This window comes from Pelophylax lessonae (genome assembly GCF_965119305.1).
Source record: "Pelophylax lessonae genome assembly, chromosome: 10".
Classification (NCBI taxonomy): domain Eukaryota; kingdom Metazoa; phylum Chordata; class Amphibia; order Anura; family Ranidae; genus Pelophylax; species Pelophylax lessonae.
The window spans coordinates 24,502,172-24,639,478 of NC_138777.1; the positions used below are offsets into that span (position 1 = coordinate 24,502,172).

At 44.7% G+C, this 137,307-nt stretch overlaps 2 protein-coding genes across 3 annotated transcripts in view; one reads left to right on the top strand and one right to left on the bottom strand.

Annotated features, from left to right (window-relative positions):
• The window catches only part of PRDM11 (PR/SET domain 11), a 47,655-nt gene extending 41,722 nt beyond the window's left edge, over positions 1-5,933 (top strand). The window contains exons 7-8 of one of the 2 annotated variants that reach the window (XM_082269961.1): positions 2,038-2,670; positions 3,503-5,933. In XM_082269961.1, coding sequence (XP_082126087.1) covers positions 2,038-2,670; positions 3,503-5,667 — 2,798 coding nt within the window. In that variant the 3' untranslated portion in view covers positions 5,668-5,933. The remainder of the gene's footprint in view (positions 1-2,037; positions 2,671-3,502) is intronic. The other variant, XM_082269962.1, reaches the window with a different exon arrangement.
• Positions 5,934-49,377: 43,444 nt separating this feature from the next.
• SYT13 (synaptotagmin 13) lies at positions 49,378-118,133 on the bottom strand. The gene is given in 10 exon segments (XM_082270589.1): positions 49,378-50,037; positions 55,156-55,282; positions 64,237-64,550; positions 67,414-67,548; positions 80,415-80,616; positions 117,564-117,748; positions 117,751-117,768; positions 117,771-117,787; positions 117,789-117,886; positions 117,888-118,133. Coding segments are annotated over 10 exon segments (1,512 nt in total). The 5' UTR covers positions 117,996-118,133; the 3' UTR covers positions 49,378-49,729.
• Between the last annotated feature and the right edge of the window lie 19,174 nt (positions 118,134-137,307).

The window sequence follows — 137,307 nt, forward strand, 5'->3', positions numbered from 1 at the left end:
AAAAAAAAAAGTTTAAAACAAGTAAATATAATATACGTATATACCTTCCTATCTATTAACTAATGATTAAAAATAGCTAATGTTGATTGAGAGAGTTTAGATCCACTTGGAAGACTTCTGCGATGTACGCCTTTTTTTTTTTTTTTGCCCTAGGCCAGAAACCAGGAATCCACTAAAGAATCGTAAAAAAAAAAAGTCTAAAACAAGTAAATAAAATATACCTTCCTATCTATTTACTAATGGATTACTAATGATTAAAATAGACTAATGTTGATTGAGAGAGTTTAGGAATCAACTGAAGAAATGTAAAAAAAATAAAATAAAAGTTTAAAACCAGTAAATATAATATACATTCCTATATATTAACTAATGAAAAGCTAAGCATTAAAAATAGCTAATGTTGATTGAGAGAGTTTAGGTCCACTTGAAGACTTCTGCGATGTACGCCTTTTTGGGGTTTTTTTTGCCCTAGGCCAGAAAGCAGAAATCCACTAAAGAAATGTAAAACAAAAAAAAGTTTAAAACAAGTAAATAAAATATACCTAACTATCTATTTATTAATGGATTACTAATGATTAAAATAGAGTACTGTTGATTGAGAGAGTTTAGTTCTGCTTGAAGACTTCTGGAATGTATGACATCTTTTTAGCCTAGGCCAGAAACCAGGAATCAACTGAAGAAATGAAAAAAAAGAATATAAAATATAATATACCTTCCTATCTATTTACTATCTATTTACTAAGGAGTAGTTAGTATTCATTGAAAAAGTTTAGTTCCACTTAAGTACCCTTAACCACTTTACCACCGGAGGATTTTGCTGTCTTACGTCCAGGCCACTTTTTGCGATTCGGCACTGTGCGACTTTAACTGACAATTGCACAGTCATGCAACGTCATACCCAAACGAAATTTACGTCCTTTTTTTCCCACAAACAGAGCTTTCTTTTGGTGGTATTTGATCACCTCTGCGATTTTTAACTTTTTGCGCTATAAACAAAAGAGCGAAAATTTGAAAAAATAACAATATTTTTCACATTTTTTTTATAAGAAATTCTCCCCCAAAAAAACGTAAAAATCTAATTTTTTTTTATCATTTTTGGCCAATTTGTTTTCTGCTACATATTTTTGGTAAAAAAAATCGCAATAAGCATATTTTGATTGGTTTGCGCAAAAGTTATTGTGTTTACTAACTAAGGGAAAGATTTATGTCATTTTTGGTGTTTTTTTTTTTTTTTTTTAAACGAGTAATGGCGGCGATCTGCGATTTTTTTTTTTTTTTTTTTTTTTTTTTTTTTTTTTTTTTTTTTTTTTTTTTTTTTGCGGGACTGCGACATTGCGGCGGACAGATCGGACCCTTGACTGACATTTTTGACACTTTTGGGGGTACCAGTGACATTACTACAGTAATCAGTGCTATACATATGCACTGTTACTGTAAAAATGACACTGGCAGGGAAGGGGTTCATTTTATTGGAGAGGTAGGGTTTAATGTATGCCTGGTGCTTACTAACGTGTGTGAGGGGAGGTGACTGTGTGACACAGGGACAGATCGCAGGTTCAGCTATGCTGAACCCTGCAATCTGACCCTGCCTGTCACTTAGGAGATCCGCCCGCTTTGTTTTGTGATCACCGCCGCTCCTCCCCTGGCCCGACTCCCGCTGTAACTGAATACAGCGGGAGCGAGCCTCCGGTGGCGCGTGCGTGCCGCCGAGAGAGGGGAATGTCTGGTGACGTATGGCTACGTCGCCAGACGATAACGAACCACTTTTCCGCAGTACAGTCAACGTGACTGGTCGGCAAGTGGTTAATAATGGTAACCAAGACAAATAGAGGGGGGATCTTCCTCAGTGGGGACACATACAGCAAGAAAAAAACTTAGGTTCTTATTATTCACCACTATATTTAAAAGGGGTAAAAAAAAGAAATATTGCTTTAGATACACTTTAAATTAGAGGTCCCTGCACTATATGATTTGTTCCTCATGCTTTTACTCAGGAACATGTGCCATACTGGTAACACGGCTAATTTTCCCTTCTAGGAGAAAGAGGTTTGTTAAGGGAAAACAATGACAGACTCTTGAAAAACCAAGAAGACCTGAAAGGCCCACTTACTGCCCTTAAACAAGGGAAGAGCCTCTACAAGCGCAGCTCTGAGGAGGGGGACTTGAACCCTCATGCCAAGAAGAAAAAAATAGATCTCATCTTCAAGGATGTCCTTGAGGCTTCTCTGGAGTCTGCCAAAATGGAGGAGCATTCTCCGATGACAAGCAGCCCGAAACTGGGGAAAAAAGTTCCCAAATATCAATTAGAGGACCTTGAGGATAAATGCAAAGCCAACCCAAAGTGTTCTCCTGCCCATAACCAAACCAGAACATTGATGGAGTGGAAGGTGCCTCATTGTTCCAACCAAGTCATAGACAGGGAGATCGGCCTTCAGGAGGATGAAGTAGAAGATCAATCCTCCATTAAAATAGAGAGTCCCGATGAATTCTCCACCCTTGGAGACACTGCGGAGATTCCCACCACCTCTTTCTGCCCCAACTGTATTAGGTTAAAGAAGAAGATCAGAGAGCTTCAGGCTGAGGTGGAGATGCTAAGGTCTGGGAAGGTTCCTGAAGTTCCACAGTTTTTGCCTCAGAAAATCGAGGTGCCAGAATATTCAGATACCTCAGGTAAGACCAGTCATGGATAGCGGCACTTATGTACATGACTCTTTTGTTGCCACTAAAGCCCCGTACACACGAGTCGAAAATTCGGCCGGGAATTTTCGTCCGACGACCGATCTGCCGATTTTCGGCTTGTTAGTATGATGCTTCCGACAACCGACTCCGACTTTTTGGCCGAAAAAAATCCTGGTGTGCAGGCTATATAATTTTTTCCGACCGTCAAAACACGTCCGATTTTCGTCTCATTAGTACAGATTTCGATGGGGAAAAATCTTATGAGCAAGACTGGGCATGCTCAGAGATGAAAGAACACAAAGAAAGCAATCTAACACATGACATCACTTCTGAAGTAGAATTCTGTCATGCGGGAAAATTCGTGTGCAGTCTAGAGCACATTCCAACCAACAGACACCACTCTGGACAAAAGACGGACGACCGATCGGCGGAAATTCGTTGCGTGTGTACGGGGCTTTAGCAGTGCTCAGTGTAGTTAGCTAATGGTAGTTAAGTCGCCTAGTACACTCTTACCTGTATGAAAACGATTGACCCTTTGCAAAGTAGCTTTTAATGTTTTGGTTGGGATAGTTTTCATTTTTTAGGGTTGTTAGGTTGGTTTTATTAGAGTCCCCTAATTTTCTTGTTAGTGGTTTGTTTTTTCATATATTTTATATTTTTTTCAATCCAATATAGTATTATCTAGGGTCACATGGTGCATAAGAACTCCCAGCATGGTCCTCTTTATCTTTTACTATTGTTATCTCTTTTCCGTAAGATGTCTTTTGATTTGCTGTTCATTTTGGCCTACCGATCGTAACCTATTGATTTTTCCTGTTTTCAGCCCCGGAGAACTTGTCCATTGCTCCTACCATGATGGAAGACGATGAGCAGGAGGTGGACTCTGCTGATGAATCGGTCTCCAACGAGATGCTGGCGGTAACTGATGAGCCTTCTAAGATGTCAGTTGCCTCCGGCAGAAGAATTCGCCGGTTCAAGCAAGAGTGGCTCAAAAAGTTCTGGTTTTTGAGGTACTCGTCAACGTTGAACGAGATGTGGTGTCACGTTTGCAGGCAATATACGGTTCAGTCCTCTAGGACTTCAGCCTTTATTATTGGTTCTAAACAGTTTAAGATTCACACTATAAAGCTCCACAGCCAAAGCAACCTCCACAAGAAATGCTTGCAGCTCTATAAGCTCAGGATGCACCCAGAAAAGACTGAGGAGATGTGTCGAAACATGACTCTTCTCTTCAACACCGCATACCACTTGGCTATGGAAGGCAGGCCTTACTATGACTTCCGACCTCTAGCGGAACTACTGAGAAAGTGTGAACTTCGTGTGGTTGACCAGTACATGAATGAAGGCGATTGTCAAATCCTGATCCATCACATTGCCAGAGCACTTCGAGAAGACTTAATAGAGCGTATCCGACAATCTCCTTTTTTAAGCATCATTTTGGATGGGCAAAGCGAAGACCTTCTTGCTGATACTGTAGCAGTCTATGTCCAATATACAAGCAATGATGGACCCCCTGCGACAGAGTTTCTGTCTCTTCAGGAGCTGGCCTTGCCTACGACTGAGAGCTACCTCCAAGGAATCGACAGGGCTTTCTCTGCCCTTGGAATCAGACTGCAGGACGAGAGGCCATCTGTTGGGTTGGGCATTGATGGCGTTAACATAACAGCTGGACTAAGAGCAAATTTGTACATGACAATCAGGAAAACCTTGCCTTGGTTACTGTGCTTACCTTTTATGGTACACAGACCTCACTTAGAAATCTTGGATGCAATTAGCGGAAAAGAACTTCCATGCCTAGAAGAATTAGAAAACAATCTAAAACAGTTACTTAGCTTCTACCGGTACTCTCCCCGTCTGATGTGTGAACTTCGACTCACAGCTGCAACCCTTTGTGAGGAGACAGAATTCTTAGGTGACATCCGGGCGGTGAAGTGGATAATCGGCGAGCAAAACGTGTTGAACGCTTTGATTAAGGACTATTTAGAAGTAGTAGCCCATTTGAAGGATGTCAGTGGGCAGACGCAAAGGGCGGATGCCTCTGCGATAGCATTGGCCCTCCTTCAGTTCCTCATGGATTATCAGTCAATTAAGCTTATCTACTTCCTGTTGGATGTGATCGCAGTCTTGTCCCGCCTTGCTTACGTCTTCCAAGGAGAATATCTCTTGGTGTCCCAGGTGGACGAAAAAATAGAGGAAGCTATTCAAGAAATTAGCCGGCTGACAGATTCTCCTGGAGAATATCTTCAAGAATTTGAAGAAAACTTTCGGGAAAGCTTCAATGGCATCTCCTTAAAAAACCTGCGCGTGGCAGAAGCTAAATTTCAGTCCATCCGTGAGAAGATCTGCCAGAAGACCCAACTCACCCTGGCCCAAAGGTTTGATTCCCGTACTCGAATGTTCGTTAAAGCTTGCCAGGTTTTCGATTTATCTTTTTGGCCGAGGAGTACGGAGGAGCTTATAACCTACGGAGAGGAGGACATGCTACAGATCTATGAACATTTGGGTAGCGTTCCTTCCTTTGTTTCCGACATTTCCAGGGAAGGAGCTGACGCCAGGGGCGGCTTGCTGATGGAGTGGCGAGAGCTCAAAGCAGACTACTGTACCAAAAACGGTTTTAAGGACTTGATCGGCCATATCTGCAAGTACAAACAACGGTTTATCCTCTTAAACAAGATCGTTCAGATCTTGAAAGTCCTTCCTACGTCGACGGCTTGCTGCGAGAAAGGACGCAACGCACTTCAAAGGCTACGCAAAAACAATCGTTCGCGGTTGACGTTGGATCAGCTGAGCGATCTCTTAACCATAGCGGTGAATGGGCCGCACATCGGCAGTTTTGATGCCAAAAGAGCTTTGGACAGCTGGTTTGAGGAGAAATCGGGCAACAGCTACTCACTATCTGCTGATATGCTTAGCAAGATGTCCTCTCTTGACCAGAAGCCAATGCTTCACTCTATGGAACTTGGATCAGAGTATTACCAAGACATTTAGGATTCGACAAGTCTGAAACTGTCGGATGTTTTTTTTTTTTTTCTATCTATACTCAAGTTTTTGGTATATTATAAGAAAATTATAAAAATAAATATATATATATTATATATATTAATAGAAAAAAATCCCACTAAATATTTACAAATGACTGAGCCTTTTTGGAAACCTCACAAAAGGTAACACATTTTATTTTATGGCAGCTGGGATTAAGGAGCATGGATTCCTTTACAGCCAGAATAGGATGAACCCCTCATTCTCCAGACCCCCTTCCCACAAAGCATGTATAAGTCAACCAGGTACCTTTTTTTTTTTTTTTTTTTTTTTTTTTTTTTTTTTTTTAGGCCAGAAAACATGTTTTGGGACCTACGTGAAAACTCCCAATAACCAGTGCGGATTTTTATTATTTAATCTTTGTTTTTCTAATTTGTATTATCGCTCTTAAATCATTTTATTATGTTTCGAAAAAATATATGAACGATATCAATTTTAAGCTAAGATTCACAGAATAAGGTAACTTTTTATCTTTTTTTTTTTTTCACTGCCTCTCAATCCAGGGTACACTGAGGTGCATTAGGGCACGGCTACACAAGTTTCTGTCTTACTACTGTCCAGTTGAAAATAACCCGCGGATGATTGCGGAATTGTTCGCTGTTGCGTAATGCTACTTTAATATATGGCAACACTTGGCACCTGCACCTACGCAATCAAGCACAATTATTGGCGGGTATTCAACACTGTGGTGCAGGTCACTTAAATGCTCTTTCTTACTGTAAGGACTCATTTTCACTTGCTTCAACTTTAACACACTTTACCGAATGCTTCAACATGCTTTTTTTTACATGCTTTTGCTGCTTCTGTGATGCTTTTTTTGAAGCTTGGCAAATGCACTATGTATCTGTTGATTTTCTGTTTGTTTTATAGGGACCCAGTAGAAACCCAGCTCAGTAGTATCCCCCACTCAGCAGATCACCAGCTCATCAGTACCCCTGTTCATCAGATTCCCAGTTCATTGGTACCCTCGTTCAGCAGAGCCCCAGCCTATTAGTGCCCTCATTCAGAGGATCTCTTAGTAGTACCCCCAGCTCTGCTGATCTCCGCTCAGTAGTAACCTCCAGCTCTGCAGATCCCCCACTCAGTAGTAACCTCCAGCTCTGCAGATCCCCCCACTCAGTAGTAACCCCTAACTTTGCTGATCCTACTCTCTGGTCCCCACTCACCTCCCGCTATGTTGCCCCCATGCTGTCCACCACGTGTGACATCTGCTACTTTCTCCTGCTAGTTTCTCCTGCTCCGGTCCCCCAGCTCTGCTGATCCCCTGCCGCTCAGTTCTCTCTCCATTCCCCACACATTTGCTGTAGCGTTCCCACTTTGCACACCACATGTGCCATCTGCTAGTTTCACACTGACCTTCCTGTGGCTTCACGCTGCTCTCCTTCCACTATGTTGCTCCCATGCTGTGTACCACGTGTGACATATGCTAGTTTATCCTGCTCCAGTCCCTCAGCTCTGCTGATCCCCCTGCCGTTCAGTCCTGTCTCCATTCCACACACATCTGCTGTAGCGTTCTCACTTTGCACACCACAGGTGCCATCTGCTGGGTGCTGCGAACCACACTCACCTTCCTGTGGCTTCACACTGCTCTCCTCCCACTATGTTGCTCCCATGCTGTGCACCATGTGTGACATCTGCTGGTTTCTCCTGCTCCGGTCCTCCAGCTCTGCTGATCCCCTGCTGCTCAGTTCTCTCTCCATTCCCCACACATTTGCTGTAGCGTTCCCACTTTGCACACCACATGTGCCATCTGCTAGGTTCTCTGAATGAGCCACACTTGCCTTCCTTCACGCTGCTCTCCTCCCGCTATGTTGCTCCCATGCTTTGCACCATGTGTGACATCTGCTGGTTTCTCCTGCTCCGGTCCTCCAGCTCTTATGATCTCCTGCCACTCAGTTCTCTCTCCATTCCCCACACATCTTCTGTAGCGTTCCCACTTTGCACACCACATGTGCCATCTGCTGGGTGCTGCAAACCACACTCTCCTTCCTGTGGCTTCACGCTGCACACCAGATGTGACCTCTGCACCAGACCCAGAATGTATACACATGAACCGGAAGTGACTGCTGACTGCTGATGTCTTTCTGGTTCACTTGTTGGTTTCCCAGTGCATCCTGGGATATTTCATGCCTGCAATACCTCCAAAACAAAGAAAAGCTAACCCTAAATTAAAGCCTCTCCAGAGCTGTGGGTGCTGTAGTGGAGACGCTTTGAAGCACCAAGAAAGCAACATGGGGTATCCTTTCTGAAGCAAAGCAAATGCAAAATTGTGAGCAGGGCTGTAAGGTAACCATTCTATTTAGTGACCGGAGCTTTGATTGGTATTCAGAGTGCTTTAACCTCTTGCCGACCGCCCACCGCAGTATTACTGGGGCAGGGTGGCTCGGCTTCGCAAAATTGCATAGACCTACGTGATTTTGTGCACGAGGTCTCGGTCGCTGTGACGAGGTCACAGCGGGAGCCGTGCTCCCGCTGTGTTTAGACACAGTGGGAGGAGAGGCGGCGATTGCCGCCGGCCTCTCACAATTGTCAGAGAAACTGACAGAAGACCCACCTGCTTATGTAAACAAAGCAGGCGAGTCTTCTGTCAGACAGGCAGGGAGAGATCAGGAGCTTCAGCTAAGCTGAACCCCCGATCTCTCTGTGCCTGTCACAGAACCCTTCCCCCCCCACACAGTTAGTAATCACAGTTAGGCATACATTAACTCCTTTGATCACCCCCACTGTTAACCCCTTTCCTTCCAGTACAGTAACAGTGCATATTATTTAGCACTGATTACTGTAGTAATGTCACTGGTCCCCCAAAAAGTGTCAAAAATGTCAGGGGCCCGATTTGTCCGCCGCAATGTCGCAGTCCCGCTAAAAAAACGCTGATCGCCGTCATTACTATAAAAAACAAAAAAATAAATAAATATTCCAAAAATCTATCCCATACTTTGTAAATGCAATAACTTTTGTGCAAAAAATTTAAAATATGCTTTTTGGGGATTTTTTTTTAATCAAAAATATGTAGCAGAATACAAATTGGCCTAAACTGATAAAAAAATTAGATTTTTTAATTTTTTTTTATTGGGAATGTTTTAAAGCAGAAAGTAAAAAATATGGTGTTTTTTTTTTTTTGTTTTTTTTTTCAAAACTGTCGCTCTTTTTTTGTTTATAGAGCAAAATTTAAAAACCACAGAGGTGCTCAAATACCACCAACAGAAAGCTCTATTTGTGGGGAAAAAAAGGGACATCAATTGTATTTGGGTACAACGTTGAACGACCGCGCAATTTTTCCTTAAAGTAACGCAGTGCTGAATTGCAAAAAATGGTCTGGTCATTAAGGGGGTAAAACCTTCCAGAGCTGAAGTGGTTAAAAAAGCATGTTCAATACCACATTTTGAAGCAAGTGTAAATGAGTCCTAATAGCAGACGATGGCGGGCGGTTCCAAGAGCGTCCGTTGGCAATTTTTTCCTGTATAGTAGCACGACCGAAAAGTAATGAATGTAGCTGTGTCCATAGGGTCCAAGGCTGGCTTGCGGCACCTTAATAGGGGAAGCCTTGTATTTTTTTATATTTGAAGACCCAGGACATACACTGTAGAGGTTACTCAATATTTTAGCGAAATCACTTTTTTTTTTCCTGATACCTAATGGTTATAGTAATCACACGTAATCTTTTCTGTTTTTTGGGTTTTTTTTTTTTGGTTTTTTTTTTTACGTCTATTGACAGATTTTATGTTGCTTAAAATTTCTGGGTTCACAGGTTTATTTTTTTGTCTGTCTTTGTTTTATTATCCACAAAAGGATACCAATTGTCTTTTCTTTTATTGCTAAGATAATGTCATTTCTGAAAAGAAATAAGCTAGTCCATGATTGGTGCTTTCAGGTTGGAGAAATATGAGGATTCTGTTCTGTAACCCCCAAAATATTAGCACTGTAGAGTACCAAAGGGGTCGGATTGTGTTTATGAGCCAAGAAGGCAAATCTCTTGGTTGATGATTCCATTCTGTGGAATTTAAGTATTGTCGCTCACGGGCGGGGAAAAATAAGGTGAAATCCAACGAGCAGGGATCGAAGTTTGTAGGATAAAATTTGCATCCTGAAAGTTTTTTGACCTGAACACATGGACCCAAAATTTGTCTGTAGGGTTGAAGAAGCCAACACGGTGGCTTCGTGGTTAGTACTTCTGCAATGCAGCTCTGGGCTCCTCAGTTCAGGGACACTATCTGCATGGGGTTTGCATTGCCTCCCTGTGCTTGTGTGGGTTTACTCCCACACTCTAAAGACATACAGGTGGGTTAATTGGCTCCTGTCTAAAAATGTACTCTAGTATGACACTCTACTGAGCACAAGGACCTTCATAATATCCATAGGGACTGATCTTTATCACAGAGAGGTTGAAGAGGCCAGCATGGTGGCTTAGGGGTTAGCTCTCCTGCCATGCAGTACTGGGGTGCTCAGTTAGAAGACAATATCTGCATGGAGTTTGCATGTTCTTTCTGTGCTTATGTAGGCTTCCTCCCACACTCTAAAGACATGCTGGTAGGTTAATTGGCTCCTGTCTAAAAATTGGCCCTAGTATGACACTCTACTTAGCATGGCCAAGACTGTGCCCTCACCATCTGCCCCAACAGCAGATAAAGTGCTTTGAGTCCCCAGAGACTCGAGCACTATAGATATAAAAATTATTTATAAAAAAAAAATCAAAGGTATAAAAGCAGGACATGGACGTCAGTGCCATTCGCATTCTACATTCATTCCACCAATCCCTGCTCAGTGGACTTCCCCTTAAAATTGAATCTTTCAGTAAAATGATTTAAAAAAAAATAAAATCTCTCTCTCTCTTTCTCTCTCTCTCTCTCTCTCTCTCATATATATATATATATATATATATACACACACATACATACATTTACATACACGCACTATATTGTCAAAAGTATTGGGACGTCTGACTTTACATGCACATGAACTTTAATGGCATCCCAGTCTTAGTCCGTAGGGTTCAATATTGAGTTGGTCCACCCTTTGCAGCTATAACAGCTTCAACTCTTCTGGGAAAGCTGTCCACAAGGTTTAGGAGTGTGTCTATGGGAATGTTTGACCATTCTTCCATAAGCGGATTTGTGAGGTCAGGCACGAGAAGGCCTGGCTCGCAGTATCCACTCTAATTCATCCCAATGGTGTTCTATCGGGTTGAGGTCAGAACTCTGTGAAGGCCAGTCAAGTTCCTCCACCACAAACTCGCTCATCCATGTCTTTATGGACCTTGCTTTGTGCGCTGGTCCAAATCATTTGGTGGAGGGGGGATTATGGTGTGGGGTTGTCTTTCAGGGGTTGGGCTTGGCCCCTTAGTTCCATTTAAGGGAACTCTTAAGGCGTCAGCATACCAAGACATTTTGGAAAATTTCATGCTCCCAACTTTGTGGGAACAGTTTGGGGATGGCCCCTTCCTGTTCCAACATGAATGCACACCAGTGCACAAAGAAAGGTCCAAAAAGACATGGATGTGCGAGTTTGCGGTGGAGGAACTTTACTGGCCTGACCTCAACCCGATAGAACACTTTTGGGATGAATTAGAGCGTAGACTGCGAGCCAGGCCTTCTCATCTAACATCAGTGTCTGACCTCACAAATGCGCTCCTGGAAGAATGGTCAAACATTCCCATAGACACACTCCTAAACCTTGTGGACAGCGTTCCCAGAAGAGTTGAAGCTGTTATAGCTGCAAAGGGTGGGCCAACTCAATATTGAACTCTACAGACTAAGACTGGGATACCATTAAAGTGCGTGTAAAGACAGGCGTCCCAATACTTTTGTCAATATAGTGTGTGTGTGTGTGTATATATAATAATAATATATATATATATATATATATATATATATATATATATATATATATATATATATATATATAAAATGAGAGATCTTAGGATCTGGGGGTAATCAATGCAAAACCAAAAATGAAAGCTGGCTTCTGTTTTTGAGCTTTTTCTGCTGTCCTTTACTAGAGCACTTGTCCTGTCTTCTTAAAGCAATCAGATATATTTTTTTATATTAAAAAAGGTGTACTAAGTATTGCATAATTGTAACATAGATAGTTATTATGCCTGATAGAGCTCACAGTACTCCCCTTGACCATGCCTTTATCTGTTTTTTTCCCTCCTGAAGGGCAGTGCCCCCTCCGTTCAGGTATCATTCAGGGTCACCTTCTGCTTCCTAGACTGAGATGCTTGCTCAGAGATTTGGAATTGTCACATCACCGCTAAGAGCTCTAGATACAACTTTATTTCATTAAAAATCAGGGGTAGAATTAAAAAAAAAAGTTTCCAACGCGTTTCGGCTATCCGAAACACGTTGGGAACTCTTTTGGCTTGTACTCCTGACTTTTATTGGAATAAAATTGTATCTGGGCTTCCTAGCAGTGGCATGGTGCTATCATTTCAGTTCTTGTTACATTACACTACAAGCCAAGTAGACTGTGGAGACCCTCTGGGGAAGGGATCCTCAAACTACGGCCCTCCAGCTGTTTTGGAACCACACATCCCATGAGGCATTGTAAAACTCTGACATGCACAGACATGACTAGGCATGATGGGAATTGTAGTTCCTGAACAACTGGAGGGCCATAGTTTGAAGACCCTTGCTCTGGGGTATAGAAGCTGCCTGCCCAGGAACCATATCAGTTACCCCAACATCAATACCTTAAGTTACAATATCGTAGGATAATCTTATGGGTCCAACAATATCTTTCCACTTTCCTCAGCTTGCTCAGAGATGACACAGTCTTGTAGCTCCTGGTATATCTATGCAGTTACGGTTATGTTGATCACAGGGAGGGAAGATTGTGGAAATGCTTTCCTCCTGCTTGTAGCTAACCCAGGTGACATTATTCTTCCAGAATACACTTCCCTGGCAGACCTTTACTGGCTGTCCCTAGACGCAGTTCATGTTTTTTAAGAGTTAAAAAGTATTTTTTTTGTTATACTGTGGCATGTCAAGCAATTATTTACACAAACTTTAGAAGTTATTGGCCGTTTCTCTTTAAAAGTGACTGATAGTTCCTAGACTGGTCCAACAGGCTCCTGTATCTTGCCTATTCTGCATATCTTTAGAAAGTGATAGTCTGTCGTTCAAGGGAAGGTCTCCTGTAATTGGCTCAGTGCCTCTCCTAGATGCATTCACAGAGGTCAAACTGCAAGCAATCTATTTTATGGGGTATTGCATCCATTCCAATGAACCTAGGGTAGCTGTGCTAATAGTTTCATCATTATAGCTAAATCCCAGCTTCTGGCTTGCCTGCAGGTATCATGGGTGCTTCCTCTTCTCAGGTGGGTGGCGGTAGGCGGTTTCTTACAGCCTCACTGAACGGTGCTCACGTAATGACATATGGAACCTCAGGGGTGGGTCAGTGACAGCCTCAGGCTGTCATTGACTCTTTAAGACTGGCGACATCTAGTGGCAGAAAGGAAATACTCTGGGTTGAAGATGAGTATTGGAGGTGGTAATTTTATTTTTCGAATACTGGGCTAATTATTTTTCCTGGAGGTCATTATTAGGGATCGACTTGTTTTTTGTTTTACTTTTTTTTTTTTTTGGGGGGGGGGGGGGGTTATAGATTTTCTTATGGCCAAAGCCTAATGTATAAATATGACCTATAAATATTTAATGTATAGCGCTTAAGGCAAGCAGGTGACCAGAGCCAGATTTCACTAGCCTATTGCAGCTCATAAAACACCTCTTTCACAGCAGGAGAGATCACATTATAGGCATGGCCAGTAGGGGATCTATTCGGCTCTGTAAGTGCTCTCTCCTCTTCTGGAAGAGGAGGGGAGATCATGTTATGCACACAGCTGAATGAGCCAGAGGAATAGTACTTAAGGCAAGCAGATGACCAGAATCAAATAGCACCAGCCGATTGCTGCTCATAAAATACTTCAGCTTACTAGGCCATGCCTGTAATGTGATCTCCCCTGCTCTAAAAGAAAACATTATAAGCATGGTCAAGTGATTTCTCCTCCTCTTGACGAGGAGGAGAGATGATGTTATACACGCAGCTGAATGATCCAGAGGAATAGCTTTTAAGCCAAGCAGATGACCAGAATCAAATGGCTTTAGCCTGTTGCTGCCTATAGAACACTTTAGCTCAGTTGGCCATGCCTCTAATGTGATCTCTCCTAATATGAAAGAGGAGGGGAGATCATGTTATACACACAGCTGAATGAGCCAGAGGAATAGCACTTAAGTCAAGGAGATGACACGAATCAAACGGCTTTAGCCTGTTGCTGATCTTAAACACCTCAGCTTACTTGGCCATGCCTATAATGTAATCTCTCCTGCTCTCAATTCTGCTCTGTAAGGGATCTCTCCTCCTCTGGAAGATGGAGAGATCATGTTATACACACAGCTAAATGAGCCAGAGGAATAGCCCTTAAGGCAAGGAGATGACAAGAACGAATGGCTTTAGCCTATTGCTGCTTATAAAACATCTCGGCTTACCTCTCCATGCCTATAATGTGATCTGTCCTGCTCTGAGTGCAGGGGAGATCATGTTATACACACAGCTGAATGATCCAGAAGAGTAGCACTTGAGGTAAGCAGATGACCAGAACCAAATGGCACCAGCCTATTGCTGCTCTTAAACACCTCCGCTTACTTGGCCATGCCTATAATGTGGTCTCTCCTGCTCTCGATTCTGCTCTGTAAGGGATCTCTCCTCCTCTGCAAGAAGAGGAGAGATTGTGTTATACGCACAGCTGAATGAGCCAGAGGAATAGCACTTAAGTCAAGGAGATGACAAGAACCAAATGTCTTTAGCCTGTTGCTGCTCTTAAACACCTCAGCTTACTTGGCCATGTCTATAATGTGATCTCTCCTGCTCCCAATTCTGCTCTGTTAGGGATCTCTTCTCCTCTGGAAGAAGGAGAAATCATGTTATACACACAGCTAAATGAGCAAGAGGAATAGCCCTTAAGGCAAGGAGATGACCAGAACCAAATGGCTTTAGCCTATTGCTGCTTATAAAGCATCTCAGCTTACCTGTCCATGCCTATAATGTGATCTCTCCTGCTCTAAAAGAGGAGGGGAGATCCATGTTATACACACAGCTGAATGATCCAGAAGAGTAGCACTTGAGGTAAGCAGATGACCAGAACCAAATGGCACCAGCCTATTGCTGCTCTTAAACACCTCCGCTTACTTGGCCATGCCTATGATGTGGTCTTCCCTGCGCTCTATTCTGTTCTGTAAGGGATCTCTCCTCCTCTGGAAGGAGAGATAATGTTAGACGTACAGCATGAGCCAGAGGAAAAGCACTTAAGGCAAGCAGAACCAAATGGCACTAGCCTGTTGCTGCTCATAGAACACTTTAGCGAAGTTTTCCATGCATACAATGTGATCTCTCCTGCTATGAAAGAGGAGGGGAGATCATGTACAGTATATACGCACAGCTGAATGAGCCAGAAGAATAGCACTTAAGGCAAGCAGATGACCAAAATCAAATGGCTTTAGCCTGTTGCTGATCTTAAACACCTCAGCTTACCTGGCACTGCCTATAATGTGATCTCTCCTGCTCTCAATTCTGCTCTGTAAGGGATCTCTCCTTCTCTCGAAGTGGGGAGGAGTGATCATGTTATACGCACAGCTGAATGAGCCAGAGGAATAGCACTTAAGGCAAGTGGATGACCAGAACCAAATGGCTTTAGCCTGTTGCTGATCTTAAACACCTCAGCTTACCTGGCCATGCCTATAATGTGATCTCTCCTTCTTTCAGTTCTGCTTTGTAAGGGATCTCTCCTCCTCTGGAAGAAGGAGAGATCATGTTAGACGTACAGCTGAATGAGCCAGAGAAATAGCACTTCCAAGCAGAACCAAATAACACTAGCCTGTTGCTGCTCATAGCACACTTTAGCTCAGTTGGCCATGCATACAATGTGATCTTTGCTGCTATGAAAGAGGAGGGGAGATCATGTACAGTATATACTGTACGCACAGCTGAATGAGCCAGAAGAATAGCACTTAAGGCAAGTAGATGACCAAAACCAAATGGCTTTAGCCTGTTGCTGATCGTAAACACCTCAGCTTACCTGGTTCTGCCTATAATGTGATGTCTCCTGCTCTGTAAGGGATCTCTCCTCCCCTGGAAGAAGGAGAGATCATGTTAGACGTACAGTTGAATGAGCCAGAGGAAAAGCACTTAAGGCAAGCAGCTGACCAAACCCAAATGGCTTTAGCCTGTTGCTGATCTTAAACACCTCACCTTACCTGGCTCTGCCTATAATGTGATCTCTCCTGCTCTCAATTCTGCTCTGTAAGGGATCTCTCCTTCTCTCAAAGTGGGGAGGAGAGATCATGTTATACGCACAGCTGAATGAGCCAGAGGAATAGCACTTAAGGCAAGGCGATGACCAGAACCAAATGGCTTTAGCCTGTTGCTGATCTTAAACACCTCAGCTTACCTGGCCATGCCTATAATGTGATCTCTCCTGCTTTCAGTTCTGCTTTGTAAGGGATCTCTCCTCCTCTGGAAGAAGGAGAGATCATGTTAGACATACATCTGAATAAGCCAGAGGAATAGCACTTAAGACAAGAACCAAACGGCTTTAGCCTGTTGCTGATCTTAAACACCTTTAGCTTACCTGACCATGCCTATATTGTGATCTCTTCTGCTCCTGCTCTCTATTCTGCTCTGTAAGGGATCTCCCCTCCTCCTCTAGAAGAAGAAGAGATCATGTTGTACACATGGCCAATAAGTGATTTATTCTGCTCTGTAAGTGATCTCCCCTCTTCTGGAGGCAAGAGGTAAAGAGATGATCAGAACCAAATGGCATTATCCTATTGCTGCTCATAGAACACTTTAGCTCACTTGGCCATGCATACAATGTGATCTCTCCTGCTCTGAAAAATGAGTGAAAACTTTAATTTTACTGAAAGATTCACTTTAAAATGTCTCCTCCGTGTTTTTTTTTTGTCCTTTTGTTATCCTTTGATGATGTTAAACCTGATTTTTGTTTCCCTTGCCGAATCCTTTCAGAATTGGGATGCGTTTTATTCCCCTGTGACTGCCTCTGCTAGCCTAATTCTGAAAGATTGTGCGAGTCTTGTATCATTGCAATGCAATATTTGGATGGTTTGTATCATGGAGTTTGCACAGTGGATAGAAGGGGATCTGTACTGTTTTAAAGTGTACCTGTGGCTTTACAATAGATTAGAACCCTCTACTTTCTTATGTGAATCGGACACCTCCAGGGGCCTGCGTGCCAATTGGCTGTAGACAGTGAAGCGCTCCAAACACTGGGCTGCCCTGATAGGCAGTGGTTGCTGGCTCTGGATTGGCATCCTGTGCCCCCTGTTGGCCTATTATGAATGACCTCACTAACTACTAATAAGGTGCTAGCCCTGAGCCGGCATCTACAGGAGCTGGTCACTATTTGCATACCAGCGCATCCTGGTAAGAGTGGCTCGTAAAATTACCGTAAAGCTGATGTGGAATAACACGCCTGGCATAAATTTTATTATATTATCCGACATATTCTAAAGCCATAGGCTTGCTTTAGAGGGAACCTGCACTGAGAGAATGATGAAGGCAGCCACTGTTGCACTTCCTATTAAAATTCTATTTGCCTGGCTGTCTCTGGCCACTCTACGTTGAGTCGCTGGCTCTAAACAAGCATACAGCTACTGTCAGAGGTAAGGCCTCCTGGCTTGGATGCTTGGCCTGGTTCGGTGACTCAGCATTTAAGCTTTTGGATCGACTTAAGGAAATACTACACTATGGCCACTAGATGGCGCTAAGGCTCATAGGAAGCAAATTGTTTTTTACTCTGTTGGTGTCATCTAGTGACCATAATGCAGTATTTTCCTGATTTACCCTATGATGAACATTCAACCTAGAGAGAGTATATGCCAATAACATTTGATTTAGCCCAGTATCATACATAGTTACATAGTTGGGTTGGGAAAAAAAACACAAGTCCCTCTGGCTCAACCAATAAAAAACAAAAAACAGTAAAGAAAACCCAACCATACAATCCCATATTCACAATCCTATACCCGCAGTTGATCCAGAGGAAGGTGAAAAACCCCCAGCAAAGCATGATCCAATTTGCTACAGCAGGGGAAAAATTTCCTTCCTGATCCCCGAGAGGCAATCGGATATTCCCTGGATCAATGTTACCTATAAATATTATAGGTGTTGTTTTATTGCATGGATAAGGGGGTAATTCAAATGTGATTAGAATATTCTCCCTGCAGGTCGAATGCTGTTCATAGAGTAAATCAGGGAAATACTGCATTATTTATAAATATCCAAAAAGTAGGGCCTCCCAGCTTGAATGCTTGGTCTGGTTCAGTGACGTATTAAAGCTTTTGGGTCAACTGAGGGGCGTATTTTTATATAATAAAGTATTTTCCTGATTTACTGTATGAAGAACACTCGACCTGCAGGGACAATAGTCTATCACATTCGATTTAGCATGGATACGGGGCTAAATCGAATGTTATTGGAATATACGCTCTCCAGGTTGAACCACATGATCTCTGCAACCGCTTGCAGAATTGCCCTCATTCACTTGAAGGTTTGGTGGGTGCTTCATCCGTCGAAAGCAACGGGTTATAATTCTTGCTGTGGCCACCAAGCAAAGCATCATGGACATAGTATGTGTACATCCCCTGGCCGCTGCCTTTGCAGCTAAAGGGGATAGCGGCTGGGGGGTGGTAGAAGTGCAGCTAATCCAATAATTTTTTACCACCCTCCAACCTCACATATGAACTAGACCTTAGACAACATCTCCCAAAGTGAAGGGAGTTCCTCGCTAACATTGTCTTCAAAACAGGTGTCCCCATTAGAAGATTTTTCCATACCTGCACGTTTTGGGGACAACACAAACATTTTGGATTTCCCCTTTACTTTTTTGGTGACGATGGTCCCCAGGAAAAATAAGAATGGCGAATCTCCACCCAATTGGGACACAGCAATAAAAACTTGAGAGCGGGTCTAACCCTTCCCCCACTTCATCCGAGGCCCCGTTCATATAAGGGATTATTTTTTGTTGCGTGATTTTCACGTGTCGGTCGCACATAGGACATCATATTCACTTCAACAGGCCGCCCTATGTGCGCGTGTCGTCGAAAAGAAGCTCCTGCTAGGGTGACAAGCTTAGCGCGATTTTTAAACATGAGTTTTGCCGTGCAATTCTGTCGACAACCGCGGTAGAGTCGCGCCGGGTCTGGGTTACCATTAACAACAACGACACCTACACACGTGTTGCACATTTTGTCGCTATTTGGAATTTGGACGGGCTTGCTGCATTTCTGCCTGCTATTTCCAACTCCCGCAATGTGAACGGGGCCTGAGAAAAAAAAAAAAGGTTTGGCCTAGAGATACACTGTACAGCCAGGCATCCGGCATTTTCTATGGAAGGGTTCAGTAATGGCGGCCTTCTCAGTACAGGTTTCCTTTGAATCCTAATTCCCAATATGGTGGAATGATTGTACCGTATTATCCTGAATACATGTCTCTTGTCTGGCACTTCTCTATATCTAGAAATGCATTGTAAGAGGAAATTCTCTCTTTATTAAAGTTAATTTGACGTTTTTACCTCTGGTGAGTGTTTTCTGGTTATTCGCTCTTTTTTGGACGTTTAGTCCAGGACCTTCTGGCCTGCCTGCATCGTGGTAAGTAGTCAGCCCTTAGACCTGGACCCCCTGGTCTGTCTGCATCGTGGTAAGTAGTCAGCCCTTAGTCTAGGACCCTCCTGGCTGTCTGGCATGGTAAGTAGTCAGTGTTTAGTCCAGGACCCCCCCCCCCCCGGCTGCCTATGTCGTGGTAAGTAGTCCGCCCTTAGTGCAGGACCCCCTGGCCTGCCTCTGTCATGGTAAGTAGTCAGCCCTTAGTCCAGGACCCCCCCCCACCCCAGCTGCCTATGTCGTGGTAAGTATTCAGCCCTTAGTCCAGGACCCCACCCCAGCTGCCTATGTCGTAGTAAGTATTCAGCCCTTAGTCCAGGACCCCACCCCAGCTGCCTATGTCGTGGTAAGTAGTCAGCCCTTAGTCCAGGACCCCCCGGCCTGCCTGCGTTGTGGTAAGTAGTCACTACTTAGTCCAGGACCCCCGGCCTGCCTGCATCGTAGTAAATAGTCATCCCTTAGTCCAGGACCCCCGGCCTGCCTGCGTCGTAGTAAATAGTCATCCCTTAGTCCAGGACCCCCCGGCCTGCCAGCATCGTGGTAAGTAATCATCCCTTAGTCCAGGACCCCCCAGCATTCCTGTGTAGTGGTAAATAGTCAGCTCTTAGTCCAGGACCCCCCCCCCCCCAGACCGGCCGGCCTTGTGGTAAGTATTTAGCCCTTAGTCCAGGACCCCCCACCCCCACCCCAGCTGCCTAGGTCGTGGTAAGTAGTCATCCCTTAGTCCAGGACCCCCCGGCCTGCCTGCATCGTGGTAAGTAGTCTGCCCTTCAGAAACTGCCTAATTCCAGGGCAAGGGTTCAGACTTTGGAAGATGAAGAACTTCCATTGAGTTCTTATTGCAGCCTAACCAAGCAACTTGGATCCTCCCTAGGGCTCAGTACCACTTGCTGTTGGAGGGGGAAATAACAAACAGTGGAGCCAAGTTTTTACCACCCCCTCCAACCACTGTACATTTCAGCTGTAAAGGCAGTGGAGGGGGTGTACACAGTGCTGCTTTGCAGCCCTCAGTATGGGGGAAAAAATGATCAACCCCCCACCCCCATCCATTGTGCCTGGCTGCCATTACCACCTATCAAACATGACCTATTCACCTGAATGGTGCCTCTCCAGGACTGCATGCAGGGCCGACTTCACACCCTCCAGGAGAATTCCAGTACTGTTGGTCTAGATTGGGGGGCTCCAAACGTTTCAGTACGAGGGCCCCGTCCTATCATTTTTACATCTGTAGGTCATTTTTGTAATCCGCTTCATATGATTTAGAACAGAAAAAACTTCAGTAAAACAAAGCAAAGAATTTCAAATAAATTTAAGTCCCCTTAAAATCAGGATCTCTATCAAAGTCCACCCCAACATCAGAGGCCCCCCTTACTCCAAAGATTTACACTTTCTATGAGCGTCCCAACCAGAGCCCTCCTTACATCAGAGTCCCTTTTACATCAAAGTCTATATTAAAGTCCACCCTTGTATCTGAGTTTCCCTTTACATTAGAGTCCACCCTTACATCAGAGTCCCCATCAAAGTCCACCCTTACATCAGAGTCCCCATCAAAGTCCACTCTTACATCAGAGTCTTGCTTACAACCAAGCCTCCTTTAGATGAGAGTCCCTCGTTCCATCAGAGTCTTCATTAAAGTCTTCCCTTAAATCAGAGTCCCCTTCACTTCAGCATCCTCATCAAAGTCCACCCTTACATGAAAGTCCCCATCAGAGTCCCTATTAAAATCACCCTTACTTTAGAGAACCAGACATAATCTTGCAGCAGGCTGAATTTGGTCCGTGGGCTGCAATTTGGAGATTTCTGGTCAAGAATATATTTACTTCATCACTTTTTAAGCCCCAGTGAAGGGGTTCCATGGGGTGAAACGTGTAGGCGCCAGGGGTATGCACCCCCCCTGGAGTTTGGACCCAAGCCCAGCTGGCTAGAGTGTATGCCAATGAGTGGGAATAGTATACAGCAAGTACATCCATCGATCAAGCAGCTGCATCATAGCATACCAAGGAAGGTCTACAGAACGAGCAAGTCCTCTAGCGCTCAAAAGCACAGTCACCAGCCTGGGATATAATGCAGGGTCCATGATTCCTCCGGGACAATACTTCAGTGGTGCAGCCCTCCTGAGACCGGGGAATTCAACTGCACACTGCAAAAGAACACACGGGGTGCAAACGCCTAGTGCATTACTCAAGGTTTATAAAAAGAAACCAAATAGCCAAATGAATACTCACAAAGGACATAACATCAAGCCCAAGCCAACAAGGGTTTGCCCTCCTAAATAAATATACTAGACACCCTATTTCTCCAACCCCCAATTAGGTGGGGTGTCACAGCATCAGGTAAGGTCAAAGGTCATTGTTTTAGAAAAAAAAATCGATATATTTAATTTTAAATACACGACTCAAAAAAATTAAAGGAACACTTTGAAAACACATCAGATCTCAATGGGGAAAAATCTCATGCTGGATATCTATACTGGTATGGACTGGGTAATGTGTTAGGAGTGAAAGGATTCCACATATTTTGATGGAAATGAAAATGATCAACCTACAGAGGGCTGAATTCAAAGACAATTGAAATTTCATTGCAAAAAACAAATGGGTATACTGGCGCAAGAAAAAGAAAGTGACACCAACAGTTGCTACCAAATACAATAAAGTGTCTATAGCACATATACACATGTAGAGTCCATAAGAGTCCATATGTATATAAAGTCCTAGGGCACTGAAGGCTGCTCTGCCAAAGTGGAAGAGAACTTGCAGGGTACTGTAGAAAGAAGACAGGCGCCACTCTAAGTGCAGTAAGGCAAGTTTAATAAGGTAAATCAATACACTCCAAATACTCACATTAGAGTAGGTGAAACAATACTCTATCCTCTGATAGAGGCCTGAGGAAGGAGCGCATGCTCTGATAATGCGTCGCCTACGTCATCACGTCCTTGCGTCACGACCGGGGGAGTGTCGCCGGAAGTCCACCTCTGTGTCCCCAGTATTCAGGAAGTGCCGACATCCATCGGCTACAGCGGATAACCACAGTGGACAACTTCTGACTGATTGAGGCACCCGGATGGACCTACCACATGGACGGACCAGCCTACATGTTATACACTGCCTTGTTTCACCTACTCTATTGTGAGTATTTGGTGTGTATTGATTTACCTTATTAAACTTGTCTTACTACACTTAGAGTGGCGCCTGTCTTCTTTCTACTGAAATTTAATTGCAGCAACTCAAAATGGTACTCAGTAGTTTTTATGGCCTCCACGTTCTTGTATGCATGCCTGACAATTTGGGAGCACCCTGCTAATGAGACGACAGATGGTGTCCTGGGGTATTTCCTCCCAGATCTGGACCAGGGCATTACTGAGCCCCTAAACAGACTGATGTGCAACCTGGTGGCATTGGATGGCCTGCCGTCCTCTAGTGCCTGGCACCATGGAGCTTGATTGGCATTTGCCATTGAACACCAGAATTGGCAGGTCCACCACTGGCACCCTGTGCTTTTCACAGATGAGAGCAGGTTCACCCTGAGCACCATAGGTGTGCGCACAGGGTGTGCCAGGTGAGCCCAGGCACACCCTAATCACCCTGTGCAGCACAGATTCCCCCCTACTGCCCTGGCTCCCCTCCCCCTTACCCCAACAGCTCTTCCGGCTTCCCTCCTCTCCTCTCCAGCCGGCTGTTGCTGTGGGGATGTTTTAGGATGAGTGGAGAAAGGGGCCGATAAATATATAATTTGCCGGCCCCCTCCCTCTCTGAATGAACATTGTGAGGGATCAGTAGTGTGTGTTTGAGCTTTGGTGTGCACACCCTAATGCATTAGGCTGCGCACACCTATGCTGAGTACATGTGACAGACGTGAAAGGGTCTGGAGAAGCCGTAGAGAATGTTATGCTGCCTGTAACATCATTTAGCATGACCGGTTTGGTGGTGGGTCAGTGATGGTCTGGGGAGGCATATCCATGGAGGGACGCACAGACCTCTACAGGGTAGACAATTGCACCCTGACTGCCATTAGGTATCGGGATGAAACCCTTGGACCCATTGTCAGACCCTACGTTGGCGGAATGGGTCCTGGGTTCCTCCAGCCTCATGTGGCGAGAGTATGCAGCCAGTTCCTGGGTGATGAAGGAATTTATACTATTGAATGGCCCACCACGCCTGACCTAAATCCAATAGAACACCTCTGGGACATTATTTCGGTCAATCTGACCGCATGGCACCTCTACAGAGGAGGAGGCAGCCACCCCCCTCCCTCCGGGACTCCCTTCCCCAACGAAAGACCTGGAGCACATGTGCTCCTGGCTTTCATACAGTATCTCAACATGCACCGAGGCTTCCTGCCCTCTGATAATCATCAGGACTGTATAAAGGGCCTATGCACCCATTCATCAGGTTTCCTCCCACTATCCAACATGCCTCCCTATTGGACCAGTGTGAAACACTCTCTACACAGAATGAATTGCATACTGAGCACAATGAGCAGACCTCACTAACAGATCCTGCTCTCTGATAGGTAGAAAACAATATAGATTTACCTGCAGCCCCTCTGGTAAGCAGACAGAGCTCAAAACTATACTCTTTCACTAGCACCTACATGGGAGGGTGCTACATTGACATGATAGCATCTCGCAGTTGCTGCAGATTTGTCGGCTGCACATCCATGATGGGAATCTTCCATTCCACCACATCCCAAAGGTGCTCTATTGGATGAGATGTGGTGAGTGTGGAGGACATTGGAGTGCAGTGACCGGATCTGGTGAGTGTGGAGGCCATTGGAGTACAGTGACCTCATTGTCATGGTGAAGAAACCAGTGGTGAGATAATTGGAGCTTTGTGACATGGTGCATTATCCTGCTGGAAGGAGCCATCAGAAGATGGGGACACTGTAATCATAAAGGGATGGACATGGTCAGCAACAATACTCGGGTAGGCTGTGGTGTTAAAACAATGCTCAATTGGTACTAAGAGGCCCAAAGTGTGCCAAGAACATATCCTCCACACCATTACACCACCACCACCAGCCTGAACCATTGATACAAGGCAGGATGGATCCATGCTTTCATGTTGTTTACACCAAATTCTGACCCTACTATCAGAATGTCACAGCTGAAATCAAAACTCATCAGGCCAGGCAACATTTTTCCAATCTTCTATTGTCCAATTTTGGTGAGCCTGTGCAAATTGTACCCTCAGTTTCCTGTTCTTAGCTGACAGGAGTGGCACCTGGTGTGGTCTTCTGCTGCTGTAGCCCATCTGCATCAAGCTTCGATGCATTATGCATTCAGCAGTGGTATTCTGCATACCTTGGTTGTAACACGACTGTTGCTCACTGGAAATGTTCTCTTTTCTTCCCCTACTGCTGCTTGTGAAAATAATCCAGCAGCTAGTTAGCCACTAGGATTGCTTTTACAAGAGAGCCAACAACTGGCAAATGGTATCAAGATGATGTATGCAGCTGCAGGCATCATCCTGGTATAAGCAAAAATAATTTCACTGCACTTGGGTTGCGGACTGCAGCTTGCATAAATTGTAGGTTACAATTAGCAGAATATTTAAAATACAATGCAGCGCTTAGAAGTCCATTCTATTAAAGTTTATCAATCTCATAAGACACCCGAAGTGTGTGAACATGTATACAGTTGTTGGTGAGATAATATTCTGATACCACAGCACAGCAGGCTTATTACCTTCAAGCGTTGACCACTAAATTATAGGTGATCTGACAGCGCTCCAACACTCTTCAGGCTCACTCCTGTTCACCAGATACTGCACCACACTAAAATCCTTTTGTCCCCTCTGAGAGTGTCTCTCCACAGGTTAGATGTGCCAAAATTAAGAACAGAAACCTCCTCATAGTGTAGTAGGTAATTAACACTCGAAGATTTATTAAAACGAAAACAAAAATACTCACACAGTAATGATAGAAATCAAGCATGTCATGTACAAAAGCTTAGAAAGTTTCCAACCAGCAAGATGGTTAAGGTCCATGCAGCAGCGTGATGTGTTGTGTCCAGGCTCCACCTAACACGTTTCGTCCAATCAAACGTCATCAGGGGCGTGCTATAACATGCTTGATTTTTATCATTACTGTGTGAGTATTCTGGATTTGTTTTAAAGCAAAGTTCCATTCAAAAGTGGAACTTCCGCTTATCTGTCTCCTCCCGCCCTACGGTGCCACATTTGGCCCTTTCAGGGGGCATCGGGTACCTGTTTTTGACAGGAACCCTGTCCTCACTTCCGTCAGACCTTGCCGCGGCGAGGTACATCAGAGGTTCGGCCCCCCTACTCCTCCCTCTGCTTCCAGGCCAATTACCGAGCGCAGCGCGCCTATCGCATGTGCAGTAGGGACCTGGCTGTAAAGCCACAAGGATTCACTGCCGGGTTCCCTTACCAGCAATGGTGGCGGCAGCACCCCGAAAGCCGATGGAAACATTGGCTGCGGTGCCAACATCGCAGAATTCCAGGACAGGTAAGTGTCCTAATATTAAAAGTCAGCTTACTTTTAATCTTTGAAGGGGGGGGCGGAACTCTGCTTTAATAAATCTTCAAGTTTTACTTACCTACTACACTATGAGGAGGTTTCTGTTCTTACTTTTGGCACATCTAACCTGCGGAGAGACGCTCACAGAGGGGACAAAAGGATTTTAGTTTGGTGCAGTATCTGGTGAACAGGAGTGTGCCATGATGAGTGTTGGAGCCAGTGGCGGGCCATCCATTGGGGGTGCAAGGGCGCCGCCCCCTCTCCATGCATCCGGCCCCCTAATCTACATGCAGGGTTTTGGACGCACTGCGCGGCAAGCCCACCCAGTTGTGTGACAATAGCAAACGAATATTCGATACTGTCACATGGATCCTCCTCCTGGCCAATCAGGAAGTGGGTCCTGAGACCCGTTTCCCGATTGGCCGAAAGCAGAAGCCATGCCATTGGCCAAGTAGGAGGAGGGGGGAGAAGACAGGAGACGCAGGAGATTGAGGGGGAAGCCATCGCTGCCTGTCTGCCCTCCACATATCAAGGGTGTGTGAGCCGGGGGGGGGGTGGCATACTGTGTGTGGGCTTGTGTGGTCCGTCTGCCTCCCCCCCCCCCCCCTGGCCCATGGAGCACCAGCCGCCACTGGTTGGAGCGCTGTCAGACCACCTATAATTTAGTGGGCCTGGTGTGCTGTGGTGTCGGTGGAGGAATATTATCTCACCAACAACTGTATACATGTCAACACACTTCGGGTGCCTTATGAGAGTCATCCTGGTATAACCACCAACCACCACCGTCAAAGTCCAATGACATGCAGGTATGTGAACAGGCCTCTTAGGAGACAGTTTACAAGGCTTACAACAGTTTTAAAAAAAATAAATAAAAATAAGGCCAGCATTTTTTGAAGGTTGCAGTATATGAAGTTCATCTGGATGCTTACTGCCTACATTGTTGGTAGGCAATGAACACAAAACAATCTCTACTGATGGATAAGAGCAAGCTGCAATACTTAAAAATGACCACTAGATGGTGGGCTCTTGCTATGTGCTGCATATGCCTTGCATTGTGAAACTAGTGTGATGTGCCCAAATATATCTTTTTTTTTTTTTTTTTTTTTTTTTAGAATGGGAGACTATGTTACATAGTTACATAGTAGGTGAGGTTGAATAAAGACAATAGTCCATCCAGTCAACCTGTGTAGGTGTGTGTGGCTGTAATCATCTCACATAGCCCTGAATGTTCTGATCCTTGAGATGTAAGTCTAAGAGTCTTATGAAAGCCACCATACTTCCTGCAGCAACCACCTCTTGTGGTAGAGAATTCCACAATCTTGTAGCCCTAACAGTAAAGAACCCCCTACGTTGCCTGAGGTTAAAACGCTTCTCCTCTAATCGCATTGTATGCCCTCGAGTCCTCATGCAATCCCTTCGACTGAACAGCTTTTTTTCTAAGCTGAGATCCCCATTGAGATATTTATAAATTGCTATCATGTCCCCCCTCAGGCGTCTCTTCTCCAGGGAGAATAAATCAAGCGATTGCAGACGCTCTTCATAATCAAGGTCCTCCAATCCCCTAATCAGTTTAGTTGCCCTTCTCTAGACTCTCTCCAGCTCCAACACATCCCTCCTGAGGACTGGCGACCAGAACTGGACAGAATACTCCAGATGTGGTCGGACCAGAGTTTTATAAAGTGGAAGGATTATAGTTTAATCTCTGGAATACATCCCTTTCTTTATGCATGCTAATATTCTGCCGGCTTTGGCAGCTGCCGCTTGACATTGCATGCTATTGCCTAATCCTATGTTCTAGGACAGGAGTCTCCAAACTTTCTAAAGTAAGGGCCAGTTTACTGTCCTTCAGACATTAGGGGGGCCGGACTTGGCCCAGTGAGAATAAACAATGCCTTCTTTGGTATTAGGGGGAGAAATAGTAAGTGTTGGGAGGAATAGTGCCCCATTTTTGTTGTCAGTGAAAGGAATTATGCCCCATTGTTTTTGTCAGTGGAAGGAATAGTGCCCCGTTGTTGGTGTCTGAGGTAGGAATTATGACCCTTTGCTGGTGTCAGTGGCAGGAATATTGCCTCAAGGACTGGATAAAGGCAAGCAAATGGCCGCAGTTTGGAGACCACTGTTCTAGAGAATTCTCACAGCCCAATGGAAAGCAGAGGGAGTTATCAGACTCAGCAGCTGAGAACACTAAACTAACCTAATTAATCAGCACTGGTTAAAGTGAGCTCAACTAAATTTTCCTAACACAATGATTACAGCCACCCTGGTTACAGTGAGGCAAGCTAAATGTACCTACCAAAAAACACACCCAGCAGCATCACTGAACACAGAGAGCCAGCACTAAATCTAACTAACCCTAACACCTATCTAGGAGGCAGCTACATTTTTTTGGCAATCCCTTGCCTATTAGGCTCCATGTACACGGGACGTTGTAAATGGCCATTTAGGAGCAGTTGGGCATTTTTTTCAGAAGCCCCTGAACCCACCTACATGTTATCTTATCTGTCCATGTACACTGGGTCATTTACAGTCATTTGCAGGCAGTTGAGTTCAGGGACGTTTTTTGGAACGCAATTATTTGCGTTCGAACGTGTGTTTTCCAGGGTTTCAAACACAAAAACGCAGCCGAACACGACCAAACGTGGCTGAACGCGATGACCCTCGTTTGGCGCTCGCGTTTTTCCATTTTAAAGGGGAATGATTTTTTTTTACCTCTAGGAACGGTTTTAAACGCAAATGCCCGCTAAACGCGAGTGCAAGCGCGACACAACGGACGTTTTAACCACTTGCCGACCGCCGCAAGTACATATACTGCGGCGGTCAGCCCCGGCCAGGCAAAGTGACGTACCAGTACGTCACTAGCCTGTCACTGGCTTGTGAGCCAATAGCGGGCGAGCGCGAGCCAGCTGAGGCACGTGCCCGCCCCGGCTCATTCCCTAACAAGTCAGTGCGTGTGACCGGCGGACCCGATGTCCGCCGGTCACTCGCGATCGTTCGCCGGGAAGGAAGAAAGGCAGGCGGCTAATGTAAACAAAGCCACCTGTCATTCTCCCCTGTGTAAAAATGGAGATCAGACGGTTCTACTATGTAGGACCGTTGATCTCTGTTTTTACACTAGTAGCCATGTCCAATCACAGTTAGAAACACGCCCCTAGGACACACTTAACCCCTCCCTCTCCAATACAGTTAACCCCTTCCCTGCCAGTGTCATTTTACAGTAACAGTGCATATGTATAGCACTGATTATTGTAGTAATGTCACTGGTAACCCCAAAAATGTCAGTCAAGGGTCCGATCTGTCCGCCGCAATGTCGCAGTCCCACAAAAAAAATCTCAGATCGCTGCCATTACGCGTTAAAAAAAAAAACAACAAAAATTACAAAAATCTTTCCCTTAGTTAGTAAACGCAATAACTTTTGCGCAAACCAATCAAAATATGCTTTTTGCGATTTTTTTTTACCAAAAATATGTAGCATAAAACAAATTGGCCTAAAATGTTAAAAAATTTTGATTTTTACATTTTTTTGGGGAATTTCATATAAAAAAATGTGAAAAATATTGTTATTTTTGCAAAATTGTCGCTCTTTTTTTGTTCATAGCGCATGATCAAAAAATCGCACAGGTGATCAAATACCACCAAAAGAAAGCTCTGTTTGTGGGAAAAAAAAGACGTCAAATTCGTTTAGGTACAGCATTACACGACCGCGCAATTGTCCGTGAAAGTCACGCCGTGCCGAATCGCAAAATAGGCCCTGGTCAGGAAGGGGGTAAAATCTTCCGGGTCTTAAGTGGTAAAAGCAACTCTTAGAGGAAAAAAATCCGAAAAACTGAGCCTTTCAAGAAAAGAGGCAATTCCCAATCCTCTCCAGCAACCCGTGTCTCCTATTGCCCCTCCATTCCAGTGTTGCAAGCCCATCCTCCAACCCCTATTACATTGCTGAGTTCCATAGTGAGATAGGGGTCAAAGGAAGGAACCCACAACAATGGAGAAAGCAGAGATCAAACACTTCTGGACGTTTCAAATGCTGAAGGTACTGAAATAGCCTGGAGCACTGAAATGGAGGGGAGGGAGGAGATACAGGCCACTGGAGAGGTAAGTATAATGGATAACATTATTTGGTATATTTTCCCCACTTATAAAAGCCATTTACAGTATTTATTTTTTAACTTGCAACACTAATAGAAGGTGTCAAGAGCATCAGATGAAAGCATTTTCCAATGTACCAAAGAAAATGTGTTATATTTAGTATACAGTAAGGAACATCACATTACTGCAGCTTGCAGAATCCAATTTTCCAGCTTTAGTGTAATTGAATATAGTCCACCTTGTATTATACTCTGCCTGCCAAAATGGAAGGAGGTCTACGATGAGAAATGTTTGCTCCTGGGCATGCTGGTTCTGCGATGACCTCATTGTGTGTGAGTGCAAGGAGTTCCCGGAGGTCTTCCAGTGCATGGAGCTATTGTAATGGCAGTCATAGACAGAGCAATTTTCCGTGGTTGCCAGAAAGAGAATCGCTCTATTCCCCCGTCAACACCTTCAGTGTTGATAAGGGAATCCCTCCTGCTGAACCATTGCATTCTCCCGACACAGGGGTGGGGGAAGCTGTGCCCGGTGTGGGGAAGCTGTCCCGCCGGGAGAACACAGTGATTATTGCTAGCGGCTTTAACAGCTGCCAGAAATAATTGCATGTAAAATCCGACAGGTTGGTTGTACCCAAGTGGATCGATCAACTTGGGTACATTCAGCCTGCCCTGCTTAGCCAGCTGATATACAAACCATCTATGGCCGGCTTAAGCCTTTGTTGAAGCAGCTGGAAGCCCCCTCAGTTCTCTTTGCCCATAGAAGCTAGTTAGATAAAAACTGACAGAGAGCACACAGATCTAGTGCAATAAATTACTTTAATAAAGATAAAATCATTTATAAAATGCATTCATACAGGTAGAGGATAAAGATCACTTATCTGTGGTCCAGAGTAGTTCTCCATGTAAAGTCAACGAACCCTCCTGTTTTGGCCACGGGAGGGAGTTAGCACTACATCCAAGGAGAAGATACAAGACCCAGTGTTATGATGTTTAGAATTCCTCGCCAAATGGGCCTTTTCTCAATGTGCTTCAGTGCTAAACCCTACCACTGGCCACTTACTGCTTGCTCTGGGTCACAGCTAAGCAATCTCTTTCTTCTCCCTTATTGAGTGCAAATTGTTTGTGACTTTTACCCCCGGCACGGACAGTGGTTGAGGTTAGCACTGACCCACATCCAAGGTGAAGCGACAAGACCCAGTGTCACGATGTTCAGAACAACACCAAATGGGTCTTCTCTCTTCTTCTTGAATGTGTTTTAGTGCTAACCCCTACCACTGACCAAGGCCTTCACACCTTCAATTGCTCTGGGACATGGATAAGCAATCTTTATCTTCTACTTTTTTAAAAGCAAATTATTAGTGATTTTTACCCCTGCCACTGCCTTGACCCAGTGTCACGATGTTCATGGTGGTTTGGTGGTAATTCTTGGATGCAGTTTTACATCAGGATCGTGTTGGTGTAACATTTTTGGTGTTATGGTAATCTATTAAAAGTTTAGTGCTGGGTTGCTCTTCCCTCTTTTGTGTTTTTGTACAGATGCTTACAAGACCGTTTTGGAGCATTCAGTTTGGAGCCTGCGTTATTTTCCCAAATCTCTGAATTTCTTCAAGTGCCTTTACAATTTAAGTCTGGTAAGAGGCGTTATTTACGGTGGTGGATAGAACATCAGTCTGTTAATTGGTGTATGTGATTGCCTTGATTGTTCTCTGGTAAGGAGTACCTACGTGTGCCTTTCCTCACTTGGCTCTACTCTTCTTGATGTACTTCTGTGCATTTAATTTGTGTTCTGGTAAGCAGCGCAAATATCGGTGGTGGATTTTCACTTATTCACTCCTTCACTTCAGTTTGACTAGCCTTTCTTGGAACTTTTCACTGGATATTGGTTCACGCTGGTGTATTTACTATTTTTTGAGTGCATCTTATCACTTACTATAACACATTTATTGTGGGGTTTTACGCTATGGCGTTTTTTCTTTTTATTTAATTCCATGACTCCACATCATATAATTCTGTGAGTTCAACCAAGGTTTTCCACAATCAAGTTGTCAAGATCTCGGTTTTGGATTCTTTGCCTCACTTATTCAGCTTTTTGGTAAGCATATTACCATTGGGAGCCTGGATTGAAATCACTGGTTCTACACATCATTTTTATTTCATTTACTTTGGAATTTATGTATAGACATTTATGTGGTCTCTATATCAAGGATTAGCGCAACTTAATTATCTTTATTTTATTTGGGTGTGGTCACATTTGAACTGCAGCTTTGTTTAAATTCCATTAACGCGGTTACTACACAAGATCTTGTCCAGGCATTTCTTCAAGTGATAGCTGCATTTATCCTGGCTTTGGTTGCTTCTTGTTGTTGGTGAATGTGATTTAATCAAGCTGGATACACCTGTGGTGAAAGTGGGAACATTTTGATCTCACAATGTTCAGAACGTCTTGTTTAGTGGGTCTTGTCTCTTCTTCTTTGACGTGCTTTAGTGCTAACCTCCACATCTGGCCCGGAAGGAGAGTTCATGGACTTCACACCTTGGACTGCTCTGGGACACAGATAGCCAATCTTTTTCTTCTACCTTTGTGAGTGCAAATTATTAGTGATTTATTACCCCCGCGGCTGCTATGACCAGTGGTTGGGATTAGCACTGAAGCACATCCAAGGTGAAGAGACAAGTGTCAAAATGTTCAGAACACCTTACCCAATGGGTTTTGTCTCTTCTCCTTGGATGTGCTTTTATGCTCACCCCAACCACTGACCAAGGCAGGAGAGTTCATGGGCTTCACACCTTCGACTGCTCTGGGACACAGATAAGCCATCTTAATCTTCTACTGCCTTGGCCAATGGTTGGGGTTAGCAGTGAAGCACATCCAAAGAAAAGAGACAAGACCCAATGTCACCATGTTCAGAACACCTCAATCAGCAGGTCTTGTCTCCTCTGTTGTATATGCTTTAGTGCTAACCCCTACCACTGCCCAAGGCATTAGAGCTAATGGCCTTCACACCTTCAAATGCTCTGGGACACAGATAAGCAATCATTATCTTCTACCTTTGTGAGTGCAAATTATTAGTGATTTTTACCCCTTACCACTGGCCTTGGCCAGTGGTTGGGGTTAGCAGTGAAGCACATCTAAAGAGAAGAGACAAGAACCAGTGTCATGATGTTCAGAACGCCTTAGCCCACAGGTGTCAAACACAAGGCCCGCGGGCCGAATGCGGCCCCCCAGGCCATTTCATGTGACCCTCGCACCTCTCCTGCAGCTGCAGCACCCCCCTTGTCTCTGCCCCCACCTTGTCTCAGTAGTCAAAAGACAGAACTCTTTGCCAGATCCTGTGCTTCTCAAAAAGTGTAGCTGCTCGCTTTTTAAAAAACAGCCACTCACCTGTCCCAGGATCCAGGGGTGAGCTCACCCCAGTCGGTCTCACCCGCTGTCTTCGGTCCCTGGCGCCAACATCTTCACTATGGGCACCTGGCTGTGACAGCTTGCAGCTTCACAGCCCAGTGCCCACTGCGCATGTGCGCGTCGCGCTGCGCATCATGAGCGGTGGATGCAGTCTTCTGGGACCTGTCAGTGTCCTAGAAGACTGCAGGGGAGAGGGAGGAAAGAAATTTTACATTGCGGCGCTCGGAAACCAAAGTGTACCTGTCAAAAATCGGGTACCCGCCCAGCCCCCCCCCCCCCTGCACCTCAAAAGTGCCAATTGTTTAAGAGGAGCGTGGAAAAAGTCCTTAAAGCGGAACTTCCCCTTTTGGATGGAGTTCCGCTTTAAGATACAGGCAGACCCTTATCTAAGGACTTGACAACTTAATTACCTACATAGTTTTTCCTAATCTTAGCCACAGGTTTTACTTCATTTCTTGTCAAGGTTGTTTTTCTAGTCTGAAGAATGCAATTATCCTTGAAAACATAGTCGCGGTCAAGAGTTTAGCTTGAAATTTATGTTTTTTTCCCCTTATGAAATACTATAGATTACTAAAGATACTAAAGATTAGCAACTATTGCTTAATATTGAATTAATAATGTTAAATGATGATGATAATGATATAATAATATTATTACTGTATATACTCAAGTATAAGCCGACTTTTTCAGCATGTTTTTTCATGCTGAAAAAGCCCCCCTCAGCTTATACTCGAGTCACGGTCTCATTTACCTTTCCCCTGGTCAGTGCGCACGTGCCGCCGCCGCTCGGGAAAGCCTGTACAAGTTCAGCTATTCCCGGGCAGACGGCGCATGCGCAGTGACGTGTTGGCGCCAGGCGGTGCCATTTTTAAATGCAAGGTGGAAAGGTAAGCGAGACTCCTTCGCAGCCCCTGCATCTCCTCAGGAGATGTAGTGCTGCGGGCATGGTACAGGAGATTCTCCTGTACCATGCCCGCAGCACTGCATCTCCTGTGCCACCATGCCTGTACCATCTGTGCCATGCCTGTACCATCTCATGTGCCATGCCTGTACCATCTCATGTGCCATCTCATGTGCCATGTCTGTGTACCATCTCCTGTGCCATGCCTGAACCATCTCCTGTGCCCTGCATGTGTACCATCTCCTGTGCCATGCCTGAACCATCTCCTGTGCCATGCCTGAACCATCTCCTGTACCATGCCTGTACCATCTCCTGTGCCATGCCTGAACCATCTCCTTTGCCATGCCTGTACCATCTCCTGTACCATGCCCACAGCCCTGCATCTCCTGTACCATGCCTGAACCATCTCCTGTACCATGCCTGTACCATCTCCTGTTCAATGCCCACAGCCCTGCATCTCCTGTACCATGCTTGCAGCCCCTGCACCATGCCCACCCCTGTTTTGGGTCTATTGGTGGTCCAGTTGGGTCCAGTAGCTGCTGCATTTCCCACCCTAGGCTTATACTCGAGTCAATAAGTTTTCCCAGTTTTTTTAGGTAAAATTAGGTGCCTCACTTATATTCGGGTTGGCTTATACTCGAGTATATACGGTAATAATAAAACATAATAATAATTATATTATTAATAACACATGCAAATTAATATGAATAATATGAAATACATGGGTTTATATGAAGTCCTACTACAAAATCAATCAGCTTCCAGGTTTTATTGTCAACGCTTTATTGAACAAGCTGAAGTTAGAAGCTGATGATTGGCTCCTATGCACAGCTACACCAGATTTTGCACTCCTTGGATGTACTTCAGTGGTAGCCCCCATATCTGGCCAAGGCGGAAGGGTTCTTGGACTTCCCATGAAGGACTCTTCTGGAGGCAATCTTTATCCTTTACCTCTCTAAATGCATCTTATTAGTGATTTCTAGCTTTATTGAAGTAATTTGTTGCACTAGGTTGGTGCACTCTCTATAGGTTTTTATCTTCATTTAGAACAGCGTTTCTCAACCAGGGTTCCGTGGATCCCTAGGGTTCTTTCAAAGGTTGCTAGGGGTTCCTTGAGCAATGGGCAACTTCTGCCTCTCAGATAAGTTCCCACTGATACCAGTGGTGTATTTTTGACTGCCCTAGGCAAGACTAAAATTGGGCACCCCCTTTCCCCCTCCTAGTTAAATTTGCCCACCCCTTCCTGTTTAACGGATGTGACTCCCTCCCAGCAAGAACCCCTGAGATTTCATGAGAGGGAGTGGAAGAGAGAGAGAGGGGGGGGTGGGTAAGGGAGGGTGAGGGGGGATGAGAGAGAGAGAGAAAGGAGGGTGGGAGAAAGAGAGGGAGAGAGGTGGTGGGCGAGAGAGAAAAGGTGGTGGGCGAGAGAGAGGAGGTGGCGGGCAAAAGAGGGGAGGTGGTGGGCGAGAGAGGGGGGTGAGAGAAGAGGGGGGGAAGAGAGGAGAGGGGGGATAAGAGAGAGAGGGAGGATGAGAGAGAGAGAGAGGGGGGAGGAGAGAGAGAGAGGGAGGGGGATGAGAGAGAGAGAGGGGGGGGCAGGGCCAGGGAGTCACGGGCATGACATCCCTGGTTGCTAGATGCCAGGTAGCTCTAGCAACCAGTGGCCAATAGAGTCTCAGGTGGAGGCGAGGATGGCTATTTTGCAGCCCCCCCCCTGCAAAGTGCTGCCCTAGGCCTGGGCCTTGTTCGCCTAGGCCAAAATACAGCACTGGATAGGGCACCATTCTTCCCACATACACCAATGATGGGGCACTATTCCTTCCACAGACACCAATGATGAGGCGCCATTTCTTCTTAAGACAAAAATGATGTGGTACCCTTCCTCCCATGGATACCAATGATGAGGCACCATTTTTTCCACATACACTAATGATGGGGCACCATTTCTACCTTAAATACCAACAACACGGCACCATTGCTCCCACTGATACCAACAATACGGCACTATTCCATCCACTAAAACCAATTATGGGCTCTCACCGACACCACGGCGTATTCTAATCCCACTGGCGACAGTTTGGCCTCTAAAACTTCAAGGACAGTAAACTGGCCCTTTGATCAAAACAATTAGAGGCCCCGGGACTAGATTTACACCAGTACAGTGCCACCTAGCACGTGCAAGTTTCCAAGTAATTTTTTACAGGTTCCTGTGCATCACATGTAGGGCTGACCATTCACTTCCATGAGCTGCCCCACCCATAAGAAACCCCTTAAAAGAAGTCCCTGACCCTTTTGAAAGAAGAAAAAATGTGCCACACTGAACCACATGCATTAAGAATTAATTGCTCCCCTGTACATCTGCTAAAAGCAACGCGTTTCTGTCCATGTCGGAGCAGAGGAGAGTCTTTCAGGGTTTTTTTGTGCGGAGCACCTCCTGGCATGTCCCTTTGTTGTGTCGTTTTGTGTCGATGACACAAGGGTTAACCAACATCAAAGGAAAAACACTTCTAAGCTTTGATAAAATGAGCCAAGTGATTACGGTTTTTAGCCACACAATCGCGACTCGACTGACCCAGTTTATAGAGAGCGCATTTAAAATTCATGGTAAATAGCTCAGCACGGAGCATAAAAGACAGCGACAACCCTAATGAAACCTCTAGTCCGATGGGCACAGACAGACCGTAGTCGTGCTGATGCCTCGCGCCCCGGCTTTTTAATGAGCTGCTGCTTGCATCATGGTTACCGCGGCAACACGTCCTTTCCACACCATGCAGACGCGTCTTCATCATCGCCAGCACTGGTTCTCTATGTGCTTACACTGTATGCGAGGGGTCAGGAGATGCGACTCGGAATACCTGGCTCGTTAGCTCTAATTTGTGCTTAAGCAATTTTGTGTCTGGTGTGTTTTCTCTCCTTCGTCATTGTGACTACAGCGACTGTCGTGCTTTAGAGATGTGACGGCTGCCCAACAATTGATGTTTGCTGTATTAGTCTACCCAATGGTAATTTTCAGTATCAGTAGCTGTTTTTCCCAGCACTGAGGACTTGTGGCCCTATGGTTATACCAGCAGTGTCAGCAGACCAGGCTTACTCATCCTTATTAACACCAAGGGACCCTTGGAAATTACCTTCAGGTCCCAGGGAACCCTGCTAAGAATCACTCTACCTACAGCTCACAGTACATTAGCATGAACAGTAAATTGCAATATAGAAATAAATAAAGCAATGTGAAATGTAGCGTACTATGCGTATTTGACACAAAATCTATACTACAATCATTTTCAGTAAGTACAGTAGAAAAAGGCCCCCTTTACAATGATGATACTTGCAAGAAGGGCCTTTTTATATTGGTGGTCAGTGGGAGTTTTGCTCCTTACATTGGTGGTCAATGGGAGGAATGCCCCTTACATTTGCGGTCACTCAGAAGAAGAATGTTCTGTACATTGGTGGTCATTCAGAAGAATGTTCCTTACACTGGTTGTCATTCAGAGGGAAGTTCCTTACATTGGTGGTCAGTCAGAGGAATGCCCCTTACATTGGTGGTCAGTGGGAAGAATGCCCCTTACATTGGAGGTTGCCTGGGAGGATTACATCTTACATTGGTAGTCAATAGGAAGAATGCTCCTTACATTGGTGGTTAACCACTTGCCGACCGCCGCATGACTATTTACTGCGGCGATCAGCCCCTCACAGGCAAAGCGACGTAGTACTACGTCGCTTGCCTGTGAGGCTCTAGGGAGCGAGCGCGCGCCCCCGGAGGCGCGCTCCCGCTCGCTCACAGACACCCCCGCGCGAGTGACCGGCGGACCCGATGTCCGCCGGTCACTCGCCATCGTCGGTTACACCGCGAGAAAGGCAGGCGGCTAATGTAAACAAAGCCGCCTGTCATTCTCCCCTGTGTAACAGCACAGATCATACGGTCCTGCTATGTAGGACCGTAGATCTCTGCTGTTACACACACAGCCACATCCAATCACAGTTGGAATCATGCCCCCTAGGGACACACTTAACCCCTCCCTCTCAAATAAAGTTAACCCCTCCCCTGCCAGTATAATTTTTACAGTAACTGTGCATATGTATAGCACTGATTACTGTAATAATGTCATTGGTAACCCCAAAAGTGTCGAAAATGTCAGTTTAATTTTACATTTTTTTTGGGGAATTTCATGTAAAAAAAATGTGAAAAATATTGTTATTTTTGCAAAATTGACGCTTTTTTGTTTATAGCGCAAAAAGTAAAAATCGCACAGGTGATCAAATACCACCAAAAGAAAGCTCTGTTTGTGGGAAAAAAAGGACGTCAAATTCGTTTGGGTAGAGCGTCGCACGACCGCGCAATTGTCCGTTAAAATCACGCTGTCCTGAATCGCAAAATAGGCCCTGGTCAGGAAGGGGGTAAAATCTTCTGGGGCTTAAGTGGTTAAAGGCAAGAATGTCCCTTACATTGATGGTCAGTGGGAAGAATGTGCGTTACATTGGTAGTCAGTGGGAAGAATGCTCCTTACATTAGTGGTCAATAGGAAGAATGCCCCTTACATTGGTGGTCAGTAGGAAGAATGTCCCTTACATTGGTGGTTGGTGGGAAGAATGCCCCTTACATTGGTGGGAAGAATTCTTCTCACATTGGTGGGTCAATGGGAAGAATGTCCCTTAGATTGGTGGTCTGTGGGAAGAAAGCCCTTACATTGGTGGTCAGTCAGAAGAATGCTCCTTACATTGGTAGTCAGTGGGAAGAATGCTCCTTACATTGGTGGTCAGTGGGAAGAATGCCCCTTACATTAGTGGACAGTCAGAAGAATGTTCCTTACATTGGTGGTCAGTCAGAGGAATGCCTCTTACATTGGTGATCAGTGGGAAGAATGCCCCTTACTGTACATTGAGGGTTGCTGGTAGGATCGCTTCTTACATTGGTAGACAATAGGAAGAATGCTCCTTACATTGGGGGTTACTGGCAAGAATATCCCTTTCATTGGCGGTCAGTGTGAAGAATGTCCCTTACATTGGTGGCTGGTGGGAAGAATGCTCCTTACATTGGTGTTCAGAAGGAAGAATTCTCCCTACATTGGTGGTCAATGGGAAGAATGTCCCTTACATTAGTGGGAAGACTGTTCCTTACATTGGTGGTCAATGGGAAGAATGCCCCTTAGATTGGTGGTCTGTGGGAAGAAAGCCCTTACATTGGTGGCCAGTGGGAAGAATATCCCTTACATTGGTGGTCAGTGGGAAGAATGCCCCTTACATTGGTGGTTAGTGAGAAGAATGTTTCTTCCCTTGATGGACTAATGTAACTATATAAAAGGGCCACGCCTGTAATTAAGCTTTCAAGCTTAATTCTATCCACCATTGGGTTCCACGCCCTACCAATGTGTCTTTAGTACTGTAATGACCACTGTCTTTTTAACCTGAATTAGTAAGCTGCAATATAATAAATGTTTGCTTTTGAGTTAAATATCGCTTTAATTGTCTCCTTTCTGAGTTGACCCCAGTATGCATGTGAGATAGGGAACTTAGATTGTAAACTCCTTGAGGGTAGGGATGTGAATAGAATGTAAATACCTGTACTAATAAATACATATTATATTCCCCATAACTGATCAGCTATTTCAGTTTTATCACAAAAACTGGACTCAAACTTCTTTTGAATGGCACCCAGTGCACTATGGCAACATACCTGTGTTGTAGCACCAGGGCCAGCACAAGGGGTGGGCAAAAGGGACAGTTGCCCTGGATGCAGTGAATCAAAGGGGCAAAAATTGGGTGGTACGCCCATTCTACAGCATGAGTTAATAGTGGGGGAGGGGTGCAATTCTGCATCCTTGCCCTTATTGATGGATGAACCTGTCCTATTACTGTGCAACTGACACAGATCCAGGTCTAGGGGGTGCAGTAAAAAAAAAAGAAAAATCAGGAGCATATATTATCAACACTGTGTGCGAGTCACTGACAGTCTGTCACCCCGTGTGACAGAGATAGAGGGAACAGGTATTCCCTGTTTACTCCGTGTGCTTCTGTATCATGAGTCAGGACCCGGATATAGCATCTGACAGGTAGAGCAGAGGCGGTGCAGGAGTGAAGGGGGAATACTACAGTAATATAGAATAAACTGTCATTACATTTGGATAACTAAACAGAACCAGCGCCCTCATTACATCAGGAGTCATCAGAGCCCCCTTACATTAATTGTCCCCACCAGAGACCCTCCTAGGCTAGGTTAACATTTGTGCTTCGCAAGAATGACCGCAAAATCATGTGCTTTCCTGCAATGCAAAAAAAAGTGCGGCCCTTTTGCATACATGTGGCGGTAATTCTTTAAGGGCACCCCCATGCATCTTGCTAGCACACATGCCTAGGAACAAATGCATAGTAACAAAGTGCCATGCGTTTTGGAGCGACATGAGTTTTCAATAAGGTCTTGCACTTCTTTAGTGTATTTTCATGCATAGGACAACCCATAGACATGAATCGTCAAAAAGAGATGCGCGAAAACGCGGTCTGCAAAAACGCTTGCGCGCTCTGTTGCACCTGCATAAATGTAAATGTAAATGGAGCTTTATATCAACTGTCCCCCCTTAGGCTTTATGTACACTGGTAGCTCCTAAACTTGAATTTAGGAGCTTTTGACATTTTTTTGCCAAAACTCCTAAAACTCAACTCCATAAAAGCCTACAGTAAATGTCCATGGAAGAATCGCATTCAGGATTGGAACGTTATGACTGGCAGCTGCAGGAAAATGCTAATCAGGATAGGCTAGTGTACATGTAGCCTTACATCAGTTACTATCAGAGTGAGCCCTTACACCAGTTGCCCCATCAGTGTCCCTCTTACATCAATTGCCTTATCAGAGTGCCCCCATACATCAATTTCCCCATCAGAGTTCCACCTTTGTATTTGGTAATCGGATGGATTAAAAATGGTATTTTGGATTTGTATCTAAGGCCTCGAATAAGTGAGGCTAATAATTTACCTCCTCTATTGCCATTAGCATAGTATGACATCTTTAATCTTTTGGAAGCTTTTTCAAAGTTATCCAAAAGAAGCAAGCGTAAGTCTTGGCGAAGCTGCATGATATTTTCGGGATAACCTAGGGGAAGGTTGCTGTTGTGACATCAGATCTGCACCCCCTGCCTTCTGAGGATCAGAAATGCTTTGTAAACTGTACACTTTGAATGGCCATGGATCAACAGGTACAACTTATGTAGGAGGATTTGTTTTACGTCTGTGTATCACCTGAGGCCAGTCACTTCAGTGGATATACTGTATGTAAGGGCTTACAACCACTTTAGGTTCAATATCCATCGTAAAAAAACTCATGAAATGCCCTTTTTCTTTTGGGGAAATGCTGTCTACAGCTTCCCTAATGGGTCCTGCCTGGAAAGCTGGAGAACTCCATTGAGAGTGAGCCTTTTAGTGGGCAAGAGTCCAGGAATTGACTGGCAGTGAGAAAATGAACCATATTGAAAATGGGTTGTTTATTGCAAACCTACCTTTCCGTAAAGAGGAGTTCAAGCAGCAGGTGGAATGAGTCTTTTTATTCCTGTGGATCGTAGGGTGGCCTATACCTGGAACTGGTACAGAGACTGGCTCAGATAGGAAACTGGTGGTGGCCACAGAAAGGAGGGTTGGCCAGCCTGTTGTTGGTGATGAGATCCTCACCTGAATCACACCTTATAGCCAGTGACCCTCAAGTTATTTGGGCCACATATGTGGCTCAACCCCTGAGGGACATGGCCTGCAACCATGTTGTGACAAGTAAGTGTGAGTTTTTCGATAAGACTATAGGCTGATAAGAATGATCAAGAGCAATTGGAAAGGTTTCCAACAGTCCTTGCTACATATCCTATTGTTAGCCCCTGGGTGATACCTAGGACAGGTACAGAGACTGACTCAGATAGGAAACTGGTGGTGGCCATCAAAAGGAGGGTTGGCCAGCCATGTGGGTGACAAGTCATGTGTCCTGGATCACGTGTCCTGCAGCCTTTAATCTTCAAGTTATTTGGGGCCAGGAATTTGGTGCAACCACTAATGGACCTGGCCTGCCACCATGTTGTGACGTGTAAGTGTGACTATAAGCCAGTAAGAGTGAAGCAGTGCAATAGGAAAGGTTTTCAACCCTCCTTTCCACATATTCTACTGTTGGAACTAGGTGAATAACTTGTCACTAGGGAGTGCTACAATTTAGGGTAATCTGAAGTGTGATGTTTGCTTTGTCAGCTGCCTAATGCCTCGTACACACGCAAAGATTATCGGCCGACCGATCGGCCGTCTTTTGTCCAGTGTTGTTGTGTTGGTTGAAATGTGCTCTAGACTGCACACGAATTTTCTCGGCCAACAAAAACCAACTTCAGAAGTGGTGTCATGTGATGGTTTACTTTCCGTGTGTTTTTTCTTCTCTGAGCATGCCCAGTCTTGCTCATCTGAATTTTGTCTGCCGAAATCTGTACTGGCTGACGGAAAATCGGCCGTTGTGTTGACAACAAAAATTTTATAGCATGCACACCAGATTTTGTTCGGCCGAAAAGTCGGAGTCGGTTGTCGGAATTATCATACTAACAAGCCGATAATCGGCCGATCGGACGTTGGCCGAAAATTCACGGCCAACAATCGTTGCGTGTGTACGAGGCATAAGGCTCCATTCACACCTGAGTATACTGGAATCGCGGACAAAATGAAACACAGGATGCATTTGCGATGCCATTATTTCTTAATAATGCGATTTTGCCATGATTAATGTGGCAATAATGCGATTCTGCTGACATTGTCAAGCAACAAAACGTGCTAAAATCACAGCAAAAAACACAACGCCAAACGCGCCTGGCTATGTGCGAAACTTTGGTGCATGAGCTTCTTTGGCACGTCTTTGGATTATAGTGAGGCTCATTCAAATGAATGGTGCCGCTCCACAAACGGGCCCAAAAAAAAAAAGCTGCAGTACGCCTAGGTGTAAATAGGAGCCTAAATTCCCACACTGCCCACGATGAAGCTGGAAGACAGAAGGTAAACCGTTATCAGGGCAAACTGTTTGACAGGGACCAAAGCTCAACAACCTGCAGCCCAAAAACCTTTCATTTTAAATCTGCTAAATACATTCCGAGGCCAATAAAACAAAATGTGTGGTAAAGAGTAACTCCACTTTCGTGGGAAAAAAAATAGCAAATAAAAAAAAGAAAATATAGTATATAAAATTGCTACACAGGTCATATTGTAATTGAATGTTATTAAAAATTACATTTCCTTTTCAATCTGCAGCTCTGTAATTTTCTGTGAAATGCAATATGGCGACCTGGAGGCAGGGCTGTTTTTAATATTGATTGGACCCTGGGCAAACATTTTCTTGGGCCCTCCAGAATCTACTTATCAACTATTTGCAGGCTGTGTGGGCTCAAGGGACAACTGCTTTGGGCCCCACAACAATGACTGGGCCCGGAGCAGCTGCTCCTTTTGCCCTGCATTAAAAACGGCCCTGCCTGGAGGCATTATGTACACAGATGGGGTACAGAACGCCCCCCCAGATATGTAATTCCCTGCTTGTGTGATTCGCTCACTTATTTTATTAGAAGTTTACACTACAAGATATACAAGATATTTCAGGCATCCCCTGCGACAAACATTTTGTTTTTGGTGAGCTATTCCCAATAGGAAATCACATCTAAAGGGATGCAGACCCTACAATTTTCCTCATTAGAGCTTTGCAGGTGCAGCAGCTAGTTGATAATTAAGAAACCATTAGACTCACTTCTGCACACAGACACAGAAAAACACACAGGGATTTCTTCAGAATAACAAAAGGTAGGAATCTGCAACAAGGTTTGTCAAAATCCCTGTAATGTACAGAGATCACCCAGAGGGGAATGTTTTTCTCTCAACAAAAGTGGAGTTACTTTTTAAGTCTTACAGATAACTTTCTTTAGAAAGCAGCCACAGTCTGAGTAAAGAAAAGCCTGTCCCCCGCCAGCATGCTGGAGAGAAGGACCCCTGCCCTCTCTACACACCCCAGCTTGAGCTCTCCAGTCTGCAAAGCCTAAGCCCTTCTTGTAAGTAGGGGCTTGCGATTGGCTAGAGTTTGACGCCATGAGTACAAATCCCTGCCTCCTGATGAGGCTGCACCCTCTGCCATTTTTGCCCACTCCATGCCAGAGGACTCTTTTTGACATTTCCAGCCCTTGACCTTTATATGCCCAAATGAAGGAATGTCCACACATAGAGTTGCTGCACTTTACTGGTGGTTCTTGGAAGAGAGCATAAACAGTTACATCAAATTGACATACTATTTAGAGTCACTTGTCAGTACATAGTCAATAACATTTAGTGGACGGTCTGCAATAGTCATATGTGAAAGCATGTGCAGCACTTTCAGTAAGCCATTTTCCCCTAACAGTCTCCCTCCACCTGGGGTTATTATTACTCACTGGGACTCTGCTGTCACCTCCATCAAGGGTACATCTCTCCCAGGACTCTTCAAGGGGATGGCCTCACTCCAGGGAACTCTTGGCCTGGCCTAAAAGGCCTTTTGACACCCGTTCTAGCCCTCTCCTCTATAAGGGTCAGGAAGGCTACAGCTGGCTCTTCTGGGTGCAGGTCTACCTCTCCCTGGCCTCCAGCCCTGCTCAGGGCCTCCACTTGCTGGATACATCTGCTTAGATGTGGGGTGATTGGCTCCCATTCCCCGACTGCACTAGGGCTCCTCCAAATCTAGCTTATAACTGGGCCCTGATTGACCCATGTCATCACTACAGGAGGACTCTAACTAAAAGGGGCCTAGCACCTGATGACACTGCTTTCTGTAACCAAACACTATTCTGGAACAGAGCCACCTAGTGGCAGACTAGCTAACTGCACTAGCTCTGGTTCAGGAGGGGTTGTATAGAACCGCTGCAGTAGGGATCAACTTATTATCAGCAAAGCCGATTATCAGAGGGCCGATATCAACTCTTCCTGATATATTGGTATCGGCCCCGAAACTGGACGATATTACCAATATTTTCGTGACGTCATTCTGCCTTCTTAGGCCACCTCCCTCGCCTTGGACAGCCTCTTTTGGAGTCGGGACTAGTCTCGTGGGAGTGTATCACAGCCATACACCCACCCACAGCAGCCCGGTGCCAGCCAGCCACCCACATCCACAGGCCCTGTACCAGCCAGCCACAGGCACTGCAGTGAGCCAGCCAGCCACCCACAGGCCATGCACGAGCCAGCCACCCACAGCCCCTGTGCCAGCCACCTACCAAAGGGTACCAGCCAGCCACCCACAGCAGCCCGGTGCCAGCCAGCCACCCACATCCACAGGCCCTGTACCAGCCAGCCACAGGCACTGTACCAGCGAGCCAGCCAGCCACCCACAGGCCATGTACGAGCCAGCCACCCACAACCCCTGTGCCAGCCACCTACCAAAGGGTGCCAGCCAGCCACCCATCACAGGGTGCTAGACAGCCAGCCCCCCACCACAGGGTGCCAGCCAGCCAGCCATCCACCACAGGATGCCAGCAAGACAGCAATTACATATTAAACAAAAATTAACATGTTCAGTACCAGATTTGTGTCAAAAAATTGTCTTTATTTTTCAAAACTTTAAATGTACAAAATATCGGCTGATACCGATACGTTGTGACCAAGATATCGGTATCGGTATCGGCCCTGAAAAAAACAATATCAGTCTATCCCTACTCTGCAGAGAGAGCACTGCTTGCACACAGAAGGGTCCTTCTCTACATCATGGTGGGACAGGCATTTCTACTAAGGCTGTGGATTATTAAAAGAATAAAAATAATAATAATAATTGCAAGACTTTTAAAACTCTTTTTATGCAACAGAGTTTTATTTAGCTGATTTAAACTTGGGCTGTAAGCATGTTTGGTCAGATCAGTCTGACATTGTGGCAGTTTCCTGAGAATGGAAGAACATTGATCACATCTGTGCCAATCAAGAAGACAAGTTGAGTAAAATAAAATAGAAAGGTTTTGACATTTTTTCTGTTTGGCTAATCTCATTTTTTTTTTCATTGACAGCAAAACATACTTTTAGCTGAAACATTTAGAACAAATATTTGTGTTAAGCAAGTCATAAGTAACTTCCGAAAATACACATAAAAAATAGGCTTAAGACAGTGAATCCCTAAGTGATCCAAAGTTTTACTTCTGGTTGGAGCTTTAAGTGAAAATCAGGTGAATATCTATATACACAGTTGATATACTTTACATAATGTATATTTTTGAGAAAATATTTATTATGCTGGCTAGTATTGTGATCCAAAATAGCAGAACTAGATTGATGACCTCAATTTTCGCCAAGAGTCTTCAGCACGTCTATTACGACTACGATATTCTTTTCCTCATATAGAACGCCCTTCAGGAGTCCTTAGATTGAGTCCTATAGGACGCATTATCATTATACCCTGATGAAGGGGAATTGTCAGCCCCCGAAACATGTTGGATACCTTTTATCTTATTGTCACAATAATATCAACAATAAACGAGTATGGACTTTTAAGAAGACCTATTGGCACTCTTATGCCTCGTTTCCACTGAGCGGAATGGTTCGGGTCGGTACAGTTTGGAAGGGTTAGAATGGTCCGGTCTATTCAGGTGAGCGTTTCCACTGCAAGTTGGGCCACCAGGGACCATGCGGGGTTTACACCAAATGAGGTGTTTGTTTTGCACTTTCATTTGACGTGAGCATTGATGGTTTCCTGTCCGCCAATCAGTGGACTCTATCGTGTGACGCCAGTAGCTCCGCCCTAACCGTACCGTACCATTTCCTATGGCCCTACATCTGAAGCAGGACCAGGAATGGTGCGGTTTGGTTCGGTTGTATGGGCCACTTTCATAATGGAAACACTCAAATTAGCGTACCGTACCGAACCGAACCGATCCGCTCAGTGGAAACGAGGCATTATTGTCTTTTTAAGTTGTATTCCTCAATTTGGGAGGCCATCGCTCCTTGGGAGGACCCCTGCTTTGTGGTAGAGCAATTGTTCCAACTCCTGTCCTCAGGACCCACTAACAGGCCAGATTTTAAGTATTACCTTTGGGAGGTGCAGACTAGAATACTGCAATCACTGAGCAGCAAATGATATCACCTGTGATGTATTTCAGTTATCTTTTAAACTTGGCCTGTTAGAGGGTCCTGAGGATAGGAGTTGAGAACCACTGTGGTAGAATGTCAGGACCTGGGTCTGAATCTGTGACCTTTGCTTGATGTCTCTTCTTGCTGAGCCACCTGGGATGCTGGACAGTTCCATGGACAATTCCTTGAATGATCTTTCCTTGAACCTTGTTTCTCTTAAACCTTGAACCCTTTACTCCTCCCATGGTATTCCAATTTTAGCTATGCCTTGGCACTTCCTGATTGCCAGGTTATTGCGCTCTCTCCAGCCAATATCTCGGTCTTGTGTGCAGTTTTCTATGGCATGTGTATGTATCCGTATCTTCGCCACCACTCATACCAACCATTGGCTTGATCCTCAACCAAGCTTCTGCCTGATCCCAACCTGCGACCACTTGTTACCAACCTTCGGCTTGTTTACTGACTATGCTTCTGCTGATCCCTACATGCTATACTGTATCTGCTACTGCATCTTGGCTCCTGGTGGGATGATCCTGAGGACCGAGACCTGGTACTAACACGCAGCAAAACCCATTTCCTCCATCCGAATTTTGATGAACACCAGTTAGTGCTTAGACTCCACACCTTGGATGAGCCCACGTCACCCGTCAGGGTCACCTGCTGCTGTACTTATCCAGCTGGTCTGTGGGAGACTCTCTACGGCTGTAGCTATTGGTCACTCCGAGTCTTACCCTTGACTGTAATATAGAGCTGCCAAGGTTAGGTCAAGTGCAACCATCAGGTCTTGTTTGAAGGGCAAAGGACCCAAGTTCACATCTACTTTTGCTGCACATCTACTTTTTCTGGGACTCACTTTTTTTTAAAGGCAGTAAAGTAATACAGCTTAATTAAAGTACAACCCCCAAATGATTGCGTTATGGGGTGCTACAGAGCTTGCACAACTCCCAACTTTTTGAGATAAGAAAGAGAGACACTTTTAAGCACAAAGAGCACAAGGAATAGCCTAGGACGCACACCGTTCCATATCCCCAGCTGTGTTGACCATGAAGAAATAATACACAAGAAGACCCCTAGAGCTCCCTCTGCTTGCACTTTTATATGGTTAGATGGAAGGATTAGTTTAGTCCAGCCTTTCTCAACCTTTTTAACACAGAGGAACCCTTGAAACATATTTCATGTCTTAGAGAACCCCTGCTAAAATGACTATATCTACAACTCATGATACATTAGTGTGATGGTCAGTGGGGAAGAATGCTCCTTACACTTGTGGTCATTGGGAAGAATTACCCCCTTACTGATAGCTAAACAGGTCATTGGTGTCACTGGGAAAGTATCTGAGAGGCAGAAATTGCTTATTGTTCAAGGAACCCCTAGCAACCTCTGTAGGAATCCTGGCTGGGAAACCCTGTTGTAGTACCATATAACAGTAGTCCTCAACCCTGGTCCTCGGGGCCCACTAACAGGCCAGATTTTAAGTATTACCTTGGGGAGATGCAGACTAGAATACTGCAATCACTGAGCAGCAAATGAGATCACCTGTGATGTAATTTAATTATCTTGCAAACCTGGCCTGTTAGTGGGCCCCCGAGGACCGAAGTTGAGGACCACTGCCATATAACAGTTTTGTTACATTTTTTAAGAGGTCTTTATATCAGACCAAAAGGAGGGACAACTTAGGAGAAATGAGGGAAAGCGGAAGTTGCTGATTGACAGCCTTAACTCCTGTTCCTGTGTGCTGTGTGAAGGGGGATGTGTCCCTTCCCTTCAATCAGCTCTCAGAGCTCTCCTCACTGAGCTCTTCAGTATGTGACGTCAGCTCTCAGCCCTCTATTTTCTGACAGCTCAGACAAGCTTTATGAATTTTATACTGTAGAGAAGAGAAGGCTGCAGATAAACAGGTACAACTTATGTAGGAGCATTTGTTTCATATCTATGTATCACCTGAGGCCAGTCACTTCACTGGGTGTATGGAAGGGTTTACAGCCACTTTAATACAACTTTAATGATTTCTTAACACGTATGTGAACTAAGCCATTTTTAAATTCTTGCTTGAAATTCAGCTTTTAAAGTGATTTTGTCTCTTGTGAAGCAAGGTCACATTGTGGTAGAACATGTAGGAACCATGTGGAAATGACGTGCATCTTGACATTCATGCTGGCATTGAATGATGACGAGGACATCACAAATACCGATGACTTCTGTTACAAATGGAAGCCATCTTTGTTGACCCGCTGTTGGTGGCATTTGTTTTCCCTTTGACATCATGACCCGCATCTGCCACTTTATATTTGTGTCTAATGTGTTGGCTGATGAGACGTTTGGAAGGTGAAGTGCTGTAAGGCTTGTGCTGTGTCTCTCCCCCCTGGATGACGTGCTGATTGTGAACCGCTATGACCCGACTGGCGGTACGGACTTCTCTTCATGGAAGCAAGCGGTGCCACATGGCTATCTGTCTCCTGTGGTTGTTTATCATCTCTTGCCAATGGCTTTTTCCTGTAGCAGTCTGATGTGACCCCAGACTGCAGGTCCCCAAGGAGTAACTCGGGCCCCCACCAGGTTCCTGGCAGAGCATATCTATCTCTACGCTGACCTCTTTCAGCAGCTCTGGCGGCACCTCGAACATGATCATCTCGTTCCAGACGGGATTAATTTTGTGCTTTGCCCTTTTGCTTTGTTTCTTCTTGAGCCTTTGAGAGTTATGCCAGAGAGTGACCTTCACGTAGAGATCTACAGAGAGACAAAAGTATTGATCCATGCATTATGCATACAAAGTACTCTGCAGATTCACATTCCACCTTTAAAGAAAACCTAAGGCCAGATTATGGACGTTCAACTATGTAGCACCCTCTAGCTATTGTGTTTACCTAAACCTAAAGCCTGGTATACACCATTCGTTTTTTTTTTTGGGTTGCGTGAAAAAATCTGTCAGCTCCGATCGAAGCCTCTGTAATACCCATACAAGGTTAGTTCAGCGATCTCCCCCACTGAGCTGTTGTGTTCTTACAGGGGGACGGTTTTCCAGCATGCACGTCCGACAGACCAACATACACACGGGAGAAATGTCGGCCATTTTTTTCTTAAGTGACTGTTATCTCCGGACAATCGGCCTGTGTACGGGGCTTTATATTAACCAGGTATCTATCCCTAGAATACAGTTGTGTGTGTTCATAAGTTTACATACCCTGGCAGAATTTATGATTTCTTGGCATTTTTTCTGAGAATATGAATGATAACACAAAAACTTTTCTTTCACTCATGGTTAGTGTTTGGCTGAAGCCATTTATTATCAATCAACTGTGTTTACTCTTTTCTAAACCATAATGACAACAGAAACTACCCAAATGACCCTGATCAAAAGTTTATATACCCCAGTTCTTAATACCGTGTATTGCCTCCTTTAACATCAATGACAGTTTGAAGTCTTGCGGTGTTTGTGGATGAGGCTCTTTATCTTCTCAGATGGTAAAGCTGCCCATTCTTCCTGGCAAAAAGCCTCCAGTTCCTGTAAATTCTTGGGCTGTCTTGCATGAACGGCACGTCTGACATCTCCCCAGAGTGGCTCAATGATATTGAGGTCAGGAGACTGAGATGGCCACTCCAGAACCTTCACTTTATTCTGCTGTAGCCAATGACAGGTCAACTTGGCCTTGTGTTTAGGATCATTGTCATGTTGGAATGTCCAAGTAAATCCCATGCGCAGCTTCCAGGCTGATGAATGCAAATTTTCCTCCGGTATTTTTTGATAACATCCTGCATTCATCTTGCCATCAATTCTGACCAAATTTCCTGTGCCTTTGTAGCTCACACATCCCCAAAACATCAGCGATCCACCTCTGTGTTTCACAGTAGGATTGGTAGACCTTTCATCATAGGCCTTGTTGACTCCTCTCCAAAAAGTAGCATTTATGGTTGTGGCCAAAAAGCTCAATTTTGGTTCACATCAGTCCAAATGACTTTGTGCCCGAAGGTTTGAGGCTTGTCTGTGTGCTGTTTGTAAGTGGGAAACTTTGTGGCATTTGCGTAGTAATGGCTTTCTTCTGGTGACTCGACCATGCAGCCCATTTTTCTTTAAGTGCCTCCTTATTGTGAATCTAGAAACAGCCACACCACATGTTTTCAGAGAGTCCTGTATTTCACCTGAAGTTATTTGTGGGGATTTCTTTGCACCCCAACAAAACAATTTTCCTGGCAGATGTGGCTGAAATTTTAGTTGGTCTACCTGACCGTGGTTTGGTTTCAACAGAAACCCTAATTTTTCACTTCTTGATTAGAGTTCGAACACTGCTGATTGGCTTTCTCAATTCCTTGGATATCTTTTTATATCCCTTTCCAGTTTTATACAGTTCAACTACCTTTTCCCGCAGATCCTTTGACAATTCTTTTGCTTTCCCCATGACTCAGAATCCAGAAACGTCACTGGATGAAAGATGCAAGGGTTTGTCAGGAGTCCAGAAACTCAATGACCTTTTATACACACACACTAATTACAAGCAAACAGATCACAGGTGAGGATGGTTACCCTTAATAGCCATTCAAACCCCTTTGTGTCAACTTGTGTTGTTATCAGGCCAAAATCACCAGGGTATGTAAACTTTTGATCAGGGTCATTTGGGTAGTTTCTGTTGTCATTATGATTTAAAAAGGGTAAACACGGGGGGCATGGCCAGGAGCGGCATGTGAGAGGACGCATCTCACTGAGCTCCCGCTGATATCCGTGCTTTGATCCTTTCCCCGATCTCCATCCATACTTGCCGGGTCACCACAGATTCCCTGTATCGTCGGGTGCACGCCGACATCCTTCTCTCCTTGCTTCCGGGCGATGCTCCGCCGCAAAACTCGGGAGGAATCCGGGATGTCTGGGCCCCAAGATGGCGCCGCGCATGGCCTGCCACAGCGGACGAGAGGCTCTGAGAAGCCCGCGGCATCCAGTAAGTCCACCAAGCCCCCTAAGAATCCACGAAGGAGCCGCAGCGCGATATGTGCTACTATGCCCAAAAGTCCCCTGGCTCTGTGGGGAAGGGGAAACTCCCGGATACTAGTGCTGGCTCGAGTGATCCTGGCCCGGTCAGCCCGGGTGCGAGCGGCCCTGGAGTGGAGGACTGTGCGGCTGACTGGGTGGAGGATGTGGAGCGGGGGGACGGGGACGCGGAGGCACAGCCTACGCTTGCTGATATACTGCGGGCCATCAACAGGTGCAATGCAAATGTGGATCACCTCAAGAAACAGTTTGGGGGTCTGACGGAGGCTGTGTCCCTTCTGAGGCAGGACCTCCAGAAGGTCAGGGAGCGTACTACTGCCGTGGAGGGGAGGGTCAGTGACCTGGAAGACCAACTGCCCCCCCTGACCAGGGAGTCCCGCCACAACGCTGGTATGACCAGGGACCTGGAGCAGAGGGCTGAGGATGTGGAAACCCGCCTCCGGCGGAATAAAAAGGGTAAACACAGTTGATTGATTATGAATGGCTTCAGCCAAACACTAAAAGTTAAGAAAAGTGAAAGAAATGTTTTTGTGTTATCATTCATATTCTCAGAAAAATGGCCAAGAAACCATAAATTCTGCCAGGGTGTGTAAACTTTTCAACACAACTGTATATAAAATGATCCCACAAGGGGAAAAAACTGGGGAAGGTTGGTGAGACTATACGATACAAAACAAAAAGAGGGGGAGAAAAAGGAGAAGGGTATAATAATTTATCCAAATAAGCAGTAGAAGCTAAAAGTTACAATGTTTTTTTTTTTTTTTTAATTCAAGATTAAAAGAAACCCTGTTAGAGGGGAGCAACATGATTGTTATAAAAAAAAAAAAAGCTTTGGCTAGAAACAATGCAAAATGCCACAAAATGCTAGCTTGGAGACACAGTGAATAAATGTATAATGAATAATACAAATGCAAGGAACCTCAGCGCGTTTCAATGAGCACTCCTCTTGGCAACTCTGGAGAGTTCACACCATCTGGCTGTCTTCTCTGGGATTATTACCATCTACCCATGTCTCCTTGAGAACTCTGTTGTTGTAGTTGATAGACTCCCTCGCTGGTGTGATTAGGGATAGATCAGACCCCCAGCGGGATATTTTCCATAGATACTTATTTTTGGGGATACTTTCAAGTTTAAGGACTTGCTGCTACTTGCTGCTCCACCCATTCCTTATGTTTATGATTGGATCTGGAGTGACCTTCTTATTTGCTGCCCTGACACCTAGTATACCTCAACTATGTATATTCTCATGTGTTCATTTATCATTTGAACAGACCCTCAAAAAATCTGCAACTGATGCTTACCCCCTGAAGAAGACGTAGAACGTTTAAACGCGTTGCGATTTTTGCGTCTGTATTGTTCATTATACATTTATTCACTGTGTCCCCAAGCTGGCATTTTACATTGTTTTTAGCCAAAGCTTTTTGTGATAACAATCATGTTGCCCTTCTAAAAGAGTTTCTTTTAATCTTAGAATTTAATAAAACATTGTAACTTTTAGTTTGTACTGCTTAATTGGATACATTATTATACCTTTCCCTTTTTCTCCCCCCTTTTTGTTATTTATCTCTAGCTATTGTGTTAGTTTACAAGATTTAGTTTTTACAGTAGGTAAATTGGTTTGGCTGAAGGCCAGGCCTGGGTTGTGAATCTGGGTAAGGGATGAGTGACTCAAGGGCTAAATGACTCAACAAGCAGCTTCTCTGGTGCCTCCCCTGTTCTCTGGAACATTAAAGAATGTTCTAGAAATAGGGGGGGGGAAGCTAGGAGGAACTGTTTGGCATTTTATTGAGGTCTTCGACCAATCTCCAGCAAAAAGGGAGTGGAAGGGGGCAGGCACCTCATAAATAGGCATGAGTCATGCCAGCAGGGGCATTCAGGTGGAAGATAAAGTGTTGAAGAGGCTGTCGTTGGCCCTTGAGGGCACCCCCTAGTCTGAGGGGGGGGGGTGACTTGGGCTCAGGTGCTGGAGGGAACTCTCTACAACACACAGGGGAATCCTTTCCAGGAGGTACAAGAGCAAGTAAGAGGACAGCAGGAGTGGGTCAGCACGTCCGACAGATCTCCTGAGAGCCAGCCGGGTGGGCTGGTGGGTGTCAGTGTGGAGGACTGTGGGGAGAAGTTAGCCTGGAGGGCTAGTGTAAGAGGCAGCTGCAACCAGGTGGGTTGGCAGTGCCTGAGGAGGGGGTGCTGGGAGCAGTGACCACAGAGAGGAAGTGCTGGAAAGTGTGAGTTTTGTCACCCTATCTGTTCTTCAAGTATAGGGGCTGCGAGTCGCTGCCTGTAATGGGCCATTGCTACAAAACCACAAGGTGGCAAAGCGGAGTTCTGTAAACAAGGGAAGTTCTGGAGGAAGAAGTGGAGTGTATATAGGACTGTATATAGGAAGAGTTGTCCCTGAAGTCAAGTGGGCATCCCATAATTTCCAATCCCTATCTAAGTTATTATCCCTTAATAAAAAATAACAAAAGAAAGCAATGGATTGTTCTCTGACTCTGAGTGCCTGTATAAATTCGGTGTGCCTGGCTGTGCAGGATGAGGGATTCCATTTTACTTGTAGCTCCTTAGGGGGTGTGCTACAAATATTTATATATTCAGTAAATCAACTTTAAAAAAAGTCAACACTGATCTATGCAGCTGCAGGCACTGTGGAGCAATTCATCTTCAAAGTAGAAGCACTGAAGTCCTTAAAGTGGTATTAAACCGGAAGCTCACGTGATTGAATTAGGGCCTTGTTGTATCAGATTCTATTGGAAATGTGGCAGCTTAAAACTGTTTAAAGTGGAATAGGAAAATGTGACCAGTCAGTGGCTTGGGTCATTTTTAGAATATATATATAATTTCTCTTCATCCTCCAACACGGACCTTACCTTTTCCCAGAAGGTTGTTGTTTTGACTGGAATGTATGTTCCTGGCTTTTATCAGTACAACGATAAGCCGATTGGCTGCCGGCAAGTAACTCATAGACAGGAGAACTTCACTGGAGGATTCAACATCCTGTGGAAATAAAATCAGCGTTTAATGAAAGCTGAACTCCAAAATGGTGAGCAACTGAAGGCACAGTTATAATACGTATATGTCAAATCCTTTGAGTCTCATTCAGATAGACAATAAGGACTACTTGTTTAGAATATGTAAATGCTCGAATGTCCATTGACTGGCTACATAAGCGCTTTACCCACTTGCTGACCAGCAGTTAAACATATACTGCTGGCCAGCGGCGCCCCCTGCCTTTCCTGCTGTGGTTGGACACAGTACGAGTTTGTCAGCAGGCTCGCACTCACAATGGTTAAAAAAACACTTGCATGTAAAGGAATATCACCATGCTGGCAAAGATCCCTTGTTCCAAGAACCTAATGACGTCGGTACGAGGCTCCGCCCGATGCGTTTATCATCAAAGGACGTCTTAACCATTGTTTGTGTATTTACTTTTTAATAAATACGGCATCAGTCTTTTACTGCACTATGGAGAGGCACATCTCTTTTTATTGTTTACATAATAACCCTATTTGGAAGCTTGGTTGGCATGTTCAGTGGTGAAATTCAGGTTATCAGAGAAAATTGGGGAAGTAGAGTTAGGGCCTTGGAGTGATCTTATATGCGGTACATGACTTGTCTTTGCAAAAAGAGTCATGGAAATCTGGTAAGCAGGTACCATATCACACTCTGGGTGGCAGTGGCTGTTGGTGACACTGGCGTAGTGTTGAATTAATTTAACCACTTGCCGACCACCCCACGTAGATTTACTGCGGCAGGGTGGCTCAGCTGCGCATAATCATGTAGATCTGAGTGATTATGTGCATGCGGTTTCTGGCCTCCTGCGATCTTCGGCAATACTGACAGGAGAGCCGCCTGGTATGTAAACAATGCAAGACGGCTCTCCTGTCAGACAGGCAGGGAAAGATCGTGTGATTCAGCTAAGCTGAATCACCAATCTCTCTCTCTGCTAAGCTGAATCACCAATCTCTCTCTCTGCTAAGCTGAATCACCAATCTCTCTCTCTCTGCTAAGCTGAATCACCAATCTCTCTCTCTGCTAAGCTGAATCACCAATCTCTCTCTCTGCTAAACTGAATCACTGATCTCTCTCTGCCTCTGTTAAATCCATCCCTCCATCACAGTTAGTAAGCACAAATAGGGAACACATTTAACCCCTTGATCACCCCCAGTATTAAACCCTTCCCTGCCAGTGTCATTTATACTGTAACAGTGCATATTATTTAGCACTGATCACTGTATTGGTGTCACTGGTCCCCAAAAAGTGTCACTTTGTGTCAGATTTGTCCGCCACAATGTCACAGTTCCAATAAAAATCGCTGATCGCCGCCATTACTAATGAAAAATAAAAAAAAAAATAAAAAGTCCATAAATCTGTCTCGTAGTTTGTAAATGCTATAACTTTTGTGCAAACCAATTATACTCTTTTTGGGGATTTTTTTTTCTTACCAATAATATAAAGCAGAATACAAATTGGCCTAAATTGATAAAAACAATTCGATTTTTTAATTTGTTTTTATTGGGAATGATTTATAGCAGAAAGTATAAAATATGGTGTTTTTTTTTCAAAATTTACACTATTTTTTTGTTTATAGCGCAAAATCTAAAAACCGCACAGGTGATCAAATACCACCAAAAGAAAACTATATTTGTGGGAAAAAAAGGACATCAATTGTATTTGGGTACAGCGTCCCACGACCGCGCAATTTTCCGTTAAAGTAACGCAGTGCCAAATCGCAAAAAATGGTCTGGTTATTAAGGGGGTAAAAACTTCCAGGGCTGAAGTGGTTAAGGAGCACTACAACACAGACTTACTGGATTTGATTGCTTGGACTTTTGTGGACTATCTAATATTTTCCTGGATTTTTTAAAATGTATTTTGTTTAATAGATTTATTCTGTCACAGTTCACTGTTACTCAATTTATTTTTAGCGCAACACTATTTTATATATATATGTGCTAATTGAGAGGGATACTTTCTCTTATGCGTTCGCAGCTTTACATTTTATTTCATTTCTATTGCACAAGTGTGCAGTTTTCCTTTTTTGTTTTATACATGAAGGGGGGTAAAACCTTCTGGAGGTCAAGTGGTTAAAGACTGCTAAGAAAAGCCCAATCAGCCCCATAGATTAGAGAGTGCACCATCTTTACTCAGTCTAACATGATATCTAGACTGTAGAGGGGCAGTTGCAAACTATATACAGAAACAAAGTAACAAACCACTGATAACATTACATTGAGCTGATCACAGATGCATACAGCGGGCAAAATAAGTATTGAACACGCCACCATTTTCCTAACTGCCTGCGGATCGAGTGCGATGTGAGAACCTGCATTGCATATATGTGAACCGGCACTTAGTCCCGATTGCGATGCTGGAATCCTGTGAATCCACTGTGGGTTCCCGCACTGCATTCAACTCTCAGGCAGTTCACACTGCCATATGCGAATCGCCGAGGGTGTCGATACAAAGTTAACGACACCCCCAGATCAGTTCGCATATGTGAACACCCATGTGATCCGATTCTGGTGCGGACCCAAAAAAGGGTCCTGTGCGACTTTGGTCCGAATGCGATTTGAATTCAGCCATGTAATCTGTATGGCTGAATTTGCATCGCACAGACTTCGCATGTGATTTGCAGAGCAGTGCACTGGGAATGACATGCGATATCTGTCATCCCATATATGTGAACCGGCCCTTAAGGCCCCTTTCACACAGGCGGACTGTTTTTTTGGCGGATCTGAACAGTCCCCCCCCATGCATCCCTATGGGGCATCGGATGACAGTGGAGACATGTCCACTGACATCTGATCCGTCAAATCTGGACGGATGGAAACCCTAATTTCCATCCGTCCAGCGGATCAGATGGCATCGGATGAGAACGGACCGGCGGTCCGTTCCCATCCGATTCCCCCATAGAGATGGAACTGCACACAGCACGGAGAACAGCTGTGATCCTCCTGCTCAGCGGGGGATTGGCAGATCGATCCCCCGCTGAGATAAATGGAGTCTGCCGATGGACAGTGTGTGTGAAAGAGCCCTAAGCGCCCATTCAGACTGGCGCGACACGACTTTGTTGGGCGACCTCTGTGCACCGTGACCTCGGTGCGACTTGCACGGACTTCATATAATTGAAGTCAATGCAAGTCGCCTCCAGGTTGCCCCAAAGTAGTACAGGACCCTTTTTCTAAGTAGGAGCGACTTGTGTCGCTCCTATTAGAACGGGTCCTGTACTATTCAATGGCGAGCGACCGACCGCGACTTGTCAGGCGACCAAGTCGCGCTAGTGTGAATGGACCCTTAAACTCACAAAATCAGATAAGGAATAGGGTGTTTTTTTTTTATTTCCCACCAGCAATCCATATTTATAATCTCGATGTATGAAATGGAGCTGCGATAATAAATTCTAGATTTGTGTGATCTGTGACATCTCTCCCACCTCCAGGATATTAAATGGGGGAATGATATAGATGCTACAGATTGTGATATGTGTGGATCTATAAATAGCTTCCTGACCCCCCCCCCCCCCCCCCCTCCTCTACAAGTGATTCAGGAATGATCTGCACCAGCAGTTTCCTCCAGGGTCCCTGATGACGCAGACAGCCATCTCCGCTCTAATCTAGGACAAACTGATCTGGGAGGAGATGCCGCAGGTCTACGCTCTCTAACCAGAGCTTGCATGCTGCCAAACATAATACAGATCTTATTAAAGTGCACCTGTCATCAGAGCATTAACCAAATAGCTGCCATAACCCCGGTCATTTTTTAAACTGCTGGCAGTCCGCTTTAACCACTTTACCACCGGAGGATTTTGCTGTCTTCCGTCCAGGCCACTTTTTGCGATTCGGCGCTGTGCGACTTCAACTGACAATTGCGCGGTCGTGCGACGCCGTACCCAAACGAAATTTACGTCCTTTTTTTCCCACAAACAGAGCTTTCTTTTGGTGGTATTTGATCACCTGTGCGATTTTTACTTTTTGCGCTATAAACAAAAAAAAGAGCGTTTATTTTGAAAAAATAACAATATTTTTAACATTTTTTTATATGAAATTCCCCCCAAAAAAGATGTAAAAACCAATTTTTTAAAAAATTTTTGGCCAATTTGTTTTCTGCTACCTATGTTTGGTAAAAAAAATCACAATAAGCGTATTTTGATTGGTTTGCGCAAAAGTTATTGCGTTTACTAACAAAGAGAAAGATTTCTGTCATTTTTGGTGTTTTTTTTTTTAACGCGTAATGGCGGCGATCTGCGATTTTTTTTGTGGGACTGCGACATTGCGGCGGACAGATCGGACCCTTGACTGACATTTTTGACACTTTTGGGGGTACCAGTGACATTACTACAGTAATCAGTGCTATATATATGCACTGTTACTGTAAAAATGACACTGGCAGGGAAGGGGTTAATTTTATTGGAGAGGGAGGGGTTAATGTATGCCTGGTGCTTACTGACGTGTAGGGGGGGAGGTGACTGTGTGAGTCATGGACAGATCGGATGTCCAGCTATACTGAACAGTCCGATCTGTCACTCCCTGTCACTATGGAGATCCGCCCGCTGTGTTTACACACAGCGGGCGGATCTCCACACTAGATCCCCGGCGATCGGGGCAGAGCAGCGGCGATCGCCGCTGCTCCTCCCCTGGCCCGACTCCCGCTGTGAATGAAAACAGAAGGGGGAGTGTCTGACGACGTTAATACTACGTCGTCAGACGATAACGAACCACTCTGCCGCAGTACTATTACCGTACTCGGTCGGCAAGTGGTTAATATAAGGGTGGTCTCAGCTGCTGATTCGCCGCGGGATCACCCTTATGGGCAGCAGGAGAGGTGCCCCTCCCGCCACTTCCTGGTAGTTTTCCCCTCTTAGCAGAGCCGTCGGTAGCAGGGAAAATGATCTGATGTAACGTAAAAAAACCCACCCCGTGAAAATCCCCTACCCTCATCACTTCCTGTGCACGTATGTGCATGCTCAGGCAGTAAATGATCGGCTCACACCGGGAATGACAAGGGTAGGGAATTTTCACGGGGTAGGGTTTTTTTAACGTTACAACGGCTTCCCGTGAAATAACCCTACCCTCGTTCCCAGTGCTTAAAGCGTTGGGTTAGCAAATTATGTCGGCGCCCCATGAAAATACCCAACCCTCGTTCCCCGGCGGGTCGAGAAAATTGTAAAAGTGTCTCCTAATGGAAGAAAATTAAAAAAAAAAATATATATATATATATTTTTTTTTATCATTCCATTTCGATTAATATATATACATTTTCTTCCATTAGGAGGAAAAAAAAAAAATTATATATATATATATATATATATATATATATATATATATATATATATATATATATATATATATATATATATATATATATATATATATATTGTTATCATTCCATTTTGATTAATATATATACATTTTCTTCCATTAGGAGGCACTTTTACATTTTTCTGGACCCACTGGGGAATGAGGGTAGGGTATTTTGACGGGAAGCCGTCGCTTTAAGGACTGGGAACGAGGGTAGGGTTTTTTCACGGAAGCCGAGATCATTTACTCTGCGCGCATGCGCACTGGGAAGCGGCTCAGCTGATGACTGACGTACCCTCACCGGAAGTGACGAGGGTAGGGAATTTTTACTGGTAGGTCCTCTCTCCTCTCAGGCAGGAAGTCGAGTGAGGACAAGATTCCCCAACTCTATGGCCTTGGAGGACCGGAGTAACGTCATACGTCGCTTCCTATCAACGGATTTAAAGAGCCCATTTTTTTCAACATGAAAAAAAATTACTTTTTTTTTTTCCCTTTTCTTTAGTGTAGATGTAAGATCTCACATTAACCGCTTTCTGACCGCCCACAGTAATATTACTGCGGCAGTGCGGCGCCCCTGGGTCCAGTCACGTAGTACTACGTGACTGGAGGGGAAGCAGTTTCGGCGACGCGCACGCGCCGCCTGAGGCGTGCTCCTGCTGTGTTTAGACACAGCAGGAGTCGGGCCAGGGGAGGAGATTGCCACCTTCCTCCCCCGATCGTCTGGGAAACAGAGAGAAGACCCGCCTGCTCATGTAACAAAGCAGGTGGATCTTCTCACTGACAGGCAGGGACAAATCAGCAGTTTCAGCAAAGCTGAAACTGCAATTTCTGTGCCTGTTACAGAACCCCTCCCCCCAGACAAGTCAGTAAGCATTAGGCATAGATTTAACCCCTTGATCACCCCCAGTATTAACCCCTTCCCTGCCAGTGTCATTATTACAGTAACAGTGCATAATTTTAGCACTGATTACTGTAGTAATGTCACTGGTACCCCCAAAAGTGTCAAAAATGTCAGTTAGGGGTCGGTTCTGTCTGCCACAATGTTGCAGTCCCGCAAAAAATCGCAGATCGCCGCCATTACTAGTAAAAAATAAAAAACAATAAAAATGACATAAATCTTTCCCGTACTTAGTAGATGCAATAACATTTGCGCAAACCAATCAAAATACGCTTATTGCGATTTTATTTTTACCGAAAATATGTAGCAGAAAACAAATTGGCCTAAAATGATGAAAAATTTTGATTTTTACATTTTTTTTTTTTTGGGAATGTTTTATAGCAGAATGTGAAGAATATTGTTTTTTTTTTTATTTAAAATTGTCGCTATTTTTTTGTTTATATCGCAAAAAATAAAAATCGCACAGGTGATCAAATACCACCAAAAGATAGCTCTATTTGTGAGGAAAAAAGACATCAATTTTATTTCGGTACAGCGTCGCATGACCACGCAATTGTCGGTTAAATTAATGCAGTGCTGAATCGCAAAACAATGGTCTGGTCATTAAGGGGGTAAAACCTTCCGGTCCTTAAGCGGTTAAAAAAAAAAAAGAGACGAAGATCCACTTTAAACGCAGCTTCCTTGTAGTTCCTGGCGTCAGGAATTGTAAGCCTCTGTCTCCAGTAAATGCTGCACAGGGGATGGATTTGACAAATCACAGTTGTGAGTTAGCAATTGCTAGAATGACGTCTGTTGCTAAAAATAGGCAGTGGCATCGGACGTAATTATTCTGCGGCGGAATTTTTATTGTTTGTGATGGAGGCACCTTCGCTCTTCTCTCCGCTGTGATAACTCCGCTGATTGAATTTATTACGCACGCTTATATGCCATAAAACGTAAACGCTTGATGACGGTTTAGCTCTGAATACTAAGAGCTTCCTTCTCACCCAAACAAAGAATCTTGCTGAACTCATCCAATGTAAGGCTCCTTTCACACGGGCGGTGCGCCTAACGGACTCCGTTTTGCTCAGCGGGGATCGATCCACCGATCCCCTCTGAGCAGGCGGATGACATCTGTGGAAATGTGGAAAATTTCAAGGGGTATAAACTAGGGATAGACCGATATGGTTTTTTCAGGGCTGATACCAATACCGATATTTTGGTCACAATGTATCGGCATCGGCCGAAATGGGCGGATATTTTGTAAAGTTTTGAAAAATAAAGACAATTTTTGACACAAATCTGGTACTGAACGTGTTCATTTTTGTTTAATGCTTAATGGCTGGCTTGCTGGCACTCTGTGGTGGATGGCTGGCTGGCACCCTGTGGTGGGTGGGTGGCTGGCTGGCACCCTGTGGTGGATGGATGGCTGGCTGTCTGGCACCCTGTGGTGGGTGGGTGGCTGGCACCCTGTGGTAGGTGGGTGGCTGGCACAGGGGCTGTGGGTGGCTGGCTGGTACAGGGCCTGTGGGCGGCTGGCTGGTACAGTGCCTGTTGCTGGCTGGTAAAGGGCCTGTGGGTGGCTGGCTTTCTGGCACCCTTTCTGTGGGTGGCTGGCTGTCTGGCACCCTGTGGTGAGTGGCTGGCTGGCACCCTGTGGTGAGTGGCTGGCACAAGGGCTGTTAGGTGGCTGGCTGGTACAGGGCCTGTGGGTGGCTGGCTGGCTGGTACAGGACCTGTGAATGGCTGGCTGGCTGGCTCGTTGGTACAGTGCCTGTGGATGTGGGTGGCTGGCTGGCACCGGGCTGCTGTGGGTGTTTCTTGTATCATGTCTGCAGTCTCTGACCATCTCCTGTACCGTGTCTACAGTCTATAAAAATCTCTTATAACATGTCCGCAGTCTCTGACCATCTCTTATATCATGCCCGCAGTCTCTGACCATCTCTTGTATTATGTCTGCAGTCTCTGACCATCTCTTGTACCATGTCCTCTGTTTCTGACAGCCTTCTATAGCATTACATTCCCTAAATTTATGTGTAGCCCTTTGGTAATATCAGGGGCTGCACTTGAGGCAGTGGCGGTTGGTGCTTGATAATTCGGGAGGGGGGGGGGCAAAGCAACAACACCCCACCCCCCCCCCCCTGCAAGGGAGGGATGGCCTCCTTACCTTTGGATGCAGATGTCCTGCCCTTGATTACTCTGATCTCCCCTCCTCCTCCATCCCCTGTCTGAGCCGTGGAGTGCTGGCTGGCTGAGCCGCTGCGGGTAATCCATCCCTGGAGACAGTGGCGGCTGGTGGGTCGGTCTGTGCTTCCAGTGTTTCTCCTCCAGCTGTGTGTCTCCTTCCTCCTCCTCCACCTTAGCCAATAACATCGCTTCTCCTTTCGGCCAAACGGGAAAAGGGTCTCACGACCTGCTTCCTGATTGGCTGGGAGGAGAATCAGTGTGACCATAACAAATATTCATTCGCCATTGTCACACAACCGGGTGAGCTGAGGGCGCAGTGCTCTGCGGCCCGAGCCCACCCTTTTTTGAAGCCTATTAGAGCCTTTGGCTCTAATCACGTGCTTCAAAAAAAAAAAATCCCCCATTGGAATCCATGCGTGCAGCTCCCTGTATGTAGATTAGAAGGCCAAATGCATGGATGGGGGGGGGGGGGGGGGGGGCGGCGCCCCTGTGCCCCTAATGGACGGCCCGCCACTGACTTGAGGCCCTCTATACCGAGCTAGTTGACCACCACTTGTCTAGACCCTGGCTCTTGCTGTTGCTCTCACCTTTTCGGGTGCCCTGAGATCCACCCATCGCGCCGTGCCAAAAGGTATGCCGACATTGGCCAGGCTCAGGGTGATCTCCCCGGCCACCTGGTGCCTAGAGAATCGGTCGCAGTTGCGCAGGGTGAGGGTCAGCGTGGCTTGGGCTCGGTCCTCCTCCTGCAGGGGGAACAACAGAGCTTCTTCCCAGACTGTGTGCGCCGATCTTTTCACCAAGGCGGTCTGCGCCTCCGTCCGTCCGCGCTGCTTCTTCAGTGTGCCCATAACGTAGCAGTGACTCCCAGAATCCTCCTCTCCAGGCAGCAGCACACCTACGGCTTAATCACAGGACAACATTTTATTCATTTTTTAAGTTCAAATGTCTTTCACAATTATTTTTTTACACTTTTCTTGTTTTGAGATTTTTTGAGCATATCTAAATCCAAAAACAAAGAGTTTTCTTTTTTTTCCATCTTTTTTCCCCTGTTAACCCTTAGAATAACACACATCCTTTCCCTTCCTGTCTACACTCATTTCTCCATTGTATCTATGTAGGGATCTACAGTTATTACACAGGCTGGGCTACAAAAATAACAAACAGATGGCCCCTTCCCCCACCTATAACTGGCCTTCACAGCAAGAAGCTCATGGAAGGGCAACGCATGAAAGACAAAACCAGAGAAAATTCCCAGCTCAACTCACCAACCAGTCTTCTTACCAACCGAATGAACCACAGGGGTTTAGTTAGCACACATTTGCAAACGCATGCGTAAGCTGCAGAGCCCCTTCACGGCACCCTGTATTACTTGCAGTCCTAACACTTCTAAATTTATAAAAGTCTCCAGCAGGGGGAGCACATGCATTCTGATGGATAGATAACCACTTCTGGACCGGAATGATTTGTCCCCTAAATGACCAGGCCATTTTTTGCGATTCGGCACTGTGTTACTTTAATGGACAATTGCACGGTTGTGCGACGCTGTATCCAAAAAATTCGATGTCCTTTTTTCCCACAAATAGAGCTTTATTTCGGTGGTATTTGATCACCTGTGCGATTTTTTATTTTTTGGGCTATAAACAAAAAAAGAGCGACAATTCTGAAAAAAAAAAAACAATATTTTTCACTTTCTGCTATATAACGTTCCCAAAAAAAAATGTAAAAATCAAATTTTTTCATCATTTTTAGGCCAATTTGTATTTTGCTACATATTTTTGAAAAAATCCCAATAAGCGTGTTTTGATTGGTTTGTGCAAAAGTTATCATGTCTACAAACTAGGGGAAAGATTTATGTAATTTTTATTTATTTTTTTACTAGTAATGGCGGCGATCTGCGATTTTTAGCAGGACTGCAACATTGTGGCTGACAGATCGGACCCCTAACTGACATTTTTGACACTTTTCTGGGGACCGGTGACATTACTACAGTAATCAGTGCTAAAAATATGCACTGTTACTGTAATAATGACACTGGCAGGGAAGGGGTTAACCCAGGGGCGAACAAAGGGTCAAATGTAAGCCTAAGGGGTGTTTTCTAACTGTGTGGGGGATAGGCTTAGGGAAATAATACAGAGACCTGTATTCCTAAATAGGAGGATCACAGGCGCTCTGTATTGATTGCTGACAGAACAATGGTCTGCTGTGTTTATATCGGCAGACCACTGTTCTGTCTCCACGGGGAGCGATTGCAGGTGCCCGGTGGCAATCACGGCTGCTGGCCCTGCAGATCAGCTTGCCCACTTCCCCCGTGGGTATGTCGTTTCGCGGGAACCTGCTGACCTGCCGCCGGCGGCTGGTTGGCAAGTGGTTAATGGCAGCCCAGTCTTAGGGTCAGTTCACACCACATGCTGTCCAGTGCGTTTTTTTCCTGCATCATTTGACACTTTTGGGGGGACCAGTGACATTACTACAGTAATCCATGCTAAAAATATGCACTGTTACTGTAATAATGACATTGATAGGAAAGGGGTTAAACCAGGGGCAATCAAAGGGTTAAGTGTGAGCCTAGGGGGGTGTTTTCTAACTGTATGGGGGAGGAGACATGTGAAATAAACACATAGACCTGTGAACCTTTATAGGAGGATCACAGGTGCTCTGTGATCATTTCAGAGAGAACAACGGTCAGCTGTGATTACAACAGCAGACCATCGTTCTCTCTCAGCGGGGAGCGATCGTGGGTGCCCGGGCAATCGGTGCCACCGGTCCCATGGATCAATATCCCCGCATGCAGCAATTTTGGGAACACACTGCAACCGATACGTATGGTCATTGCGTTTGCGACCCGTGTGTGGGGTATCCTTAAGATTGCACCTGCTGCAGATCGCAACAGAAGTGCGAATTATATGCGGTGTGGGAAATGCACTGCATTCTAGAGGGAACCAAGGCTTAGGGAGATTATGGTTTTCTTACAGTTCAAAAGACCAAAAAAAAGCATCCACTGTACTGCAATTATCTGAAGTAAAATGGCATTGGATTCAACTTGTCCTACCTATATAAGTGCCAGTTCACACATATGCGATGCGGGGGAACCCTGCGAATCCACTGCGGGTTCCCACATTGCAATCAACTAGCAGGTAGTTCACACTGCCATATGCAAATCGCTGGGGTGTCAATACAAGGTTAACTACACCCCCAGATCAGTTTGCATATTGCAGTGTGAACTTTCAGACATGAATCGGATTGGATAGGTGTGAACACCCATGCTATCCGATTCTGGTGCGGACCCAAAAAAGGGTCCTGTGCGAGTTTTGACCGAATGCGATGCAAATTCAACCATACAATCTGTATGACTGAATTTGCATCGCACAGACAGCGCACTGCTCTGCAAATCACATGCGATGTCTGTCATCACATATGTGTGAGCCAGCTGGAAGAGTTAAGCTGCCTGTGGATAGTGCCAAGTCAGCAGGCGACCATACTGTCTGGACAGACTGGGTCTAAGGAGGTATGTCAATGCTTAAAGCTGCATTTAAAACAGAACATTGTTATTGGATTTATATGTGCTTTAAAGATAGTTGGCTGATCCCTGTTAATTCCTTTGTTGGCCAAATATACACCCAGGACTGCTGTTTTATAGCACATTTGACTTCCCTAAAACATCCAGGTAGGGTTTAGTAAAAAAAAGAATGTTCTTTTTTTGTTACAATATATTAGCAGTTTTGATATGAACTTTAATCAGAGCCTTATACATATGAAGGACTCACCTTCCAGAAACGACACACAGAGCTCGGCTGTCTGACGGTCATACCCAAGGGAGTAACGCAACTTCGGGACATGATGTGGGCTGGTCACTTTCTCTGAATCTTCATTGTCAGAAGAGGGAGTATTCACACACTGATCTGTAGATAGATAGATGATATGAGATCAATAGAGATAGATAGATAGATAGATAGATAGATAGATAGATAGATAGATAGATAGATAGATAGATAGATAGATAGATAGATAGATAGATAGATAGATAGATAGATAGATAGATAGATAGATAGATAGATAGATAGATAGATAGATAGATAGATAGATAGATAGATAGATAGATAGATAGATAGTGATTCTAAAGGCTTTTTTTTTCTTGCCAAGACCCTGAAACTGAGCTGCAGCACGGTGGCCAAGACCATACAGCGGTTTCACAGGACAGGTTCCACTCAGAACAGGCCTCGCCATAGTCGACCAAAGAAGTTGAGTGCACGTGCTCAGCGTCATATCCAGAGGTTGTCTTTGGGAAATAGACGTATGAGTGCTGCCAGGATTGCTGCAGGGGTTGAAGGGGTGGGGGGGGGGTCAGTGCTCAGACCATACGCCGCACACTGCATCAAATTGGTCTGCATGGCTGTCGTTCCAGAAGGAAGTCTCTTCTAAAGATGATGCACAAGAAAGCCCGCAAACAGAAGGCAAGCAGACTAAGGACATGGATTACTGGAACCATGTCCTGTGGTTTGATGAGATCAAGATAAACGTATTTGGTTCAGATGGTGTCAAATGTGTGTGGCTGCAACCAGGTGAGGAGTACAAATACAAGTGTGTCTTCCCTACAGTCAAGCATGGTGGTGGGAATGTCATGGTCTGGGGCTGCATGAGTGCTGCCAGCACTGGGGGGCTACAGTCCATTGAGGGAACCATGAATGCCAACATATACTGTGACATACTGAAGCAGAGCATGATCCCCTCCCTTCAGAGACTGGGCTGCAGAGCAGTATTCCAACATGATAACGACCCCAAACACCTCCAAGATGACCACTGCCTTGCTAAAGAAGCTGAGGGTAAAGGTGATGGACTGGCCAAGCATTTCTCCAGATCTAAACCCTATTGAGCATCTGTGGGACATCCTCAAACAGAAGGTGGAGGAGCGCAAGGTCTCTAATATCCACCAGCTCTGTGAAGTCATCATGGAGGAGTGGAAGAGGACTCCAGTGACAACCTGTGAAGCTCTGGTGAACTCCATGCCCAAGAGGGTTAAGGCAGTGCTGGAAAATAATGGTGGCCACACAAAATATTGACACTTTGGGCCCAATCTGGACATTTCCACTTAGGGGTGTACTCACTTTTGTTGCCAGCGGTTTCGACATTAATGGCTGTGTGTTGAGTTATTTTAAAGGGATTTACACTGTTATACACTCACTACTTTACATTGTAGCAAAGTGTCATTTCTTCAGTGTTGTCACATGAAAAGATAGAATAAAATATTTACAAAAATGTGAGGGGTGTACTCACTTTTGTGAGATACTGTAAGATAGATAGATAGATAGATAGATAGATTATGTATCATGTAAGGCTGGGCGTACATTAACCACTTTACCACTGCTCACTGGAGCTCTACTGTGGCAAAGTGGCTACGTCGCCAGACATTCCCCTTTCTCGGCGGCGAGCACGCCGCCGGAGGCTCGCTGCCGCTGTATTCAGTCACAGTGGGAGTCGGGCCAGGGGAGGAGCAGCGGTGATCACCGCCGCTCTTCCCCGATCGTCGGGGATCTAGTGTGGAAATCCGCCCGCTTGTGTAAACAAAGCGGGCGGATCTCCTAAGTGACAGGCAGGGTCAGATTGCAGGGTTCGGCATAGTTGAACCCTCGATCTGTCCCTGTGTCACTCAGTCCCCTCCCCCCACACACGTTAGTAAGCACCAGGCATACATTAACCCCTTGATCACCAATAAAAATTAACCCCTTCCCTGCCAGTGTCATTTTTACAGTAACAGTGCATATTTATAGCACTGATTACTGTAGTAATGTCACTGGTACCCCCAAAAGTGTAAAAAATGTCAGTCAAGGGTCCGATCTGTCCGCCGCAATGTCGCAGTCCCGCAAAAAAAAATCGCAGATCGCCGCCATTACTCGTTAAAATAAAAAAACACCAAAAACTACAGAAATCTTTCCCTTAGTTAGTAAACGCAATAACTTTTGCGCAAACCAATCAAAATACGCTTGTTGCAATTTTTTTACCAAAAATATGTAGCAGAAAACAAATTGGCCTAAAATGATAAAAAATTTTGATTTTTACATTTTTTTGGGGGGGAATTTCACATAAAAAATGGGAAAAATATTGTTATTTTTTCAAAATTGTCGCTATTTTTTTGTTTATAGCGCAAAAAGTAAAAATCGCACAGGTAATCAAATACCACCAAAAGAAAGCTCTGTTTGTGGGAAAAAAAGGACATAAATTTTGTTTGGGTACGGCGTTGCATGACCGCGCAATTGTCAGTTAAAGTCGCACAGTGCTGAATCGCAAAAAGTGGCCCAGACGTAAGACAGCAAAATCCTCTAGTGGTAAAGTGGATAAACAATTTTCTTGCACAATTTTTCTTGAGATTTACCAAAACTATATAATAGGAGGTCAAACCTAAACACTTTCAAATTGTACGCAGTCAGGCAAATCTAAAGGAAATTGAAAAAGAAAATTGTATAATGTATGGCCTGCTTTAAACTCACAGCTTGATTGATCTCCTATGTATTTGGTCTCTTATAGGTATTTCGCTCCAGGAGAGATTCATGTTACAGTCCTGATGATTTGGATGCAGATGAGGCCCGCTGACAGTTGTCATCCCATGTACAGCACATAATAAGTGACGATGGCCCCCTAATGACATGTGTCCTACATGTGACACAATCTATAGACATCTCCGGGATGAGTCAAGGCCAATTACATTGTCATAGCTCTCACACCAACACCATACAATATACTGAAACAGCCAACACTCCACAACAAGAGGACTGTGGAGGCCACTTTTGGCGAGTTATGCTTTTCTCATCTTTTATTGAGGTTGTTATAGAAACAATAGTTACATTACGAGTCCACCGTGACATGAGTTTTAAGTTTGTAGTGAGCTGAATCATCCATCAGCAACTCAAGAAAGAAAGAAAAAAATCTATATACACTATATTACCAAAAGTATTGGGACGCCTGCCTTTACACACACATGAATTTTAATGGCATCCCAGTCTTAATCTGTAGGGTTTAATATTGAGTTGGCCCACCCTTTGCAGCTATAACAGCTTCAACTCTTCTGGGAAGGCTGTCCACAAGGTTTAGGAGTGTGTCTATGGGAATGTTTGACCATTCTTCCAGAAGCGCATTTGTGAGGTCAGAGACATTCACACCAGTGGCCTGCTGGAGGTCTGAAATCACTGAAATGTATAGGAGCGGGCTTTAGGTGCCTATATCTGCAATATCCGTTAACAAAATACTCAGAGGAAATATATAATGAAAGATTTTACAGGTGCATTCTATGTGGGCGGGTATAGGAATATCCAGAATAGATGCTGCAAGCCACGAGGATGCTTTATCACAATTTTGGATAGGAGACTGTAGCTCCTTTTTAACCACTTGCCGACCGCCGCACGACTATTTACTGCGGCGGTCAGCCCCTCACAGGCAAAGCGCCGTAGGATTACGTCGCTAGCCTGTGAGGCTCCAGGGAGCAAGCGTGTGCCGCCGGTCAGTAACAGTGCATATGTATAGCACTGATTACTGCAGTAATGTCACTGGTAACCCCAAAAGTGTCAAAAATGTCAGTCAAGGGTCCGATCTGTCCGCCGCAATGTCGCAGTCCTGCAAAAAAAATCGCAAATCGCCGCCATTACTCAAACAACAAAAATCTTTCCCTTAGATAGTAAACGCAATAACTTTTGCGCAAACCAATCAAAATACGCTTATTGCGACTTTTTTTACCAAACATATGTAGCATAAAACAAATTGGCCTAAAATGTTAAAAAATTTTGATTTTTACATTTTTTTGGGGAATTTCATATAAAAAAATGTGAAAAATATTGTTATTTTTGCAAAATTTATGCTCCTTTTTTCTTTATAGCGCATGATCAAAAAATCGCACAGGTGATCAAATACCACCAAAAGAAAGCTCTGTTTGTGGGAAAAAAAGGACGTCAAATTCGTTTAGGTACAGCGTCGCACGACCGGGCAATTGTCCGTTAAAGTCACGCAGTGCCGAATCGCAAAATAAGCCCTGGTCAGGAAGGGGGTAAAATCTTCCGGGGCTTAAGTGGTTAAAGAGTAGTGATGGCCGTACATTGCTGAAGACTCATTAGGCACCTCTTGACACGTTGACCATTTTGTCACCGGCTGCTCACTGGACAATGAAAGAGAACCATGATACTGATGGGGTCGTCCCTGTGTAAGCTGCCCAGACATCTCACATTTCAGCTCCCAGTGCTTCAAAACAGGAAAGTTTGGACGCTTTATGTAAATTAAAAAAACCTGTTTGGCTTGCAGTACTTAACCTTCCACTCTGATACTATCTATCCACATATCACTAAACTGCTTCTTCGTAGATTCACCTACAAGATATTCTGTCAAATTCCTTCCTTCCTTCCTTCCTTCCTTCCTTCCTTCCTTCCTTCCTTCCTTCCTTCCTTCCTTCCTTCCTTCCTTCCTTCCTTCCTTCCTTCCTTCCTTCCTTTCTTCCTCCCTTCCTCCCTTCCTTCCTTCCTTCCTTCCTTCGTTCCTTCCTTCCTCCCTCCCTTCCTTCCTTCCTTCCTCCCTCCGTCCCTTCCTCCCTTCCTTCCTTCCTTCCTTCCTTCCTTCCTTCCTTCCTTCCTCCCTTCCTCCCTTCCTTCCTGTGTGGGAAATCTCAGTGGTCATTAGAACAACTGTCCCAGTTGAAATGTTGGAAGATATTTGCCTATTCTTTCCCCATTGCTGATACAAAATTTTAGGTTTTCAATCACTTTCACTCTTGACAATGGTCACCAGGACAAGTAAATAGACAAATTCTCCCCAGGAGTAAAAACCTGACTCTTCCATTCTCTATCCAAAACTAATTTTTTTATTTTTTTAAAGTTTGGGTTTTAGATCCAAACCCAACGGGGAGCGGTTAATACCAGGGTAACTGACGATCGGGTGTCAGGTAAAAGTTATCCGGGCAGATTTACAGCCCTAACATAATGTCAACACTAGTAGGTATTAGGATGTCATTAGATCAGGGTGATTAAACAGAACCTGTACCCCCTTACAGCAGATGTTCCTATCAGAGAGCCCCCTTACATCTGGGTCTCCATCAGAGTGCCTCCTTACATCAGGGTCCCCATCGGATTCTCACCTTACATCAGATTCCCCATCAATGTGCCCCCTTACATCAGGGTACCCATCAGAGTGCCCCCTTACATCGGGATCCCCATTGGATTCTCACCTTACATCAGATTCCCCATCAATGTGCCCCCTTACATCAGGGTCCCCATCAGAGTGCCCCCTTACATCAGGGTCCCCATCAGAGTGCCCTCCTACATCAGGGTCCCCATCAGAGTGCCCTCCTACATCAGTGTCCCCAACAGTGCACTTCTTTACATTAGGTGTCCCAATCAGAGCCCAGCTTACATCAGTATCCCCATGCGTGTTCCCCCCCTTACATCAGGTGTCTCAATCAGAGCCCCCCTTACATCAGTGTCCCCATCAGCGTTTCCCCCTTACATCAGGTGTCTCAATCAAAGCCCCCCTTGCATCAGTGTCCCCATCAGCGTTTCCCCCTTACATCAGGTGTCTCAATCAGAGCTCCCCTTACATCAGTGTCCCCATCATTGTTTGCCCTTACATCAGGTGTCTCAATAAGAGCCCGCCTTACATCAGTGTCCCCATCATTGTTTCCCCTTACATCAGGTGTCTCAATCAAAGCCCCCCTTACATCAGTGTCTCCATCAGCGTTTCCCCCTTACATCAGGTGTCTCAATCAGAGCCCCCCTTACATCAGTGTCACCATCAGCGTTTCCCCCATTACATCAGGTGTCTTAATCAGAGCCCCCCTTACATCAGTGTCCCCATCATTGTTTCCCCCTGTTAGGAACCTGTCAGGAAGGCTCTGGCAGATGATGAGTTAAGGCTCACAGGCTATTCCGGCTCCACCCTTCTCATCTAGAAAGAGCTCTATTTAAGCTGGATCAGCACACAGGTTCGGTGCTGTCTTGTCTTCAGCTCCTGCCGTTGTTCCTGAACCTGTGACCTGTTTGCTGCTGATTTCCTGTTGACCTTTTGGCTTGTTCCTGACTCCGCTCGTCTGCTGCCCGTCTTGACCCCGGCTTGTTTGACCATTCTCTCGGATCTCCCTTGTCTGTTTACCCGCCTTCGGACCTTGATCGGTTCACCCTTGGTGGGGCGACCCTGAGGACCGCGACCTGGTATCCACACGCAGCAAACTCCATCCTCACCACTAGAGGCTCTGGCGAAAACCGGTGGATACTTAGACTCCGCACCTCAGGCTAGCCTGTGTCACTTACCTTGGGGGTTCCGTCCAAGCTCCGCCCTCTAGCGGACATCGGGGCCTATCTCTGTCGCCAGGTTACCACCAGCACCCTAACACCCCCTTACATCAGGTGTCTTAATCAGAGCCCCCCTTACATCAGTGTCCCCATCATTGTTTCCCCCTTACATCAGGTGTCTTAATCAGAGCCCCCCTTACATCAGTGTCTCCATCATTGTTTCCCCCTCACATCAGGTGTCTCAATCAGAGCCCCCCTTACATCAGTGTCCCCATCAGCGTTTCCCCCATTACATCAGGTGTCTTAATCAGAGCCCCCCTTAAATCAGTGTCCCCATCATTGTTTCCCCCTTAAATCAGGTGTTTAAATCAGAGCCCCCCTTACATCAGTGTCCCCATCAGTGTTTTCCCCTTACATCAGGTGTCTCAATCAGAGTGCTCTTTTGCATGGATTGTCCCTATGAGTGTGTCTCCTTACATCCACTGTCTGCCTCAGACCTGGCTGTGTACTGATATCCAAGACTAACCTGTTGCAAGTTCTTAGCTCTTTCCAGGTTGGTCCTGAAAATCAGTACACAGCCAGGTGGAGCTGTAAAGGCTAGATACCCCTTTTGCAAGGGAAGAGTCATTTGGTGGGTGAAACATCAGGAGGAGAGGGGCACAAGTGGAGACACAGGGGACATTGCATGCTATTGCACACCCCCCTGGTCGTAACATGACCAAGCATCTCTCCTTTTATTAGCACCACCATAAGGATTAGCAGGGATGGCTGGAATGCCGGACTAATTAATGGACTACTGCGATATTATCTATGGACTGTTCACTCAGACCACAGATCACTTTGTATTAGTTTATGATTTCTGTAAAACTACACAGACTGATTAATGGTATCAGTGTAATTGGATGGTCACAGGTCGCCGTTGGTCGCCTTCCATAGGGAAGCTGAGGACCCGTTCTAATAGGAGCGACACAAGTCGCTCCGACTTAGAAAAAGGGTCCAGAGCTTCTTTGGGGCGACCAGGAGGCGACCGCCATAGACTTCAATGTTATGAAGTCCGTGGCGGCCGCTCCGAGGTCGCGGCGCGCTGCTCGCACCGCAACCTCGGAGGTCACCCCCCCAAGTCGGATCGCGGCAATGTGAACGGGGCCTTACACTGTTCACTTGGCACTTGCACTTTATTAGCATTGCATCCTTTGCACATCATTTTGTATATATTGCACACAATTTGTTTGTGTCATTGTTTATTTTTTTTGAAATCTTGTGAATGAATACAATTAGACGGGTTTATTATTACGGTATTATATTGCATATAGAGAAGCGCCAAAACCCATTTTTATATAGTTTTCACATCAGACACTACCCTGGTAGCAGTCCAAGTGGGGGCAGCTCTATTCACATTTTGCACATTATCACATTTTGTTTACTATCCATAGCATGGATCATATACACACTTCTTCACTGGTGGACACTGATGAGCAGTACTGATGGGCACTGATAGGTGGCACTGGTGAGCACTTATTAGCAGTACTGATGGGCACTGATAGGTGGCATTGGCGGGCACTGATAAGCAGTATTGCTGGGCACTGATAGGTGGCACTGGTGGGCACTAATTAGCAGTACTAATGGGCACTGATAGGTGGCATTTGCGGGCACTGATTAGCAGTACTGCTGGGCACTGATAGGTGGCACTGGTGGGCACTAATTAGCAATACTAATGGGCACTGATAGGTGGCACTGGTGGGCACTAATTAGCAGTACTAATAGGCACTGATAGGTGGCACTGGTGGGCGCTGATTTGCAGTACTGCTGGGCACTGACAGGTTGCACTGGTGGGCACTAATTAGCAGTCCTAATAGGCACTGATAGGTGGCACTGGTGGACACTAATTAGCAGTACTAATAGGCACTGATAGGTGGCACTGGTGGGCACTGATTAGCAGTACTGATGGGCACTGATAGGTGGCACTGGTGGGCACTGATTAGCAGTACTGCTGGGCACTGATAGGTGGCACTGGTGGGCACTGATTAGCAGTACTAATGGGCACTTATTGGTGGCACTGGTGGGCATTGATTAGCAGTACTAATGGGCACTGATAGGTGGCACTGGTGGGCACTGATTAGCAGCACTGGAGGGCACTGATTTGCAGCACTGTTGATCATTAAAGGAGACTGATGTCCCTCTAACACAGTGGTTCTTAACCTGGGTTCGATCGAACCCCAGGGGTTCGGTGAGTCAGTCTCAGGGGTTCGGCGGGGGGGGGGGGGGGCAACAGGGCAATTGCTCCCCCCAAGAAAATATTACTGATTGTGAGGCCAACCCACCCCCCCCCCCCCCCCCCCGGGAAATCAGAGCTGCGGTCAGGGTGACTCACAGCCATTAGACATGGACACTTGACGCTCTGCCCCCTGTACCTCCCCCAGCAGGTTTCCAGCCTATCTCCTGCAGGCTGCTTGCTGCTTGAGTGGGCGGGATGGGGATGTACCTGACCACGGAGATCACGCCCGCCTGGAAGAGGGAAGTATGAGCAGCTGAGCAGAGGGAGCCGAGTGAATGTTCCTGGTGGTAGGCTCAGCTAGCTGTACATGGTGGATTCGTTTGCAAGCACCTCTATGCTAAGTCTGCTGAGTTACTGCAGCTTAGCATAGAGGTGCTGTTAGCTGACAAATGGAAATGCATGTCCTTTTCATTTAGCTCAATAAGCATTGTGAATGCCCCCTGGCGTGTGCCCTCCTGATACCCCATGGTATGCCCTCCCAACACCTCCCCCCAGTGTGTGCCCTCCTGACACCCCATGGTATGCCCTCCCAGCACCTCCCCCAGTGTGTGCCCTCCTGACACCCCATGGTATGCCCTCCCAACCCCCCACCCCAGTGTGTGCCCTCCTGACACCCCATGGTATGCCCTCCCAACCCCCCCAAGTTTGTGCCCTCCTGACTCTCCACTGGTGTGTGCCCTCACTACCCTCCCCCACAGTGTGTGTCCTCCTGACCATCCCCCCAGTGTATGCCCTTCCAACCCCTTGGTGTGTGCCCTCATAACCCCCCGGTGTGTGCCCTCCTGCCCCCCCCCCCCCAGTGTGTGCCCTCCTGACCCTCCCCTGGTGTGTGCGCCCTCCCAGCCCCCTGGTGTGAGGCTTTACTGATCCCTGTACACTGTCCTATCCTCTGTCTTGTCAACTCCTGTCCTCTGCCCTATTCTCTGTACACCGTCCTACAGCCTACTGACCACTCTATCCTTCCCTACAATCAACTGACCCGTATACACTGCCCTACATGCTACTGGCCTCTGTACACTGCCCTACATCCTACTGACCTTTCTACACCGCCCTAAAAACTACTGACCCCTATACACTGCCCTACATGCTACTGACCTCGCTACACTGCCCTACAAACTACTGAGCACTGTACACTACCCTACAAACTACTGACCACTGCACACTGCCCTACAAACTACTCACTACTGCACACTGCCCTACAGCCTACTGACCTCTGTACGCTGCCCTACATACTACTGACCTCCTGTACATTTTACTTTGTATGATACGTTTAATTCAGTTCTGTAAACAACACCTTATTTTCTGGCAGTGCCCCTCCCGAGACTAGACTCATAAAATCATATTTTATTTTTCCAATTAAGAAGGGTTCGGTGAATGCGCATATGAAGCTGGTGGGGTTCAGTACCTCCAACAAGGTTAAGAACCACTGCTCTAACAGAAGCAGTTTAACGGCTTGCTTCTGTTTTTCACGCTAACAATGTGAAAAAAAAGAAAGCCGGAAACCAGCTTCTGTTTACTTCCGTAATCAGCTGTCATTGGCTGACAGCTGATCACATGGTAAAGGGCCCGCTGCTCTGTGATCAGCCCAGTCCCAAGGACTCAGCGATCACAGAGCGGGGCTCACGGGCGGCATGAGAATGGGAAAATGTCTATGTACGTCCTTCCGACATTTTAGGCCCGCGCTGTGGCCGTCTTTCTGGTAAAGTGCGGGCACAAAGTCGTTAAAGTAGAACTATAGTCAAAAATGTTTTTTTCATTTTCGATAGAGCAAGGGAGGGTTATATGCTGTCAGATCTTTTCTTTTTTCCGGGGACAACCCAAATTTGGGATTTTCTGTTATTTTCACTTTCAATGATATTGATAAACAGGACATAGAGAGGGTGAATCTCCCTAACGGACCGACAGCAATAAAAACTTCTAATCCCTCTACACTCTATCAAAAAAAAAAAAAAAAAAATGCCTTTAGTTATATTTTAAATGAAAAAAAAAAAATTAAAAAGTATAAAATAAATAATAGCGCTTTACACATGTTACTTTGTACATTCCCATCTGTCCCTGCTTTTCAAATACTAGGGCCAATGGAGACAGGATCCAATTCACCTACCAGCATGTCTTGGAGTGTGGGAGGAAACCGGAGTACCCGGAGGAAATCCATGAAAATACAGGGATAACATACAAGCTCCAGGCATGTAGTGTCACAGTTGGGATTTTCACCTGCCACCCTAGTGCTGCTAGGCAGAAGTGCTGGGCAGACTAAGGCCGGCCATACACAGTTTAACCAGTTTAGGCCTTTTTCTGACACTTGTTGTTTATAAGTTAAAATCATTTTTTTTTTTGCTAGAAAATTACTTAGAACCCCCAAACATTATATATATATATATATATATATATATATATATATATATATATATACAGTATATATATATATATATTTTTTTTTTTAGCAGAGACCCTAGAGAATTAAATGGAGATCATTGCAATATTTTTTATCACACCGAATTTGCGCAGCGGTCTTACAAACGCAATTTTTTGGGAAAAAATGCACTTTTTTGAATGAAAAAATAAGAAAACAGTAAAGTTGTTTGCATAGGCAGAGCGCCCTTCTGCCTGTGCCTCGAACAATCGTCGGGTCCACCGCACTCGCTGATTGGCTCCCATTGTGTCCAATCAAAGCGGGAGTGGGTCGCTGGTTGGAGCTCAGTGATCAGAGAGACAGAGAGAGAGAAACGAAGTTACAATTTACAAATAAACTCCTGAGCAGAGATAAGTGCTGGGAGGGGGGCCACACAGGGAGGGGGATTAGTGAGGGATGACTGTCTCTTTCTCAACAGATAAAAGCTGATAGCAGGGAGAGGGACAGATCAGATTCAGGTGCTGGAGGAAGATTTCTGTATTTGTTGTCCATCACTAATCCCCCTCTCTGTGTGGACCCCCCCTGTGCGCTCGGGCCCCCTACAAGAGGGCTGGTGGTCCCCCCCTATCAGCGGCCCTGCTAACAATTAACCCCTTGATCGCCCCTGGCTTAACTCCTTCCCTGCCAGTGTCATTATTACAGTAACAGTGCATATTTTTAGTACTGATTACTGTAGTAATGTCACTGGTCCCCCCAAAAGTGTCAAAAATGTCAGTTAGGGGTCCGATCTGTCCACCGCAATGTCGCAGCCCCGCTAAAAATCGCAGATCACCGCCATTACTAGTAAAAATAAATAATTAAATAAATAAAAATTACATAAATCTTTCCCCTAGTTTGTAGACGCGATAACTTTTGCGCAAACCAATCCATATATGCTTATTGCGATTTTTTTTTTACCAAAATAATGTAGCAGAAAACAAATTGGCATAAAATGATGAAAAGATTCGATTTTTACTTTTTTTTTGGGGGGGGGGGGGTGTTATATAGCAGAATGTGAAAAAAAAAAAAAAATTGTTGCTTTTGTTTTTTTTTGTTTATAGCGCAAAAAAATAAAAATCGCAGAGGTGATCAAATACTACCAAAAGAAAGCTCTAATTGTGGTAAAAAAAAGTACAACAATTGTATTTAGGTACAGCGTCGCACGACTGCGCAATTGATCGTTAAAGTAATGCAGTGCCGAATCGCAAAAAATGGCCTGGTCATTAAGGGGACAAATCCTTCCGGTCCAGAAGTGGTCAAAGGGTAACTCCACTTTCGTTGGAAAAAATTAGCAAATAAAAAAAAAATATTTAGTGTATACAATTTTGACACAAATCATGTTGTAATTGAATGTTATTAAAAATGACCTTTCCTTTTCAATCTGCAGCTGCTGTAATTTTCTGAAAATGCAATGCAATATGGCCGCCTGGAGCTGTTCTGTACACAGAATGTATACTGACCACACCCCAGAAACATCATTTCCTGCTTGTGTGATTGGCTCCCCAATTTTCCCAGAAGTCTGCATTAAGTCAGATTTCTGGCATCCCCTGCAACAAAAATGTAATTTTTGGTGAGATACTCCCAATAGGAACACGTCTAAAGGGATGCAGACCCAGCAGCTTCCCTCATTAGAGCCCTGCAGCTGCCACAGCTGATAGATAATTATGAAACCACTCCCATTAGACCCACTCAGCAGAGAGGAACAAACAATGATTTCTTCAGAATAACAAAAGGTTGGAATCTGCAACAAAGTTTGTTACAATCCATGCAATGTACAGAGATCACCCAGAGGGGAATGTTTTTTTCTCAATAAAAGTGGAGTTACGCTTTAAGGATCTCTACCTGATATCAGCGTTCCTGAAATAGTTGTTAGACTCGGCTTTTCTGCAGCCTCATTTGCATCCATCTCATCGCTTCCCGCCGCCTTCAAAGAGCGATCTTTGCAATTAACGATCTCCGGAGATGTCTGCTTGGAGGAGATGACGTGTGGGAAGCGGAGCTTTGCCTGGGGCTGGACCGGCTCCGTGCATTTATAAACATTCATCTAAAAAGAGCGGAGAAGAAAGATTAGATACAAAAAGCACTGCGATAAAAAATAAATACGTTATGCAGTCAAAAGTGTCCCTGTATCCATAAGGCCCCTTTCTCACTTGTACGACCTAAAAGTCGTGCGACTTTGACACAACTTTGCCGGGCGACTTTGAACTTTGCCGGGCAACTTGAAGCGCTGCCTGTGTAATCTTGAGGTCTATGGACCTCAAGTCGCATTAAAGTCGGACCAAAGTAGTACAGGGACTACTTTGGAGTTGCCGTGACTTGAAGTCGCACAGATATGAATATTGGAAATCGCGGGGTACAACTTGTCATGCGACTTTGCAGTCTCAAGTCGCAGGACAAGTCGCACAAGTGTGAAAGGGGCCTTATAGAAATGACAGTTTGTAGGGCACATGCTGGTTTTGGGTATCTATCACCCAATGTAGATACACTATATTGTCAAAAGTATTGGGACACAACAACAATAAGGGCACACCGACCTTGTGCATTACTACTAAAAAGGTTTAACCTCCCTAGAGGTATTCCCGAGTGTGGCTCGGGGTTAATAATGTGTACCAAAAGCGGTAACCCTGAGCCACACTCGGGATTACCCCAGAATCTTACTCACCTTCCCCTGCGATCCCCCGCTGTCTTCCCCGGCGTCCTCCCCACTGTCATCCCCTCCGTCCTCCCCGCAGTCCTCCCTCGCCGTCCTTCCTCGCCGTCCTCCCTCGCCGTCCTCCCCTGCCGTCCTCCCCGTCGTCCTCCCCGGCGTCCTTCCCACTGTCATCCCCTCCGTCCTCCCCTCCATCCTCCCTCGCCGTCCTTCCTCGCCGTCCTCCCTCGCCGTCCTCCCCTGCCGTCCTCCCCGTCGTCCTCCCCACTGTCATCCCAGCCGTCCTCCCCCGCTGTCCTCCCCGTCGTCCTCCCCGCCGTCCTCCCCCGCCGTCCTCCCATGGTCCCCCCACTGTCCTCCTGCCGTCCTCCCCGTCATCCTCCCCACTGTCATCCCTGCCGTCCTCCCCGCCGTCCTCCCTCACCGTCCTCCCTCACCGTCCTCCCTCGCCGTCCTGCCCCGCCGTCCTCCCCGCCGTCCTCCCTGCCATCCTCCCCCACCGTCCTCCCGTGGTCCTCTCACTGTCCTCCCCTGCCATCCTCCCCTGCCGTCCTCCCGCTGTGTGCTCGGCCGATGCCGGCACCTGTCCTCCGGTTCCCTTCCCTGCGAGCGTTGCGACGCAGGGGGTTGAAACCGGCGGCAAATTCAAAAATGTAAATACACCAAATGACATAATACAAATCTGTGATCCTAACGGGTTACACTGTATCATCCCATTTCACCTCAGGATTTCACCTGGTGACTTTTCCAGTGCCCTGCCTGTGCTTTTCAAGTGCTTTGTGCCTGGAAAATAGAGAACGACCATGGCGTCCAAAAAGTGTTTTTTGCTCAAAAGCGCTTTTTAGACGAACTGGAAAACAGCGACAGCGAAACTGAGTTACTTGAAGAACTGAGCGATAGCGATTCTTGGGAAAATTCGTCATCGGATACAGAAAGTGACGATTCTGATGTCTTATTCTGGCACATCGCTCCGTTGGAATCATTTGATATACTTCCAAAATTCCACAAGCTATGTGCCAGAAAGAGACATCAGAATCGTCACTGTCCTCACTTTCCGTACCTGATGACGTATATACTTTTCTCATCGGCAGTACAGTATATAGCAATCTTGTGACTTCTATCAGTGCCTGGTTAAAGGAGTAGTTTTCATATAAGGGGTCTTCATTCTCCCCTGACTGTCCTATGAGGCTGCAGGACCCCTGCTCCTTTGTCTGGACAGTGCTGATTGGCCCTGTGCCGATCACATGCACCCCCTCAAGAAAAAAAAAAAAACTCTTTAGCAATACACACCAAACTGAGCATGTGCAGAGTGCCCTCAAGGCTCTGTACTATCAGAAGATGTATTGGGGACTGCGGAAGAAGGGGAGGATCAGAGAAGACAGGAGCAAACAGCCTTTTTACACAATGCGGAGGATTAACCTCTTAGGTTCCACTGTGAGTATAATAAGCATGCTTTACTGCATATACAGAATGGAGGAAGCCTGCCAGAGCATGGAATAAGGCAAGTATTACAGCTTATCCACACTAAGTGGGCCCTTTGCATGCTTTTCTCGGGACCTTGGGGCACTGTTTCATCCACTGATACCAACAATTGGTTATAATTCCCCCCCCCCCCCACTGGGACCAGTGAGGGGACACAATTCCTCACAACGACACCAACCATGGGGCAATTCCTCCGAATGAAACCAACAATTGGGCCCAATGACACCAATAATGTGGCACAATTCCTCCCACTGACACCAACGATGGGGTACAATGCCTCCCACTGACACCAACGATGGGGTACAATGCCTTCCACTGACAACAACAATGGGGTACAATGCCTCCCACTGACACCAACGATGGGGTACAATGCCTTCCACTGACACCAACGATGGGGTACAATGCCTCCCACTGACACCAACAATGGGGTACAATGCCTCCCACTGACACCAATGATGGGGTACAATGCCTTCCACTGACACCAACGATGGGGTACAATGCCTCCCACTGACACCAACGATGGGGTACAATGCCTTCCACTGGCACCAACAATGGGGTACAATGCCTTCCACTGGCACCAACAATGGGGTACAATGCCTCCCACTGACACCAACGATGGGGTACAATGCCTCCCACTGACAGCAATGATGGGGTACAATGCCTCCCCCATGAGATCTCAGGGGTTCATGCTAGGACTTGGAGTCCTTCAATTTTTGACGGAGTTACATCCCTTAAAAAGGAAGGAGTCGGGCAAATTTACATAGGAGTCGGAAGGGGAGTGCACCCGATTGTAGTCTTGCCTAGGGCAGCACAAAACCAAAATACACCATTGGATGGGGTACAATGCCTCCCACTGACACCAACGATGGGGTACAATGCCTCCCACTGACACCAATGATGGGGTACAATGCCTCCCACTGACACCAATGATGGGGTACAATGCCTTCCACTGACACCAACGATGGTGTACAATGCCTCCCACTGACATCAACAATGGGGTACAATGCCTCCCACTGACAAATGGAGGAAGCATGCCAGAGCATGGAATAAGGCAAGTATTACAGCTTATCCACACTCAGTGGGCCCTTTGCATGCTTTTGTCTGGCCCTTGGGGCACTGTTTCATCCACTTATACCAACAATGGGGCATAATTCCCCCCCCACTGGGACCAGTGAGGGGACATAATTCCTCACAACAACACCAACCATGAGGCAATTCCTCCGAATGAAATCAACAATTGGGCCCAATGACATCAAAAATGTGGCACAATTCCTCCCACTGACACCAACGATGGGGTACAATACCTCCCACTGACACCAACAATGGGGTACAATGCCTCCCACTGGCACTAACGATGGGGTACAATGCCTCCCACTGACACCAACAATGGGGTACAATGCCTCCCACTGGCACTAACGATGGGGTACAATGCCTCCCACTGACACCAACGATGGGGTACAATGCCTCCCACTGGCACCAATGATGGGGTACAATGCCTTCCACTGACACCAACGATGGGGTACAATGCCTCCCACTGACAGCAATGATGGCGTACAATGCCTTCCACTGACACCAACGATGGGGTACAATGCCTCCCACTGGCACCAACAATGGGGCTACAATACCTTCCACTGGCACCAACAATGGGGTACAATGCCTCCCACTGACACCAACGATGGGGTACAATGCCTCCCACTGACACCAACGATGGGGTACAATGCCTCCCACTGGCATCAACAATGGGGTACAATGCCTCCCACTGACACCAACGATGGGGTACAATACCTCCCACTGACACCAACGATGGGGTACAATGCCTCCTACTGGCACCAACGATGGGGTACAATGCTTCCCACTGACACCAACGATGGGGTACAATGCCTTCCACTGACACCAACGATGGGGTACAATGCCTCCCACTGACACCAACGATGGGGTACAATGCCTCCCACTGACAGCAATGATGGGGTAAATGCCTCCCCCTGGCACCAAAAATGGGGTACAATGCCTCCCACTGGCACCAACGATGGGGTACAATGCCTCCCACTGACACCGATGGGTTACAATGCCTCCCACTGACACCAATGATGGGGTACAATGCCTCCCACTGACAGCAATGATAGGGTACAATGCCTTCCACTGACACCAACGATGGGGTACAATGCCTCCCACTGACAGCAATGATGGGTTACAATGCCTCCCACTGACACCAATGATGGGTTACAATGCCTTCCACTGACACCAATGATGGGGTACAATGCCTTCCACTGACACCAAGGATGGGGTACAATGCCTCCCACTGACACCAACAATGGGGTACAATGCCTCCCACTGGCACCAACGATGGGGTACAATGCCTCCCACTGACACCAACGATGGGGTACAATGCCTCCCACTGACACCAACGATGGGGTACAATGCCTCCCACTGACACCAAAGATGGGACATTGTTTTTTCCCTCTGATGTCTGGACTTTTTCTACTCCCAAAGGCCACAGTCTGGCCACCCTAAAGTTTGAAGGACTGTAAGCTGGCCTCCTGTTTAGAAAGTTTGGAGACCTCTGCTCTAGACCTAACAAGCATACAACCTTAGGCATTCTGCCTAGAGTGGGGCACTAGGTTTGTCTCTATTAAGCGGGATTACCTTGGTATGCTTCTAATAAATCCAATGTTGGTTGGGTTTCCAGTAATTAGCCGTCAACAAGCTCTGCTTTGTAGGTGACAAGTGAGGACAGCACCATTGAGATAGATGAGAAGCGTGACTTTCCTGTAATAGCTCCCGTCACCCAGGGATCACCCGGGATCTCTGCTGCTGTCTGAACCTATTTAGAGCTTCCAGACTGTCAAGTCTTTTTTCCTCTTCAATGAATATGTTGCTTGGTAACTGCTCGGCAGCGAGAAGAGTTTTGCAGGACCCGCTGTGTACAAGCTTTTACAGCAATAACGCTGAACCATTATGAGCCTCTAGGACCCTCCTGAAAATTTCCGGCTCTGTGAATCTGAGGAAGTAGGTCATGTATCCTATACAACAAATATTCTTTTTTTCTTTCGTTTATGTCTTCTAGAATTCTGTTTTTTTTTTCCCGTGAATTAACCACTTAAGCCCCGGAAGATTTTTCCCCCTTCCTGACCAGGTCCTATTTTGCGATTCGGCACTGCGTGACTTTAACCGACAATTGCGCGGTCGTGCGACGCTGTACCCAAATTAAATTGGCGTCCTTTTTTCCCCACAAACAGAGCTTTATTTTGGTGGTATTTGATCACCTCTGCGATTTTTTGATCATGCGCTATAAACAAAAAAACAGCGACAATTTTGCAAAAATAACAATATTTTTCACATTTTTTTATATGAAATTCCCCCCCAAAAAAATGTAAAAATCAAAATTTTTTAACATTTTCGGCCAATTTGTTTTCTGCTACATATGTTTGGTAAAAAAAAATTGCAAAAAGCGTATTTTGATTGGTTTGCGCAAAAGTTATTGCGTTTACTAACTAAGGGAAAGATTTCTGTCATTTTTATTGTTTTTTTTTTTTAACGAGTAATGGCGGCGATCTGCGATTTTTTTTGTGGGACTGCAACATTGCGGCGGACAGATCGGACCCTTGACTTACATTTTTGACACTTTTGGGGGTACCAGTGACATTACTACAGTAATCAGTGCTATATATATGCACTGTTACTGTAAAAATGACACTGGCAGGGAAGGGGTTAACTTTATTTGAGAAGGAGGGGTTAAGTGTGTCCCTAGGGGCGTGCTTCTAACTGTGATTGGATGTGGCTTTTCATGTAACAGCAGAGATCTACGGTCCTACATAGCAGGACCGTATGATCTCTGCTGTTACACAGCGGAGAATGACAGGCGGCTGTGTTTACATTAGCCGCCTGCCTTTCTCCCGGGGGAACGGACGATCGCGAGTGAGCGGCGGACATCGGGTCTGCCGCTCACATGCGTGGGTGGGTCCATGAGCGAGCCTCTGGCGGCGCGCGCTCGCTCCCTAGAGCCTCACAGGCTAGCGACGTAGATCTACGTCACTTTGCCTGTGAGGGACTGACTGCCGACGTAGATAGACGTTAGGCAGTCGGCAAGTGGTTAAAACATGACTGTGACATGACTGTGATAGATGGACAAATCAGCTCAAGTTCCACAATGCTGAAAAGGACACATGAAGGTTTATCTATCCCAAACGGAAAATAAAAGATCCATAGTGGGATCACATGGGGAAAAAATGGGACTATACCATACCCAAAGTAAAACAAGAAAAGGAAAAAGAAGGAATAACAGTAAAATAAAAATTATATAAACTTTATTCGTAACAAAAAAGCCAAAATGGCCCTAAAATAGAATATCATATGTAGCAAGGTTTCCAGGCCTATGGCCTGATGTGGGTCTGCCATTAGTACCGGAATCCTCTCCAGCCCATGTGAGCTGAGTCCCCAGGTGTGACAACTGAAGCAGCGACAACTCCGGCATCTTTGTTTGTGGTTTTTTTTTGTAATTAGGGGATGGGAGAAGGGAATGAGTGGGATACTCCTTGAGGCTTTACTATTTACAATTGGGACTTAACTTCTGAAATGCCCTTTGGCGCTTCCTTGACGCCAGCCGGCGCCAGCCAACACTCACTGACACTGGGAACGCTCTGTAGAACAAAAGAAGTGCTGAATCCTCCACTTCTAGTCCAGAAGATTCAAGACTGAGAACTATAGAACTCCTGACACTGTTGTACTATGAAAGTCACTGAATACTTTCCCCTGCCTGGCACAGCTGGAGGAAGTATATAGTAGAACTCTGTATAGCTGTCACTTTAACTGGCACGCTCTATACCATTCAGGGCCCAAACTATAGGTGCCCATTTTGTCCTTGAACTCTTCAGGGTCCACTGACTATGTACCCCCTCTGTAGCTTCAGGGTCCTCAACCTAGGTACCCCCTTTACAGCTGACACTCGATCCCAGAACCTCTTCGGGAGTGGTCCCCTCTAACTTCAGACAGACCCCCAGGGGCAATCCTCAGTACTCACAACCTGTGTAGGCTTTCCTGGGACCGGACCCCTCTCTCTCTCCGCAGGCTCTCGGCACACCGGATCCCCTCAGCTCAACTCAGCACTCTCTGGACACTCAGACGGCACCCCGAGACATCCGCCTTCCTCACAGGAGGAGAGACAGCCGCACTCTCCTTCCTGGGACTCTTCTCCCGCTAAAGACATCGTGCCACCCACTTCCCCCCAAACTTATACCCACTTCCAGAATCCTTTGCAGCCTAATCTGCCTTCTGGGGTAGTTACAAGCTGGGATGTGTCCCCTGATTGGGTTTCCTCCACTGCCCTATGAGAAGCCTCTCACAGGAGCCAGTTGGGATACTTCTCCCCTCAGCAGGCACATCTGGAAGCCCTGACACCCTAACTAAATAAATCACAGCCCTGCTGTTAGGCAGACAAGGCCCACTATACATTTTACCTAGCACCTATTTGTAGGGTGCTACACATAAGTAAGTGCATATTAAAAACAATGCAAATACACGAGACAAAGCCGAGTTTACAAGATACAGTGGAGGCCCTACCATGGGTCCCGCTGGGTCTATTGGACCCAGACAGCACTTGGAGAGGGGCAGCAAATTGACTCCCAAGATTTTTTTTCCAGCAGTTTTGTGTGTCATCAGTTTGCGGTACGTTACCGGCAGCATTTCCCCATCTCATATTGCCGCCCGTAGTGCAAACTGATGAGTATGAGAAGGCGGAGCCTCTCCTCCGGGGAACGTCCCTTGCGTGACTGGTGTGCGCAATGATGTCAGACATCAGCGCACTCCATCTCACGCAGGGCAGGCTGGATTTTATAAGGCAGTGGGTATGGCAGACACAGGAGTGACAGGAGGACTGAGGACAGACATCGGGTGTTTGGTGGACCGGTCCGGTGGTGAGTTATGGAAAAAGATAACAGTATATATGATATACAGTATAATATTTTCTAAATTTTATATTTATATAAAATTTTTTGTTGTTGTCATGACATCTCTACTCGGCGCCAGATTCAAAAAAATTACAGCATTCAAAACAGCCAATCTTAGCGTTTTGAATGCTTTTAAGTGCAGAGGAGGGGTTTGGGGCCTTTTAGACCCCCAGATCCCTCTACAAGGAGTACCTGTCAAGTAAAAATAAAATAAAAATAGGAATTTTAAATGTACGAAAATATCGGCCAATATCGGCCAATGCCGATATGCTATGGCCAAAATATTGGTATCGGTATCGGCAACGAAAAACCGATATCGGTCGATCACTACTCTTAATCCAAGAAAGGACTTTGCTCGCTTTGGAAACCGCAGCTTGGCATTGCATGCTATTATTAAGCTTATGATCTACCAGAACACCCAGATCCCTCTCCACCATTGACTCCCCCTAGTATGTATGATGCATGCATGCATATTCCTTACCTCCAAGTTTATAACTTTACATTTGAGTAAATGAGATGTGCGATCTACGTATGTACATTACAGGGACTTTACAAACTTTGTTGCAGATTCCTTCCTTTTGTTAGGACCTCTGGAAGTTCGGCCGTCCTCCTCCTTCCTCCAGCGCTGGGCAATTCACAAAGCTTAGTGCGATTTGCGCATGCACAGTAGGGGACCGGCTACTGACTTTGAATTTTTGGAGGAGGGGGGGGGGGCTCTGGAGCTCCGTTTTAAGTCCCGGTTCACATATATGCGATTAAAAACTAAAAACATAAATAGACAGCGCTAACAGGTGACAAAATGTAAAATGAATTATAAATATATATAAATGTGCTACAATAATTAATTGGTGCCCTAAAACATTGATGCTCTAAAAAATTGATACAACCAAAAAGTGTATTTATAAACAATACATATATAATAAATAATAAAGTGCTATGTTTAAGTGTCCATAATATAACCATTAAGGTGCAAAGTGATTTGTTAAGGTGCAGTCCAATAAATGCTTCTTCAACAGAAAACTAAAGTGCCAAACAGGTGCTCGAATCCATAAAAGTGCCCAAGTGCTCTTCAGGAAAAAGGCCCCCAATGGGGATGCACTCACCAGATTTTGGGTAAAAATGAGCCTTGAACATGTATAATGTTCCTTGATCGGATCACAGGATCAATGCAGCTACCCTAGCATATGAGATATCCCTCAAACGGATGGATGGATGACATGCACCTCATAGCCTGGCTCCTTAATAATTCGTCTCCTCTCTCTCTCCCATGTGTGTTTCAAATATAAAGAGAGAAGCCATACATAGTGAAGCCCGTAGTATTTATTTAAAACAGAATGGTAAGAATAATACTCACAAAGTATCTTTTAAAAAATCGGCAATAAACAGCATTAAGCAGCCTAGCACAGTCAATCCTCCAATTTCCGTGTCGCTGCCGGCGTGCGTTCCACGGTGGTTAACAGGAAATGACGCTGCAAAAGCTCCGCTGCCCGGAAGTGCGTCGACGCGTAGGTGAATATCTGGATTGTTTTTTCCAACCGTTGGCCCAGCAAGGGAAGGCCTACTTGAGGGACAGTAAACACTTAATGGGGATCCTCAATGGTTTGGAAATTGAAGAAGATGATTTGCTTGTGAGTGTAGACGTGAACTCACTGTACACGAATATACAGCAAACACATGCATTGGAGGCTGCCAAATGGGTCCTTGATACAACCCAGATAAAGAAAAAACAGAAAGAATTCTTGCTCCAGGCCCTTGATTTAGCCATGAGCCACAACTTCTTCTGGCACAATAAGAAATTCTACAGGCAAAAAAGGGGTGTGGCTATGGGGGCAAAGTATGCGCCATCCATAGCCAACATCTTTATGAGGAAGTGGGAAGAAGAGACCATCCTTAAAAGTCAATCAGCTCATCTGAAACTCTACTACAGATATATAGACGATATAATTATGGTGTGGAATGGGAACCATGACTCTCTCAGGGCTTTCTTGGAGTCCATGGGAAGAAATAAATATGGCATTTCCTTCTCTGAAAATATAGGAAACCAATCCATCCACTTTTTAGATCTGGAAATTTTTAAATTTGAAGGAAAACTTTTTACACGGACCTATTTCAAAGATGTTGATAGAAATGGTTATATTCCAACGGGGAGTTGCCATCACCCCAAGTGGCTTAGCTCTGTGCCTAAGAGCCAACTGCTCAGAGTAAGACGGAACTGTGACCGGGAAGAAGACTACGATCAGCAAGCCAATTTGTTAATAAAAAGATTTGAAGAAAAAGGTTACAATTCCAAGGAACTCATCAACACCAAAGAAAACATGCAGTGCATCCCCATTGGGGGCCTTTTTCCTGAAGAGCACTTGGGCACTTTTATGGATTCGAGCACCTGTTTGGCACTTTAGTTTTCTGTTGAAGAAGCATTTATTGGACTGCACCTTAACAAATCACTTTGCACCTTAATGGTTATATTATGGACACTTAAACATAGCACTTTATTATTTATTATATATGTATTGTTTATAAATACACTTTTTGGTTGTATCAATTTTTTAGAGCATCAATGTTTTAGGGCACCAATTAATTATTGTAGCACATTTATATATATTTATAATTCATTTTACATTTTGTCACCTGTTAGCGCTGTCTATTTATGTTTTTAGTTTTTTCTGGTATTTTACCTAGTGAGCAGCAGCTTCAGGTTTTATACATTGTTTTTATTTTTTCACCAAAATATACATCACAGCGCGGAAAATAAGTTATTGTTTTACACGTTTTATTCCCTCGGGAATTGTACTCTGCGGCTATGGATGTTTTTAATTTTATGAGCCAAAGAAAGCTGGATGCGGATGAATTTTTTTCACAATCTAATGTTGGTTTTAATCTTAACCAAGATTTTAAACATTTGAGAGGTTTTATTGATAAACAAATAAGAGCGTGGTGGGATATCTTTACCCTCAGTAAATACATCAAAGATGGGATGACACCCAGACGTCTAAGATGGGATGTAGCCCCTAATGATGGTCTAACCGATAAGGCGCTGGAAGATGAGTGGTTTGATTTCTTTCGGTACACCGAAAAGAAATTACTTGAACTGCTCATCTCCAGGAAAGAGAAAAAATTAAAAAACCTAGAGGCCAACATCAATGCTATTAAGGCAAAATTTGTAGATCTTGATGACAATGCTGAATATAAAGAAAAAATGAAGCAGTTGCAAGATTTTGCAGATAAAGTAGACAGGGATACACAAAAGAAAAAGATGAAAAAATTCCTTAGAGATACAAATGATTATAAAACAAATAAGGTTTATAAATGGCAAGAGGAAACTATAATGCAAGAAGACAACTCCAGAGCATCCTCCATTGAGAGGGAACACCCCTTCCCTAATTTTACCCCATTCCAGACACCTATGAATAATGCGACCCCTGGAAATAATGGGAGAAACAACGGGGGGGATTCTAGATCTGCCCCTCGGGGAAGATCAAGGGGTAGATCACAATCCTATACTCCCCAATATGAGATCCCCACATCCAATAGATTTGAGCCCCTGAGAAACGAACAGGTGCAACAATACCACCAACCTGGACACAACCAGGGATACCATCTCAGGGGCCCACGAGGAGGTGCACGGGGGTATCAAAATGGTGGATACAGAGGAGGAAGAGGACAATATCAAGGCCCACACCAAACTAATTATCCAAGAGGGGATTTTCACAGGAGGGGATCAGGGAGACCCCCTTGGAGAGGAAGAGGAGGATTCAACCCCAGAGGAAGGGGGAATTCCAACAACTATTACCAACAGGAACAGAGGGAAGATTGGAGACCTTGGTTCCCCACCGAACCCCCGTATGCACAAGAGAGAGGGGTTCAAAACGAAAGACCAGAGGATGCAGAGGAGGGAAGAGGAAAAAGGAAAAGAGAAAATTAACAGAAGGAATTTTTAATTTAAGCGATGTCACTTTTACCAACGAGGAATTACAGGTTTTAGCATTAGGTCTTAAATTTGCGCCAGATAAAAATATCAACAAGTTTGACACTTTTATTGACCTCCAAAAATTTATTCGTAAGATCAACATTAAAAAGCATTATGCAAAGAATCCTCCTAAGGGAGACACAAGATCGGAAGAATATGCGCACACGCAATTAAGAAATAATTCTGTTTTTAACCCCAAGCCCAAAAATAATCAGTTTTTAGATGTTTTTAAAGTTTTAGTAGAAAACGACTTGGATAAATTAAAAGCCCGCCCCTCCAGAAGAAAGAGAGATGTAGAGAAAGGCCTGAAATTACTTGAGAACAAGAAAAATATAGTAATCAGGCCTGCTGACAAAGGAGGAGGTTTGGTGGTTTTAAATAAACAAGATTATCTAGACGAACTAGATAGGTTGGTTAATGATACAGAAACATATGAAGAGTTAAGAAGGAATCCTAGTAACCTCTACAAAGCCAAATTAACAAAACTGATCAAGAAAGCCACTAAAGATGAGATTTTAAACAAGAGAGAAAGTAGATATTTAATACCAGATGCACCGAGGGTTCCGGTTATATACCAGCTCCCAAAAATTCACAAAGACAATAAAAAACCCCCTGGGAGACCTATAGTAAGCGGAGTTGACTCCTTGTTCTCCCGGGTAGGTGAATATCTGGATTGTTTTTTCCAACCGTTGGCCCAGCAAGGGAAGGCCTACTTGAGGGACAGCAAACACTTAATGGGGATCCTCAATGGTTTGGAAATTGAAGAAGATGATTTGCTTGTGAGTGTAGACGTGAACTCACTGTACACGAATATACAGCAAACACATGCATTGGAGGCTGCCAAATGGGTCCTTGATACAACCCAGATAAAGAAAAAACAGAAAGAATTCTTGCTCCAGGCCCTTGATTTAGCCATGAGCCACAACTTCTTCTGGCACAATAAGAAATTCTACAGGCAAAAAAGGGGTGTGGCTATGGGGGCAAAGTATGCGCCATCCATAGCCAACATCTTTATGAGGAAGTGGGAAGAAGAGACCATCCTTAAAAGTCAATCAGCTCATCTGAAACTCTACTACAGATATATAGACGATATAATTATGGTGTGGAATGGGAACCATGACTCTCTCAGGGCTTTCTTGGAGTCCATGGGAAGAAATAAATATGGCATTTCCTTCTCTGAAAATATAGGAAACCAATCCATCCACTTTTTAGATCTGGAAATTTTTAAATTTGAAGGAAAACTTTTTACACGGACCTATTTCAAAGATGTTGATAGAAATGGTTATATTCCAACGGGGAGTTGCCATCACCCCAAGTGGCTTAGCTCTGTGCCTAAGAGCCAACTGCTCAGAGTAAGACGGAACTGTGACCGGGAAGAAGACTACGATCAGCAAGCCAATTTGTTAATAAAAAGATTTGAAGAAAAAGGTTACAATTCCAGGGAACTCATCAACACCAAAGAAAACATCAGGAGGATTGATAGGAAAGAGCTGTTGAAGGATAAAACAAAAGATTCAAATCATTCTAACAACTACGGTTTGGCTTTTATGACAGGTTTTACTAGGCAATATAAACAAGTAGAACACATTATAAAAAAACATTGGCCATTGCTTTTAAAGGACGACATTTTAAAAACGATTTTACCTTCAAGGCCTAAATTCGTCTATACTAAACCAAGCACTTTAAGATTGAAACTGGCGCATAATGTGGTAAACCCTCCAGTTAAAACATGTACATTTTTAGATCAAGTCGGTTATTTTAGCTGTGGAAGATGTGCAATATGTAAAACTTCGAGGCATAGGAAACGCAAAACCTCCGAATTTAGGTCCCTTGTCGATGGGAAACAGTATACCATAGACAAGTTTATCACGTGTTCATCTACCCATGTAACGTATCTGTTGACGTGCCCATGTGGGCTACAGTACGTGGGTAGAACAACGAGAGAACTCAGAGTAAGATTGCGGGAGCATGTGACTAACATCAAAAAGGGATTTCGTCACCACAGCGTATCCAATCATTTCAGATTGGTCCACAATAGTGATCCCAGAGGGTTAGCATTTTGTGGTATAGATAGGGTTGAACCCCATTGGAGGGGGGGTAATCTAAAGAGAGCAATCTCTAAAAATGAAACGCAATGGATTCATCGCCTCGGGACCTTACAGCCCCGGGGTCTCAATATAGAATTGGATCTGAACTGTTTTCTGTCTAATTGGTAAAAAAAAAAAAAAAAAAAAATTTTTTCCTCCCCTTCCCCCTTCTCTGTTTTTTTCTTCTAAGGCTGAGGCATAATTTTGATTATTTTGAATCCCATATTGTTTAAGTAAATCTTTGTTTAATTTTTATTTTTATTTATATTTTTATTTTTATTTTTATTATTATTTTCACTTTTATTTTATTTTGTTTATTATTTTTTATTTGCTATACTAATTTTATTTTCATTTTTATTTTTATTTAAACTTTTTTATTTTTTTATTTATTTTATTTTATTTTATTTTATTTTTTTTTTTTTTTTTTTTTTTTTATTATTTTTTTCTTATTATTATTATTTTTTTCTTATTTATATTTTATTTCTATTTTTATTTTTATTCTTATTTGTATATTTATTTTTATTCTTATTTTTATTCTTTTATTATTTATTATTATTTTCATTTTTTATAATTTTCTTCACATATTTTTTCAATATATAATTTATATATATTTTTTATATTTTTTTCGTTTTTTATTTATTTTTTTTCGGGATTTTGTAAATAATAGATATTAATATATATTCTTGTTACAATATCGACCTTCTTATCTGAATTGTTCTATTTAACAAATAAGATTTTTTGAATAACGCTGATATGTATGATTTGTATTTATGAATTTTATGAAGTGTAATAAATTTTAAGGTTTTTTAACAATATAATAAGTTATCGGCAACAGGAAATGAGGTGGTGATTTTAATATTCAATAGATTTGCATATATTCATTTATTTATTTTATTCACCCAAATAAATATTGCGGATTGAGTTGCTATTTGCACCGTGGGGACACGCTTAGTAGTAGACTGTCAACAGGAAGTTGATAGATAGAGTATATGCCACCCCCTTTCTCCTTCGATTGGCTGCGAGAAGAGTCAATTAAGTATAAAAACACAAGCCGCCTTACCGGAAGTGATGTCTTTGATAACGCCCATTAAGGCGGGCGAAACGCGTCGACGCACTTCCGGGCAGCGGAGCTTTTGCAGCGTCATTTCCTGTTAACCACCGTGGAACGCACGCCGGCAGCGACACGGAAATTGGAGGATTGACTGTGCTAGGCTGCTTAATGCTGTTTATTGCCGATTTTTTAAAAGATACTTTGTGAGTATTATTCTTACCATTCTGTTTTAAATAAATACTACGGGCTTCACTATGTATGGCTTCTCTCTTTATATTTGAAACACACATGGGAGAGAGAGAGGAGACGAATTATTAAGGAGCCAGGCTATGAGGTGCATGTCATCCATCCATCCGTTTGAGGGATATCTCATATGCTAGGGTAGCTGCATTGATCCTGTGATCCGATCAAGGAACATTATACATGTTCAAGGCTCATTTTTACCCAAAATCTGGTGAGTGCATCCCCATTGGGGGCCTTTTTCCTGAAGAGCACTTGGGCACTTTTATGGATTCGAGCACCTGTTTGGCACTTTAGTTTTCTGTTGAAGAAGCATTTATTGGACTGCACCTTAACAAATCACTTTGCACCTTAATGGTTATATTATGGACACTTAAACATAGCACTTTATTATTTATTATATATGTATTGTTTATAAATACACTTTTTGGTTGTATCAATTTTTTAGAGCATCAATGTTTTAGGGCACCAATTAATTATTGTAGCACATTTATATATATTTATAATTCATTTTACATTTTGTCACCTGTTAGCGCTGTCTATTTATGTTTTTAGTTTTTTCTGGTATTTTACCTAGTGAGCAGCAGCTTCAGGTTTTATACATTGTTTTTATTTTTTCACCAAAATATACATCACAGCGCGGAAAATAAGTTATTGTTTTACACATATATGCGATTAAAGACATTGCATGTGATTCGGAGCGCACTGCTCTGAAAATCACATGCGATGTCTGTGCGATGCAAATTCAGCCATACAGATTGTATGGATGAATTTGCATCGCATTTGGACACAACTCGCACAGGACCCTTTTTTTGGGTCCGCACCAGAATCGGATCGCATGGGTGTTCACACCTATGCAATCCGATTCATGTCCGAACTGACAGTTCGCACTGCGAAATGTGAACTGATCTAGGGGTGTCGTTAACTCTGTTTGACACCCCCAGCAATTTGCATATGGCAGTGTGAACTGCCTGCGAGTTGAATGCGATGCGGGAACCCGCAGCGGATTCGCAGAGTTCTCACATTGCATATATGTGAACCGGCACTTCAGGTATTAAATGATAAATGTATCCCAATGGGTGATTGTATTTTACTTTCTATTTACAAATTTTATATAATCGAAAGGGATAAAGCTCCCTAAATTTTCCTCTCATTATCTTTATTTAAATTAATGATGATATGCAAAGTACATTAACCTTTAGTGACCAGTCATATTTCAGTCTGCTCAGTTATATTAGAACCAGGCCAATGATGTTTGATCTTTGTTAATTGCCAAACGTTTCTGTATTGTACGATCGCTCTTTGTATTACTGAATGAGCCTGGCAGACACTTTGCATCTTCAATAAGGACGCAGATGGGATCTGAGATGTCTTTTTGTAGGATATGAATCATTTTCCCATTAAATACTTCCCTTTAATTGCTGCTAGCAGGAACACGATCTTCTTGGAAGGGTCCAACTTTCACCAGAAAAGGAAAACCGGAAAGAAAATAACTTTTTTTTAAAGCTTAACTGCAAGAAAACAGCTAAATACACAGATAAAATACACTCACCGGCCACTTTATTAGGTACACCTTGCTAGTACTGGGTTGGACCACTTTTGTCTTCAGAACTACCTTTATTCTTCGTGGCATAGATTCCTCAGAGGTTTTGGTCCATATTGATTTAGCACGCTCCTAGGTAGGTGCTAGATAGAGTATAGAAGGATTGCCAGGTAAATCTATATTGTTCTCTGCCTACCAGAGAGCAGGATCTGTTAGGGAGGTCTGCTCATTGTGTTTAGGTGAAGCTCAGCTTGTCTGAAGTGTTTCACAGTGGTCCAATCCAGAGGCATATTGGACAGTGGTAGGAAACCTGACAACTGAGTGCACAGGCATTTAGTACAGCTCTGGTGATTGGCAGAGGAAAGTGCCTTGGTGCATGCTGGGATACTGTATAAATGGCAAGAGCACATGTGCTTGGGTCTTTCAGCTGGAGAGCGGAGTCAGGGGGGGCGGCTGCCTCCTCCTTTGTAGAAGTTGCCATGCAGCCTCGGGTGGTCAACCTGAAGGCCTAAAGAGCTAGAGAGGAACTAAACCCAGAGGTCCTGCAAAGCTGGCTGGAGGGGAGACACTGGAAAGGATCTGATTCTGCTTACAGTGATTACAGATCTGTGTCAAGGGGCCTAACCTGAGATGGCCGCCCCTTCAGCTAGAAGAGTCAGTGGACGGGTGTCAGTAAAGGGGATGCTAGAGAGTATCCTGAAGATAATGTAGATCATCAAGTCTGTTGCTGGAGATAGAGCAAGAAGACTTAACCTTTTCCATACATGTGGCAGTATGGTTAAAGCAGTGTGACTGCTTCCACAAGTAAGTAAATACATACTCGTCAGCACACCAAGGATCTTGCAAAAGCAGTCCAAATTTAGACTGCTTTTGCAAGATCCTTGGTGTGCTGGCGAATATGTATCTACTTGTAACTGATCCAGTGGCCAGCTGGTGATCGCTTCAGCACCCGGTACACAAGTGCCTACAAACCAGGAAGGTGTGCGATAGGAATATGAACTGTTTTGCTTCCACAAGTAACCTGGTGAGGCCAAGTGAAAGTTGTCCTTATCCAATGTAAATAGTTCCAGTTGGAGTATCCCACTGTTCCTTTCTCCCATCCAAGTTTCACAATAAATACCAAAAACCAAAACCCCTAGACTTTTTATTGAGTAACGAACCATTGGGAGTAAGGATGGGTGTGTGAACTGTCCCTAGGGGCCTAATTCACTAAGAATAAGGAGAAGAAATAGTCATTCTACATTTAATTACTCCTAATAAAAACAATTGAGACATCAACTAGGTGGACATGTGAATGGAAAAGTAGGAGTACAAAAATCGGCAAATACGCATTTGTGTATTCAAAATCGGCATAGTCACGGTTCCATCACTGGCAATTGCCAGCGAGTTTCCTATATGAAACTGCACTGCAGTATTTAGCTATGATCATGTGTATACATGTATGCCAATAAATATGGGGTGTGCTCTACCTCGTGTGTGGCTATTTATTTATATTACAATTATTGTGCATACCAAATACAGTACTTTGTTTTTTTCTTTTGCTAATGAATGCTGTTCTGAATGATTATTACAATGTAATGTCTGCTATTCCATGTGCTTACATGTATTCATCATATACAGTTACATATCGAAGTATCTATACATATCTATAAGTCTAATTGTACTCAGCACATTGGCTTAGTGGTCTGCGGTCATAAACAAAAGGCACTTAGGTCATGAGTTCAAATCCCAACTGTGCAAATGCCCTGTGTGTTCACTAGTGTTTTTTAATTCCACACAATAATATTTTTGCTATATAACATACCATTGCATGCGATTCATGGAAACAACCATGCTGATGTGGCAGTGGCAATTAGGTGGTCACCTATTTTCAGCATACTCTGCTGTTTAAAATATAATCAGGAGACACCATGCTTGGGATTTGAATTTATAGTCTGAGTCTTTATAGGTAGGAGTGCTACCCACTAAGCCATTGAGAGGAGTTCACAAATGCCTAGACTATACAGTAGTACCATGATTAATGAATGAACATAGATCAAGAGAATCTATATTCCCCATAAATACAAATGCAAGATCTTTGCTAAATTGTCAAACATTAGTAGATGTGACTTGTTTTGCTTCTTTTGCTGATATTTATAGTGTTATCATTGATGTAAGAGTTATATCTCTATTCTATATATGTCAAACTTTTTTATGTCTTATTCAAATGTTATGAAAATGTTGAGTTCTATTTATATATGTTCATTCTGTAATCATGATACTTACTTATCTTCTAGATCAGGAGTTCCCAAACTGTGGGTCGGGACCCACTGGTGGGTCGCGAGCTGCCTTTGAGTGGGTCGTGCTGAGCCGGAAATCACTGAGAGCGGGCCCCTCTAAATTGTGCTGTGCAAGCCCGTGCAAATTACAAAGAGCCAGAGCAGTCAAACTGCGTGTATTCAGGACCCCGCCCATGCAATTTACAGAGGCTGGTCTGCATTTCCTGCAAGGAGGATACCTACATCAGTGAGTACGTATGTGGGCTGTTATGTAGGATATGTTCATGGGGTGCAGACAGGGCCATCTTTAACACAGGGCAAAAGGGGCAGCTGCCCTGGGCCCAGCAATTGTTGTGGGGCCCAAAGCAGCTGCCCCTTGAGCCCGCACTGCCCACAAATAGTTGATAAGTGCATTTGGTAGGGCCCAAAAAAATATATGCCCAGGGTCCAATCAATATTAAAGACGGCCCTGGGTGCAGAGCCAGCTTCTCGGTCCTGCTGGCGGCAGTGGTGGTGGCTAAACTGGAGGCAGGGATTCTCTCAGCTATAGGGGGCAGAGACGGCAGCCTCGGTGTCATAGGAGGACCAGGTGACCCGGCGGTGTCAGGAGTTCATGGCAGCTTCTGTGACCCCAGTAGAGGATCTGAAGGAGTAGAGCCAGGACACCAAGACCAGCATAGAGCTCCTTATCATGGAGACTCTGGGTGAGGTGTGCTGGGCTGGGCCCTGGAGAGGGCAAACAGGGGCTTCACCTTCACTGTGGACCGCTGGGAGAGGAAGGAGGGTGAGTGCCATAAAGCCTGCTGATCACTGTCCTGGGGTGGTTGATTTCTGTCCTTTGCCTTCCTTATATGGTCTATAAGGGTGCTGATTACTTACAACTCCGCTTATATGCCACACATGCCACAGGTTTCTGACCCCTCACTTCGAACATCTGGCAAGTGTATTCAATAATAAATTGAAAAGTAGTAAATTGATATTTTTTTTTTAACATCCCCCTCCCTTTAAAATATGCAATAATATTATTTGCATTTATGTAGCGCCAACAAATTCTGTAGCGCTTTACAATATTCAATTACAAGCAAGTGGGTCCCGAAAAATAACTGTATTCGGAAGTGGGTCTCGGCCCAAAAAAGTTTGGGAAGCCCTGTTCTAGATATAATAGTGCTCAGCACAGTGGCCTAATCACTAGCAACACTTAGAACATGAGTTCAAATCCCACTCCTGCTACCACCTCCCTAGAATTGCAAAGGCAAATACATAGTAAGTCAGGTTGAAAAAAGTCCATCTGGTTCAACCAAAAAAAAAAAAAAGTACTGAAAACCCAACCATACAATCCCATATACACAATCCTATACCCGCAGTTGATCCAGAGGAAGGTGAAAAAAAAACCCAGCAAAGCATGATCCAATTTGCTACAGCAGGGGAAAAAAAGTCCTTCCGGATCCCCCGAGAGGCAATCAGATATTCCCTGGATCAACTTTACCTAAAAAAATGTTTAGTACCCATTTATATTATGTACACCTAGGAAAGAATCCACATTTTCACAGCTCTTACGGTGAAGAAACCTTTCTGTATTTGGAGACTAAATCTGTTTTCCTCTAGACGTAAAGAGCGCCCCCATTGTCCTCTGTGTTGCCCTTAAAGTGAACAACTCAACACCAAGTTCACTATAAGGACCCCTTATGTATTTATACATGTTGATCATATCCCCCCTTAATCTCCTCTTCTCAAAAGAGAATAAATTCAGTTGCAGCGTATGGTCTGAGCATTGACAGGCTGACCCCCCACCCCTTCAACCTCTGCAGCAATGCTGTCAGCACTCATACGTCTATTTCCCAAAGAGAACCTCTGGATATGACGCTGAGCACGTGCACTCAACTTCTTTGGTCAACCATGGCGAGGCCTGTTCTAAGTGGAACCTGTCCTGTTAAACCGCTGTATGGTCTTGGCCAACATGCTGCAGCTCAGTTTCAGGGTCTTGGCAATCTTCTTTTAACCTAGGTCATTTTTATGTAGAGCAACAATTCTTTTTTTTTTCAGATCCTCAGAGAGTTCTTTGCCATGAGGTGCCATGTTGAACTTCCAGTGACCAGTATGAGAGAGTGAGAGCGATAACACCAAATTTAACACACCTGCTCCCCATTCACACCTGAGACCTTGTAACACTAACGAGTCACAGGACACCGGGGAGGGAAAATGGTTAATTTGGCCCAATTTGGACATTTTGACTTAGGGGTGTACTCACTTTTGTTGCCAGCGGTTTAGACATTAATGGCTGTGTGTTGAGTTATTTTGAGGGTACAGGAAATTTACACTGTTAGGGCTCTTTCACACGGGCTTTCCGTATGTCCGCAAATCATCCTATTTTTTTGCGGATGATTTGCGGACATAATGTAAGTCTATGGCATTGCGGATGTCAGCGGAATACCATCCGGAAAGCCCGTGTGAAAGAGCCCTAATACAAGCTGTACACTCACTACTTTACATTGAAGCAAAGTGTCATTTCTTCAGTGTTGTCACATAATAAATAAATAAATAAAATATTTACAAAAGTCATGATGTTAAAGTACTCTTGTAAGAAGCTTATAACTATTGTTTGAACACTATCATCCACTTTTGGATAATGTTTTACCTTGTTGTTATCATTTTCTTGTATCACATTTTGTTGATGTGATTTTCTGTTTTCTTTGTCATTTATGTTTGAAATTCAATAAAAATTTATTGATTGAAAAAAAAAAAAAATATTTACAAAAGTGGGAGGGGTGTACTCACTTTTGTGAGATATTGTACATTAAAACGAAGCCCCGGCAGCGCCGCTAACACAACACTTACATGACCGACATGTTGACCCATCTTCCTTCTCGGTTTTCTTCCTCCGGCCATCCGAATGGCCGCACTTGCGATGATATTACTACTGCGCATGCGCACGGAAGCTGCCGTTCATGGCACAGGGCTATGAAGGAACGGCACGGGTGGCCGTTCCTTCAGAGCGTATGCGCCTGTGATGTCACTGGCTGCATGCAAAGTAAATATCTCCTAAACGGTGCAAGTTTAGGAAAGATTTACAGTACCTATAGGTAAGCCTTATCATAGGATCACGTATAGGTACAAGTTACAGAGGAAGCTTTACTTCCTCTTTAACCACTTCAGCCCCGGAACATTTTACCCCCTTCCTGACCAGGCCCTATTTTGCTATTCGGCACTGCATTACTTTAACGGACAATTGCGTGGACGTGCGACGCTGTACCCAAATAAAATTGATGTCCTTTTTTTTCCCACAAATAGAGCTTTCTTTTGGTGGTATTTGATCACCTCTGCAATTTTTTTTTTTTTTTTTTTTTGCGCTATAAACAAAAATAGCGACAAAAATATTTTTCACATTCTGCTATAGGACATTCCCAAAAAAAAATGGAAAAAATCAAAATTTTTTAACATTTTAGGCCAATTTGTTTTCTGCTACATATTTTTGGTAAAAAATATCGCAATAAGCGTATTTTGATTGGTTTGCGCAAAAGTTAGATTTATGTCATTTTTTTTTTTTTATTACTAGTAATGGCAGCGATCTGCGATTTTTTGCAGGACTGCGACATTGCGGCAGACAGATCGGACCCCTAACTGACATTTTTGACACTTTTGGGGGGACCAGTGACATTACTACAGTAATCAGTGCTAAAATTATGCACTGTCATTGGCAGGGAAGGGGTTATCCCTGTTGGTGATCAAGGGGTTAAATATGAGCATAGGGGAGTGATTCTAACTGTGGGGGGCGTGGCTTGAAAAATGACCATAGAGACCTGTGATCCTATATAGAAGGATCACAGGCACTCTGTGATCATCCTAGGGAGAAGAACGGTCGGCTGTGTTTACAACAGCCGACCGTCCTTCTCTCTCAGCCGGGAGCGATCGCGGGTGTCAGGCGGCAATTGGAGCCGCCTGCCTGCTGTAACGGCTTCCCCGCTGAGGAGAGGGTGCGGGATTGCGCCGGCGGCGGTGTGCGCTCTCCCCCTAGACTCCCGTACATGTACGGCGATTTGCCTGGGAGCGGCTGCCTGCCGCAGTACATCTGTGGCGGGCGGTCGTGAACCGGTTACGAAATTGATTGACCGAGTACTCATGTACAGAAACATGATGATGTGCAATGTACAGGAGCTCACAGGAACGAATCGGATTGCATTTCTTTATTGTCAGTATGGTGATTGTACTCTGCATGGAGTCAATGTCTCTGTGTATTTCCAACAGCCCATCTGCTTTGCGGGGGAAATTCGGAGCACAAGCATTGCACTGCTATCTTTATAATTCTCTACCAGCAACTTCAATTCATGTGTAATGTGAAAGAGAAGACATGGGGAGAGACAATGATAACAGTCACATTTATAAAATTCTACGTATCACTCTCTTTATACTATGCAGCCATATACAGTGCCTTGAAAAAGTATTCATACCCCTTGAAATTTTCCACATTTTGTCATGTTACAACCAAAAACATAAACGTATTTTATTGGGATTTTATGTGATAGACCAACACAAAGTGGCACATAAATGTGAAGTGGAAGGAAAATGATAAATGGTTTTAAAAAATTTTTCATAAATAAATATGTAAATAAATAATAATAATTATAACAATAATAATAAAAAATAAATAATAATAAATAAATAAATAAATAAATAAATAAATAAGTGTGGTGTGTATTTGTATGAAGTGGAAGGAAAATGATAAATGTTTTTCAAAACTTTTCATAAATAAATATGTAAATAAATAATAAATTATAACAATAATAATAAAAAATAAATAATAATAAATAAATAAGTGTGGCGTGTATTTGTATTCACCCCCCCCCCCCCCATGATAAATGGTTTTCAAAAATTTTCATAAATAAATATGTAAATAAATAATAATAAATATAACAATAATAATAAAAAAATAAATAATAATAAATAAATAATTAATTACATAAATAAGTGTGGCGTGTATTTGTATGAAGTGGAGGGAAAATGATAAATGGTTTTCAAAATGTTTCATAAATAAATGTGTAAATAAAGAAATAATAATTATAACAATAATAATAAAAAATAAATAATAATAAATAAATAAATAAGTGTGGAGTTTATTTGTATCCACCCCCCCCCCCCCCATGATAAATGGTTTTCAAAAATTTTCATAAATAAATATGTAAATAAATAAATATAATTACAACAATAATAATAAAAAATAAATAAATAAATAAATAAAGAAGTCTGGCATGCATGCAGACTCTCAATTGGATTTAGGTCAGGACTTTGACTGGGCCATTTTAACACATAAATGTGCTTTAAACCCCTTTCACACTTGTGTGACCTAAAAGTTGTGCGATTTTATAGCGATTTTGCCACAATTTTGTTGCCGAGATTTTGACTGGACTTGAAGCAGTGCCTATGTCTTTTGACCTCAAAAAGCATTACAATTAGCCAAAAGTAGTGCAGGGACTACTTTGAAGTTGTTGCGACTTGAAGTTGCACAGATATGAAGGGTACTCATTGGAAATCATGGAGTATGACTTGTCATGTGACTTTTCAGTCCCAAATCTCAGGATAAGTCACACAAGAGGGAAAGGGGCCTTAATCTAAACCATTCCATTGTAGCTCTGGCTGTATGTTTAGGGTCATTGTCCTGCTGGAAGGTGAACCCCCTGCCCCAGTCTCAAGTCGTTTGCAGACTAATAGGTTTCCTTCTATGATTGCCCTGTATTTGGCTCCATCCATCTTCCCATCAACTCTGACCAGCTTTCCTTTCCCTGCTGAAGAAAAGCATCCCCACAACATGATGCTGCCACCACCATGTTTCACAGTGGGGATGGTGTGTTCAGGGTGATGTGCAGTGTTAGTTTTCCCCCACACATAGCGTTTTGTTTTTAGGCCAAAAAGTTCAATTTTGGTCTCATCTGACCAGAGCACCTTCTTCCACATGTTTGGTGTGTCACCCACATGGCTTCTCGCAAACTGTGTTTACATCAGACGTCTGTCCTTCTCTGTCAGAGGGGAGAGATCGCCGGTGTCAGACGGCAATCGGAGCCGCCTGACACACACACAGGCTTCACCGCAGACGAGCAAGGGCGGGAGCGTGCCGCCGGCAGTGCTTGCTCGCCCCCTAGCCTCCTGAGAGCGAGCGATGTAGAGCTATGTCGGTTCTCCCAGGGGCGGCTGCCTGCTGCATTAAATCTGCGGCGGGTGGCCGTAAAGGGGTAAATGAGTGAAATAAGTATTTGAACCCTTCGCAAAACAGTACTTGGTGGCAAAACTCTTGTTGGCAATCACAGAGCTCAGACGTTTCTTGTAGTCGCCCACCAAAATAGCCCTGGCTAGTGTTGTCACTCATGCACTCTAATGACCTCGGACGGCTGATGGCTCCCGGCAAGGCAGAGAACAATTATTAGTAGTGAAAGCAATTCCTCTACGACAAGCCGCATTATCATACATTATGTGGATTATGTACAGACTAACAGATGCGGGTGGGTGCAGCCCTGCAGAGTTATCACAGCAGATTGGAGCTGAAGACTTGCTGTTAGATGGTACAATAGAGCTGTAGCTCTTGAATTGAAAGGTACAGGAAAGCTAGAGGCTCAATTCACAAAGCTAACACACCAGGATGAGGATATAGTTTCAAAACAGGGGACAGATATTTTCAGCTAAGTTTAGGGCCCCTTTCACACTTATGCAACCTAAAAGTCGCATGTTTTTACTGCAATTTTTTTGTTGTTGTGATTTTACAGCGATTTTGATGCAATTTTGATGCGATTTTGACTAAAAAATTATATTTATCCTTTACAAATGTAGAAGTATCTTTATTTTCAGCCATGTAACTGTTATTTCCAGCTGAATTCAATGAGATTTGAAACACAGTTACATGGCTGAAAATAAAGATACTTATACATTTGTAAAGCATAAATATCATTTTTTTGTTATGGTATAAATGATAAATAGCTTTGTTTTCACCAAAATTAGGATCCTTATTAACCACTTCTGGACCGTAAGATTTTCCCCCTTAATGACCAGGCCATATTTTGCGATTCGGCACTGCGTTACTTTAACGGACAATTGCGCAGTCGTGGGATGCTGTACCCAAATAAAATTGATGTCCTTCTTTCCCCACAAATAGAACTTTCTTTTGGTGGTATTTGATCACCTGTGCGATTTTTATTTTTTTTCCGCTATAAACAAAAAAATAGCGACAATTCTGGAAAAAAAAAAATATTTTTCACATTCTGCTATAGGACATTCTCAAAAAAAATGTAAAAATCAAAATTTTTTAACATTTCAGGCCAATTTGTTTTTGGCTACATATTTGTGGTGAAAAAAATCGCAATAAGCATATTTTGATTGCTTTGCGCAAAAGTTATTGCGTTTACTAACTACGGGAAAGATTTAGGTCATTTTTATTGTTTTCTTTTTTACTAGTAGTGGCGGCGATCTGCAATTTTTTTTGCGGGACTGCGACTTTGTGGCGGACAGATCGGACCCTTGACTGACATTTTTGACACTTTTGGGGTTACCAGTGACATTACTGCAGTAATCAGTGCTATACATATGCACTGTCACTGTAAAAATGACACTGGCAGGGAAGGGGTTAACTTTATTAGAGAACAAGGGGTTAAGTGTGTCCCTAGGGGCGTGCTTCTAACTGTCAAGGGGGCGTGGCTTTTGATGTAACCACAAAGGCATACGATCCTATATAGCAGGATCCTATGATCTCTGCAGTTACATCAGGGAGAATGACAGGCGGCTTTGTTTACATCAGCCGCCTGCCTTTCTCCCTCTCCAGCGGGAGATCGCGAGTGACCGGCGGACATCAGAACCGCCGGTCACTCGCGCGGGGATGCCCATGAACGAGCGGGGGTGGGAGCGTGCCTCCGGCGGCGCGGGCTTGCCCCCTATTGGCTCGTAGGCGAGTGACGTACCAATACGTCACTTTGCCTGCACGGGGCTGACCGCCGCAGTATATGTACTTGCGGCGGTCGGCAAGTGGTTAAAATCGGCCAAAAGTAGTGCAGGGACTACTCTGAAGTCTGCAAAAGGAATGGACAGAGGGCACACCAGCCTAGCGCATTATCTTTAAAACAATTTATTCTAGACATACGTACACATTATACTCGGATGAGCTCTGATGAAGAGGTAACACCCCGAAAAGCGTAAGCTGTTTTTGGGAGGTCCACATCCTTCCACGGCCTGCGGCAGAAGATGATGCCCAGTGGGTATTGCTTATATTTGCCCATTTTTCACTATTGCCTTGTGAGTATAAAATGTGTACATATGTCTACAATAAATTGTTTTAAAGATAATGCGCTAGGCTGGTGCTCCCTCTGTCCATTCCTTTTTCAGAACCCGTTTGGGTTACCACGACCCGTTGAGAGTGGCAGCACAGCCGGAATAACTTCAATCAGACCCAAATCGCATTATTTTCGGGATACTAGCCGCAAGGCCACCCCTTAAGCGCAGGAGTCAATTGCTTTTTGTACTACTCTGAAGTCGTTGCGACTTGAAGTCGTACAGATATGAATGGTAACTCATTGGAAATCATGGAGTACGACTTGTCATGCGACTTTGCAGTCCCAAATCGCAGGACGAGTCGCACAAGCGTGAAAGGGGGTCTAATGAGGTTTGAAAATTACAGTTGCATGGCTAAAAATAAAGATACTTATGCTTTTGTATGATTGATAAATATCCTTATTTGTATTATATAAATGATAAATATATTTGTTTTCACCAGGTAGAATCCTTATTTTCAAAAAAGGTGACATTTATTTTCAGCTGAGATTTGAAAATTACAGTCACATAAAATACTAAGAAAATAAAGCTATTTATATTTGTGTAAAGGAGAAATAGTCTTATTTGCGGTGGTATTAATGATAAATATCCTTATTTATCAGGATACTAGGATAAGGCTATTTATTTCCAAAAAGGTGACTGTGTTTCAAATCTCATTGAACTCAACTGAAAATAACTGTCACCTTTTTAATAATAAGGATCCTAATCCTGGTGAAAACAAAGCTATTTATCATTTATACCATAACAAAAAAAGGATATTTATCCTTTACAAACGTATAAGTATCTTTATTTTCAGCCATATAACTGTGTTTCAAATCTCATTGAATTCAGCTGGAAATAACAGTTATATGGCTGAAAATAAAGATACTTATACATTTGTAAAGGATAAGGCTCGGTTTCCACTAGTGCGACTTGCGGTGCGACTTGACACATGTCAAGTCGCACAGCAAGTCAAAACCCATTGTTTTCAATGGGGCCCGTTTCCACTGCCGCGGCTTCAGTTGCGGCGACTTCAAAAGTAGATCGTGTACTACTTTTGAGCCGTCTTCAGTGCGACTTCCCTCTATATATGAGGGACAAGTCTCACTGAAGCCGCAGTTTACTTTCGCTACGAAGTCATGCTAGAAGTAGCACGACTTCGTAGCCGCACTAGTGGAAACCGAGCCTAAATATCCTTTTTTTTGTTATGGTATAAATCATAAATAGCTTCATTTTCACCAAAATTAGGATCCTTATTAACCACTTCTGGACCGGAAGATTTTCCCCCCTTAATGACCAGGTCATATTTTGCGATTCAGCACTGCGTGACTGTAGTGGACAATTGCGCAGTCGCGCGACGCTGTACCCAAATAAAATTGATGTCCTTTTTTTCCCCACAAACAGAGCTTTCTTTTGGTGGTATTTGATCACCTGTGCGATTTTTATTTTTTGCGCTATAAACAAAAAAAGAGCGACAATTCTGAAAAAAAAAAGAAAAAACAATATTTTTCACATTCTGCTATAGGACATTCTCCAAAAAAAATTTTTTTAGGCCAATTTGTTTTCTGCTACATATTTTTGGTGAAAGAAAAAAATCGCAATAAGTGTATTTTGATTGGTTTGCGCAAAAGTTATCGCATCTACAAACTAGGGGAAAGATTTATGTCATTTTTATTGTTTTTTTTTTTTTTTTGTAATGGCCGCGATTTGCGATTTTTAGTGGGACTGCGACACTGCGGCGGACAGATCGGACCCCTAACTGACATTTTTGACACTTTTGGGGGGACCAGTGACATTACTACAGTAATCAGTGCTAAAAAATATGCACTGTCGCTGTAATAATGTCACTGGCAGGGAAGGGGTTAACACTGTGGGTGATCAAGGGGTTAAATGTGGGCCTAGGGGAGTGATTCTAACTGTGTGGGGGGGGTGTGGCTTGTCAAATAATCATAGAGACCTGTGATCCTATATAGAAGGATCACAGGCGCTCTGTGATCATTCCAGGGAGAAGAGTTGTAAACACAGCTGACCGTTCTTCTCTCTCAGTGGGGAATGATCGCGGGTGTCAGGTGGCAATCGGAGCCCCCTGCCCCGTGCATCGGAGTCCCCGCTGCCGAGTAGAGGCGGAAGCATGCCGCCGGTGGCGCACATTCGCCCAATAGCTGCAGGTGCGCGACCAGTGTAGTACTACGTCGTTTTGCGCAGGAGGGCTGCACTGCCGCAGTGAATCGGCGGTGGGCGGTCGGGTGCAGGTTAATGATAAATATCCTTATTTATCAGGATACTAGGATAAGGCTATTTATTTTCAAAAAGGTGACTGTGTTTCAAATCTCATTGAACTGGAAATAACTGTCACCTTTTTAATAATAAGGATCCTATTCCTGGTGAAAAACTAAGCTATTTATCATTTATACCATAACAAAAAAAGGATATTTATTCTTTACAAATGTAAAAGTATCTTTATTTTCAGCCATGTAACTGTGTTTCAAATCTCATTGAACTCAGCTGGAAATAACAGTTACATGGCTGAAAATAAAGATACTTTTACATTTGTAAAGAATAAATATCCTTTTTTTGTTATGGTATGAATGATAAATAGCTTAATTTTCACCAGGATTAGGATCCTTATTATTAAAAAGGTGACAGTTATTTTCAGCTGAGTTCAAAGACATTTAAAAATCACATGGCTAAAAATAAAGAAATATATATGTGTGTAAAGGATACATATCCTAATTTGTTTTATTTATTTATTTATCAGGATGCCAGGATGAGGAAATATTTTTTCAAAAATGTTACAGGAATTTTTAGCTGAGATTAACCATTTGCCAACCGCCGGCCGCACATATACTGCGGCAGGCTGGCTCGGCTGTACAAATCGATGTAGGGGTACGTCAGTTCCCGGAGGTGGTGCTGGGGGGGGGGTTTCCTGCCCCCCACTAGGCAGCGGGGATGCCAATAAACGGGACCGGCGGCCGCGATTGCTGCCGGGCACCGCGATTGCTCCCCGCTATGAGAGAAGGACGGTCAGATGTTGTAAACACAGCAGACCGTTGTTCTCTCTGAAATGATCACAGAGCGACTGTGATCCTTCTATATAGTAATACAGGTCTCTATGATCATTTCACAAGCCCCCCCCTTACAGTTAGAAAACACACCCTAGGCTCACATTTAACACCTTGATCACCCACAGGGTTAACCCCTTCCCTGCCAATGGCATTATTACAGTAACAGTGAATATTTTTAGCCCTGATTACTGTAGTAATGTCACTGGTCCCCCCAAAAGGGTAAAAAATGTCAGTTAGGGGTCTGATCTGTCCGCCGCAATGTCGCAGCCCCACAAAAAAAATCGCAGATCGCCGCCATTACTAGTAAAAAAAAAAACAATAAAAATAACATAACTCTTTCCCCTAGTTTATAGATGCGATAACTTTTTTGCAAACCAATCAAAATATGCTTATTGCAATTTTTTTTACCAAAAATATGTAGCAGAAAACAAATTGGCCGAAAATGTTAAGAAATTTTGATTTTCAAATTTTTTTTGGGGAATGTTATATAGCAGAATGTGAAAAATATTTTTTTATTTTTTTTTTCAGAATTGTCGCCACTTTTTTGTTTATAGCGAAAAAAAAATAAAAATGGTACAGGTGATCAAATACCACCAAAAAAAAGCTCTATTTGTGAGAAAAAAAGGACATAAATTTCATTTGGGTACAGCGTCGCACGACCGCGCAATTGTCCATTAAAATACAGCAGTGCCGAATCGCAAAATAGGGCCTGGCCAGGAAGGAGCAAATCCTTCCGGTCTTAAAGTGGTTAAAAAAGTGACAGTTATTTTCAGCTGAGTTCAATGAGATTTGAAAGTACGTTCACATGGCTGAAAACAAAGATATTTATACTTGTATGAAGGAAAAATAGCCTTATTTGCTGCAGTATTAATGATAAGTATCCTTTTTTACACCAGGATAAGGATGTTTTATCTTCAAAAAGGTGACAGCTATTTTCAGCTGAGTTCAATGAGATTTGAAAAGTACATTCACATGGTTAAAAATAAAGCTCTAAATGCTCTAAATGCTTATGTAAATGCATATGTAAAGGATATGTATCATTATTTATTATTTTGTATGGTGTTAATGATATCCTTATATCCTTATGGTATCCTTAATTTTACCCTTATTTTTAATAAAAGTGACAGATATTTTTAGCTGAGTTTAATGAGATTTGAAAGGTACACATTACTTATAAAAATAAAATAAAATAAAGATATTTATACTTGTGCAAAGCCTTGTGAATTGAGCCCATGAATTGCAATTTGTGACCCCCCTAATACTAGTACATACATCCCAACTTGTTAACCTATTAACAAAAGTATGTAGGCATAGGACCCACACCCCTGCCATGCCCCCTTAAAGGAGAATTATACAAAAAAGATTAGGTAAACTTACAAGTGTTGTTTTTTTTTATTTTTGTTTTTTTTACCACTACTATTTTTCTTATTCTGGGTTTTGAAATTTACAAATGTAAAAGTTTAGAAATTGGATGAGAGGTTTAGCACTGGGAAACATTTTCTGAATGATAAATAGTGCATTTTATACACAGCTATATAGATCAGACCAATATGAGGGACTAATGAGGAGGAAGGAGGGACAAAAGGACTTTGTTCCAAATCAGGGACAGCCCCTCGAAAAGTAAAGTCTGCAATCCTAACCGGCATACTTGTTCTGAGACTCAATTCTCAAAGCCAGCTTGGAGTTTCAAAAGGAGGTCAACATTAGAAGCAAAATCATCAAAACTGGAGCAGTCACAACCTGGAGTAACTGTTCATGGCAACCAATCAGCTTCTATCTTTCATTTCCAAAGCTTAATTTATCAAGCTGAAGACAGAAGCTGGTTGGCTGCCATGCAAAGCTGCACCAGATTTTGTCTGCTCCAGCTTTGATACCCCCCCCCCCCATGTATTTCCTTAATGGCAGATTTTCTTTAATAAGGTGATGAAATGAGCAACAATAATATGCAGCTCGCAGTAACCACTAGTAACTGATCAGGTCTGAACCTTCGACAGTTAAAGTTAGTCAGTACACTGGAAGATAAATTCTGATTGGCTGACCTGGACCAGTGTGCTTTTTCCTCTTGCTATATGCCTTAATAAAAGAAAACTACACGAGAGATGTGAGACATGAGAGGGTGCCAAGGCTGCAATGGGCTAGATGCCTGGTATCAGTACTTCTATGATAGAAATGAGAGGGTGCCACGGCTGCAATTGGCTAGCTGCCTGGTATCAGTACTTCCATGGCAGAAATGGTAGGGTGCCATGACTGCAATGGGCTAGCTGCCTGGCATCAGTACTTCTATGGCAGAAATAAGAGGGTGCCATGGCTGCAATGGGCTAGCTGCCTGGTATTAGTACTTCTAAGATAGAAATGAGAGGGTGCCACGGCTGCAATGGGCTAGCTGCCTGGTATCAGTACTTATATGGCAGAAATAAGAGGGTGCCATGGCTGCAATGGGCTAGCTGCCTGGTATCAGTACTTCTATGGCAGAAATAAGAGGGTGCCATGGCTGCAATGGGCTAGCTGCTTGGTATTAGTACTTTTAAGATAGAAATGAGAGGGTGCCATGGCTGCAATGGGCTAGCTGCCTGGTATCAGTACTTCCATGGCAGAAATGGTAGGGTGCCATGGCTGCAATAGGCTAGCTGCCTGGTATCAGTACTTCCATGGCAGAAATGGTAGGGTGCCATGGCTGCAATGGGCTAGCTGCCTGGTATCAGTACTTCCATGGCAGAAATGGTAGGGTGCCATGGCTGCAATGGGCTAGCTCCCTGGTATCAGTACTTCTATGGCAGAAATAAGAGGGCGCTATGGCTGCAATGGGCTAGCTGCCTGGTATTAGTACTTCTAAGATAGAAATGAGAGGGTGCCATGGCTGCAATGGGCTCGTTGCCTGGTATCAGTACTTCCATGGCAAAACTGGGAGAGTGCCACGGCTGCAATGGGCTAGCTGCCTGGTATCAGTACTTCTATGGCAGAAATAAGAGGGTGCCATGGCTGCAATTGGCTAGCTGCTTGGTATTAGTACTTCTATGATAGAAATGAGACGGTGCCATGGCTACAATGGGCTAGTTGCCTGGTATCAGTACTTCATGGCAGAAATGAGAGGGCGCCATGGCTGCAATGGGCTAGCTGCCTGGTATCAGTACTTCCATGATAGAAATAAGATGCCATGGCTGCAATGGGCTGGCTAGCTGCCTGGTATCAGTACTTCTATGATAGAACTGAGAGGGTGCCATGGCTGCAACAGGCTAGCTGCCTGGTATCAGTTTGTCCATGATAGAAAGAAAGGGTTCCATGGCTGCAATGGGCTAGTTGCCTGGTATCAGTACTTCCATGGCAGAAATGAGAGGGTGCCATGGCTGCAATGGGCTAGCTGCCTGCTATCAGTACTTTCATGATAGAAATAAAGGATGCCATGGCTACGATGGGCTAGCTGCCTGGTATCAGTACTTCTATGATAGAAATGAAAGGGTGCCATTGCTGCAACGGGCTAGCTGCCTGGTATCAGTATGTCCATGATAGAAATAAAGGGTTCCATGGCTGCAATGGGCTAATTGCCTGGTATCTGTACTTCCATGGCAGAAATGAGAGGGTGCCATGGCTGCAATGGGCTAGTTGCCTGGTATCAGTACTTCCATGGCAGAAATGAGAGGATGCAATGGCTGCAATTAGCTAGTTGCCTGGTATCAGTACTTCTATGATAGAAATGAGAGGGTGCCATGGCTGCAATGGGGCAGTTGCCTGGTATCAGTACTTGTATGATAGAAATGAGAGGGTGCCATGGCTGCAATGGGCTAGCTGCCCGGTATCAGTACTTCTATGATAGAAACAAGGGGGTGCCATGGCTGCAATGGGCTAGTTGCCTGGTATTAGTACTTTCAGGGCGGAAATGAAACATGAGGGGGTGGCATGGCTACAATGGGCTAGCTGCCTGGTATCAGTACTTCTATGATAGAAATGAGGGGGTGCCATGGCTGCAATGAGTTAGTTGCCTGGTATCAGTACTTTTATGATAGAAATGAGAGTGTGCCATGGCTGCAATGGGCTAGTTGCCTGGTATCAGTACTTCCATGGCAGAAATGAGAGGGTGTCATAGCTGCAATGGGCTAGTTGCCTGGTATCGGTACTTCCACGGCAGAAATGAGAGGATGCAATGGCTGCAATTAGCTAGTTGCCTGGTATCAGTACTTCTATGATAGAAATGAGAGGGTGCCATGGCTGCAATGGGGCAGTTGCCTGGTATCAGTACTTGTATGATAGAAATGAGAGGGTGCCATGGCTGCAATGGGCTAGCTGCCCGGTATCAGTACTTCTATGATAGAAACAAGGGGGTGCCATGGCTGCAATGGGCTAGTTGCCTGGTATTAGTACTTTCAGGGCGGAAATGAAACATGAGGGGGTGGCATGGCTACAATGGGCTAGCTGCCTGGTATCAGTACTTCTATGATAGAAATGAGGGGGTGCCATGGCTGCAATGAGTTAGTTGCCTGGTATCAGTACTTTTATGATAGAAATGAGAGTGTGCCATGGCTGCAATGGGCTAGTTGCCTGGTATCAGTACTTCCATGGCAGAAATGAGAGGGTGCCATGGCTGCAATGGGCTAGTTGCCTGGTATTAGTACTTCCATGGCAGAAATGAGAGGGCACCATGGCTGCAACTAGCTAGTTGCCTGGTATCAGTACTTCTATGATAGAAATTAGAGGGTGCCATGGCTGCAATGGACTAGTTGCCTGGTATCAGTACTTCTATGATAGAAATGAGAGGGTGCCATGGCTGCAATGGGCTAGTTGCCTGGTATCAGTACTTCCATGGCAGAAATGAGAGGGTGTCATAGCTGCAATGGGCTAGTTGCCTGGTATCGGTACTTCCACGGCAGAAATGAGAGGATGCAATGGCTGCAATTAGCTAGTTGCCTGGTATCAGTACTTCTATGATAGAAATGAGAGGGTGCCATGGCTGCAATGGGGCAGTTGCCTGGTATCAGTACTTGTATGATAGAAATGAGAGGGTGCCATGGCTGCAATGGGCTAGCTGCCCGGTATCAGTACTTCTATGATAGAAACAAGGGGGTGCCATGGCTGCAATGGGCTAGTTGCCTGGTATTAGTACTTTCAGGGCGGAAATGAAACATGAGGGGGTGGCATGGCTACAATGGGCTAGCTGCCTGGTATCAGTACTTCTATGATAGAAATGAGGGGGTGCCATGGCTGCAATGAGTTAGTTGCCTGGTATCAGTACTTTTATGATAGAAATGAGAGTGTGCCATGGCTGCAATGGGCTAGTTGCCTGGTATCAGTACTTCCATGGCAGAAATGAGAGGGTGCCATGGCTGCAATGGGCTAGTTGCCTGGTATTAGTACTTCCATGGCAGAAATGAGAGGGCACCATGGCTGCAATTGGCTAGTTGCCTGGTATCAGTACTTCTATGATAGAAATGAGAGGGTGCCATGGCTGCAATGGGGCAGTTGCCTGGTATCAGTACTTGTATGATAGAAATGAGAGGGTGCCATGGCTGCAATGGGCTATCTGCCTGGTAACAGTACTGCTATGATAGAAATGAGAGGGTGCCATGGCCGAAATGGGCTAGTTACCTGGTACCAGTACTTCTATGATACAAATGATAGGGTAGCATGGCTGCAACGTGCTTGCTGCCTGGTATTAGTACTTCCATGATAGAAATGAGAGGGTGCCATGGCTGCAATGGGCTAGCCGCCTGGTATCAGTACTTCTATGGTAGAAATGAGAGGGTCCCATGGCTGAAATGAGCTAGTTGCCTGGTATCAGTACTTTTATGATAGAAATGAGAGGGTGCCATGGCTGAAATGGGCTAGTTACCTGGTACCAGTACTTCTATGATAGAAATGAGAGGGTGCCATGGCTGCAATGGGCTAGCTGCCTGGTATCAGTACTTCTATGATAGAAATAATAGGGTGGCATGGCTGAAATGGGCTAGTTACCTGGTATCAGTACTTCTATGATACAAATAATAGGGTGGCATGGCTGCAATGGGCTAGCTGCCTGGTATCAGTATGTCCATGATAGAAATAAAGGGTGCCATGGCTGCAATGGGCTAGCCAACTGCTATCAGTACTTCCATGGCCACTAACCTGTTAAACGCATGCAGTAAGTTAATAAGAGCTCCTAATATGCACATTTTTTCCAGAAACTCCTGAAGCCATTGATCCAGCAAAACAGCCAGGCACTGAGCATTTTCAGAAGTGTGTCCTACAGCCTGTGTAGGACACAGCAAGTCACAGTGTGTGCAGCCATGTTAAGCTAGGCATGGTGTTACAACTCACGTTAGCAAACTATAAAAAGTCAACATTTTATTTTATTCAGCATACTTAATAATAACCCAACGCGTTTCAGGGGTTTCAAAGGTCCATGCCCTCAGAAACCCGTGAATGAATACAGGTGACCAGATAGAACTTGCTACTTACCACTTGCCCTGATTGCAGAACGTTGGCCATGGTGACCGGCGTCCCTTCCCCGCTGTCGGGTGACATCTTCCTCTTCCGCAGATACCTGCACAGGAACATGAGTCCGCAGAGGGTGAAGAGCCCCGAGGCCGTGCCCAGGGTGGCCCCCATGGCTATTAAAGGAGCAGCGAACATCTTGAGATGTGGCGTGGTGGACCTGGCACCTGGGACGTTCAGCGTGGCATTACCAGACTCATTCCTGCCTGTTCCAAGGATAGAAGGTTAAGACGATTCCAAGTTTTCCTGGAGAGTGTCGGAGGTAGGCGAGCGATCGCTGGCTTCTGCTTGCTGAGGTTGCTGCTCACTCCGAGCTCGCTGTCTCTCTAGGGAAAGAGACTTGATTGCTGCACACGTCACTGGATGGGATTGCTGGATGGCGCTCAGGCAGACCATTCCCCCATCTCCCCCAGGCTTTCCACTTCAAGCACTACTGGAAATGCCACTACGTGAATGAAATAACAGGTTCTCTGCAATCTCCGGAATCTTCCTAATTCTTTATTGTCACCCAATAGGAGGACACCATCGCCCGACACTTCGCACCGATCGCATCCCCAATGCTTTAACCCCTTCATTGCTCCTCAGGCAGCTGAGCCAACCCTGCTAACCTTCACATGTTCTATCCACGAAAGATTCTCCCAAGATTCATTTTGTTAGGCTAAAGAATTACTCAATTCACACCTTGGGGATTTGAAATGTTGGCAAAATGCGGGAAGCATTTGCGATGACATTATTTCTTATTTTCACCCAAACTGCGCTGCGATTTTGCTGCAATTGTTGCGTGATAAATCGAGCGATGACACTCCTGCTCCTTTTCGAGCGTTGCGGTTCGCCACGATTGTTACTGTTTGTCGCGATTGTTGCGTGATAAATCGAGCGCTAAATCTTCTGCTCCTTTTCCAGTGTCAAGCACTGCGTGTTGCGGCTTGCCGCAATTGTTACGGTTTGTCGCGATTGTTGCGTGATAAATCGAGCGATGAAACTCCTGCTCCTTTCTGAGCGTCAAGTGCCGTGCGTTGGGGTTTGCCGCGATTGATGCTTGATAAATCGAGCGATGAAACTTCTGCTCCTTTTCATCGTCAAGCTCCGCGCGTTGCGGTTAGCCGCGATTGTTGCATGATAAATCGAGCGATGGAACTTCTGCTCCTTTCCGAGCTTCAAGCACCGTGTGTTGGGGTTTGCCGTAATTGTTGCGTGATGAATTGAGCGATGGAACTCCTGGTGCTTTTCGAGCATCAAGCGCCGTGCATTGCGGTTTGCCGTAATTGTTGCGTGATGAATCGAGCAATGGAACTCCTGGTGCTTTTCGAGCGTCAAGCGCTGTGCCTTGTGGTTTGGTGCATTTGTTGCATGATAAATCGAGCAATAAAACTCCTGCTCCTTTTCAAGCGTCAAGCGCCGTGCGTTGCAGTTTGCCGCGATTGTTATGGTTTGCCACGATGAGCAGGAGTTTCATTGCATGATTTATCACGCAATCATGCAATGAAACTCCTGCTCATTTTCGAGCGTAAAGCACCGTGCATTGCGGTTTGCTATGATTGTTGCGGTTTGCCGCGATTGTTGCGTGATAAATCGATCGATGAAACTTCTGCTCCTTTTCGAGCGTCAAGCGCCGCGCATTGCGGTTTGCCGTAATTGTTTTGTGATGAATTGAGCGATGAAACTCCTGCTCATTTTCGAGCGTCAAGCGCCACGTGTTGCAGTTTGCAGCAATTGTTGCATGATAAATCAGGCGATAAAACTACTGCTCCTTTTCGAGCGCCAAGCGCCGTGCATTGCAGGTTGCCACGATTGTTACGGTTTGCTGCGATTGTTTTGTAATAAATCGAGCGATGAAACTCCTGCTCCTTTTCGAGTGACAAGCGCCGTGCATTGCCGTTTGCTACGATTGTTGCGGTTTGCCGCCATTGTTGTGGTTTGCTGCGATTTTGTTGCATGATAAATCGAGTAATGAAACTCCTGCTCCTTTTCGAGCGTCAAGCGCCGTGCGTTGCGGTTTGCCGCGATTGTTGCATGATAAATTGAGCGATGAATCCCTTGTTCCTTTTTGAGCATCAAGTGGCGTGCGTTGCGGTTTGCTACGATTGTTGTTGTTTGCTGCGATTGTTGCATGATAAATCGAATGATGAAACTCCTGCTCCTTTTCGAGCATCAAGCACCGTGCGTTGCGGTTTGCAGCGATTGTTTCGTGATAAATTGAGCGATGAAACTCCTGTTCCTTTTCGAGCGTCAAGTGGCCTGTGTTGCGGTTTGCCACGATTGTTGCAGTTTGCTGCAATTGTTGCGTGATAAATCGAGCAATGAAACTACTGCTCCTTTTTGAGCATCAAGCGTCGCGCGTTGCAGTTTGCCGCGATTGTTGAGGTTTGCCGCGATTGTTGTGTAATAAATCGAGCTATGAAACTCCTGCTCCTTTTTGAGCGTCAAGCACCGCGTGTTGCGGTTTGCCGGGATCGCAGCGAAATTTATCGCTCATCAATCACAGCGAAATCGCTGTGCGATCTGGGAGCCGTGAGAAAGTAATGGCATCGCAAATGCATCCTGCGTTTGGACGCAATTTGGCATCGTGGGCAGAATTGTGGTGATGCGATTGAAATCACCTTAGCGTTGCGATTCGTGCGACAATTATGGCAAAATTGTGGCATAATTTGGGAACCATTAGGAAGTAATGGCATCGCAAACGCGCCCCACATTTTGCTGCAGTTTGGAATCGTGGGCAGAATCATGGCGATGCTATTCAAATTGTCTAGATGTGAATGAAGCCCAGGAGCTTCTTTTGAGCAAAAGTGTCACACGTTGCAACTAGCCGCGATTGCAGCGAAATTTATTGCTCATCAATCACGGCAAAATCGCACTGCGATTTGGGAGCCGAGAGGAAGTAATGGCATCGCAAATGCATCCTGCGTTTTGACGCAATTTGGAATCGGAGGGAGAATCGCGGTGATGCGATTGAAATCACGTTAGTGTGAATGGAAGCCAGGAGCTTTTTTTGAGCAACAGCGTCACACGTTGCAATTCGTGCGACAATTACGGCAAAATTGTAGCGTGTTTTGGGAACCATTAAGAAGTAATGGCATCGTAAACTATTTTTGTAGTTTTTAAAAATATTTTATAACTTTTTAAACATTGTCCTTTTTTTTTCAACTTCACTCTAGTTGTGACTCTTTACAACTATGCATTTTTTTTTTTTTCAGACTGTAAAACGTTGATATAGGTGAATTTTGCAGTATGGAATTATTCACCTAGTGTGACAACAAACTGTAAAGTTTATATTTGTGCAAGAAATGTTTACAGAGCTTGGGAAAATATTAGGCGATCACACAGCTATAGGGCAGATTGCTGCAGTTGGCTGTAATGAAAGCTTTGTTCATGGGAAAAGCCTGCCACTCAGTGGATGATATTGGTATTGCATGTGCTTCTAATCTTCCCCTTTAACCAGTTCTGGACCGGAAGGATTTTCCCCCTTAATGACCAGGCCATTTTTTGCGATTCGGCACTGCGTTATTTTAATTATAAAATTGAGCGGTCGTGCGACGCTATTCCAAAATAAAATTGATGTCCTTTTTCTACATAAATAGAGCTTTCTTTTGGTGGGATTTGATCACCTCTGCGATTTTACATTTTTTGCGCTATAAACTAAAAAAAAAAAAGGCGACAATTCTGAAAAAAAACAAACAATATTTTTCACTTTCTGCTATATAACATTCTCAATAAAAAAAATGTAAAAATCAGAATTTTTCATCCTTTTAGGCCAATTTGTATTCTGATACATATTTTTGGTAAATAAAAATCCCAATAAGCGTATTTTGATTGGTTTGCCCAAAAGTTATCGCGTCTACAAACTAGGGGAAAGATTTATGTCATTTTTATGTATTTATTGTTTACTAGTAAGGGCAGCGATCAGCGATTTTTAGCGGGACTTAGTGTTTTTTTAGCGGACAGATTGGACCCCTAACTGACATTTTTGACACTTTTGGGGGGGGGGGATCAGTGACATTACTACAGTAATCAGTGCTAAAAATATGCACTGTTACTGTAATAATGACACTGGCAGGGAAGGGGTTAACCCAGGGGCGATCTCCTGGGTTAACTCCTTGTTAGGCGCCACTCTTGTGAGCCTAGGGGAGTGTTTTCTAACTGCATAGGGGATGGGCTTGTGAAATGATCATAGAGATCTGTGATCCTATATAGAAGGATCACAGGCACTCTGTGATAATTTCAGAGAGAAGAATGGTCTGCTGTGTTTACAACAGCAGACCGTCGTTCTCTCTCAGCCGGGAGCGATCTCGGGTGCCCGCTGGCAATTGCGGCCGCCGGTCCTGTGGATCGGCATCCCCGCTGCCCAGCACAACTCCCGCGAACCGACGTACCCCTACGTCGATTAGCGCAGCCGAGTCAGCCTGCCGCAGTAAAACTGCAGCGAGCGGTCGGCAAGTGCTTAATTACCATTAGTTAAGTAAAACAGAGTGTGTGTTTTACTCCACCTAACCTTAACCACTTGACGACCAGCCGCCGCTTGTACGGCGCTCGCCTGGGAGGAGCTAGGGGGCGAGGGCGTGGCGCCTGCAGGGCGCGCTCCCGCCCCCGCTCGTCAGCGGAGAAGCCAGTGCGGGTGTCAGGTGGCTGCGATTGCCGCCTGACACCGGCGATCGTTCCCCACTGACAGAGAAGGACAGACGGCTGATGTAAACACAGCCGACCGTCCTTCTCCCTCGGATGATCACAGAGACCATGTGATCCTGCTATATAGGATCACATGTCTCTATGGTCATCTCACAAGCCCAACCTCCCCCCCCGCCACAGTTAGAATCACTCCCCTAGGGTCACATTTAACCCCTTGATCACCAATAGTATTAACCCCTTCCCTGCCAATGGCATTTTTACAATAACAGTGCATATTTTTAGCACTGGTTACTGTAATAATGTCACTGGTACCCCCAAAATTGTCAAAAATGTCAGTTAGGGGTCCGAGCTGTGCGCCGCAATGTCGCAGTCCCGCAAAAAATCGCAGATCGCCGCTATTACTAGTAAAAAAAACAAAAAAAAAACAATAAAAATGACATAAATCTTTCCCGTAGTAAGTAGACACAATATCTTTTTTGTGCAAACCAATCAAAATACGCTTATTGCAATTTTTTTTTTTTTTTACCAAAAATATGTAGCAGAAAACAAATTGGCCTAAAATGTTAAAAAATTTTGATTTTTACATTTTTTTTTGAGAATGTTATATAGCAGAATGTGAAAAATATATATATAAATATTTTTTTTTTTCAAAATTGTCGCTCTTTTTTTGTTTATAGCACAAAAAATTTAAAATTGCACAGGTGATAAAAAATGTCAGTTAGGGGTCCGATCTGTCCACCGCAATGTCGCAGTCCTGCTAAAAATCGCTGATTGTTGCCATTACGCAAAAAATAAAAAATAAATGAAAATGACATAAATCTTTCCCCTAGTTTGTAGACGCTATAACTTTTGCGCAAACCAATCAATAAACACTAATTGGAATTTTTTTGTTTTACCAATTTTTACCAAAAATATCTAGCAGAATACGTATTGGCCTAAAATTATGAAAAATATTGATTTTTTTATTATTATTATTATTGGGAATGTTATATAGCAGAAAGTGAAAAATATTGTTTTTGTTTTTTCAGAATTGTCGCTCTTTTTTTGTTTATAGCGCAAAAAATAAAAATCGCACAGGTGATAAAATACCACCAAAAGAAAGCTCTACTAGTGGGAAAAAAGAACATAATTTTTATTTGGGTACAGCGTCGCACGACCACGCAATTTTCCGTTAAATAACACAGTGCCGAATCGCAAAATATGGCCTGGTCATTAAGCAGCAAAATCTTCCAGTCTTAAAGTGGTTAAATCCAGTTTCATCTCTGAGCCCTGGGTTCACACTATTGCGAACACAGACATCGCATGCGATTTGCACCACATTGCTGTGCAGATCGCATGCGATGTCTGTGCGATGCAAATTCAGCCATACAGTTTGCATGGCTGAAGTCACATCCCATCGCACAAAAATGGTGCAGGAACCTTTTTTTTTACTCCGTTCTGGAATCGGATCGCATAGCTGTTCACACCTATGTGATCCGATTCATGTCTGAACTGTCAGCTCGCACTGCGATCTGCAAACCAATCCGAGGGTGTCATTAACTTTGTATCGACACCCGCAGCGGTTCGCAGAGGGAAGTGTGGACTGCTTGCGCGGGAGATGAGATGCGGGAACACGCACTACAATTGCGCTGGTTCCCGCATCGCAGTAGTGTGAACCCAGGCTAAATTCCCGAAGCTGAACCCCAGGTATATATTGGCCCAATTATCCTCGCTGTCTTCCGAGTCTCTAGATTCAGATATATTTGTTTATACTAAACCCACAACAGTAAATAAGTCTGTATACACAGTTAGGGCTCTTTCACACGGTCCGCCTCCGTAGGCGGATCCGTGCTGCTCAGCGGGGATCGATCCGCCGATCCCCGCTGAGCCAGCGGATGACAGCTCCGTCTCTGCTTGCAGAGCGGAGAGGGAGGTGTCACAGCTCCCGCTGCTCTCTATGGGGGATCGGATGAGAGCGGACCGTCTGTCCGCTCTCATCCGATCCGATCCCTGAACGGATGGAAAAATAGGGGTTCCATCCGTCCAGATTTAACGGACAGGATCGGATACGGATGGCAGCGGGTGTCAGCGGAGGTCTATTAGCACATAATTTAACACTCAGTCCATAAGCGCGAGGACCACAGTTTTAACATTGCATGGAAGCCTGTCAGCTAAATAACTGACAGGCGGATCTGATCGGACCGCCCGTGTGAAAGAGCCCTAAAGCATGCTTTGTTATACCCACTGTTGTACCCAAGGGGTTATTCCGCTGCATTGTGTAAAAAGGCTGTTTGATCCTGTCTTCTCTGATCCTCCCCTTCTTCCACTGTCCCCAATCCATCTCCTAAAAGTACAGAGCCTTGGAGTCACACATGCTCAGTTTGGTGTGTTTTGCTAGGGAGTTTTTTTTTATTTTATTATTTGTCTTGGGAGAGTGCATGTGATCAGCACAGGGCCAATCAGCACTGTCCAGACAAAGGGTCAGGGGTCCTGCAACCTCATAGGACAGTCAGAGTAGAATGAAAACTCCTCCTACAAGCTTTAACCAGACACTGATAGAAGTCACAAGACTGCTATATACTGCTGATGAGAAAAGGTATTTAGCAGTTTATATTTACTAAAATAATTGCATTTCCATGTTCTGTGTACTGTGGGAGAGCAGATATAGTGACTGCAGGCTCCTGGGGAGATCAGATATAGTGACTGCAGGCTCCTGGGGAGACCAGATATAGTGACTGCAGGCTCCTGGGGAGACCAGATATAGTGACTGCAGGCTCCTGGGGAGAGCAGATATAGTGACTGCAGGCTCCTGGGGAGAGCAGATATAGTGACTGCAGGCTCTTGGGGAGATCAAATATAGTGACTGCAGGCTCTTGGGGAGATCAGATATAGTGACTGCAGGCTCCTGGGGAGACCAGATATAGTGACTGCAGGCTCCTGGGGAGACCAGATATAGTGACTGCAGGATCCTGGGGAGACCAGATATAGTGACTGCAGGCTCTTGGGGAGACCAGATATAGTGACTGCAGGCTCCTGGGGAGACCAGATATAGTGACTGCAGGCTCCTGGGGAGAGCAGATATAGTGACTGCAGGCTCCTGGGGAGACCAGATATAGTGACTGCAGGCTCCTGGGGAGAGCAGATATAGTGACTGCAGGCTCCTGGGGAGAGCAGATATAGTGACTGCAGGCTCCTGGGTTTTGTAACACTTTAGGCGCCTTTCACACTTGTATGACCTGAAAGTCATGCAATTTTAACGCGACTTGAAGTGCTGCCTGTGTAATCTTTAGGTCTATGGACCTCAAGTCGCATCAAAGTCAGACCAAAGTAGTGCAGGGACTACTTTGAAGTTGCTGTGACTTGAAGTCCCACAGATATGAATTGGAAATCATGGGTTACGACTTGTCCTGCGACTTTGCAGTCCCAAGTCGCAGGACAAGTCGTACAAGTGTGAAAGGGGCCTTAAAGCGGAGTTCCACTGGCTTTTGTGTTTATTAAAAGTCAGCAGCTACAAAAAGTGTATCTTCTGACTTTTAATAAACACACACTCACCTGTCCCATGGTCCAGCGATGCGACCGGGGGGGGAGCCTCACTCCTCTCCCTCTTTTCCCCGCGGCGCCGGCATCACTAATGTGGGCACCCGGCTGTGACAGCTTGCGGGTTCACAGCCGGGTGTGCATGCACGAGTGGCACTGCACGTCCTGAATGGACAGGCAATCTTCTAGGACCTGTGACATGTCCCAGAAGATTGTAGGGAGGGAGGGGGAGAGGAGAACTTCTGCTCCAGGCGCCTAGGCGGGGGTAGGTATCTGTCATAACTAGGTACCCCCCCACCCCCAAAAAAATGACATGCCAAATGTGGCATGTCAGGGGGTCAGGACCACATAAAGTGGAAGTTCCACTTTTGAATGGAACTCAGTTTTAAGTGCAGGCACCCAGGGCCATTTTACTGAAAGGGCATGCTGGGCAGTTGCCCGGGGGCCCCACCTGCCCAGCGACACAGCTCCAGCCAAGCATGAGTCCTGATCCCTGTGTACATTCCGCTGCCAAACTTAGCAGGTGGCAAGCGCCTGTTGGCCCTGCGCTGCTGTCAGGCCACTTAGGCTGTGGACGGGGAGCCCACAACTGCAGGAATGCCTGTCTGCCTCCGCGGGAACAGGACAGTCGAGTCTGACTCCCGTCCATGTGTGTGCTCACCCAGCCGCCCAACTTGGAAGCTGTCATTACCCTGGCACTGATGTACCAATAAATATCACCTTATCCATAATTTGCATTTATATTCTCTAGGGTGATTGCATAGGCGGGGCCCCAGTGCACTGCATTGCCAGGGGCCCTTTAATGCTCTTAGGATGCAGGCACCCTGATTAAAGCGGTTGTAAACCCTAAAAAAAAAAAAAAAAAAACCTGCAAGACAAAGGCATAATGAGCTAGTATGCATCGCATACTAGCCCATTATGTGTAACTTACCTTAGAACGAAGCCCCGACACGGACCCCCGGACATTGCTGCGGGCGCTGCCATGATCCCTCGCCTGAAGGTCCGGGGGGACCTTCAATCTATTTGCCGGGAGCTTGCCGGAAAATCACTCCCGCGCGCATGAGCGGGAGTGACGTCATCGCGGCTCCGGCCGATCATCGCGCCAGAGCCGTCTCTTCAGGCCAATCACCGCGCCGGAGCCGCCGAACCCGGAAGAGACGGCTCCGACGCGATGATTGGCCGGAGCCGCGATGACGTCACTCCCGCTCATGCGCGCGGGAGTGATTTTCCGGCAAGCTCCCGGCAAATTAATTGAAGGTCCCCCCGGACCTTCAGAGCGCATGCGCCGCTCGGGCGAGCGGCTGCATGCACTGTAAATATCTCCTAAACCATGCCGATTTAGGAGATATTATTTGTACCTGCAGGTAAGCCTTATTATAGGCTTACCTGTAGGTAAAAGTGTCAAAAAGCGGGATTCTACCGCTTTAATGAGTAAGTCCCGGTTCACACATATGCGATGCGGGAACCCTGCGAATCCATTGCGGGTTCCCGCATGGCATTCACATCACAGGCAGTTCACACTGCAATATGCGAATCGCTGGGAGTGTCAATACAAAGGTAACGACACCCCCAGAGGAGTTTGCATATCGCAGTGCGAACTGTCAATTCGGACAGGAATCGGATCGCATAGGTGTGAACACCCATGCGATCTGATTCTGGTGCGGACCAGAAAAAGGGTCCTGTGCGATTTTGGGCCAAATGCGATACAAATTCAGCCGTACAATCTGTATAGCTGAATTCGCATCGCACAGACATCACATGCGATTTGTAGAGTGCGCTCCCAATCGCATGCGATGTCTGACATCGCATATGTGTGAACCGGCACTGAGTGCAGCCACCTCACACAGAGATCCCAATACTTCCCCTTACAATGCCTCCAGAAGGATGGCGCCATCTTTCTTGTAGCATCATTCTGGGCTGTAAAGATATTTATGCAAACTTGTAAAGTTACCGAAAGGTCTTCTTTAAAGCTGCAAAATGTTTTCTGATTGGACGAGGTGGAGAGACAGGGAGCTGGCATCACAATCTTCATCTTGTCCAATCAGAGAATGCCTTGTATACATTGAGACAAATACAAAGCGTTCTCTGAATGGCACCCAAGCTAGCGACCCCCTGTGGTTACTTTGCAGCAGGGCAGCTGCTTGGCTGGGAATCGGAAGACAACAAAGTTTGCTGTAGTAGCAGCGGCTGCTACAGTGATTCTCTGCTTCCATAGGGGTCTGCCAGGCATGGAATACGTATACTAAAGGCTCGCACACTACAATAAAATCGGGAAAACATTTTTGCCCGAGGAACTTCAATTTTCATACAGTGCGTAACTTTGGACAGCTGATTCCGATTTTTGGTACATGATTTCCCCAAGGGAAAAACTCCAAAATTTTTCTCATACGGGAACAGAAGGAACGATTTTCGTTTAACCACTTCAATACAGAGCACTTTCACCCCCTTCCTGCCCAGGCCAATTTTCAGCTTTTAGCGCTGTTGCATTTTGAATGAAAATTGCGCGGTCATGCAACACTGTACCCTAAACCAAATTTATGTCATTTTATTCCCACAAATAGAGCTTTCTTTTGGTGGTATTTGATCACCGCAAGGTTTTTTCTTTTTTTTGCTAAACAAATAAAAAAAGACCGAAAAGTTTGAAAAAAAAAAAAAGTTTTTTTGTTTATGTTATAACATTTTGTAAATAGATAAATTTTTTCCTGCACTGATGAGCCCCCGTTCACACTGGGGCGACCTGTCAGGCGACCTGGTCGCCTGACAGGTCGCCGTAGGTCGCCTCGCATAGAGAAGCTGCGGACCCATTCTAATAGGAGCGACTCAAGTCGTTCCGACTTAGAAAAAGGGTCCGGAGCTTCTTTGGGGCGACCCGGAGCGACCTGCATAGACTTCAATGTTATGAAGTCCGTGCCGGCCGCTCCGAGGTTGCGGTGCGAGCAGCACGCCGCGACCTATGAGGTCGCCCCGGGAAGTAGCGTCGCCCCAGTGTGAACGGGGCCTGAGGCTTCACTGACAGGCACTGATGAGGAGACACTAATGGGGTGGCACTGATGGGGTGGCACTAATATGCAGCACTGATAGGCAGCAATGATATGCAGCACTGATGGGCACTGATATGTGGCTCTGATAGGCAGCACTGATATGCAGCATTGGTGGGCACCGATAGGCGGCACTAAAGGGCACTGATAGGCGGCACTGATGGGCACTGATAGGTGGCACTGATGGGCACTGATAGGCGGCACTGGTGGGCAATAATGGGCACTGGTAGGCAGCACTGGAAGATGGCAATGATGGGCACTGGTGGGCAGCACTGATAGATGGCAATGGTGGGCAGCACTGATGGGGAGGGCCGTGATTGCCACCCCTGTTGGCCATGGTGGGCATCCCTGGTGGTTCTAGTGGCACCCCCCAAGGGTCTGCACTGGTAATCAATGCTCTGATTACCAGTGCAAACCCCCCCCCCCCCTGTCAGGAGAACCGCAGATCAGCTCTCCTCTACACAAGCCTGTCAGGCACGAACTGAGGAAAGCCGATCAATGGCTCTTCCTATTTACTATGTGACCAGCTGTGATTGGACACAGCTGGTCAGATGTTAATGAGCCTACGTCAGTAGACTCTATCGAGATCAGAGATGCGGTATGTAAGAGCGCAGAGCACATTATCCTGCACGACGTCATATGATGGCGGGTCAGCATAATGTAACCACCTTCCCGCCGTTAATTGCCTATAGAGGCTGTGTTCACACCACAGCATGTCTCTGAAGAAGTCCTTTGGTGACAAAAGGTGTAGGGCGGAGTTACATGTCCACATCCTCGAGTTACCCGGATGTAGAGGTGGACGCCATTTTACTTGCTGGAATACATTGATTTTATGCACATTGTTTACCTGAACCATGTAAGTGCAACATTTTTTTATTAAAAACTTAAAAAAAAAAGGTTTTACACTATTAGTGTTTGTTTTATCTATTGGGATTTATGCCACCAATATGGAGGGTTTGAGGATAGATGCCAGCGTTTTCTCCACGGCCCCTTTGGGACGATCTCACATATGGGATGTCACTGTTTCCCTGGGAATCTGTGTTGGAGTGACGCCAGATGAGACATTTAAGCGTGTCTGACAGGGGCGGCCTGTCCATTGGGGGCGCAGGGGCCCCCTATCCATGCTTCCGGCCCCCTTATCTACATGCAGGGCGCTGGACGCATGGATTCCAAGAGGGGATTTTTTTTTTTTTTTAAGCACGGGATTAGAGCCAGAGGCTCTAATAGGCTTCCAAAAAGGGCAAGCTTGAGGCGCAGAGCACTGCGCCCTGAGCCCACCCAGTTGTGTGACAATAGCGAATGAATATTCGCCATTGTCACACTGACTCTCCTCCCAGCCAATTAGGAAGAGGGTTGTGAGATTCCTTTCCCAATTGGCCAAAAGGAGAAGCGATCTTACTGGCCAGTGGCCAGGAAGAGGCAGAAGAGACACGGCTGGAGGAAGACAGCCGCTCAGCCATCCAGCACTCCCCGGCTCAGACAGGAGGAAGGAGGAGGTAAGGAGGCCGATGGGGGGGGGGGGGGAGGAATGTGTCGCCTGACTGAATGATTGCAACCGACCGATCGGCTGATTGCATTGGTTTGCCGCCCCCTCCTGAATTACCGAGCACCAGCCACCACTGGTGTCTGACCTCCCTAACAGGGGGTCCACACATTTTGGTAAGAGTACATCTCAATTGGTGGATTCTCCTACTAGAATGGATGCATTGCTAGATCTACTAATAACTAATGATCCAAGTCTAATCACAGATGTGGTAATATGGGACAACTTGGGATCTAGCGATCACAGGATGATCCCATTTAGCGTAAATCATAGGAAACGATGAGGGGAGCACAAGAACCTTAACCACTTTAGGACCGGAGGATTTCCCTGCTTTACGTCCAGGCCACTTTTTGCGATTCGGCACTGTGCGACTTTAACTGACAATTGCGCGGACATACAACGCCGTACCCAAACTAAATTTATGTCCTTTTTTCCCCACAAACAGAGCTTTCTTTTGGTGGTATTTAATCACCTCTGCGCTTTTCATTTTTTGCAATATTAATAAAAAAAGCGACAATTTTGAAAAAATAACAATATTTTTCTACTTTGACAGTTAAAAAATATCCAATATATTCAATTTTTGGCATATATTTAGGCCAAAATGTATTTAGCTACATGTCTTTGACAAAAAAATTCTCAATGAGTGTAATTTTAACCGCTTTAAGACCGGAAGATTTTACCCCATTCCTGACCAGGCCATATTTTGCGATTCGGCACTGCATTACTTTAACGGACAATTGCGCAGTCGTGCGACGCTGTACCCAAATTAAATGTATGTCCTTTTTTTCCCCACAAATAGAACTTTCTTTTGGTGGAATTTGATCACCTGTGCGATTTTTACTTTTTGCGCTATAAACAAAAAAGAGCGACAATTTTGAAAAAATAACAATATTTTTCAAATTTTTTTATATGAAATTCCCCGTCAAAAAAATGTAAAAATCAAAATTTTTTAACATTTTAGGCCAATTTGTTTTCTGCTACATATGTTTGGTAAAAAAAAAATCGCAATAAGCGTATTTTAATTGGTTTGTGCAAAAGTTATCGCAGCTACTAACTACGGGAAATTTATGTCATTTTTATTGTTTTTTTTTTTAACTAGTAATGGCGGCGATCTGGCGGCGATCTGCGATTTTTTTTTGCGGGACTGCGACATTGCAGATCGCAGGTTTACACAAGCGGGCGGATCTCCTCACTCGATCGCCGACGATCGGGGAAGAGTGGCGATGATCACCACCGCTCCTCCCCTGGCCCGACTCCCGCTGTGTCTGAATACAGCAGGAGCGAGCCTCCAGCGCCCACAAGGGGTAGGTCTACGTCGCTGGATGATAACGAGCCACTTTGCCGCAGTACTCTCCATGTGAGGGGTCGGCAAGTGGTTAATGATAAATATCCTTATTTATCAGGATACTAGGATAAGGCTATTTATTTCCAAAAAGGTGACTGTGTTTCAAATCTCATTGAACTCAACTGAAAATAACTGTCACCTTTTTAATAATAAGGATCCTAATCCTGGTGAAAATGAAGCTATTTATCATTTATACCATAAAAAAAAAAAAATGTCTGAATACAGCTGGAGCGAGCCTCTGGCAGCCCGCGTGCGCCGCCCACAAGGGGGGGAGTCCAGCGAAGTAGACCTACGTTGCTGGACGGTAATGAGCCACTTTGCCGCAGTACGCTCCATGTGAGCGGTCGGCAAGTGGTTAAGGTGTGGTTTACTACCGCTTTAAGGGAATTTAAAAAAATTTAAATCCGAGATCAGTTTTGTTGGCATCTCTCTACCTAAAGGGATGTAGAGGGGATCATACTGTATATACAGTATCTCACAAAAGTGAGTACATCCCTCACATTTTTGTAAATATTTTACTATATATTTTCATGTAACAACACTGAAGAAATGACACTTTGCTACAATGTAAAGTAGTGAGTGTACAGCTTGTATAACAGTGTAATCTTGCTGTCCCCTCAAAATAACTCAACACACAGCCATTAATGTCTAAACCGCTGGCAACAAAAGTGAAAATGTCCAAAGTGTCAATATTTTGTGTGGCCACCATTATTTTCCAGCACTGCCTTAACCCTCTTGAGCATGGAGTTCACCAAAGCTTCACAGGTTGCCACTGGAGTCCTCTTCCACTCCTTAATGACAACATCATGGAGCTGGTGGATGTTAGAGACCTTGCGCTCCTCCACCTTCCGTTTGAGGATGACCCACAGATGCTCGATAGGGTTTAGGTCTGGAGACATGCTTGGCCAGTCCATCACCTTTACCTTCAGCTTCTTTAGCAAGGCAGTGGTCGTCTTGGAGGTGTGTTTGGGGTCGTTATGTTGGAATACTGCCCTACGGTCCAGTCTCGGAAGGGAGGGGATCATGCTCTGCTTCAGTATGTCACAGTACATGTTGGCATTCATGGTTCCCTCAATGAACTGTAGCTCCCCAGTTCCAGCAGCACTCATGCAGCCCCAGACCATGACACTCCCACCACCATGCTTGACTGTAGGCAGGACACACTTGTCTTTGTACTCATCCTCACCTGGTTGCTGCCACACACGATTGACACCATCTGAACCAAATGCGTTTATCTTGGTCTCATCAGACCACAGGACATGGTTCCAGTAATCCGTGTCCTTAGTCTGCTTGTCTTCAGGAAACTCTTTGGGGGCCCACTTGTGCATCATCTTGTGAAGAGGCTTCCTTATGGGATGACAGCCATGCAGACCAATTTGATGCAGTGTACGGCATATAGTCTGAGCACTGACAGGCTGACCCCCCCCATCCCTTCAACCTCTGCAGCATGGCTGGCAGCACTCATGCGTCTATTTCCCAAAGACAGCCTCTGGATATGACTCAGCACGTGCACTCAACTTCTTAGGTCAACCATGGCGAGGCCTGTTCTGAGTGTGACCTGTCCTGTTAAACCACTGTATGGCATTGGCCACCATGCTGCAGCTCAGTTTCAGGGTCTTGGCAATCTTCTTATACAGTGGGGATCGAAAGTTTGGGCACCCCCGGTAAAAGTTTGTATTAATGTGCATAAAGAAGCCAAGGAAAGATGGAAAAATCTCCAAAAGGCATCAAATTACAGATTAGACATTCTTATAATATGTCAACAAAAGTTCGATTTTATTTCCATCATTTACACTTTCAAAAGAACAGAAAACAAAAAAATGGCGTCTGCAAAAGTTTGGGCACTCTGCAGAGTTAATATCTTGTACTGCCCCCTTTGGCAAGTATCACAGCTTGTAAATGCTTTTTGTAGCCAGCCAAGAGTCTGTCAATTCTTGTTTGAGGTATCTTTGCCCATTCTTCCTTACAACAGTCTTCCAGTTCTTTGAGATTTCTGGGCTGTCTGTCACGGACTGCTCTTTTAAGGTCTATCCATAGATTTTCAATTATGTTGAGGTCAGGAGATTGTGAAGGCCATGGCAAAACCTTCAGTTTACGCCTCTTGATGTAATCCCCCGTGGATTTCTAGGTGTGTTTAGGATCATTATCCATTTGTAGAAGCCATCCTCTCTTTAACTTCAGCTTTTTCACAGATGGCATCAAGTTACCATCCAAAATTTGTTGAAATTTTATTGAATCCATTTTTCCTTCTACTCGTGAGATGTTCCCTGTGCCACTGGCTGCAATACAACCCCAAAGCATGATTGATCCACCCCCATGCTTAACAGTTGGACAGAAGTTCTTTTCATTAAATTCTGTGCCCCTTCTTCTCCAAACGTATCTTTGCTCATTCCGGCCAAAAAGTTAAATTTTAACCTCATCGGTCCACAGAACTTGTTTCCAAAATGCATCAGGCTTGTCTATATGTTCATTTGCAAAGTTCAAACGCTGATTTTTGTGGTGAGGACGTAGAAGAGGTTTTCTTCTGATGACTCTTCCATGAAGACCATATTTGTACAAGTATCTCTTTATAGTGGAATAGTGTACCACAACTCCAGTGTCTGCCAGATCTTTCTGGAGGGATCGCGCAGTCAAACGTGGGTTTTGAATTGTTTTTCTCACAATCCTGCGAGCTGTTCTGTCTGATATTTTTCTTGGTCTTCCAGATCTTGCTTTAACTTCCACTGTTCCTGATGACTGCCATTTCTTAATTACATTCCGAACAGAGGAGGGTCAACTATTTTCAGTTTCAGTTTTCTAGACAACTGCTTAGAAGATCCCATGGTGCTGATTGTTGGGGCAAGGTCAGATGAGTCTGGGCATTTAAAATCTTTGTGATTGAGAACAATCCATGACGATGATTGAGAACAATCCATGACACTGGCAGGTCTCAGCCTTGCAAAGGGGGCAGTGCATGCTATAAATTCTGCAAGGTGCCATTTTATTGTTTTCTGTAATTTTGAAAGTGTCAATGATGGAAATAAAATCTAACTTTTGTTGACATATTATAAGAATGTCTAATCTGTAATTTGATGCCTTTTGGAGATTTTTACATGGCCTTGGCTTCTTTATGCACATTAATACAAATTTTTACCTGGGGTGCCCAAACTTTCGATCCCCACTGTAGCTTATGCCATCTTTATGTAGAGCAACCATTCTTTTTTTCAGATCCTCAGAGAGTTCTTTGCCATGAGGTGCCATGTTGAACTTCCAGTGACCAGTATGAGAGAGTGAGAGCGATAACAACAAATTTAACACACCTGCTCCCCATTCACACCTGAGACCTTGTAACACTAATGAGTCACATTACACCGGGGAGGGAAAATAGCTAATTGGGTCCAATTGGACATTTTAACTTAGGGGTGTACTCACTTTTGTTGCCAGCGGTTTACATAGAAACATAGAATGTGTCGGCAGATAAGAACCAATTGGCCCATCTAGTCTGCCCAATATATCTGAATCCTATGAATAGTCCCTGGCCCTATCTTATATGAAGGATAGCCTTATGCCTATCCCATGCATGCTTAAACTCCTTCACTGTATTTGCAGCTACCACTTCTGCAGGAAGGTTATTCCATGCATCCACTACTCTCTCAGTAAAGTAATACTTCCTCATATTACTTTTAAACCTTTGCCCCTCTAATTTAAAACTGTGTCCTCTTGTGGTAGTTTTTCGTCTTTTAAATATGCTCTCCTCCTTTACCGAGTTGATTCCCTTTATGTATTTAAAAGTTTCTATCATATCCCCTCTGTCTCTTCTTTCTTCCAAGCTATACATGTTAAGGTCCTTTAACCTTTCCTGGTAAGTTTTTTCCTGCAATCCATGTACTAGTTTAGTAGCTCTTCTCTGAACTCTCTCTAGAGTATCTATATCCTTCTGGAGATATGGCCTCCAGTACTGCGCACAATACTCCAAGTGAGGTTAGACCTTAATGGCTGTGTTTTGAGTTATTTTGAGGGGGACAGCGAATTTACACTGTTATACAAACTGTACACTCACTACTTTACATTGTAGCAAAGTGCCATTTCTTCAGTGTTGTCACATGAAAAGATATAATAAAATATTTACAAAAATGTTTGGGGTGTACTCACTTTTGTGATATACTGTATATATTTTTTATTTGCTATTTTTTTTTGGAAGTTATCCTTTAGGTTTGGAGTTAACCTTTAGGTGTTGGTTAAAGCAGTAAAGGGTTGGTACCTTCAAATATTGTCAAATATTGCTGTTTGTTCCCCCACTATACTTGTTGACCACCTAACGTACTTTTACTGCAGCAAGTCAGCTCCCCTGAGCAAAGTCACGTAACTGTTTGTCACTTCATGCAGGGGCTCCAGGGGGCGTGCTCACGCCGCTGAAGGGACACGATCGTGGGCTGATTGGCTAGAGGAGGAGCCAATCAGCAGGTCCAGAGGATCTAATGTCCACGGGCCACCCGCGATTGTTTGCGATAGAGACACAGAATGGGGGTCTGCCTATGTAAACAAGGCAGATTGCCATTCTGCTAAGCAGGAACACCGACATCTGTCTTCCCCCAGTCAAAGCATCCCCCACACAGTTAGAAAGCACTCCCAGGGAACACATTTAACCCTTTGATCGCCCCCTGATGTTAACCCCTTCCCTGCCATTGTCATTAGTACAGTAACAATATTTTTTTTTTCAGCACTGATCACGGTATTAATGTCACTGGCTTCCAAAAAAGTGTCAGTCAGTGTCCGATTTGGCCGCCACAATGTTGCAGTCCCACTGCAAGTCGCTGATCGCCACCATTACTTGTAAAAAAAAAAAAATTTAATCCATAAAAATATCCCATAGTTTGCAGACGTTATACCTTTTGCGCAAACCAATAAATTTACACTTATTGAGATTTTTTTTTCAACCAAAAATTTGTAGCGGAAAACATATTGGCCTAAATTGATGAAAAAATTTGATTTTTTACATTATTTTTTTATTGGATATGTTTTATAGCAGAAAGTAAAAAAATATTGTTTGTTTTTTTAAAATTGACTGTCATTTTTTTGCTGATAGCGCAAAAAATAAAAACCGCACAGGTGATCAAATACCACCAAAAGAAAGCTCTACTTGTGGGAAAAAAAGGACATCAATTTTATTTGGGTACAACGTCGCACGACTGCGCAATTGTCAGTTAAAGTAACGCAGTGCCGTATCGCAAAAAACAGCCTGGTCATTAAGGGGGCTGAAGTGGTTAAAACTGAATGCCAGGTAAATATAATGGAACCCAATGAATGCCACTCTAGATTAGGATGCGATTAAATGTATTTTTTAATGCAAGCAGTGTAAGTACCTGAATCTGAATTGAAATCAGCCTCTTGCAGTCCCTGTACAGCAGAGCAGCGAATGGGAGAAGAATCATTACCCGAGGAGCAAATCAGTTGTGCTTGTATGCTAGTAAAGAGCATGCTGATAGGGAGAGAAAGCAGAGTGACACAGATGATCTTATCAGTCTACTGCTTTTCCATGCAATGTCCAGTCACAGACTGCGGGGGTACAAGACCTGTAGGAGCCCGTTCACACCTATCTAGTCCTTTGTGGTGAGTTAATACAAGTGTCTCCACATGTATGGCATTAGGGCAACACATTCATTT